The 121,899-nt window shown below is 45.3% G+C and overlaps 4 protein-coding genes across 5 annotated transcripts; 2 read left to right on the top strand and 2 right to left on the bottom strand.

Annotated features, from left to right (window-relative positions):
* Positions 1–5,040: 5,040 nt before the first annotated feature.
* Positions 5,041–26,832, bottom strand: CHCHD4 (coiled-coil-helix-coiled-coil-helix domain containing 4). The gene is made up of 3 exons (XM_008982182.5): positions 26,632–26,832; positions 17,738–17,836; positions 5,041–7,564 (listed from the first exon to the last, which is right to left on the bottom strand). Exons 1-3 carry the CDS (start codon positions 26,651–26,653, stop codon positions 7,257–7,259), a joined length of 429 nt encoding a protein of 142 aa, XP_008980430.1. The 5' UTR covers positions 26,654–26,832; the 3' UTR covers positions 5,041–7,256.
* Positions 26,833–26,988: 156 nt separating this feature from the next.
* TMEM43 (transmembrane protein 43) lies at positions 26,989–51,922 on the top strand. Its single transcript, XM_008982183.4, has 12 exons — positions 26,989–27,183; positions 31,396–31,545; positions 32,539–32,673; positions 33,297–33,391; positions 34,264–34,313; positions 34,581–34,650; positions 35,443–35,513; positions 36,478–36,599; positions 36,862–36,936; positions 37,504–37,605; positions 41,145–41,262; positions 49,885–51,922. Exons 2-12 carry the CDS (start codon positions 31,405–31,407, stop codon positions 50,085–50,087), a joined length of 1,182 nt encoding a protein of 393 aa, XP_008980431.2. The 5' UTR covers positions 26,989–27,183; positions 31,396–31,404; the 3' UTR covers positions 50,088–51,922.
* A 1,408-nt stretch (positions 51,923–53,330) lies between these two features.
* XPC (XPC complex subunit, DNA damage recognition and repair factor) lies at positions 53,331–87,990 on the bottom strand. 2 transcript variants are annotated; one of them, XM_035273733.3, is made up of 16 exons: positions 87,830–87,990; positions 79,658–79,853; positions 76,914–77,026; positions 74,754–74,877; positions 73,677–73,761; positions 71,992–72,149; positions 71,396–71,516; positions 65,620–65,709; positions 63,897–64,775; positions 62,273–62,433; positions 58,704–58,785; positions 56,986–57,120; positions 56,734–56,903; positions 56,086–56,179; positions 55,469–55,558; positions 53,331–54,361 (listed from the first exon to the last, which is right to left on the bottom strand). In XM_035273733.3, exons 1-16 carry the CDS (start codon positions 87,912–87,914, stop codon positions 54,143–54,145), a joined length of 2,802 nt encoding a protein of 933 aa, XP_035129624.1. In that variant the 5' UTR covers positions 87,915–87,990; the 3' UTR covers positions 53,331–54,142. The 2 variants fall into 2 exon arrangements, with proteins under 2 accessions (XP_035129624.1, XP_002758697.1); XM_002758651.6 differs by having other exon boundaries at positions 87,812–87,990.
* A 174-nt stretch (positions 87,991–88,164) lies between these two features.
* On the top strand, positions 88,165–101,811 carry LSM3 (LSM3 homolog, U6 small nuclear RNA and mRNA degradation associated). Its single transcript, XM_002758653.7, has 4 exons — positions 88,165–88,226; positions 91,108–91,218; positions 93,465–93,560; positions 101,408–101,811. Exons 1-4 carry the CDS (start codon positions 88,206–88,208, stop codon positions 101,486–101,488), a joined length of 309 nt encoding a protein of 102 aa, XP_002758699.1. The 5' UTR covers positions 88,165–88,205; the 3' UTR covers positions 101,489–101,811.
* The last annotated feature ends 20,088 nt before the right edge of the window (positions 101,812–121,899 follow it).

Raw genomic sequence — 121,899 nt, forward strand, 5'->3', positions numbered from 1 at the left:
GGTTTTTACCAGCAAGTTCCTGAGCCAGGCCAATGAGGCTCAGGTGATGGGTGTTAATATTCCCTACCAAGAATTCCATTAATATGGGCCTGATTATAAAGCTGCCCTAGGAGTATAAACTCCTAGGGAGGGATCTTTTGAGCACAGCAATCCAAAGAAGCCTAGATGGCCAAGTGGCTAAGGCCGAAACAATGCCCTCAGGACCCAGGCCTCCTCCCCTACCCCACTTTCCATTATAGGAATATGCCCTAGGGTTGTGGGGCCTGTAATTAACTATTTGAGCCTAGGACCTGGTTTGACTAGGATCTTCTAGATGGAGAAGTTCTGCCGTAGGGAGAGACAATTCTAAGCAAGACATAATTGTACCTTATTAGATTTTGGCACCATTCAGTTGCATTTGGAAATTTGTGGGTGACAAAAAATATATCCTATAGCCTCCAGCCTCTGGACTCTCCAAAAAGGTTCCCCATTTAAGCCCTGGTCAAGCCTGACCTTACCGAGGATTTGAACTGGCAACTTTGTAGCTGCCAGACCTATGCCTTAGCCACTGTGCTAACAGCTCCTGTGCCAGGGGCTGCTGAGAAGAAGTCTGTCTTATGAAAATTTGTACCCAGAAGGAGTGGCCCCAAAATTTAAAAAACAAAAACAAAAACCGAAACTTGCTGCTGTGAATTTGAAAGCCAGGTGTGTCCCACATAGGCGGAGCTGTTTGCAGCCTCTGCTATGTGCACGCCTGGGGAAAGTGTGCCCCTGCCCCCCTGAGGTACCCCAGTTTCCCATGGCAGCCACAGGGACCACATGAGTGCATTGGGCTTTTCCCTGCACCACTGCCTCCTCTCAAAAATGCGCCTTGGGCTACTCCCTTTTGGCCCCTCCCTGCAGGCCATGCCCTGTGGGCTGGCTCGGGCAGAGCACACTCCTGCTCCACTTGACTCTGGCAGCAGTGGGAGACACTGCCACAGGCAGAGCTCCTGGGCCTGGCCTGGCCGCACCCCCTCTCCCTCTCTGCTGATCTGTGCCAGTGCAGCAGCTTGGCCCAGGGAAACAAAGCACAGCCAGAAAAGGAAACTGGTTTGGAAAAGACTGGGCATGGTGCCTTTAATATCTGACTGGCCAGCGCTATTTAGAGGCTGGGCAGAGCCTGCAAAGGTGACAAGTGTCTGGCCCAGCCTCACCTGTGCCTACAGTTACTGCTCTTATGGTGCACGGCACAGCCGTTTTGGGGGGCACACAGCACTGGGCGTGCCCGGCTGCTGCTTCCGCAGTCAGAGCAGCCACTCCCACTGTACATGGTCCCACATAGACCCAGTGATTCTCCTTCCCATATTTAAGAGAAGTTCATAGGACAGATTTTAGCAGGCAAGAGGGCTCCGACTTACTCACCACGTTGAAGTAACAGTCTCTTAACACAGCTTCCTCCTGGCAGGTTCACCACAGATGTAACCAGGGGGACAGGAGCAGGTTGCAGGGGCATCCCAAAAGGCTCTCACTGTTCCCCAATCAGATGCTTTTTCCCTGATCGGATGTGTTTTTTCCAGATCCTTGGGCTTTCACTCACCCAAGAATGGGTAGGAGACCCTGGCGGCAGTGATATCCTTCAAGTAAATATCAGATCCAAAGAGCTTTGCAGAAAAGCAATTTTTCAGCAGAGAGAAAGAGAAATAGATAGAAAAAGAATGAGCTCCCATGCTGTCGTGGGAGGGGACCCAGAGATGGGAGTCTACACAGGTAAGGGGCAGGGGGACTTTTAATCTGGGAGTTACTCCTGCCCCATTCAGGTTTTTTTTTTTTTTTTGAGATGGAGTTTCGCTCTTGTTACCCAGGCTGGAGTGTAATGGCTCAATCTCGGCTCACCGCAACCTCCGCCTCCTGGGTTCAGGCAATTCTCCTGCCTCAGCCTCCTGAGTAGCTGGGATTACAGGCACGCGCCACCATGCCCAGCTAATTTTTTGTATTTTTAGTAGAGACGGGGTTTCACCATGTCCACCAGGATGGTCTCGATCTCTTGACCTCATGATCCACCTGCCTCGGCCTCCCAACGTGCTGGGATTACAGGCTTGAGCCACCGCGCCCGGCCCCCCATTCAGGTTCTTGTCCCAAGAGAGGAGTTTAAACTTCTCCTGGAGTGATTGATCTTTGACTTTGATGTCAGATTGGCTGCCGGACCCACATTCATCCCAGAGCTTTCCACTGGCTTTCTAAACAAAGGAGGCTCACCTGGGCAGTTTACCTTCCTGTGCAAGGGAAAGTCAGACAAAGAGCTTTAGGCTCCCAGATGGGGAGTGGATTGAGGTATGGTACCGGGAAGTTTTTGCCTTTGAAACCATGCCCCTTGTGGACCCAGGAAGAGAAGTTAACATAGTCCCTCAACACCACTGCACTCCAGCCTGGTCGACAGCATGAGATTCTGTCTCAAAAAACATAAAATATTTTTTAGGCTGGGCATGGTGCCTCCCACCTGTAACCCAGAACTTTATGAGGCCAAGGAGGGAGGATTGCTTGAGGCCAGGAGTTTGAGACCAGCCTGAGCAATATAGGAAAAGACTCTTATCTACAAAAAAAATTTTTTGATGTTTTCAAATTAGTTGGGTGTGGTGATGTGTCTGTAGTCCCATCTACTCAGGAGGCTGAGGCAGGAGGATAATTTGAGCCCAGAAGTTTGAGGCTGCAGTGAGCCATAATCATACTACTGTACTTCGGCCCAGGCCACAGAGCAAGATCCTGTCTTTAAAAAATATATATTCCAAATACTCAACGAAATTGCAAGTAGAAAATTAGGGACATGAAGGAAAATGGCTGATAGGCTGGTGAAGCATGGTAAGGAATATGGAAGTGCAGGACAGTGAAACTATAAGAGGGGCAGCTATGGGAGTTACTTGGTGTTGGGGAGGAGAGCCCTGGCTGGCTCCATGTCCTTGAGGACTTCATTGTAACATAGCAGGCAGCAGTAATTTCTAGATGGATCAGCTTCATTGTTACGGATGTCAAAGACTAAATTGGATTTAAGAAGACATGAGTCTGCAGTAACTCAGAATTTCTCTAAAGTTGTTTAAAAGAAAAATGTTTTGATGATTACATTTGGAAACTCTCACGCAAACTGCAATGTAAGGTTAATCTGGCAAGTTGACATTTAATAAGGACAATCATCAAGACATGCTCTAGGGCACTTCCAAAATCCAAACCGCACAAGGATAAAGGTCTAGTTGACTTTAGAAGTAATATGATTTGGCCGGGCACAGTGGCTCACACCTGTAATCCCAGCACTTTGGGAGGCCGAGGCAGGTGGCTCTCCTGAGGTTGGGAGTTTGAGACCAGCCTGACCAACATGGAGAAACCCTGGGTCTACTAAAAATACAAAATTAGCTGGGTGAGGTGGTGCATGCCTGTAATCCTAGCTACGTGGGAGGCTGAGACAGAAGAGTTGCTTGAACCCAGGAGGTGGAGGTTGCAGTGAGCCAAGATGACACCATTGCACTCCAGCCTGGGTAACAAAAGTGAGACTCCATCTCAAAGCAAAAAAAAAAAAAAAGAAGTAATATGATTTGTCAGTTGATGTGATCCTGGCCTAGGTAATAGAAGTAGAGACTTAATTGAGTTATTCTGCTCTAATGAGATCACCTTAACCACATATGATATCACTTGTGGATACTGTTATATGGGTTATTGGCAGCCTACAGGAAGTACACTGAGCAACCCACCAAGACCATAGGTAGAGCAGAAACCATGTCACAGAATAATGCACAAAGAGACAATAAATGTTTGACCCCAGAAACAAAGAAAGAGATAGGCACAATGAAATCATACTCAAGTACCTAAGGAGCTGTTATTTGGGAGGGGGGATCTTATTTGTGGCAGAACCAGGGCCGCCTGATGGAGTAGCAGGGTGTTTGTCTTTGGGTCCACTGTATTGTTATCATGGCTTCGGTTGCCTTGAAAAATGCAGTAAGTTTCTCAAGACTGGAGGTATCTGGGGAATAGACTGTTACTTGTAAGATTTCTTCTTCTTGTATATCTCATTTTGTAATTTTATAAAATTTCTAACCTATGGGGAAGTTTCAAGAATAATAAACACTTGCGTGTCCTTCACTTAGATTTGCCAAGTATTGACATTTTGCTACATCTGGTTTAGACTTCTACATATTATTTGATGTTACTTACTTTTAATTTTTTTGTTGAGCTATTTGACAATTATTTGCAGATGTAGTGATACTTTACCCCTAAATACTTCAGATCTGGTCACGTGCAGTGGCTCACGCCTGTAATCCCAGCACTTTGAGAGGCCAAAGCAGGTAGATCACTTGAGGTCAGGAGTTCAAGACCAGCCTGGCCAACATGGCAAAACCCCATATCTACTAAAAATATAAAAATTAGCCAGACCAGACATGGTGGCATGTGCCTGTAGTCCCAACTACTTGGGAGACTGACACATGGGAATCACTTGAGCCCAGGAGGCAGAGGTTGCAATGAGCTGAGATTGAGCCACTGCACTCCAGCCTGGATGACGGAGAGAGGCTGACTCAAGAAAAAAAAAAAACCTTTAGATCTTTAAGAACAAAACAAGGATTATTTTCTTACATAATCACAATATAATTATCAATTTCAGGAAATTACTATTAATATTACATTAATAAACCTTTTATATACAAATTTATCCAGTTGTCCAAATAATGTTCCTTGTAAAGTTTTTTCCTTCAATCTAGGATCTAATTCAGAATCCCACATTGTATTTAATCATCATCTCTCTTTTTATCTGAAACAATTCCTTAGCCTTTGTTTTTGTTTTTCTTGATACTGTCGGTTATTTTTATTTATTTATTTATTTATTTTGGAGACAAGTCTTGCCCTGCTGCCTAGGTTGAAATACAGAAGAGCAGTGGTGTGATCATGGCTCACTACAGCTTCGACCACCTGGGCTCAAGCAATCCTTCTGCCTCTGCCTCTTTCCACAATTTATAAGTCACCACGACAGTATATTCAATTTGGACCGTTTTATCTTTTCCATGACAAGTCATGGAATGAAGAACCTCCAACAACAAAATCTTAAGGTTCTTGTATTTATTAGAGTTCTGGGGTACATGTGCAGATCGTGTAGGATTGTTACATAGGTACACATGCCATGGTGGTTTGCTGCCTCCATCCCCCATCATCTACATTAGATATTTCTCCTGTTATCCCTTCCCTAGACCCCCCCACCTCCCCCAACAAGCCCCAGTGTGTGATGTTCCCCTCCCTGTGTCCATGTGTTCTCATTGTCCAACACCCACATATGAGTGAGAACATGTGGTGTCTGTGTCACTTTGCTGAGAACGATGGTTTCCAGCTTCAACCATGTCCCTGCAAAGGACGTGAACTCATCCCTTTTTATGGCTGCATAGTATTCCATGGTGTATATGTGCCATATTTTCTTTATTCAATCTATCATTGATGGGCATTTGGGTTGGTTCCAAGTCTTTGCTATTGTAAACAGTGCCACAATGAACATGTGTGCATGTGTCTTTATAAGAGAATGATTTATAATCCATTGGGTATATACCCAGTAATGGGATTGCTGAGTCAAATGGTATTTCTATTTGTAAGTCCGGCTTCTTCATGAATCCATGCTTAAAATTGGACTTATGTCCTCTTGAATGCCAGTTGTTTCTCCAATTTAGGTGGGTAGCATTGATAACTAATGGATTATCATAGGTAATTTGACTTAGACCATGGAGTTTATTCAATTTATATATTTAAACAACCTTACTATTGGCTGATTTACCTTGATAATCTAGAGCTTGATTTTATTAAATACCAAAGGTTTAAAACATTGCCTATTACAAAATAGAATCTTAGGTTACCATAAGTCATTCATTTATCCAAAATAACTCAAAAATTTTTTAAAGGAAAAAACATTAGTCTGATAGAGAGGAGCCTCAGCTTTCCAAACAAGATCCAATGGAGAGAGCATGAGGCTGACTCTTCTCTTTCCCTTCCCCCCTTTTTCTTTTGTAGTTTATTTAAAAGGTAAACAAAAACCTTTCACTGTCTTTCAATATTACATTAAAATCCTTGACTGCAAGGATCATATCCTCTTGAGACTGAGCCAGAGAACCCAAGTAAGCTATGCCCAGATTCCGTCTTTCAAGCTACTAAGTTTTAAGGTAACTCTTTCCATAAATAACACATTTGGGACAAATGAGGCATTACCATGCCACAGTCTGAAAACTGTCTAGCAGTTACCTTGGGCAAATTAACCGATTTTCAAACAGGAAGGGCTTTCCCCACCCATGGATTAACTGCAATGTCTGTGTGATGATATCTGGTCATGGCATCTGGTCACATACAAAAAATGTGAGCTTGCTTTGAACTCAACCCAAAACATTTTAACAGACTCAAATTGGTTTACCAGTATCTTTCAAGAGGAATTTCAATGGAATTTTTCATAATTTATATCTTTTTTATATCAAAAACATTTTTAGTGAAAACAAAGGACACATTTAAAATCAGGTAGAAATCATGTTTCCTTTTAATTGAATAATTCACAACTTTTCCTTTCTTGCTGCTACTCTGGTAATAATTAGGTCCCCACCTCTCAAGAACATTGCAGCTGACCAGACTGAAAACCAGTGTGAACATGGGCCCCAAACCAGGGCTTTCAGAATAATGAGAGCAAATCAGCCTCTCCCTTCACTTAGAAAGGGACTAAGTGAAAGGGCCCAAATCTTCTTTGTCCAAACAACACAAAACCAGGAGCTCAACACCAACATGGAAACCACAATGTATCGGGAATGAAATACAGTACCCCTTGACATACTCAAGGTCAAGATGGGTTTGCAGAAATTGTATCTGACCATCTGGCCTCTGCTAGTAGATATGGCCCCACCCCAGCATTTTTAAGAGAAGATGTTTTTGTTTCTATTACTTGTATTATTTCCCCAAGGGGTATAAAATCTAGTAAGAGGAATATAATGAATCAGAATGTATCAGCTCACTCACAAGCAAGGTTCCTGGGTAATGGTTTTTACTTGCTGAGCTTATTCAGCATTCTATCAAAGTGGCGGCTACAGGTTTAGGTAGGACACACATACAACCCCCATTTTTTTCAGTGTATATGTCAAGAGGCCAAGACCCCTGATCATCAAAATAAGTTATTTTGCATATTACAGTGCACAGGACAACAGAGGGAAAGACACTTTCTGGAAAGGTGACTAAAAGGCATCTTGCAAAAGGTCCATATCACTGAAGTGGAAGGACTGGAGCCCAGTGCCTTGTGGCCTTCATTAACTTGACTCCTCTTCCTCTTTGGTTGCAGTGGCTTCAGAGGGAGCTGTTTCTGGTACTTGTTCTGCTGGCTTCTTCTTTTCTTCCTCTTCCTCATCCTCATCCTCTTGGGGATAGAGGTCTGGGTATTTCTGCATGCATTCCTGCATGGCCCGGAACTGGTCTACACAGTCTGACCCCTTGATCTCCTCCTTGCTATAGTGGAAGCAGGAAAAGGCCGACTTGAACTGTTCCCCACAGGGGCCGCTGGCCATTCCCCCAAGGCATGGGCAGTTCCAGTTAATGTTTCCATTTGGCAGTATCAATCCTGGAACAGGAAGATAAGCAAGGACAATGTGAGAGATGTTCTGTAATGTTTCAGAAAATACAAAACTGGTCCAGTCCTCGCAGGCTACTCAGCTGGTGCAGAACAACAGGAGCCATCGTTCCTATGGACCCATACCTCAATCTGGATTCAGTTGAAATGCCTAGCACATATCCAGCACTCCTTGGCCCAGCTAGGAGAGAAGCCATCAAGGACATGTTTCTCCATGTGTGACACTAAACTATTCTAAGCCACCTCCCAGTACTCTGAGGCTGTGCTCCAAGAATTAAATACGGGGAACCATTTAACCCAAAGAGACGATCACTTGGATGGTTAGTGAAGAGCTTTTTGAAAGCCCACTTTAAGGAACTGAGGTACTAATCTTCTCTTTCTAATCCCCTCCCCATATGGATGATTGGGACCACCTTACCCCCAAGCTCCCTGCCCCTTGAGCCCCTCTTGCCTTGCAGCTGCTCTCAGAAGCTCAGCGTAGTGTGGGGACTGGTGAAAAGGCAGAGGTTGCTCCTTATGTACTGACGAGGAAAGATGTCTAACACATGCTGCACAATGAGAAGCTGGTGGCATACGATTAGTGCGAGTGCATTGTAAAAAATCAAACTGTTAAACTGCACATGTGTGTGGGAAGGGAGCAAGGTTATAGATGAGTTTTCATTCTCACTATTAATAGGCCTCTTTTGACTTTCATAGCTTTTCTCATCATTGAACTTTATTCACATCTAAATAGTATTTCTTTGTTTTCCAAAATGCTATCAAAATGATGGCTTCATTTTCAGCTTTGTGACAGACACAGATATATGATTCATATAGAAGCTTCTTACATGAGTCTTACCAAGAACCTGAAAGCACTTTCTAAGAGGCCTCTAAAACGTCCTGTAAATTACACATGATTCTTCACTCCAGGGCAGTACCCAGGCCTGGCACTCTGCACTAATGTCCAAAGTCCTAGGTGAAACCCCAGCTGCCTCTCAATTCCAGCTTGGGAAGCTCCACTGATCAATGGACCTGCTGTAACTATTCCTGTACCTTATTTGTGAAATGGGGATAGCAAGGGCGATGCCAACTAGTGCTGCCCCCTTAGCAGGCAGCAGACCCCCAGGACCAGTAGCGGTTGCAGATCAAGTTCTCCTGCATTGTGTACTACTAACCCCAGTTTACACACAGTTTCTGGGGCTCATGGTCCACGTTAGGACTGCAGACTAGGCCGGCAGAGCCCATATCCCTTCCTCTACATCTCACCACTTCTTCTTGACAGGGACCTCAGTGGTGGAAAAACATTTGTAAATGCTGCCCCCTGGAGGTTCAAATCTGCTCACAAACCTGCACAACCAGTTTCCAAAAGAGAGAATAGGGACATTTAAAAATTGTAACCCAAAAGGTGGATCCAAGACGGCCAAATAGGAACAGCTCTGGAGTGCAGTTCCCAGCGAAAACAACACAGAGTCTGGATCTACTCGGGTATGAAGGGCCATACCCGAGTAGATCCAGACTCTTCAGCTGGGGCTACCCTCCTAGCAGCCCATTTTATTTCCCAGTCAGCACCAGATATTAGAAAAAAACTAAAGAAGGCAGAGGAGGGCCTCCAAACTCCCATATGAGACCTGGTAAACATGGCATTTAAAGTTTTTAATGGCGGAGAGGAAAAAGCTGAGGCCACCCACCAGGCCCAGCTACAGCAACAGGTGAGCCTCCAAACCCAAGCTCTTGTAGCGGCTCTGAGGCTGGCAACTCACCAAGCATCTGGTGTAAGGGACCTGTCAAAGGCCCCCCAAAAGGGTCCCTCAGGACTCTCTGGACCCACCCAGACTGCTTCAAAGGTCCCACCCAGGCCCTGTTTCAAGTGCAGCCAGGAGGGCCACTGGCCCTGGGACCCTGTCCTACCTGCAAATGGATTGGACACTAGAAAGTAGACTGCCCATCCCAGACTATAGGCTCACCCCCTGCACCTCCATGTGAGAGGCAGGCCAGTCCAAAAGATGCAGTCCCTTCGTTTGAACTCCTCAGCCTCATAGACGACTGATGTGGCCCAGACTTGGAGACCCCTATCGCCCTTCTGAGCTCAAAGTAATGCTATAGGTAGCAGGTAAGTCCATTTCCTTCTTGGTGGACACGGGGGCTACCTATTCTGTGTTGCCTTCTTACTCAAGACCTAACACACCTTCCCAAGTGTCAGATATGTGAATTGATAGAAAGCCCTCCTGCCCCAACCAGACTCCTCCCTTAGCCTGTAACCTTGAGGGGCACCCAATCTCTCACTCCTTCCTGATCATGCCTTCATGCCCAGTTCCCCTACTAGGGCGGGACATCCTCCAAACTCTAGGGGGTCACCCTCCAACACACTGGCCCCTCACAGCCAACCTCATCCCCCACACATCTTCTAGCACTAACCCTAACTGGTAATGCACCTGGTCATAACCCTTCACCTCAACCCCCTATCCCTCCTGAGGTAGTTAGCCCCTCAGTATAAGATACCTCCAAGCCTGTAGTGGCCACACATCACACGCCAGTTAAAATATTTCTCAAAAACCCTACCCACTTTCCCTCCCATCCTCAGTTTCCCATCTCAAAAAACCATCGTCAAGGCCTAAAACCAATCATCACTCGACTTTTAGCTCAGGGACTCCTTATCCCCACCAGTTCTCCTTGTAATACTCCTATTTTACCAGTCCAAAAGCCATCCAGTGACTACCACCTAGGCGAAGATCTACGCCTTATCAATGAGGCGGTAGTACCCCTCCACCCAGTGGTCCCCAACCCCTATACCCTATTATCCAACACTCCCTCCGCAACCACTCATTTTACAGTCCTAGACCTGAAGGACACCTTTTTTTTTTTTTTTTTTTTTTTTTACCATTCCCCTTCACCCAGAGTCTTATTTCCTCTTTGCCTTCACCTAGACTGATCCGGACACTAACCTGTCACAACAGTTAACCTAGACAGTCCTGCCCCAGGGCTTTAGGGACAGCCCCCACATTTTCAGACAAGCATTAGTGACTAACCTCAGTTCTTGCCCCCTTCAAGTCTCCTTCTCCAGTACATAGATGACCTGTTACTTTGTAGCCCCTCCTTCTCCATGTCACAGCAACATACCGCTATCCTCCTTAATTTTCTTAAGTCTCGGAGGTACTGGGTATCCCCCTCTAAAGCACAGCTGTCAGTCACCTCAATAACCTATTTAGGCATTGACCTCACTTCCAAGACTAAGAGCTTAACAACAGACCACCAGCAGGCGCTTCTTACACTACAGCCCCCACAGTATCAACATGTTAAATTTAGCCAAATCCACAAATTTCACCAATTGCTTTTTATATGCCTCCCTCAACAACCCCCCCCTTTGCCACAGTTCCCCTCCAGACCAGGTTCAACCTGTCATGATCACCTACAGGGCAGCCTAATTCCCCGTTAACAGACATCCTCCTGTTTAAGGTACACTCTCAAAGTCTCTCTCTCTGCTGCAGGGCCGTCAATGACTCCAACTGCAATATTACAGTAAAGGTAACCTCCACCCTCTATGCACCTCCAGGGGGGTACTTTTAGTGCAATAGAACTCTAACCAAAGTTATGGATACCTCTCTTCCCTTCCCTTTTGTGCCAGCCACCTTAGTCCCACAATTAGAAGTATATAGACAAGCTGAATTCTTATCCCTGGTCACTCCGTCCCCAAACCACCAGAGTAAACGAGCAGTCTTCCTCTCACTAGTAGTTGGCCTCTCCTTAGCATCTTCTCCAGCAGCAGCTAAAATAGGGAGTGGCACCCTGGACTACAGTGTCACCTCAGCTGCACAACTAGAGGACAAACTCCAGGTAGCCATTGAGGCATCAGCCGCCTCTCTGGCATCCTTCCAGCGACAAATCACGTGACTAGCTAAGGTACCTCTCCAAAATCAGCAGGCCCTAGACCTGTTAATAGCAGAAAAAAGAGGTACCTGCTTGTTTCTCCAAGAACAATGTTTTTATTACATTAATGAAACCAGTCTAGTGGAAGAAAATGTCAACACTCTCTATCATCTTCAAGACGACCTCCAAAGAAAACAAAGTGCACCAGCCTCTTCTCTTAACTGGTGGCAATCCCCCATACTTACCTGGCTAACCCGTATCATCACTCCCATTATCGTAATTTGTCTTTTGCTAATGCTAGCCCCTTTCTTTCTCAGGTTTTTACAAGCTCGCATAAAGAAAATTTCCAGGGTAGCCGTAAATCAAATGCTGCTTCACCCCTCTGTCCAACTCACAACCGAGGCACTGGCCAACTGACACCCCCTACTCCGCCTCTATTCAGCAAGAAGTAGCCAGGGAAAAAAACAGCATCCTATATCATCAAAAAGGTTGGAATGTAAGGCCGGTTGCCTTGCCAGGAGTCAAACAGACACATTCATCACTCTCTGTGCCTAATAACTGTGGCATCACCCGAGCTCATTATCCAGCCTTGCCACATGGCTTCCCCCGCACCCGCCTCTGCATACCATACCCAAGCCCACACTCAGCACTAAATTATGCATCCAACCTCTAGCCCACTGTTAAAAAGCCCTGCAGAAAAAATTTTTAAAGAAGCCCTACCATACCCTGCCCGACATCAGCCTGCCCTGTACACCCCCAGCAGGCCCACTTACCCAAGGTCCTGCCTGCCTACCAATAGCAGCTAGTTTCATGTACTTCCTACTTTAACTCCATGTACTTCCTGCTCCTCAACAGCCAATAGAAATGCCTTCTCTGTTTCCCCAATAGCCAATCCATTGCCTGCCCTCCCCATAAAACCCCACGCCCTAAACAGCCGCTTGCGACTTTCTCTGGCCCCACCCTGAGAAATAAATAAATTAGCTAAATAAATTAGCTTCTCACTTTCTTATACTTGCTTCAGTTCCCTCATTTTACCTCAGCAATAAATCTTACAATAACAATATTAACCTTAAATGTAAGTGGGCTAAATGCCCTAATCAAAAGACACAGACTGGCAAATTGGATAAAGAGTCAATACCCCTTGGTGTGCTGTATCTAGAAAACCCATCTCACATGCAAGGACACACATAGGCTCAAAATAAAGGGATGGAGGAAGATTTACCAAGCAAATGGAGAGCAACAAATAGGAGGAGTTGCAATCCTAGTCTCTGATAAAACAGACTTTAAACCAACAAAGATCCAAAGAGACAAAGAAGGACATTACATAATGGTAAAAGGATCAATGCAACAAGAAGAGCTAACGATCCTAAATATATACACACCCAATATAGAAGGAGCACCCAGATACATAAAGCAAGTTCTTAACTACCTACAGAGAGACTTAGACTCCCACACAATAATAGTGGGCGACTTTAACACTCCACTGTCAATATTAGACAGATAAATGAGACAGAAAATTAACAAGGATATCCAGGACTTGAACTCAGATCTGGACCAAGCAAACCTAGTAGACATCTACAGAACTCTCCACCCCAAATCCATAGAATATACATTCTTCTCAGCACCACATCATGCCTATTCTAAACTTGACCACATAATTGGAAGTAAATCACTCCTCAACAAATGCAAAAAAAAAATGGAAATCATAACAGTCTCTCAGACCACAGTGCAATCAAATTAGAACTCAGGATTAAGAAACTAACTCAGAACCGCACAACTTCATGGAAACTGAACAACTGGCTCTTGAATGTTGACTGGATAAACAATGAAATGAAGGCAGAAATAAAGATGTTCTTTGAAACCAATGAGAACAAAGACACAATGTACTAGAATCTCTAGGACACATTTAAAGCAGTGTCTAGAGGAAAATTTATAGCAATAAATGCCTGCATGAGAAGCAAGGAAAGATCTAATATCAGCACCCTATCATGAAAATTGAAAGGGCTAGAGGAGCAAGATAAAAAAAAAAACTCAAAAGCTAGCAGAAGACAAGAAATAACTAATATAAGAGCAGAAATGAAGGAGATAGACATACAAAAAACCCTTCAAAAATATCAATAAATCCAGGAGCTAGTTTTTTGAAAAGATCAACAAAATAGACTGCTAGCCAGATTAATAAAAGAGAGAATAACCAAATAGATGCAATAAAAAACGATAAAGGGGATTATCACCACTGTGATTGATTCCACAGAAATACAAACTATCATCAGGAATTACAACAAACAACTCTATGCACATAAACCAGTACACCTGGAAGAAATGGATACATTCCTGGACACTTGCATCCTCCCAAGCCTAAACCAGGAAGAAGTTGAAACCATGAATAGACCAATAACAAGAGCTAAAGTTGAGGCAGCAATTAACAGCCTACCAACCAAAAAAGCCCAGGTCCAGATGGGTTCACAGCTGAATTCTACCAGACATACAAAGAGGAGCTGGTACCATTCCTTCTGAAACTATTCCAAATAATCCAAAAAGAGGGAATCCTTCCCAAATCATTTTATGAGACCAACATCATCCTGATACCAAAACCCAGCGGAGATTTAACAAGAAAAGAAAACTCCAGGCCAATATCCATGATGAACATAGATGCAAAAATCTTCAATAAAATACTGGCAAACTGATTGCAAGAACACATCAAAAAGCTTATCCATCATGATCAAGTGATGCAAGGCTGGTTCAACATATGCAAACCTATAAATGCAATCCACCACATAAACAAAACCAAAGACAAAAACCACATGATTATCTCAATAGATGCAGAGAAGGCCTTCAACAAAATTCAACAGCCCTTTATGCTAAAAACTCTCAACAAACTAGGTATCAACGGAATGTATCTCAAAATAATAAAAGCTATTTAAAACAAACCCACAGCCAATATCATACTGAATGGGCAAAAACTGCAAGCATTCCCTTTGAAATCTGGCACTAGACAAGGATGCCCTCTCTCACCACTCCTATTCAATACAGTATTGGAAGTTCTAGCCAGAGCAATCAGGCAAGAAAAAGAAATACAAGGTATTTAAATAGGAAAGGAGGAAGTCAAATTGTCTCTATTTGCAGATGTCATGATTATATATTTAGGAGACCCTATCATTTCAGCCCAAAATCTCCTTAAACTGATAAGCTACTTCAGCAAAGTCTCAGGATACAAAATCAATGTGCAAAAATCACACGTATTCCTAAACACCAAACACAGACTTAAAGGGAGCCAAATCAAGAACAAACTGCCATTCACAATTGCTACAAAGAGAATAAAATACCTAACAATACAACTAACAAAGAATGTAAAGGACCTCTTCAAGGAGAACTATAAACCACTGCTCAAGGAAGTAAGAGAGGACACAAACAGATGGAAAAACATTCCATGCTCATGGTTAGGAAGAATCAGTATTGTGAAAATGGCCATACTGCTCAAAGTAATTTATAGATTCAACACTATCCCCATCAAGCTACCTAAGACCCTCTTCACAGAACTGGAAAAAATCACCTTAAACTTCATATGGAACCAAAAGACAGCCCACATAGCCAAGACAATCCTAAGCAAAAAGAACAAAGCTGGAGGCATCACGCTACCTGACTTCAAACTCTACTACAAGGCTTCAGTAATCAAAACAGCAGGGTACTGGTGCCAAAACAGATATATAGACCAATGGAACAGAACAGAGGCCTCAGAGGCAACGCCACACATCTACAACCATCTGGTATTTGACAAACCTGACAAAAGCAATGGGGAAAGGACTCCCTGTTTAATAAATGGTGTTGGGAAAACTGGCTAGCCATGTGCAGAAAGCAGAAACTGGACCCCTTCCTGATACCTTACACTAAAATTAACTCCAGATGGATTAAAGACTTAAACATAAGACCTAACACCATAAAAATCCTAGAAGAAAACCTATGCAAAACCATTCAGGACATAAGCATAGGCAAGGACTTCATGACTAAAACCCCAAAAGCATTGGCAACAAAAGCCAAAATACACAAATGGGATTTAATTAAACTCCTGAGTTTCTGTACAACAAAAGAAACACTCATGAGAGTGAACTGGCAACCAACAGAATGGGAAAAAATTTTTGCAATCTACCCATCTGACAAAGGGCTAATATCCAGAATCTACAAAGAAATAAAACAAATTTACAAGAAAAAAACAAACCCATTCAAAAGTGGGCAAAGGACAAACGGACACTTTTCAAAAGAAGACATATATAAGGCCAAGAAACATGAAAAAATGCTCATCATTGGTGGTCATTAGAGAAATGCAAATCAAAACCACATTGAGATACCATCTCACACCAGTTAGAATGGTGATCATTAAAAAATCTGGAGACAACAGATGCTGGAGAGGATGTGGAGAAATGGGAACACTTTTACACAGTTGGTAGGAGTGTAAATTAATTCAACCACTGTGGAAGACAGCGTGGCAATCCCTCAAGGACCTAGAAATAGAAATTCCATTTGACCCAGCAATCCCATCACTGGGTATATATCCAAAGAATTATAAATTGTTTTATTATAAACACACATGCACACGTATGTTCACTGTGGCACTGTTTATAATAGCAAAGACCTGGAACCAACCCAAATGCCCATCGATGATAGAATGGACAAGGAAAATGTGGCACATATACACCATGGAATACCATGCAGCCATAAAAAATGATGAGGTCGTGTCCTTTGTAGGGATATGGATGAATCTGGAAACCATCATTCTCAGCAAACTGACACAAGAACAGAAAATCAAACACTACATGTTCTCACTCATAGGTGGGTATTGAACAATGAGAACACATGGACACAGGGAGGGGAGCATCACACACTGGGGTCTGTTGGAGGGGACTAGGGGAGGGACAGCGGTGGGTAGGGAGGTTGGGCTGGGATAACATGGGGAGAAATGCCAGATATAGGTGACAGGGGGCTGGAGGCAGCAAACCACATTGCCATGTATGTACCTATGCAACAGTCCTGCATGTTCTGCACGTGTACCCCAGAACCTAAAGTGCAATTATATATATATATATATATATATATGAAATCTAATAGGATTCTACCCAGAATAAGGGGATGGGAATGATAGTTTAATACACACTATAATTTTAATCTTTCCATAAAACTGATTTAGTATCAAACATGTTTAATTATTTAAAATCTTGTAAAGTTTTTTATTATAGAACAAACCAAGTTTCATAGAAGACTGGCCATGTCTAAAAATTTAAAGTAAAATTGTAAAGCATACTCTTTATTAAGCTTATTTTTGATCATACTTTTAGCCACTTTTGTGGCACTACCTCATCTTTTCACATTTACTGACTAGTGTTGGCACTTTCAGACTATTAGTCTTTGATGTGATACTAATTTTCACAAGGATATTAAAGTGTTTTTAGCAAAAAAAAAAAAAAAAGTGTGTGTGTGTGTGTGTAACCCCCCATATGGGTGCTGAGAAAGGAGAGCTAAGCAGAATCCTGGCACAATTAAGACCTGGAGAATATCTCAGTTTATAGTGTTACTACTCAGTTATTTCCCTTTATACAATCCTCTCTATATAATCATATATTAGTTCATAGAATGAGTGCCTAAAGAATAGCTTACTACTCAGTTATTTCCACATATATATCTATATATAGATATTAGTTTATAAGTGGAGGAATGCCTGGAGTGGACACAGTACAGAGCATGAATTAAGGAATAAGCAGCTTATAATCAGAGGAATGCCTAGAGCAGACACAGTGCACAGCATGATTTAAGGGAAAAACAGTTACAACAGGACAAGAATCCATGGCCCAGGTGGCAGCATTCAGTATCGTAAATATACCCGCTGTATGGCAGGGTTGGGGCAAGAGCCACTCCTCCTGATAAAGGAGTTGTAGGACCTTGCTCCAGTTCTTGTGGAAGGCTGCCCTCAGAACGGCAATCCACCTTGGTGACTGTGAACCTTATCAGCTCTTGTTACTTACTGTGCTGCTCGAAAAGCATTCCCCTATAGAACTCATTGGAAACTGCCAGCAGGTGGCATAGACCCTGACAGCTCTGTCACTGCTCTGTGACTTAAAGCATCCTCCTATAAATCTTCTTAGTAGCTTGCCCACAGATAGATAGAGGTATTGCACACTGCACCCTCTTCACTGCGCACAACCCACCTTCAAGCCTCGGTGACCTAATGGGAGTGGACCCCTTACTGCACATAGCCCTTGGCTAGGAAAACATGGGAAAGGAATTCCCCCCAATGCCCTGATGTAGGTCCCTGGGAGGCCTCATGTCACTCACCATGCTCCTCATATGGATCATTGGGGTCATCAGCCACCAATTCTGCATTGCTTGGAGTTTCATGGTCTTCTTTGGTTACAAATATGATTCGATCCTTCCCTAGTGTTTGGAAAATGCAGGAAGAAATGTTTCATTCAAGAGCAGTGAATCAGCTTTAAACTCAAAGCAGCTGCCACACAAACCAAGTTTGAAGACTGTCCCATATGCTACCCCCATGTGAGGTGACCATCAAACTGTTCTCATATGCTAGGGGAGGAAACAAAAGGGGATGGATAAGGGGCAGGGCAGGAAAAAAAAGCACTGAAGAAAAGAGTGTCCTAGGGTTTACCCACAGGGTTCAGAATTCATAAAAAGTCAAAGGAAGACTGAGCACATTGGCAAAGCGAGTGTGCAGTGATGTGGGTTCTCAGCCTACAGATCACTGCAGCCCACACAGCTGATGCAGCCACAGGCCCCTGGCTCTGAAAGACTGAGGACACAGGTGGCCTGAGAGTGCCCACGGCCAGCACCCTCACTAGTCCTCTGGGCTCCTAATTGTGGCCAGAAGGAAGAGTCATGGTGAGGAACACTGAAGCCATTCCATTTCCCACAGTCCGAGAGGCCTGGGGACCATTTCCCAAGTATGATAACTGTGGGCGGGGGTGGAGGGGGCAGCAGAAAGAGCACTTCTTAGATGTTTTTAACTGTGACCATCTGCAGTTTATTATTTTAGGACAAACTTAACAGTGGTTAGGGTCAGGACTGCAGTCCTGTGAGGACCAGCATGGGAGAGCCAGCATGCCTAAAGTGCAGAGCACCTTGTTCATAACCGGAGCCCTAGCCCTGGGACCTGGGTGCCAGGAGGTCTGATGGCTCCAGGAAAACAAACCAGTGAGAGTCAAATGCATTTTATATTAGGAGCTTCTCCTCATGGGAGGCCGAGTGAGCACAGAAAAGTGCATCAGTCCTGGCAAAACCAGGAGGGGTGCATTAACTGCCTTACAGTGACCCCCATGAAGTATTATCACCCTCAGCCCCCATCGAGTACAGCAGAATACCAAGGCTGAGCAGCTATGCAAGCAACAAAGCAGGTCCTCACAGCCCTCTCTGCTATACCTTGTAGCTGTCACCACCACCTCACCCTCCTAAAAACTTTGGCCATCAGCTAACCACAGCACAGGTATGCATCTGATATCCCCATTGAGGGCAAGGAGCACCTTTTGCTCAGTACCCCACGCTGCATGGTGGGTCATCAGCTCTGAGTAGTGACTTGCTGGGTCACACAGGACAGGAATCTCTGAAGTCGGCACTGTTGGAGATCCTTTCCACACACCCACACTGCCTCGCACCAACATTTGCACCAGAATAATGGCAGCTAACACTGAACAAAACATCCTCAGCACACACAGGGCCAGGACCCCAAACCCACTCTAGGTTTCTGCTCCCAGAGCTGGTCTCTGCCTCAACATCACACCATGTCATCTGACAGAAGACTGCTCTTCCCTGTGGCTGGCCTGGGAAAGCATTTGGACCAGGCAGCCAGGACTTGTTAAAGTACCTCGTAACCTTGGTAATTCTGGCCAGCTTCCAAAATACTCAAAAGCAATCTGTAAAAATGTTGAACGCTAAGCAGAATGAGCTGATGCAAATTTCTCAACTCAGCTCTGTTAGTTTTGTTTACCAAGACGGCAGCTCCCCGCAGCCCAATGGTGAGGCCCAGTTACAGGCAGAAAAAGGATCCAGTGAAGTATGGAGGGCCTCCTGGGGTATGCCATACATACAGAAACCAGGCCTCATCCAAGAAAAGCTGAATCGCGCTCTCTGCCACATTTATATAGCTCACAGGCTTCACAGATAACTGTGATCCACAGCCAGATTAGGAAACACCAGCCTAGCACAATCCCACTGAGAATTCCAGGTCCCTCTCACAGGGCCAAGCCCTCACATGTGCCTTCCTGGACATTTTCCCTTGGAGCACAGTTCACACTGGATCGAAGGGAGAACTGTAACAGCTGCATCTTTTCACATGGTTGTCCCATGCAATGTGTTTTACATCTGTGAGTTCACTGGTGGTTATTACTTTATCTCTGTTTTTTTTTTTGAGACGGAGTTTCGCTCTTGTTACCCAGGCTGGAGTGCAATGGCGCGATCTCGGCTCACCGCAACCTCCACCTCCTGGGTTCAGGCAATTCTCCTGCCTCAGCCTCCCGAGTAGCTGGGATTACAGGCACGCGCCACCATGTCCAGCTAATTTTTTGTAATTTTAGTAGAGACGGGGTTTCACCATGTTGACCAAGATGGTCTCGATCTGTTGACCTCGTGATCCACCCGCCTCGGCCTCCCAAAGTGCTGGGATTACAGGCTTGAGCCACCGCGCCCGGCCTTTATCTCTGTTTTATAGAGACCACAGGAGCTGAGAAACAGACCCAAAAGGCATGCAGTGAATGAAGGCAGAGCAGGAACAGAAATTCTGGTCTGAAAAATCTGGAGCATGTCCCCTGTAAACTGTCCATCACATGCTTGTCCTGGTGGGTCTTTGCTTTCTGGAATGTTTAAAAGCAGATTCATGGACTGATGTAAGGACAAAGCTTACTTATTCCTGCCAGACCTAACTGTGAAAGAAAGAACTGGTCAGACTAGTCATAAGATGCCAACTAGTGGGACAATCAGCTAGACTAGTTCTCATGACATTTCTCAGCAATTTCTCCAGAGAAATAAAATTTTAAATTGCTGGTGTTTTTATTTCCAAGATAAGCTTTAAAAGCAGTTGAATAAGCATGTTCTGAAGGAGGTGGATAACTACCTTAAACCCTCTGGCTCACAGTGGCTTCAATATCACAGAGAGTCTGAGAAATGGAGTTCAAATCTGAGCTTAAGCACTTCCCACTGTGTAAGCTCAGGTACACTCTTGGCCTCAGAAACCAGTTCTTAATACTGGCTCCACCTACCTGTCTCACATGGTTGGGGAGGTGAAATGAGTTTCTGCTGTCAGCTGAAATCCCACTCAAAAGACAGTAACTTTTTAAAGGGTATCAACTGATAAGGATAGTGTGGCCAGTAAAAGAGACAATCACAGGCTCAGAGATGTCAACAATGCTTTGGAAATGGGAAGGCTGATGGTCCAGTGCTCTCTGACTTAATCAGTGAAGAAAGCTGAACCCAAAGTGCACAAGGAGGAAGTTACCCAGAATCAACTTAGTCCCCACCCCAGAACCTTGATAAGAGTGGGGAACTGGAGGCCCAAGGAGTCACTCTGCACGCAGGACTTCAGGGTGGGGCTGAGAACAGAACTGATTGAGCAGTATACCAAGACACCTTCCACCCCCAACTATTTAGTTTTACTCTTGGTAGTGCCATCCCCAACTCATCTTTCTCCATCAGCAAATTGGAATGGCTCCATATTCAAATACACCCAGAAGGAGCTTCATCCCTCACCTCTACGACCCCATCTCCCACTGTCACTCCCTCCACTCCAGCCACGACAGCCTCTGCTTTTACTTGCACATGCTGGGCACACGCCTACCTCTGGCCTTTGCACAGGGTGTTCACTCCTCCAGGAGCACTTTCTCTTCCCTCAGGAACTCTCACAGCGATCTCTCCCTGCTTTCATCTTCTGCTCAGAGGCCACCATTCCTGACCACTGCCCATCTCCCTTATCCTGCTTTATTTTTATCCAAAGTACTTTTCCTCACCTTACATACTATGTATGTTTACCACCTGTCACTGCCACTGGAATGCCAGCTCCTAAGAGGCAGCGATTTTTGTCTATTCTGTTCATTGCAGTACCCCCAGAGCCCAGAATACTGCCAAGGACAGAGTGCGTGTTCAATATTTGTTGAAACAAATGAATGGAGAAACAATTCTGGATTAGGGCATAAGATCCAAGTGTAAGGATTAAAGAGGAAAGAAATACGAAGGGAGGCTTTACAGTCAACAGGGAATAACAGGGAATAGGTTTATTTTAAACAAACCTGAGAGGGGCGGCTGGCTGAGTTAGGTCAGAGGCACACTCTCTCATGGACTAAAGTTTTTTTTTTTTTTTAAGACGGAGTCTTGCCCTGTTGCCAGGCTGGAGAGCAGTCACTCAATCTCGGTTCACTGCAACCTCCACCTCCTGGGTTCAAGCAATTCTCCTGCCTCAACCTTCTGAGTAGCTGGGATTACAGGTGCCCACCACCACACCCAGCTAATTTTTGTATTTTTAGTAGAGATGGGGTTTTACCATGTTAGCCAGGATGATCTCGATCTCTTGACCTCATGATCCACCCACCTCAACCTCCCAAAGTGCTGGGATTACAGGCATGAGCCACCTACCCCACCTGGCTGTGACTAAAAGTTTTTAAGGATTCAGGGTAGGAGAGTTTATCAGAGGCTTTGTTGTGTCTCTTTGTTGTGCTTATCTGGGAGGGAGAGTTGTATGTCCGTTCCCATACCTCTTTCTGTAGCTGCAGGCATACTCCCCAGAGTCTGCCTTTAGCTTCCCTGTCTTAGTGCACCTAAAGGGAAGGAATGTGCTTATTAAGGCCCACTGTTTTACTGGGGCCCATTGTATGAGCCTGAAGTTTGGCAGTTACCCAAGAGACTTTTCCCCCCACCTCCCTCTGTACCCAAGCTGTCTTATCTGTGTTTTACTGTCTGCTTGTAGTTAGAAGAGAAGTGATTTCCTTGAAATACATGAGGCCAGAAAGGGAGCTGGAACTTAAAGTGGCAGTGTTTGTCTAAGATGACAGTCCTGCTGCTCTGTCACCCAGTCTCAGCTGAAGTCAGGAAGACAGAATGGTTATCACCATTAAGTGAGTGAAACCAAACAATTCCTTGGATGAGTAGTTTGATTTCCCCCATGAAAGGGAAGGATCTTTACATGCCAGAATCTCTCAGCACATCCTCCCCAGAAGGAATGCCTCTGTGTCCCACAGAGGAAGCAGTTTCTTGTCTCCCTTGGATGCTCACTCCCCAGGGTCATGTTTGAGAATGGCAGCCTCCACTATGAACTTAGCTTCTCTCCTTTTGGCTAAGTTGATTCAATGTACCTGCAATACAATTCCAATTACTACTTTCTGAAGCTCAACCCAAGAAAGAGATCTAAAGCCAGAGGGAGTGGTGCCTGTGGTGTATTTTGAGTGAGGTAAGGGGTTTCTAAGAGTTTGATAAATCTAACTGCTAAGGACTTTCACGTTTAGAATCTAACCTCTTTGAAAGATACAACTCCCCTGTAGTTAGGAGGATCAAGTACAGGAATTGTGTCTGTGAAGAATACACAAATAGCTTTCAGACAGAGTGTAAGAAGGATGCAACTGTTAGAAGTTTTAGCTCAACAAATCTTCCTTAGCTCCAGCTCTGTGCTACTACCTAGCGGTCACAGCTGAATATGACACAGTGGAGAAGCTGGAAGTAGAGGGATCCTACCTTTGTCCCTAACAAAGAGCTTCAGGAAGGGAAGGAGGGGAATAGACATTCCAGAAGGAACCACTCTGGGCAAAGCCTGGAGGGCAAAAAGAGCTTTTTAAGTAGTTGTTTTCACTCACCCACGTTCAGTATTGGAAAAGGTTTTCTTAAGAAAGTGACATTTAAAAGGATCTCTGAAGCTTCAGGAATCCTTCTCAGATTCCATAGAGCCTTTCACTAAACGGTCATAGCATGCTGGGCTTTCCCTTCACATCACTTATGACAGTGTAATCATGCACTTGTCTGGTGGTGTTTTAATGGCAATCTCTTCCACCATGCCAGGAGGGCAGAGAATGTGTCACCTTGCTCACTACTGTATGCCCAATGGCTGGCACATCACATGTGCTCTATAAATGTTGACTAAACAGGAGTGGGCAGGCTCTGCATTAGAAAGAGGAAACTAAGAAAGAAACACTATGGTGCTGACATGGAGAAGTGTGGGTAACCCAAGGCCAGGGAGCGAGGCTGAGAGCTCCCTGAATGCCAAACCCAGGAGCTGAACCTGAAGGCTGGGTGGCAGGTGGACCCCTGAAATAAACTTGCACAGGCAAGTGATTCACTCAGAACAGAGGGAAGGTATAGCATGATTCAATAAAGATTTGGGCACCCATTGTATACCAGGCCCTGTGCTAGATGCTGGGGATGCCACAGCCCATCTGATGCTCTGAGCTTAGTGGGAGAAGATAGGCAGGAAATAAGACGGCAAAAAATAAAAAAGGTGATTTCAGAGAGTTCAGGATGTGGAAGACACAAGGGTCAGGAGGTGATATTGGAGCTAAATTTTAAAGGATGAGAAGTCAGCCATAAAAGAGCTGGAGCCAGGATATACCAAGCCAAGGGAATAGCCAAGAGGCCAAAGGCTGAGCAGCGAAAGAATAGGAAGAGACCAGGCTGGAAAGGCAGATAGGGCCAGATCACATAAGCTCTGATATGGTAAGGAGTTTGAGATCATTTTCCTAAATCCTATGGGAAGCATAAAGGATCAGTGGGCAAAAAACAAAAAAAAGGGATGTTGTAGGAGGGCAGTGGTATGGATAAGAGAAATACTAAGGAAGACCTATAAGTGAGTGCTTTCAATTCTCATTCCTCTCCAAACTAACAGAGATCTTTGAACCAGGAAAAGATAAGGCTCCATGTTTTGGAGGTAGATGGACCTAGCCTCCCCTTCCCAGAGAAAACTGCCTCCTGTAAATCCTCAAAAAAAAGAAGAGTCTTGTTTATCAGCACAGCCTCATTATACCCAAAGGCTCAAAAGTTATTTGCTAAATGAAGTAAATTAGAGACTCAGAGACCAGAAATTAAAAACAAGACAAGAGTGGTGAGAGCAGAGGACTTTTGCTTATGGCACACATTCAGTAGTAATATGGGAAAATACAACAGTACTCATTAAAGAGTGAGTCTTATGGCTTTATGACCCCAAGGAGGAGAGGTTCTACATGCAGATGGGAAGAGGCTCAGCATTTTAGGCTGAGCTATTCTCCTAACTGGATGTTCAACTACAGGTAGGCCACCTCCTTCTCTGGGCTTCCAATTGCTTCAATTAACTGAGGGAGCTGGAGCATTCACCAAAGAATTTCTGGGTGACTTCTAACTCTCTGTAGCTTTATAACCATCCACCCCCCCTTCTATGGTGAGAGAAGGTGCTTCATGAATATCTGCTGTATGAATGAAGCCCAAAATCTCATTTTACAGCACTGGAAACCAGGGCCTGGAGGGGTTAGGTAGGAGCTCAGGGTCAAGGAGCCAGTTAGTGGCAGTGTGTGGGGAAGCCCTCCGACCTACAGCTTGGGTACTTCAGAGCCCTTGGATAAAGTAACATCAAGGAAGCAGTACGTGATCGGAGCTCAACTTTGGAGTGGGAGTAGGCAGGGTACTCCTTGCAATCCACTGGGCACTAGATTGGATAAGGCTTGTCTGGGGTCAGAATGCCCAGGCTCAAATGTGATAACCTGCTTTCTGTCAGCTAAAACCGACTCTCTCAGACTGAGAGTTGTTCAGGCTTCATGTTAGCTTCTTGAGCCGGACAGACTCCATCTTAGCTTCTTCATTTTACTTATTTTCCCACCATTAATTATATAACTGTAGTATGTATCTGGGGCAGGCTGACACTGGGCACATCCAGGAATGCATTTGTTGATAAGAGACCAAGTTAAGTGATACTAGCAGAGCCTGGGAATGCAGGTGCTGTGGAGTGCCCAGAGCCCCCAATATCTATAAATCGTATGTCTTTTATGACAGCTTTACCCCTTGCACCTAGCACTGGTTTATTTCTCACGTACTAGTTTATCTTTTTTTTGCTTACTGTGCTTCTGTGAAAAAACTGCTTTCAGCTGGTTTCCCCCCTCCCATTTCAAACTAGGGTATAAAAAACCCCCTTAACTCTTTCTTCAGGTAGAGAATTTTGGGTGTTAGCCACCTCTTGGTTGCCGGCGAAAATAAAGGACTCATGGCTGGGCGCGGTGGCTCACGCCTGTAATCCCAGCACTTTGGGAGGCCGAGGCGGGTGAATCACGAGGTCAAGAGATCGAGACCATCCTGGTCAACATGGTGAAACCCCGTCTCTACTAAAAATACAAAAAATTAGCTGGGCATGGTGGCGCGTGCCTGTAATCCCAGCTACTCAGGAGGCTGAGGCAGGAGAACTGCCTGAGCCCAGGAGGCGGAGGTTGAGGTAAGCCGAGATCGCGCCATTGCACTTCAGCCTGGGTAACAGGAGCGAAACTCCGTCTCAAAATAAATAAATAAATAAGGACTCATAATTCAAACTCAGAGTGTGGAGCACATCTTGACTCGCTCGGATATAACACAAACCCCAGCTCCACGATATGCTGGCTGAGTGGCTTTAGCCAAGACTCCTGTGTCTAACTTTACTCTTCAGTAAAATGTGACCAGTACCAGAGCCTGACTTACAAAGGTCGCAACGAGATCAATGAGACAAACCACGTAAGGTTTCTTGAACAGTGCCTGACAGGCAGCAGGGGGCTCAAAAACATTCCCGTTAGTGGAACTCCAGCACCCCAGCACAGCACACGCTACCCGGAGTGGCCACTTGTCCGGACGCGCCTTTTAAAGGCTCGAGCAAAATGGAAACACGTGGTGTATGGCAGGAGCGGTAGTAATAATTAACAACCATCAATTTCCAGTTACGAGCCACACGCAACGTGCTCCGCACTTCCCGTGCCTCCTCACGGCCTAGTTTACGACTTCCCACGTACAGGCCATTCTAAGGTCCGGGTTCGGGCTTCACTGTGACCTTGGATCAGCCCTGTTAGCCCCAGAGCCTGGGTATTCTCGTCTGCAAAACTGAAGCGGCGACCCCCCGGCCGGCCGGCCCTGGATGGTCCCAGGGTGGCCACCTGGGCCGCGCCTCAAGGTGGCCCGCGCCGGCGGCGTGGTCGCGAGGTGCCAGGGCCTTCGTGTCTCCCGCAGGCCCTTGCAGGCCCGTATCCATGGCAGCCAGCCCTCCCTACCTTCCTGCCGGCAGTAGGACATGGCTGCAGCCCGGCTTTGAGACCTTGCAGAAGCGGCGGCAGCAGCTACAGTTTCACGCCGTGACCTCCCTCTCCTCAGGCAGGGCGGGCGCCTCCGAAGCTCGGGCGGACCCGCCCCCTCCAGGCCTGCCCGCCGCGCGCCTGCCTTGGCAGCCTCTCAACCCTGGCCCGGCCCACCTCAGCCGGAAAATACATTACCCAGGAGGCTACGCGCCCTTCGGCAGCTCTCCAGGCAGTAGAAACTACATTTCCCAGAAAGCTTTGCAGTGCGCAGGCGCATGAATGAGGTACTGTAACGTACCTGACCCTAAACTACAATTTCCAGGAGGCGTCGGCGAGCGCATGCGTAGAAACGCTGGGCACGCGGGGCGGTAACTGCGCTCAGTCTCGCCTATTTCTGGAGTCCACGCGGATTTTAGAAGCTGGAGCTGGCAAGAGGCCGCTGGACTCCACGCTCCGGTCATCAGCCAGCTTCCTAGCTGAAGAGCGAGAGGCGGCGGCAGCGAGCTGGGTCCCACCGTGGCCGCGAATGTGAGTGTCCCCTGGCCAGCCAGGCCACACCCAGGCTTCCCCGTCGCCCTGGGGCTCTTCGCCTGGGGCGTCTGGGTCCATTTCGCCGTCTGGAGCTCCTCCGTGCAGCCGGGCCCGCATCGCCCTCTGCGCGCTTTGTCTGTGCCTTCGACAGCTCATTCCTTTCTGTTACCTGTCGGCCCGTCCCTGTTCCTTGGCCCAGCTAGTCCTCAGCCTTCATGCGAAGGCGGACTCGGAGGGGCGCCTCTCCGCGGCCTCTCCTACCATTCCCAGTTCCTTCCTGGACCTTGCCGGTCTGAAACTTGCTCATTATGAGAGCTGGACGGGACCTCAGAGAGGGGGCCAGTCCTTGGGAGGGAGGAAGGCGATCCAGCCCAAGTGGAGCTGTCCAGCCATGGACAGACAGGGCTCTCCAGTAGGGCAGAGAGCTCCCCGCCCTAGGGAGGTATGTAAACCGAGGCTGTGATGCTGCAGAAAGCTTAGGCTGAGCTGGGAGCGAAGGAGTTAGGGGGGCAGGGAGCATTTCTCTACTATAGGGCCCCTCCTCTTCCTAGCAAGGATTTGGTTGGAGAAGGCCTGGCTGAGGGTTGTTCCTTCAAGGCCTCTTCTCCCTGCAACCAGCCTTTCTCGGGAAACTATTTATAAGCCCAATATTCATTCAACAGACCAAGCAACGCCTCCTACCATGGCGCTGGGTGTGGTAGAAGCTGGTGACTCACCTCTCCCCTCCTCTGTGAAAGTGCTTCTAGAGCCAGCTTAGGAGCCCTGCCAGCCCCAGACACACCCTCCCTCCTGCTTTGGTAGAATGTCCTAGCAGCTCTCCCCTTGCCTGTCACACCCTGTTTCCAGGCACCGCTTCTGTCCCCAAGGGTCATCTATGCCTCTCACACCCCTTGAGAGCCCAGGGTGTGCATCACCCACAGCCCTAGCACACTGTGCCTCAGGTTACTATCATCCACACTCCCAGGACACTTTGGGCCTTCAGGAGGGTTAGAAGCCTCGAATGTTGTACCTAGAAAGGTGCTCAGAAGAGAACACTGAGAGGTGTTCTGAGAGACTCAGGGTCCGTCCACCAGGCTAGAGGGCAGTCAGGAGACCAGCCTGTCTGCAGCCTGTGGATTCTTTGCTCCATCACCACCACCACCACCGTATTTTACAGATGGGGAACTTCCCCAGCAGGCTAAGGCACCTGCCCAAGTTCTTGTGGCCAGCTTGGCATGCTGTGACACAGGGACATGCTGAAAAGGTCAGACTTTGGAGTTAGGGAGACCTGGGGCAAATCCAGATTCTTCCACCCAGTAGCTGTGTGGTCTTCATCTCTCCAGGTTTATGTAGCCTCATGGATCAGTTACTGTGACATTTAAGGGAGACTGCTTAGCACAGTGCCTGGGGTGTGGTAGGTACTTAATACTTGAAAACAAGCCTGTCCTCACAGAGTAGCACAGATGGTCCCAGTGGATAGAGACCACCTTGGGTACATTGAGACCTGACCCCTCACCAAGGAACATGCTTGCATTTGGGTATCCTCTGCTGCCAAGCCTTTGTTAATTCTTCCATTAGCTGGGCACACATTTACAACAGCCAGTAGGCTGGGTGAGGAAGGAGGATCTGAAGATATTTATGGTGGGGGAGCAGGGAGGCTACAGAATTCTCAATCAGTATAGCAGCAGCAGTACCTGTGGTGAAGGTACTGTTCCCCTCTCCACTTTATAAGTGAGTAAACAGAATCAGAGAGGTAGAGCAATTTACCCAGGCTTACACAGCAAGCGATTGGGGAACCTGGGCATCAAACCCAGTTCTGTCCATTTCCAGGGCCTATGTGTTAGCCTCTGTTCCCACCACTCATTGCTTATTTCCTCTGAGTTCTGAGTGCTGGGACTGGGAAGGGATGTGTCACTGGGGATGTCTATGTCTCTGTGTGTGTGTGTGTGTGTGTGTGTGTGTGTGGTGTATTAATATGATGTATGTGTAGATGTAACATATGTATATGTAAATATGTATGTATATATAGATCCTTTATGATCTTCCATGTTTACTGGGAATTTTGGTTCTGAATGTGGGCTGGGTATGTCATGTCACTGTCTACCTCACCCCTCCTCTAGCCTGAGGGGCACCCTCCCGTACCACTCTTCCTTCCCTACAAGATCATCTTTGAGCCCTTTATCCTGATGCTGGCTGAGGGGAGGCCCAAGAGGAAGCCACACCTTGTTTTCCTGTTGCTGCCTGCAGCTGGTTCCCAACATTCAGCTCACGTTGTACCCCAAGAGATGGGGAGCACAGACCGAAATGAATAATGGGAGAGTAGTCTCCAGTCTGCCTGGATTTGAATCCTAACTCTTCCTCTTAGAAGCTGTGCGACCTGGGAAGGTGACTTAACCCCTGAGCCTGATTTTCTTATCAGTGAAATGGGGTCATTCTAGCATCTACTTCTTTGGGCTTGCTGTGGGCTGGCCTGTGATAGACTAGTGTGTTTGCCATTGTCATCATTATGATGGTCACCTGCCTGCCTGTGGTGATTCACTTCCCTAATGTTCCCAAATGGCATGTAAAGTCAAGATGACTTCTGGATTCATGGACATCTGGTCACTGCAGGGCTTGGCTGGTGGTATTCAGAGACAGTTGTCCAAACAGAGACTCTAACTCAAATCAGTCCTCAGGTACCCAGTGCCAGGATAGGGCCTGTCTTAGCTAGTCCCCTCTTTACATCTTTGTGGCTTTTGTCAGCTGACCCCCAGCCAGGTGCCAGCCCAGTGTCAGTTGTAGGGAAATCTGTTAACATTCCCACTAGCTAACACGTGTATAGTGCTTTCCATGCCGTAGGCCCTGAGCCACCCAATAACTATGTTCTTTGGTTCTCACCACAACCCTATGCACCAAGGAAATGGAAGCCACAAAGGGGTGAAATTACTTGCCCAAGACCCCATAGTTGGTATGTGGCAGAGCCTAGATTCAAACCCAGTCCTTCTGGCTCCAGAATCCTTCCCTATGCGATGACACTTTTGATCAGCAGTGGATACACCCCAGATCATGTCTCTGTAATTGGCCAGACAAAGCCTGATCCACTCACCCTTGAGCTTGAGGCCCGCTGTGAACCTGTGCAGAAATGCCAGGCTCTGCCTTTCTTCCCCCATCCCTCCCACAATCCAAGTAAAGCAGATAGGCAGCTGCTCCCTGAGAACCACTTCCGAGTTCCTCATCACTGCTGACACGGTACTCCCCTTTAGGGATGCACTTCCCCTAGAGTCTGCCTCTAAGATGCCACCACTCAAATGCTCCCTCCTCTAGGGAGCCTGTCTTGATACCCCAGCTGGAAGAGGTCTCTCCTTGAGCACCAAGTCCACCCCTCTCACCACACACGCTGCATGACCTCCTAATATTGTTTATGGTTGTGACCTTACTGCCCTAAGACTGTCTACTTCTCTTCTGACCCCACAAGGGCTAGCATTGCCCTCAGAAATCTCAGCCACTGCTTGCTGAATTTCATTAAAAATACATCTCTAATAACCTCTTTGTAAAACAGCTTGGCAGTTTCTTAAAAAGTTAAACATACATATTCTCTGTGAATCAGCAATTCCACTCCTAGGTATATACCTTTGGGAAATGAAAGCACAGGTCTACACAAAGGTTCATATATGAATGTTCACAGCAGCATTATTCATAATAGCCAAAACCTGGAAGCTGCCAAGATACCCATCCCCTGATGAATGATTCAGCACATTGTGGTATAGTCATAAGTGGAATACTACTGAGCCATGAAAAGGAACAAAATCCTGATAAACATCACAACGTGGATGAATTACAAAAGCAGTGCTCTGAGTCCAAGAAGCTGGGCAGAAAGGAGTTTGTGTTCTGATTCCATTTTTCTCAAGTTCTAGAAGAAACAAAGCTAATCTACAGTGGGAAAAATTCAAATTCAAATTCTCCCCCTCCCCACCAGTTACCACCTGTGGTTGGTGGAGAGGGGGAGAATTGGCAGGAAAGGGGCACAAAGAAACTTTCTGGGGTGATGGAAATGTTTTGTACCTTGCTTTAGATGTTGGTCAGATGGAATATATGTTTGTGGAAACCCACCAAAGTGGACATTAAATATCTGTGTATTTTACCAATTACAGTTAAAATTGGAAAAAAAAACCCGAGTATAAATAAATAGCAAATTTCATTTATTTTTAAAAAAACTAATTTCATTCTGTGAATATGTTACTTTTTCTTCAGTATTCCAGTATGAGCACCCGGAGAGAACATGTCAAAGTTACAACCGGCTCCCAGCCAGGCTTCCTGGAACGGCTGAGCGAGACCTCGGGTGGGATGTTCGTGGGGCTCATGACCTTCCTGCTCTCCTTCTACCTAATTTTCACCAATGAGGTTAGCACCTCCCTCAGTCACAGTTGGATCCAAGTGTTCATGCTGGGTCACCAGGAAATCTCCATTTCTTCATGTCTTGCCTGTTTTTCTCTATTGTGGTGTTTTTATTGGGCAGGTACTTCCTCTGTGATGGCAAATGTGGCCCCAGAAACTGGCTTACATCCAACCACTTAGCCCAGGGAAGAGAGAAACCTTTCTTTTTTCCTTCCTTTATTCCTTTCTTTTTTCCCTCCCTCCCTGCCTGTTTCTTCCCTCCTTCCCTCCCTCCCTCCCTTCTTTTTTTCTTTCTTTTCTCTTTCTCTCTTCCTTCCTCCTTCCCTCTCTCCCTTTCTTTTTCTGTTTCTTTCAAAAATAGGACCTCATGATGCAATAGTATATTTCTAAATCATTTTAGCAACAGTTACAGGGCCTCAGTGTCCTGGCTTGGCTCTCAGTCCTCTGAACCAATCTCCCTGGCCAGGCATGACTCACATGTTCTGATTGGCAAGGCCTGGGTCACATGATTTGAACAGGGGTTCAGATAGACCTAGGTAAACCACATGGGCTGAAAGTAGGGAAGGAGTGCCAAGTGTGTTGGCTCAGGCCTATAACCCCAGGACTTTGGGAGGCCAAGGAGGGTGGACTGCATGAGGCTAGAAGTTTGAAAGCAGCCTGGGCAACATAGCAAGACTCTTCTCTACAAAAGGCAGATAAAAATGGGGAGAAAGGTACAAGGCAGGCAGAAACACCAGCTATTCCCACCATTGAGGTGGTGCTAAGATTGGCAGGGGCTGGTGGGAACCAGTGGGGGAGTAGGAAGAAGTCTGCCTGGGAAAGCAGGAATCTGGGTTCTAGTCCTTACTCTCCACTTGCTAGACCTCAGTTTTCCAGCTGTACAGTGGGGAGATGGGTCTCAGTGCTCCCCGAGTCCCCATCCTACCCTGATACTTTGCAACAAGCACAGTCAGGCTGAGCCACCTGAGTTGTTGCAACCCCCACCCCCTTTGCTTCCAGGGCCGCGCACTGAAGACGGCATCCTCGCTGGCTGAGGGGCTCTCGCTTGTGGTGTCCCCTGACAGCATCCACACTGTGGTTCCAGAGAATGAAGGAAGGCTGGTGCACATCATCGGTGCCCTGCGGACATCCAAGGTAGGCTTGGCAGGGATGCTGACCCGCCAGTGGCTCGGGGCTCATCCTGGGTGTTGTCTGGCTGAGGATTTGAAAACATGGGCCTTGGAGATGGTCACACATGGGTGTGATTCCTGCCTCCACCGCTCAGCAGCTGTGTGGACCTGTCAATCCTGAGTCTCAGTGTCTCTATATATAAAATGGGAACGGTAATGATAACAAGCTTGTGGCCAGCCTTGAGGATTTGGTGAGATTAGGTAACTAACATCTTGGTACAGTGGCTGGCACTCAGGGAGGTGCTCTCATGATTGTGATGACCATGTATGTCCATTGCAAGGTCACAGAACTATCTTGGGCACCAGCGCTTTCCTGTTATTTGAACACCCAGAATGCTGTTGGCACCATACCACTGGACCGTGCAGCCCAGGTCCATGCTGTGAGGGTCACAGTCACAGGCAGTACATGTGAAGAACATGGGACGGGGAGCATCCTTGATCCTTCCCTGTGAAGCAGAATAGGGCTCTCCACCCTCATCCCCCTTCTCTAGTTCTTCCACTTCCAGTCCAGTTTCCCCTGAGCCAGGCTTTCTGGGCTGACATGAATCTTATCCTTTATTTTTTTGGTTTCTCTGATTCTGTGTGAAGCTTTTGTCTGATCCAAACTATGGGGTCCATCTTCCGGCTGTGAAACTGCGGAGGCACGTGGAGATGTACCAGTGGGTAGAAACTGAGGAGTCCAGGTGAGGTGCCAGGGGGTGGAAACTGTTGGGGTAAAGGAGGAGTAAGGTGTAGGTGTCAGGATAAAATGCAGATGACTTTCATTGTGATGCCTTTGAAATTCAAGTATAACGTCTTCCTATCAGAAAAGTGTGAAATTATCCTAAAATGAATGGCTAGTGATTTGGAAGTGGCAAAAATCCAGTGAATTGTGGATCCATGAGGAAAGGGAGATTGAGTGGCCCCCTCATCCCGCAAGTTCCAGGGATGCACAAGCTTGAAACATGACTTTTCGCAGGCCTCAAACACTGTCATCAGGATCAGTGTGTCACCCCCCAGACCCCACTGCATCGCTCCATGTTCAGCCTTCCCATCGGCTGTGTTGGTCCCATCTTCTTGCCACTTACAGTTGTATCAGTTCTGACAGGAGTCCCGGGGCAGGCTCACTGACCAGGGCCAGGGTCACCTGGAGCTGAGGGTGGGTTCAGCCCCACCTGAATCACATGGACTCTGACCGATGGGTGGGGAGGTGGTGGGAAGAGCAGGAGAAGAGCAGCTTCAGGAGGCCCACCTGCAGGGTTGTCCTAGAGCAGAGGGTGCAGCCAGATCTCTGAGCCCAGAGGGCAGGGCTGGGCTCCTTGGTGTAAGGCCAGTGGGGGCCGACTTCAGCTCAGGATGGGAGAGTGCTTTCCTCCAGGCAGGGCCTTCAAGGGTGGGAGCTGGCTGGCTGCCAGGAGTGAGTGCCCTGTCTTGGGGCTGGTATAGAGAAGGCATCTGCCCCAGCTGGGGAGTCTGACCTGGTAGCCCTGAGATTGCTTCCAGCTGGAGATGCTTAGAGGTTAGACTGTCCAGGGCGATGGGGCTAACCCCTGTGGCTGCCTTGCTTTCTCTGCAGGGAGTACACCGAGGACGGGCAGGTGAAGAAGGAGACGAGGTACTCCTACAGTGAGTGCTGGGCCCCTTACGTGGTCTCTGCCTCTGGTGGGGGCTCACAGCAGTGGCTGGACAGCAGGGCTGTGGGTGGGGCCATGGGAAGGACACACTAGGTGGCAGGATCCCTGGGTGCCAGCCTTCAGAGCCCTGCTCTCCCACCCATCCAGTGAGGCTCTCCGACCCACCCCTTTGGCTCCGAGATGCGAGGAGCTGGGCTGGTGGGTCTCAGCCACATGCCACTCCTGCCCAGGCTCTGAGTTGATTCCTCTCCCTGAGCAGACACCGAATGGAGGTCAGAAATCGTCAACAGCAAAAACTTTGACCGAGAGATTGGCCACAAAAACCCCAGGTGAGAGCCAGGCCCCAGGCCTGAGTGCAGCCTCGTCTGCACTGGCAGGTCTCCAAACTCAGTTCTTCATCTGAATAACAGGATTGAGTTAATCCTGCCTCATGGGTTGAAAATGTGGGATGTGGTTTTGAGACCAAGCCCTGTGCTGGGCACCAGGAATACAGAGATCTGTCTCCCCTGACCCCAGGCAAGCTTCCCGCAAACAAGTCACAAATGTAAGGCCTGTACTAAGCGTCTAAGGGGATTTGCACGCATGGGGCCAGGAAAGATTTTGTTAACTGTTTGCCATGGGTGGGAGGACAATCAGGACAGGCTTTCTAGAGGCAGCGGCATTGTTCAGGGCTTCCCAGGATTTCAGTGGAGGGAGCATAGTGGTGGTGAGGTGGGCATAACACTTGGGTGTGGCTGGAGGGTAGGCTTGTGCAGCAGTGGTCTGAGCTATGCCAGTATGATGGTCAGGGGCTGGAATGCTCTCTGGCCCGGGAGGGGCTAGTGAGGGATGTGAAGTCCACACAAAATCCATCTGACAGTGGTGGGGGGGCAGGACAGGCTGGCAGGGGTCTAGGCAAGAGGGTAGGAAGCTCCAGTGAACAGGAGACAGAGTCAGGGTGCTCAGCTCAGGAAGGGGCACAGGACCCCTGGGGTGGGCAAGTCAAGATGTCTGCTGTGCCTGGCCTAGTCTGGACTTGCAGGAACCTTCTGGTGGGGACCCTGCTCAGCACAAACAACCTAAAGGAACCCAGACAGCTCCCACACTAGTGCGCATCACTGACGGCTCCCTCTCTCCCACAGTGCCATGGCGGTGGAGTCGTTCACGGCAACAGCCCCCTTTGTCCAAATTGGCAGGTTTTTCCTCTCGTCAGGTAAGTCTCAGGCCTCTCCGGAGCAGCTCATGCCAGATGCACAAGGCCCCTCCCAGGGCCGAAGCCCCCAACACTCAGCCTTCAGACGGCTAAAGGCACAGGATCAGCCCACACCTTTGCAGCACCATGCTTTGGGCTGGGGGCCAGGGGAAGGCGAATCTCCAGGAAGCAAGGGCTAACTAGAAATCCCCACCCCACTCCATCCCACCAGGTTCCTCTGAAACCTTAGTTGTTCCAGAGAATGACTCAGGCATGCATCCTCACCCAGCTGCATGCTGGTGTTTGTGCTGAGTAGACTCTGCTGAGACAGTCCTGCCTCAAGCAGCCTCTAGCTAGTAGTAGACATGGGGCGGTTCAGTGCTGTCAGCCTAGGGCTCTCCCTCTGAGTCCTACCTGTGCCAGGAAGGCAGTGGCTCATCGTAGCCACCCCCCATTGATTCCAAAGAGAAGCTTGCAAGGGATAAGGTGGCACCATCAGCTGGAGTAACCCTGGCGTTCTGTTCCTGGGCCTGACCCATGAAGGTGGGAGAAGACACCAAAGGCCCTGATAGCCCTGAGGAGGCTGGATGTTCCTGGGCTTGGCCTGGCTGCCTTCTGTCTGCTCTGTTGCTGGATGATGCCTGCTGTGCCAGCTGGGCCTGCCCTCAAGTAGCTCTCAGCCCAGGAGGCGAGTCAGGCTTGGATGTGGCTGGTCATAACCCTGATGTCAGGGAAAAGGGCTAAGGCCACTCCCAGCACCGAGGTCACTCTGACTTGGTGGGGAGGGTACAGGGAAAGCTTCCTGGAGAAGATGGTCTAACCCAGGGGAAGCCATGGACAAGACAGAGTCAGAAAGAGGCACCACAGGCTGGAGCGCCACGTGTGCAGGCTCCAAGAATGCAGTGGAAGAGGGTCGGGCTGGAGGCTTTGCAGATTGAGGTTTTCACCTGGTCCACTAGGTTTCTAACCATTCTGCTCCCCTCAGGCCTCATCGACAAAGTCGACAACTTCAAGCCCCTGAGCCTATCCAAGCTGGAGGACCCTCACGTGGACATCCTTCGCCGCGGGGACTTTTTCTACCACAGCGAAAACCCCAAGTACCCAGAGGTGCGCGGAGAGACTTGAGCTTTCCAGATAGAAGGGTCAGGGCCCTACAATCAGGTTCCTGCGACAGGCAGATTCAGCTCAGTTGCATCCACAGCTGCACTTGGCCAAGTGCAGTTGGAGTGGGAGGGGCCTTCTGGGTGACGGCACAGCCTGGGGACGGGTGTGGAGGTGGAGAAGCCTGAGGGGTATGGCTAAGGCATCCTGGACCTGGTCCGAGGCCAGCAACTCCCTGCCTCACTCTCCCCACTTCTCTCTGCCCCAGGTTGGAGACTTGCGCATCTCCTTTGCCTATGCTGGACTGAGCAGCGATGACCCTGACCTGGGCCCGGCTCACGTGGTAACCTGGCTTCCCAGGGGCAGACCCTAAATCAGGGCCTCACGACTTCCCTCAGCATACACACCTTGGTCAATGTCAGGAGCGCTTGGACCCTCTTTTCCCTGGGGAAAGGGGCACACTCACACACACTGTCAGGCGGGCACGCTGCTGGCCAGTTTCAGAGCTCCATGTCCCCACAACTGTCCATGGACCCCACACTAAGAAGGGCGGCTCAAGAGGGGTCTCGTAGTTGTGGCTTATGACTAGTGTTCCAGTCACACGCAGCCCCTCTCCTCCACCCCATTTTGATCTCCAATACTTGGTCTTGTATTCCTGGCCTATGTGCAGTCCCGCCCCAGTCCCCACTCTGCCCGCTGCCCAAGGTACTGCCAGGAGCTTTGAATGGAGCAGCTCAGCCAGAACTGCAGGGGCTGATGCACCCCAGGTGGACAAATGGAGAGAGAATTCCCAGGGTCTCTGCACTCACTTCCCCGGCTGGCACCCAGTCCCAGAGGGGTGGGCTGTGACTCTCGTGGGAGCATCTCCCTCTGGTCGCCCCTCAGCTCTAATGCTAACTCCTCTGACCAGGTCACTGTGATTGCTCGGCAGCGAGGTGACCAACTAGTCCCATACTCCACCAAGTCTGGGGATACTTTGCTGCTCCTGCACCACGGGGACTTCTCAGCAGAGGTGAGTGCTATGCCCCACCTGTATGGTGGGGAAACAAGCGGGTTCTTCCAGTGGTTATTTAATAGGATCCCACTACCAGGGGTCATAGTGAGGGAAGAAGAAGAAATAGCGGAATTTTGAGTATCCCTCATCAAAGTACTTGACCAGGAGCGTTTCAGATTCCAGACTTTTTTTGGATTTGCAGATATCTGTATATACATAATGAGATCTCTTGGGGATGGGAACCAAGTTTAAACACAAAATCTGCTTATGTTTCATGGATGCTTTGTACACATCACCTGAAGGTCATTTTATACAGTGCAACCCCTCACATGTGGTCAGGTGTGGGATTTCACTTGTGGCATCATGTTGGCACTCAAAAAGTTTTGGATTTTGGAGCATTTCAGCATTTGGGTTTTGGGATTGGGGAGGCTGTTTGTTATGAACCCTCAGTGTGCAGGTGTGTGCTAGGCACTAAACTCACTCTGCCTCACAGACTGTCCAGTAGAGGAGTGAGAGTGACAGAAACTCGTAAGTACTGATACATTGTGCCTAGTGTTGGGAAGAGGAGAACAGGTGCTCTGAGACTAGTAGACATCAGAATAGGACATCCATTTCTACAGTGGTCAAGCAGGGCCTCTGACAAGTGAATTTTGCTGACGAGCAGGGGTCAACCCTGGAAGAATCAGGTGTCAGTATTTCTGGCAAGAACAGCCCAGTCTGGGCATGAAAGGGTTCACCTTGTCAGGGGCACCTGGAGTGCTATAGCTACAGCCCAGAGCAGGGAGTGGGAGTGGGAGTGGGAGTGGGAGTGGGAGTGGGTGGGGGGGCTATACCGAGGTCTGTGTCCTTTCAGAACATCAGGAGGGCAGGGAAGGGTTTTGGGTCTCAGCTACCTGGGCATCCCTCTCCCATTGTAAATAGGGAGGGCTATGCCTCCCCTGTGTCCCAAGGAGAAGGGGTGCCTAGATGTGTTGATTAGTTCAGTTCTGTGCCATAAAAGTTAGCTTGTCTTCTCTAGGCAGGCAGTCCCTCTCTGTAGCAGAAAAACTGCATCTTTAGTTTTTCTGTTGTTGATGAACACGGGTGTCCTTGGTGTGGTACTCTATACCTGCCTTAACCAGACTGCTGGAGTTTTCATCCAGAAGGGCCAGAAAGGGGCAAGGCAGCAGGCAGGCATCAGGGGCTAGCTGGGACCTTTTGTTCCTATTATTAGACCCCCAGCAGCCATCTGTCCCATTAGTCTCCAGCCCATGGTAGTGAATGGGCCTCACCCACTCCCGGTAGCTGGCCAGGGCTAGGGTGTGGTCAGGCTGTTACCCAGGAACCCAGTTACCAACCCCGGGGTGGGGCTGCCACCTCCTAGCCTAAAAGGCCATGAGTCACCCTTCCACCAGCAGCTGAGGGTTCCCAGCAGGTTTCTAAAATTAGAAGGCCTAGTCCAGACCTTGCTGTCTCTCCCAGGGCTGAGGCCCCGCTCGCAGAACTGCCCCTCCAGAGAGGAGTGGATGGGGCCCATGGCTTAGGTAATGCCCCAGAAAGGGAAGGCTCTGCAGTGCAGATGGGCAGGTGACCTCCTCACCACCCTGGGCCTCCTGCTGTTTAGCAGACCCAAAGCCCTGCCTTCCCCCAGCCCAGCCCCCCACCCCCACACAAGGTCTGGGGTCTCTGCCAAGTGGAAGAAAAGGCCCAGAGCCAGGCAGGCAGCCCAGGGCAAAAGTCAGGATGCCCCAATTCCAGTCCCACGGGCAGAAGAGTGCAGCCGGCCCTGGTGCTGCCTCCCACCTGCTACAGCACCTTAAGCTGGTGCTGATGATCTCTCAGCCTGTTTCCTCATTCATGAAGAGGAAAATGTTTTAAGTACTATTGGTAGTAGTCTCATCATCCCTAACTGGTTTGGTTGTTGAGGAATATTCATTCATTCAGCAATTTTCATTAAGTACCAAGTACTTCACAGACATGCCCCCTGCTCTTGGAAATGTAGCATTTATTTAACTGCTTGAGGTGAGACCCTGGGCACATGACTTATCCTCTCAGAGCCTCAGTTTCCTCATCTGTAAAATGGAGATAAGTATTCCTACCTCACTGAGTGATTCTGAGGATTTAATAAGATGATACTTGTAAAACACTTAGGAGAGTATCAGATAAATGGCGAACGTCAGTGTGACCTGTTTTTATTGTTACGGACTCTAAGAGAGGGCCCAATTCAGATCAGGGGGTCAGGGAAAGCCCTCTGAAGAAATGGTGTTGAAGCCAAGCTGGAAGAGTGTGCAGGAAGCCGGCCAGGCATGACTGCGGGCAATTACTGTATGTAGGCAGAGAAAACCCACAGGCAGACACCCAAGGGCAAAGGACACTCGACCTGGGCTGGGGACAGCAGCCAGCGGGGTCAGGCTACTGGCGGCAGGGTTAGTGGTAGCAGGGCTCTGGCAGGTGGCTTCATGGAGAGCACGGAGTGGGTGTTTGAAGCAGGACCAGTGAGGCTCCTGTGGGCGGACAGTGGCAAGAGACTCGGGAATATGCGACCTGGACTGGATGGGGGTGGTGGGGGAGGAGCAGGCCACATCTTTTCCCCAGATGTGAGTGGGTGGGTGTGCCATATGCTGAGATAGAGAAGGTTCCAGTGTCAGTGCTAGACAGGCCGAGACATCAAGTGGAAATGTCGAGGAGGTGGTGGGAGCTGCAGGGCTGTGAGGCCCAGAAGGCCAGAGCTGCAGCTTTAAATTGGAGGGTCACGGCATATGGGGGCCAAGCAGGCAGATGGGATGTCTGGGGAAAGAGTATGGACTGAAACAGCTAAAGAAATGCAGCATTTAGGCTGAGTGTGGTGGCTCATACCTGTAATCCTAGCACTTATGGAGACTGAGGTGGGTGGATCACCTGAGGTCAGGAGTTTGAGACCAGCTTGACCATTATGGAGAAACTCCATCTCTACTAAAAAATACAAAAAAAGGTAAAATTAGCTGGGCATGGTGGTGCATGCCTTATAATCCCAGCTACTCGGGAGGCTGAGTCAGAATTGCTTGAACCCAGGAGACAGGTTGCGATGAGCTGAGATTGCACCATTGCACTCCAGGCTGGCTGGGCAACAAGAGCAAAACTCCATCTCAAAAATAAAAAAAAGAATTGCAGTATCTAACGGACAGGAAGAGGGGCATGGACAGTGATGGAACTTGAGAAGGGGGGTGCAGTGTCCCCAAGCTATGTGGAAAGGGTCTGAGATTAAACACATACACAGTGCAGGCATGCTTAAACCTACTCAGGGGTGGTGGGGAGGGTCCCGCTCATTCCAGGTGAGACTGGGCTGAGGGCTCCAGGCATTGGCAGGCTCTGAGCTGAGGAGGGCCCGTACCATCCACAGAGATCTCATGCCTTGCCCTGTGCTTTGCTAGCTGGGCAGAAAGACTTAGCCCTGTAGGAGGCTTGCCCCACCTCCCTCTGACCTGTTCAGAAATGGTCAACAGCTCCAGGTTGCCATAGCCCCCTCAGCACCTGCCCTGCTGACTGTGTAGGCTGCTGCCCCCCTCAGTGTCCTGACCTATCCCCACCTTGTCCTACAGGAGGTATTTCATAGAGAACTAAAGAGCAACTCCATGAAGACCTGGGGCCTGCGGGCGGCCGGCTGGATGGCCATGTTCATGGGCCTCAACCTCATGACTCGGATCCTCTACACCCTGGGTAAATGTCGGGGCGGGTCTCTGCCCTTCCTCTTACAGTCTCCTCTGCCTGTTGCATCATCTCAGCCCTTCCAGCCTGATGGGATGGCCCCTGTGCAGAGACAAGGCAGTTGGCCAATCTCTGTGTCCCTGCTCCATAGCCTTGGGATGAGGGAGCAGAGGAAGGCAAGTGTGAGGCCAGGAGCTGCCAAGGGCAAGGCTGGGTGGGGCCGACTCTGGGGCACTGGTCTTGCTCCATTGCCTGAAGATCTGTCCATCCACTCGGCTTGCTCATTTGCTCATCATTCCTTTGCTCCACAATTGAATATCACATGGGACCCAGCCAGACCTGCTTGAAATCTGTCACATCCAAGCTCTGGATGCTTGGCCATTCCCTTTCCACCTCAGCTTCAGTCCCCTCACCCCTCACATGCAGAGTTTTATGAAATGTTTGGCAAATAGGAAACACCCAAAACTATCATGTTTCCTTCCTTACTCCAAAACCTGGGCTAGATTTGGACAGCCAGCAAGTCTGGAGGATGAAGGAGAGTTCTGGGCCGTTCTCCTAGCCTGAGGTTGGTGCCAGCAAGCCCAATAGGAGCCCTGTGTCCTAGAGTGGTTGGAGATCTGAGTGCCCAGGGTGGCTGAGTATGTTCTGGGCCTGGGAGGTTGTGGTTCCACATAGAACTCTCCCTCCAAGCCTTTCCCTGGTGTGTGTCTCTTCCAATTACATGACTGGGTCCAGCCTTCTCTGGGTGCCAACAGAAACCTCTCCCCCATTCAGCAGGTACAAGTTGGAAGAGGTCTGGCAGCACATCTTGGGCTGTCAGAGCTTGTGGGGACCACCACCTTTGTTTACAGTTCAGAAAACAGGGCTTGGAAGGAAAGGACTCTCCCTGAGGCTTTCTTTGGACAGCCGAATTGTGCTCAGAAAGACAAGTGACATGGTGGGCACATTAGGGAGAGATCAGCATTTATTTATTTATTATTATTATTTTTTAAATTTTTTATTGGATTTTAGGTTTTGGGGTACATGAGCAGAGCATGTAAGACAGTTGCGTAGGAACACACATGGCAGTGTGCTTTTCTTTCCTTCTCCCCTTCACCCACATTTGGCATTTCTCCCCAGGCTTTCCCTCCCCACCTCCCCCTCCCACTGGCCCTCCCCTTTTCCCCCCAATAGACCCCAGTGTTTAGTACTCCCCTTTCTGTGTCCATGTGTTCTCATTTTTCATCACCCACCTATGAGTGAGAATATGCGGTGTTTCATTTTCTGTTCTTGTGTCAGTTTGCTGAGGATGACTTTCTCCAGATTCATCCATGTCCCTACAAACGACACAAACTCATCATTTCTGATTGCTGCATAATATTCCATGGTGTATATGTGCCACATTTTTCCAATCCAGTCTATTATCAATGGGCATTTTGGTTGATTCCAGGTCTTTGCTATTGTAAACAGTGCTGCAATGAACATTCGTGTACATGTGTCCTTATAGTAGAACGATTTATAGTCTTTTGGATATATACCCAGTAATGGGATGGCTGGGTCAAATGGAGTTTCTATTTCTAAGGCCTTGAGGAATCGCCACATTGTCTTCCACAATGGTTGAACTAATTTACACTCCCACCAACAGTGTAAAAGTGTTCCTTTTTCTCCACATCCTCTCTAGCATCTGTTGTCTCCAGATTTTTTAATGATCGCCATTCTAACTGGCGTGAGATGGTATCTCAATGTGGTTTTGATTTGCATCTCTCTGATGACCAGTGACGATGAGCATTTTTTCATATGATGGTTGGCCTCATATATGTCTTCTTTCGTAAAGTGTCTGTTCATATCCTTTGCCCACTTTTGAATGGGCTTGTTTGTTTTTTTCCTGTAAATCCGTTTGACTTCTTTGTAAATTCTGGATATCAGCCCTTTGTCAGATGGGTAAACTGCAAAAATTTTTTCCCATTCTGTTGGTTGCCGATCCACTCTAGTGACTGTTTCTTTTGCCGCGCAGAAGCTGTGGAGTTTCATCAGGTCCCATTTGTCTATTTTGGCTTTTGTTGCCAATGCTTTTGGTGTTTTGTTCGTGAAGTCCTTGCCTACTCCTGTGTCCTGGATAGTTTTGCCTAGATTTCCTTCTAGGGTTTTTATTGTGCCAGGTCTTATGTTTAAGTCTTTAATCCATCTGGAGTTAATTTTAGTGTAAGGTGTCAGGAAGGGGTCCAGTTTCTGCTTTCTGCACATGGCTAGCCAGTTTTCCCAACACCATTTGTTAAACAGGGAATCCTTTCCCCCTTGCTTGTTTTTGTCAGGTTTATCAAAGATTGTATAGTTGTAGATATGTTGTGTTGCCTCCGGTGCCTCTGTTTTGTTCCATTGGTCTATATCTCTGTTTTGGTACCAGTACCATGCTGTTTTGATTACTGTAGCCTTGTAGTATAGTTTGAAATCCGGTAGTGTGATGCCCCCCGCTGTGTTCTTTTTGCTTAGAATTGACTTGGCTATGCGGGCTCTCTTTTGGTTCCATATGAAGTTCATGGTGGTTTTTTCCAGTTCTGTGAAGAAAGTCAATGGTAGCTTGATGGGGATAGCGTTGATTCTGTAAATTACTTTGGGCAGTATAGCCATTTTCACGATATTAATTCTTCCTAACCATGAACATGGAATGTTTCTCCATCTGCTTGTGTCCTCTCTGATTTCGTTGAGCAGTGGTTTGTAGTTCTCCTTGAAGAGGTCCCTTACGTTCCTTGTGAGTTGTATTCCAAGGTATTTTATTCTTTTTGTAGCAATTGTGAATGGCAGTTCATTCGTGATTTGGCTTTCTTTAAGTCTGTTATTGGTGTAGACGAATGCTTGTGATTTTTGCACATTGATTTTATATCCTGAGACTTTGCTGAAGTTGCTTATCAGTTTCAGGAGATTTTGGGCTGAGGTGATGGGGTCTTCTAGGTATACTATCATGTCGTCTGCAAATAGAGACAATTTGGCTTCCACCTTTCCTATTTGAATACCCTTTATTTCTTTTTCTTGCCTGATTGCTCTGGCTAGAACTTCCAGAACTATATTGAATAGGAGTGGTGAAAGAGGGCATCCTTGTCTAGTGCCAGATTTCAAAGGGAATGCTTCCAGTTTTTGCCCATTCAGTATGATATTGGCTGTTGGTTTGTCATAAATAGCTTTTATTACTTTGAGATACGTTCCATCGATACCGAGTTTATTGAGGGTTTTTAGCATAAAGGGCTGTTGAATTTTGTCAAATGCCTTCTCTGCATCAATTGAGATAATCATGTGGTTTTTGTTTTTGGTTCTGTTTATGTGGTGAATTACGTATATAGACTTGCGTATGTTGAACCAGCCTTGCATCCCTGGGATGAATCCTACTTGATCATGGTGAATAAGTTTTTTGATTTGCTGTTGCATTCGGCTTGCCAATATTTTATTGAAGATTTTTGCATCTATGTTCATCATGGATATTGGCCTGAAGTTTTCTTTTCTTGTTGGGTCTCTGCCGGGTTTTGGTATCAGGATGATGTTGGTCTCGTAAAATGATTTGGGAAGTATTCCCTCTTTTTGGATTGTTTGAAATAGTTTTAGAAGGAATGGTACCAGCTCCTCTTTGTGTGTCTGGTAGAATTCGGCTGTGAACCCGTCTGGACCTGGGCTTTTTTTGTGTGGTAGGCTCTTAATTGCTGCCTCGACTTCTGCCCTTGTTATTGGTCTATTCATAGTTTCAGCTTCCTCCTGGTTTAGGCTTGGGAGGACACAGGAGTCCAGGAATTTATCCATTTCTTCCAGGTTTACTAGTTTATGTGCATAGAGTTGTTTGTAATATTCTCTGATGATGGTTTGAATTTCTGTGGAATCTGTGGTGATTTCCCCTTTATCATTTTTTATTGCATCTATTTGGTTGTTCTCTCTTTTATTTTTAATCAATCTGGCTAGTGGTCTGTCTATTTTGTTGATCTTTCCAAAAAACCAGCTCTTGGATTTATTGATTTTTTGAAGGGTTTTTCGTATCTCAATCTCCTTCAGTTCAGCTCTGATCTTAGTTATTTCTTGTCTTCTGCTGGGTTTTGAGTTTTTTTGATCTTGCTCCTCTAGCTCTTTCAATTTTGACGATAGGGTGTCAATTTTGGATCTCTCCATTCTCCTCATATGGGCACTTATTGCTATATACTTTCCTCTAGAGACTGCTTTAAATGTGTCCCAGAGGTTCTGGCATGTTGTGTCTTCGTTCTCATTGGTTTCGAAGAACTTCTTTATTTCTGACTTCATTTCACTGTTTACCCAGTCAACATTCAAGAGCCAGTTGTTCAGTTTCCATGAAGCTGTGTGGTTCTGGGTTGGTTTCTGTATTCTGAGTTCTAACTTGATTGCACTATGGTCTGAGAGGCTGTTTGTTATGATTTCAGTTGTTTTGCATTTGTTGAGCAGTGCTTTACTTCCAATTATGTGGTCAATTTTTGAGTAGGTGTGATGTGGTGCTGAGAAGAATGTATATTCTGTGGATTTGGGGTAGAGAGTTCTGTAAATGTCTATCAGGTTTGCTTGCTCCAGGTCTGAGTTCAAGCCCTGGATATCCTTGTTGATTTTCTGTCTGGTTGATCTGTCTAATATTGACAGTGGAGTGTTAAAGTCTCCCACTATTATTGTGTGGGAGTCTAAGTCTCTTTGTAAGTCATTAAGAACTTGCCTTATGTATCTGGGTGCTCCTGCATTGGGTCCATATATGTTTAGGATCGTTAGCTCTTCTTGTTGTATCGATCCTTTTACCAGTATGTAATGGCCTTCTTTGTCTCTTGATCTTTGTTGCTTTAAAGTCTATTTTATCAGAGATGAGAATTGCAACTCCTGCTTTTTTTTGCTCTCCATTTGCTTGGTAAATCTTCCTCCATCCCTTTATTTTGAGCCTTTGTGTATCCTTGCATGTGAGATGGGTTTCCTGGATACAGCACACTGATGGGTTTTGGATTTTTATCCAATTTGCCAGTCTCTGTCTTTTGATTGGTGCATTTAGTCCATTTACATTTAGGGTTAATATTGTTATGTGTGAATTTGATACTGCCATTTTGATACTAAGTGGCTGTTTTGCCTGTTAGTTGTTGTAGAATCTTCATTATGTCGATGCTCTTTAACTTTTAGTGTGATTTTGGAATGGCTGGTACTGGTTGTTCCTTTCTATGTGTAGTGCCTCTTTTAGGAGCTCTTGTAAAGCAGGCCTGGTGGTGACAAAATCTCTGAGTACTTGCTTGTTCGCAAAGGATTTTATTTTTCCTTCACTTCTGAAGCTCAATTTGGCTGGATATGAAATTCTGGGTTGAAAGTTCTTTTCTTTAAGAATGTTGAATATTGGCCCCCACTCTCTTCTGGCTTGTAGTGTTTCTGCCGAGAGATCTGCTGTGAGTCTGATGGGCTTCCTTTTGTGGGTAACTCGACCTTTCTCTCTGGCTGCCCTTAGTATTTTCTCCTTTATTTCAACCTTGTTGAATCTGACGATTATGTGCCTTGGGGTTGCTCTTCTTGCAGAATATCTTTGTGGTGTTCTCTGTATTTCCTGCATTTGAGTGTTGGCCTGTCTTGCTAGGTGGGGGAAGTTTTCCTGGATGATGTCCTGAAGAGTATTTTCCAGCTTGGATTCATTCTGTTCGTCCCCTTCTGGTACACCTATCAAACGTAGATTAGGTCTTTTCACACAGTCCCACATTTCTTGGAGACTTTGTTCATTCCTTTTTGCGCTTTTTTCTCTAATCTTGGTTTCTCGTTTTATTTCATTGAGTTGGTCTTCGACTTCAGATATTCTTTCTTCTGCTTGGTCAATTCGGCTATTGAAACTTGTGCATGCTTCACGAAGTTCTCGTATTGTGTTTTTCAGCTCCTTTAATTCATTCATATTCCTCTCTAAGTTATCCATTCTTGTTATCATTTCCTCATATCTTTTAAGTTCCTTAGTTTCTTTGCATTGATTTAATACATGTTCTTTTAGTTCACGAAAGTTTCTCATTATCCACCTTCTGAAGTCTAATTCCATCATTTCGTCACAGTCATTCTCCATCCAGCTTTGCTCCCTAGCTGGTGAGGAGTTTTGGTCCTTTCTAGGAGGCGAGGTGCTCTGGTTTCGGGTGTTTTCCTCCTTTTTTCGCTGGTTTCTTCCCATCTTTGTGGGTTTATCCGCTTGTCATCTACGTAGTTGCTGACTTTTTGATTGGGTCTCTGAGTGGACACCCAGATTGTTGATGATGAAGTATTTCTGTTACTTGGTTTTCCTTCTACCAGCCTAGCCCCTTCGCTGTACGACTGCTGAGGTCCACTCCAGGCCCTGCTTGTCTGGGGTGCACCTCTAGCAGCTGTGGCACAGTGAGGGATGCTACCCGTTTCTTTTTCTGCTATCTTTGTCCCAGGATGATGCCTGCCAAATGTCAGTCTTTTGGATATAGAGGGGTCAGGGAGCTGCTTGAGGAGACAGTCTGTGTACTTTTTTGGAGCTCAATTGCTGAGCTGTGAGCTCTGTTGTTCATTCAGGGCTGTTAGGCTGCTATGTTTGATTCTGCTGCAACAGAGCTCATTAAAAAAAACCCTTTTTTTTCTCAAATGCTCTGTGTTGGGGGGTTCGGGCTTTATTTTTCGATGTCCGATGAGGTGTCCTGCCCAGCTAGAAGGCAGACTAGCCACTGTTTGGCTGCCGAGGCTCCGCCCTGCTGTTGTGTGATTCGCCCTGTTCCTGCAGGCTCTGCTGTGGTCTCTGCCATGCCCTGCAGCGGAGTCTCTTCGTTGTAGCGTGTTGCCTCAGCAATGGCAGGCTGCGTCAGCAGTGGGCGTGTATCTCAGTAGGGACGGGTTGCCTCGGCAACGGCTGGCTGCGTCAGCAGTGGCGTGTATCTCAGTTGGGGCGCGTTGCCTCGGTAGTGGTGGACGCCCCTCCCCCACAGAGCGTCTCGGACCATCTGCTCGGGATAGTTTGAAATCGCAGTTTTGTTTGTCCCACTGGGTGTCCCAAACGATCTGTCCCTGCAATCCCCTGGGCTTGCCTACTGTCCAAGTCTCGTTCAGTCTCAAGTCCAGCCCTCTCAAGTCTCAGGTTGCCGGTTCAACAGAGCACCCGGACAAGCGCGCCCTGTGGGGATTGCTGGGTAGGGCCGGCTGCCGCCGCCCCAGCTGCCGGCTTTGCCAGGCAGACCTACTGCCTGGCATCCCGTGTCTTTTTTATACTTGGGAGTTTCCCCGTTCTGTGGGCAACAAAGATCAGTCTGGAAATGTAGCTCCGACTCACTGTTTGCGGATTCAACGAGAGCTCCAATCCTGGGTTGTTCTCACAGCGCCATCTTGAGTCCTCCCCCGAGGTCAGCATTTAAACGGAATCCTCCATCTTACCTTTATGACCTTGGGCAGACCAGTTCCTTTCTGGAGCCTCAGTTTCCTCCTGTCTGTCTGAGGGCCCTTCTTTGGATCTCTGACGTCTTCAGATTCCAGTTCACTCTATGTCTGGAATGCTCCAGACTCAGACAGACTCAGTGTGGAGAAACCTGCAGGGCGGGTGGGGTGAGTTGGGAGCGCAGCAGGGAAGCACACACTCCCCTATACGTTTGATAAATACTGACTACCATGTGTAAGACTCCATAGCAACAGAGATAGGCTTAGAGCAATAGCTCAGAGCCCAGGCTCTGGGCCTAGATGGTTATGAGTTCAAATCCTGGTTCTGGCACTTTTTACTTGGGGTGAGTTTCTTAACTCCCTGAGCCTCAGTGACCCTATAGGTAAAATGAAGTTAAGAAGAATACCTACCGTACGGGGTGGGCATGAGCACTTCATGAGATAACACATAGGCAATGCTCAGAAACATGAACTTTGCTGATCATAAGGGGTAAGTAGCAGTGCCGTATGGAACAGACCAGGATGAGTCCCAATGGTGGCTTGCAGGATGTGCTGCAGGCATGGTGGGGCACCAGGACTGGCTCTGCAAACCCAGTGATTCCAGACCACTGGTGACCTCCTGGGAACTGAGCGAAGATTCCCTGAGTGGACATGAGCTATGGAACGCCAACCTGGAGAGGTCACACAAGGCAAGAATAGGGTAATTCCTCATGAATTTAGCTGGAACCTAGGCTTTATCCTGTTGAACCAATAGTTTGTCAGATTCTTGAGGAGAGGCCAATGCTTAGGCTAATTTATTCCCTATAGTACCTGCTGCTTCAGTGCTGGGCAGATAAATAATTAGTAACATCTTACTGCATGAACGAATAAACACCTCTAGGAATGGCTGAGAGGTCCAAACAGGCACCCACAGGAGGCTCCACCTACAGACTCTTGTGTGAGTATGTAGGACCCAGGGTATTTCTAGCATTCCAGGCAAATGTCTTTATACTGGCCTCAGACTACTATCCACATATAGTATTAAAGTTTACAGAGCACTGCCATGCCCTCTCCCCTGCAGCGGGGTAGAGTGGGTGGCTCAGTGTGTCCAGCCATGCAGCTCATAGCAGAGGCTCCCGTGCTCCCTTAGCTCTCAGAACAAGGCTCTTTGCCTTCTGCTGCACTGACTCTCTCCCCTCCTCACGCACGAAGCAACAGAGGCCCATCCTTACCTAGGGACAGGAGTGATCTGCTGAGCTGGTGAGATGTAGAGCGGGTCACACCGCATTGCCTTTCTCCTTTCCACAGTGGACTGGTTTCCTGTCTTCCGAGACCTGGTCAACATTGGCCTGAAAGCCTTTGCCTTCTGCATGGCCACCTCACTGACCCTGCTGACTGTGGCGGCTGGCTGGCTCTTCTACCGGCCCCTGTGGGCCCTCCTCATCGCCAGTCTAGCCCTGGTGCCCATCATTGTTGCTCGGACACGAGTGCCGGCCAAAAAGCTGGAGTGAAAAGACCTGGCACCCACTCGACACCTGCGTGAGCTCTAGGATCCAGGTCTCCCTCACCCCTGACCCAGCTCCATGCCAGAGCAGGAGCTTGGAGCAGTTTTGGACTCTGCACCCCCTCTCCTCTCCAGGGGCCAGACTTGACAGCACATGCAACGGGTTGGTCTTCCCCATGCCCCTTCTTGCCAGTAAGCAGCTTGTAAATGGCAACCTGACAGCTTCTCCTACTGTTTCCTTCCTCTCTCCTGGACTGAGTGGGTACGGCTGGCCACCCAGCCCATCGGCAGCTGACGACGCAGACGCTCCACAGAGGCCTGCTGATAAAGGGCTCAGCCTTGCTATATGCTGCTTCTCATCACTGCACACGGTGCCAGGCTTTGCCACCACCACCAAGCACATCTGTGATCCTGAGGGGTGGCCATTTGTCATTACTGCTGAGTCCTGGGTCACCAGCAGACACACTGGGCATGGACCCCACAAAGCAGGCACACCGAAAATCTAGTCTGTGGCCAGAACCTGATTTTTTACTTAAACACTGAAGATGTTCCAAGGAGAAAAGCTGGACATATGTTGGGCTTTACATGTACCTTATGGCTTGGTAGAATCTGTAGTGTGTGGGGTCTCTGAAGGCCCTACTTAAGTTTTTCTTCATTTTGCTGCTTCCTGTGTACTTTCCTACCGCAAGAGGGAGTTTTCTGAAAGATTTAAAAAAAAAAAAACCACACACACAGACCTGAATGATTAATATTTCAGACTGTTACGGGAAACACCTTTTAGTCTGTCAGTTGAATTCAGAGCACTGAAAGGTGTTAAATTGGGGTGTGTAGTTTGATAAAAAGTTACCTCTGTCAGTATTTTGTGTCACTGAGAAGCTTTACAAGGGATGCTTTTGAAACAACCATTAGCAAAAGGATTTGTTCCCTCTGGGAAGAGAAGGTGGAGAAAGCACTTGCTTTCGTCCTCTGGCATCGGAAACTCCCCTGTGCACTTCAAGATGATTTAAAAGATTAAAGAAAATATTAAGAGAAAAGTTGGAATCTTTATACTAAATGAATGGGCTCCTTCATAGCCCAGTCAACCACAATAAAGAACTGGGGCCTGAGGCTTGCTATAGAATGCCCACACCTGCCTGGCTGATTTCACTGGGAGTGCTTTGGGCACGGGCACCTGGGCCTCCTATCTTTGCTTCTGAGTGGTTCTTTTGCGGGTTGTGTCCATAGCTTTAGTCATCCTAAATAAAATCCACCCACACCTAAGTCACAGAATTTCTGTTTCCCAACTACTCTCACACCCTTTTAAAGTATGCTGTAACCAGGATGATGTCTTAAATGATTTGTATACCTTCTCTCACATTCAGAAACTTTTGCACCTGCTGGGAATAACTGCTTTAGCAAGTTAAGTATTTGGTAGATAAATAAGGAAGGGGTCAGAACTTCTGAAACCAGAGATCTGTAGTCATCTCTCTTGGCCTGGGGTGCCTGTACTATAAATGAGTTTCTTTACATGAAAAACACAGCCAGCCCAAGATGACTTATCTGGGTTTGGGATTGAATAGTATTCACTAACTGCTTATAACATGAGCAATTTCATCAAATCCCCAAAATCTTAAAGGATGGTTCTGGAAAACACACAGTATAACTAGATGGTGGCTAAATGCAAAATCCTTGGGATTTGGTTTTTTTCTAATAAGGATTTTAAGTTACTGCCAACTTCAAAAGTGTTCTTAGAGAGAAAAATGTTAAGAAAAATGTGAAAGCTTTGAAAACCAAATTTGTATTATCTTTGTATTTTTGATGAAAAATTTTGAAATAAATTTCTAAGTATCTTCTGGTATGGGACCCTGACATCCTGTTTTATTTTTATTTTTTGGCATTCTTTCTGAAATTCCTATAAATAATTCAGCCATAGGATTTATTGAGAACTGAATTTTGTGGAACTTTGTTCTGAGTTTTCAGTGGTTAAAATAGGTTTTTTTTTTTTTTTTTTTTTTTTAAGGGCAACTCTATTCCTACCACTCAGGCCTTCCATACAGAAGCCCACTTTGTTTTGGCTTGATTTAAAGTGAATGACTCAGGCTTCATGCATCTTCAGAATGTGCCAGAAGAGGTGGAAGGGGCAACAGTGTGCTGCACAGCCAAAGGCATCCTGAGTTGGCACACAGACCTGAGTTCTGAGCCAAAGTTTGCTACAAACTGGTTGTGATGCTGGGCAAATCAAAGATCTGAGTCTGTTCCCTCACTGGTACAATGGGAACAGCACTTGTCCACCTCACAAGATTATTGTGAGGGCCAAATGAGATAAAGCCCATAGAATGCCTGACTCATGGCATTAATTTTTCATTCCTCTATTTCCTGTTCTGAAGCAATGGCTGCTAACTGCCCACTCTGATGCTAGCAGTTTGAGTGCTTTATTTTTCATAAGCAGGTGAGTGGTAACTTTCTCAAACCTCTTCTGTTTCTCATAACCTACTGTTTCAATAATGCCTCCTAGTAGCTGACATATGCCTGAAGAAGTTATTTCTGCAGAGACATGGCAATGCCATCGTCTCAAAACCCCAGAAAGACAAGCATGGTGGTGCATGCCCATGGTCCCAGCTACTCAGGAGGCTGAGGTGAGAGGATTGATTGCTTGAGGCCCAGAGGTGGAGGCTGCAGTCAGCTGAGATCACGCCACTGCACTACAGCCTGGGCAGCAGAGTAAAACCCTGTCTCAAAAAATTAAAAAAAAAAAAAAAAAAAAAGTGTGAGCCAGTTTCCATAGCAACCCCGGTCTGTTTCTCAACAAGAAGCTCCAGCCAGCCTCTTGCCACATATGAGTCATAACCCAAGTGTTTTGTTTGTTTCCCTTGGATAAAACTGACTCATTTTTAACGGCTCCTCTCAAAGATTAAGTAATATCTCTTCACTAAACACAGAAAAATTCCATGTGTAATGAGTTCCCAGCCTACATGAAAACAAGATTCTTTCATGCTGTCTCAACATACAAACAAACTGCTCTGTCACCTGGATGTTCTTTCTGATGTAAATCTGAAAGAAGCTGGGCACAGGCGGTGGTGTGTGGGTGCCTGCAGTCCTGAGAAGCTGGGACTGTTTGTCGAACAATGCCTTTCTACTGCACACGGCGGCTGTGAGGGCAACTGAGGTAAAGCCCTCAGTAGAACCACTAATGCCCAGGAGTCCAGCCTGGGCAACATGGTAAGACGCCATCTTTTAAAAGAAAATCTGAAAGCAAATATAGAGCCAAGTCTTTAGATAAATGCTTTATTTTTTTCTTAAAGTGTTACAAAAGTTATTTCTCCTGAGTATCTATAGTACTGAGAGCTTTATTACATTTATCTAGTAATGAACAGAATCTAGTTTAACACTGATCTATTTTACTAACATTTCCATAATTTTCAATTGGTGTTTTTCCTTCCTTTCCTGATTTTACCTTTTTTTTAGGCTTCTGCCACCACAAAATGTTACTTGGAAAACTAGATCCCAGCAATTCCATAATCTGAGATGACCTGTACTTCTCCTCTGCTCTCCCCACTACTGCAAGGAGGCAGAAAAGGCAGCATTAGTAAGCCTGACTCAGGGGAAGGTAAGCAGCCTGCAGAGAAAGGGTCCTACGTCTGCAAATGAGGCAAGTGAATTTGTCAGACAGATGAAGACAACTGGGAGAAAGAATCAGCACATTCATGGATGCACCACCATCCAGAAATCTCTCGGTCACTTCCCTACAAAAACTGATGTTTCCAATGAGAAGAACAGGTCTAGGAGGCAGGAGGGTGTCTCCCGGCAAAGTGTTCTGTAGCTCAGAGTGAGTGGACTTTGGTAACAAAAAGCTTTGAAGGCTTCACCCTGGGTGAATCTGACAAGGGCTGGGGCCAGGCTGGACCTGTAGCATCTCCTCAGCTTGGCCTCCTCTCCCTTGGCCCCGCCTCAGTGCATGCTGCCTCAGTTTCCCTTCTCAGCAGAAATGCCCCCATCACCAGGGACTGGGCATGCCCAGGGCAGGTATGGGGCCAGTAGTGGGGCAGCAACAAGTAGTGGATGCCCCTATAGGGGGTGCTCAGCTCACAGCTTCTCAAATGGGAACAGGTGGGAAGCTGCTGCCTTCCTTTCCCTTTTGGTCTTCTTGGGCCCACCCTTCAGCTTCTGCTTTTCTTCATCTTCTCGGTTTTGAGGCCAGGAAGCAGCGAGTATCCTGGCTGCTTCTGCTTGAGAACTGGTACCCTCCTCTTCATCAGAAGAGAGTCCACCTCCTGCATCTGAATGGGAAGCTGCTGCCTCACTCTAGACAGGGGGCAGTGGTGGAAGGACACAGGCCAGGGTCAGTAATCAGATATAAGGAAGCACCATGAAGAGGCAGCAAGTTCTCAGCCTGCCCTAAGCTGTGTGACTCTGGGAGGACGGTGAGGGAAGAGAGCCCAGACCCTTCTTACTGAGCCTTCCTCAGCCTGGGGTGAATCCAAGCAGACACCAGAGCACCTGCTATGAGCTGAGTGCTAGGGAACACAAGAATGGCCGGGCGAAGCTGCCCACAAGGAGCACACCACCGTATCTGGAGATGCCTGTGATCCGTGCCTTGCATTTGCTACCTCATTTCTGGACAAAAGTACATGATGACTTGAATAGGCCAGATGCACAGTTCAGCCCTCGGAGTCCTAAGATCTGAGGTGACACTCCCTGCCAGCTGGGATGATTGGGGAGGGTTTGGATGGAGAGGGCGGCAAGGAGCTAGTCAGAACATAAAGCCAAGGGCCTTTTCTCCACCAAAGGGATTGGAATGAGAAGCGTGATGAAAAAACGTTTAAAGGCAAACAGGCAGCACAGAGGGTTGGACACAGGGAACTAAACATGCCAGCGCAGTTTCTGCTGTGTCTGACACAGCACTGACTGCACCACTAACTGCGTCTAGGCTTCATCTGCCCCAGGAAGGGCCCCCCTTGAGGGCTGCATGTCAAATTCACACCTGCGTCCAAGCCTGGCCTGGCACATGGCAGGTGCTGAGAGAGGTACTAAGCAGGCCACTGCAGGCCTGCAGGATGGTCACAGGCACCAGGAATACTGGGAGGCAGAAGGGTGCACCAAACACAAGATGCTTGGCTCTCCCTATGTGTTTAGTGTCAAATCAGACCCCTGGCAGGGCTCATGTGGACAGTAGAAACGGGGACACTGCGGCAGGGCTTGGGGCACAGTGAGCCAGCTGAGACCTCACCCCAGGGACATCTCTCCCAAAAAGGTAAAAACATGGGGCCTTAGAGACAAAGGACTGAGGCATCCTAACACAAAGCTATCCCTGACTTGGTGTTGGGGCAGAACCTGGGCCAGGGCTTTCTGAGCTGCACCTCCAGAATATTGACCCTGGGCTTGTCTTCTCTGCAAAGAATCCGCACTGACCTTAGGCCCATAGCGACGCTTCAGCCTCTCCCTGATGAGAAGACCTTTGGTCAGCAGCTTCCAGTTCCCTAGAGCCCGTTTCTCCCTTTTCTGCAGGCAAAAATGAAGTAAGAGAAAAGTGTTAAGCACTGACATTTCCAGGAAAAGCAGTAAGATGGAAACTGGAACATAAAGACAGATATATACAGGATTTTAAGTGAGGATATAGCCTCTCCTTCATACCAAGTCTCACTTCCCAAAAAACCTGATCGGATTTACAAAGTGATATACTATACTTGAAAGCCACAAGAACAGACACCTTTTTAATCGTTACTGACTCCAAAATCTTTAGCGGATGAAGTCCTCCAGAACCTGGACACAGGCAGTTCAAAACAGAGGCAGGTGTGGGCAGCAGACCCCAGAGCCTGGACCTGGGCCCCTGAGGGACAGTGACAGTGACTCTGCAGGGTAGGCAGGAGCCTGCTGTATCCAGGGCTTGCTCCCTCAAAGTGCCTGCCATGTCAGAGAGGGTTGGGAAGAGCCTGGGAGCACATGGACGCGGCCTGGGGAGGAAAGAGGCCACCTGCGGAATGCTGCTTCCCACTTCTGCTGTTCCTCAGTCCTGTATATGGGCTCACCTCCTTCTCCTTCTTTTCAATGATCGCCTGTTCATTTTCCCAGGCAGTCAGGAGCACATCTTTGAATTCCTCGCAGACGATGTATCCGTCAGTACTGTGGGGATATAATGCAATGTCAACTCTCCAGCCTGCGGCCTGCTCTGCCTCTCCTCCCGGTTTGCAGAAGACAGTGGGCCACATCTGAGCACCAGGGGTCCTGAAGGATGTCCTGGGTCAGCCAGTGTCCTACACCCCCCATGCAGAAGGCAAGTCTGTGGAAACTAGCACTGCCTCTTCCTCCCCAGATCCTGCCTTAAAAAGCTGGGGTGAAAGCCCCTGTCCAGCCTCGCCACCATAGAATAGAGCTCACTAACCAGGTAGCTGCCCAGAAAAGATGATGACTGTTTTTTGCTCACTAGCCTGTGAGCCCCTGAACCTGGGAAGAACATTTTAATCCAGCATTAGGATGCCGGTTTCACTGGCTCTATTGCCTCTGGAGGGAAGCCGGAATTGGTAAAGCAATAACTTTGGAAAGCCAGCGTAACATTCTGAAAATCAGAGCCACCAGGCCTCAACTCTCAGCAGCCCCATGCCAGCTTTCCATCCCCATCTCCAGAGCCACCCCTCCCTGTCCCTCTGTTTAGCCTCCATTAAAGGCCCCTCACGCACACAGGATGGGAGTAGCCGCCATGGAAATCAAAGCCAGTGATGGCCTGGACACAGTCGATGTCCAGCTTGCGGGCCACGCGGTGTAGATTAGGCAGGTTCAGCTGGACACAGCCAATAGGCATCATGCTGGGCAGGAAGAGGTACACATTCCCAAACTCGTTCCGGGGCACCTGCGGCAGGTGAGCACGTCAGGATGTGGCCAGCAGGGGAACAAAGCGGCCTGGTCCTGATCCCTTCTGATGATGCCCTCACCTTCCCATCGATGGCCACAGGGGGCTGATACTCTTCCGTCTGCCAGTAGCCAAACAAGCCCAGATCATTTTCATCCCGCAGCTGGGGCTCAGCAAGTCGGGCTTTCCGGGCACGGTTGGAATAGCCTTTCACCATCTGCACCAGAGGACACAGCCACAGTTTACAACAAAGGTGTCCAGTTCTTCAGCACTGAGCCAGGCACCATGCTCAGTGCTGCATGCCTCGTACCTGGTGAAGCCTACTACTAGCTAAGGTGCTTTTTCTCCCCTTTTCTTACTATAAGCACTAGCTATGGAGCATTCTCTGTCCCAGGCACTATTCTCAGTGCCCTCCCCCTGACTTTTTATTTTTTTTGAGACGGAGTCTCGCTCTACTGCCCAGGCTGGAGTGCACTGGTGTGATCTCGGTTCACTGCAACCTCCACCTCCCGGGTTTTCAAGCAGTTCTCATGCCTGCTTTCTGAGCACCTGGGACTATAGGCACCCGCCACCATGCCTGGCTAATTTTTTTATTTTGGATAGAGACAGGGTTTCACCCTGTTGGACAGGCTGGTCTCAAACTCCTGACTTCAAATGATCCACCTGCCTTGGCAGGTACAGAAAGCCAAATACACAGGATTAGAGAGACTTAGGAACAAAATGGATTTAAAATATCTCATTAAAACAAATATTTCCTACTGCTGAAATAATATTTTAGATATATTTTGATGTATTTAAATGTTAAAATTCCATCTGTTTTTGTTTTTTAATTTACTACTAAAAAATTTAAATGTGTGGCTCACATTACATTTCTACTGCACAGTGCTATGCTGGTTCTCTGGCAGCAGCAGAAAAACAAGTGAGCCAGGGCAGAGAAAATCCTCAGCAGCCCTGCAGGCCTGGCCAGGGAGCATCACACACTCCAGCCTACTGCTGGCAGTGACTGCGACCAGCAACTGCAGCACTTCCTACTAAGCAGGGGCCTCTCCACTCCGCATCCAGAGTCTTGCAACCCCCAAGGACTCTGGGATCTGACAAGAAATAAATGGTCTCTGTGATCAGCCACTGTACCCTGCTGGTCGTACTGAGCTGTGTGTCCTGTGAATAGTCTCTGTGGGACCTTGCTCAGTTCATGTTCCTCAAGAGCAACTGACCTAATACTGCCATAGCACAGTGTGAAAGAAGCACTGGCTTTAAGGCAGGGCCTGGGATTCTCAACTGGGCTCTGCGCTGCCATTTTACTGTGTGGACTTGGACAAGTCACTTGTCCTGAGCTCCAGATACCCATTTCTCATCTGTAAAATGGGCATCATAATGCCAATTCCTATGGCTTTTGAGAGACAACAGAGATCACACACATGCAAAATGCTTGGTGAACTGAAAAATGGAAAGGCAATTTAACTGGAGAACATGCTGCTATAAAGCAGGGCTCTGACCTCCCAGAACCACCCAGTAACTCGGTTCCAATCTGTAGAGCCTTTGAACTCACAATAGGAGTCTGAGGCCTACTTTTTGGCATAGATTTCTTTTATGTTTTGGCAGGTCCATTTCTTACACATGACTTATTAATAAGACAATTTAAACGCTTGTCTCTTCGAATTCGGCTCAAGCTGGGAAAGTGAGACACTTCTGATCCGGATCCTGGGTAGGATCCTCATCACCATTCTTCTGACCCCGGCTCTCCCACTCAGCTACAGTCCTGCATCCCCACTCTCAGCAGGGACCCTCAGCTCCAGTTACCTTGTAGGGCACTTCTCCAAGCCTCACCACTCTTGCTTTCTTCAGCCACGTGTCCCTAGAGTGTAGAGTGTGCACACAATCCCTACAGAACCAACACGGAAAGACAAAGGCAAACTCAGTCCATAGCCACACCGAGGGAAGGCAGGACAGTGGAGAGCACGGCCCTGCAGGCTCCCTCCTCAGGCTCTGCCTCCCTGGAGCAAGCCGGGCTCCTAGGGGACCCAAAGGAGCTGTGCTAGCAAACAGACTTGAATGTGGACTGCCTGTCTTTTGGGGACTGTGTCCACTTAACAAATTCTAATCTGCATGGAGTTACTCTGTAGCCTTCATGCCTTGCCTCCACCACTCCTCCCCTTCGTAGGTTTTCCTCTCCTCTGCTCTCCGGATCCTGGGGAGAGCTCCCTCTGCAGCCTATTAGAATAGGGTAAAGACTACTGTGTGCAGGGCAATTACATTTACTCTGCTGTTAACACCATGCGGGGAAGGGAAGTGTCTAGAGGAGCGGGCAGTGAACCCAAAGGAAGGCTGTGTAGAAACCAACTATAATAAGCTACTAAGCTATCACACAATCAAGACACACGCACATGGAACAGTCAAATGATTCCTGGCAGGCAAAGATCCTCTGGCTTCACTTTTCCTCCAGAGCTAAGAGTGCACAAAAGCCATGCAAGTCTACCTTCCAATGACGCTCAACCCTTCCCTTGTCAAGCCACCTGTAATAAGGCACACCCATCTCATTAGTTTGCACTCCACTCTGTCCAGAAAGAGCGGCTTCATTTCTTCCTAGTGCAGGTTCAGGCCCTTACCCATAGGGCAGCCTGAGGCTGAATTTCAGCACAGCACAGTGGATGGAGGTTGAATCTTGCCTGTGCCACTTTCTGGCTGGGAAATGTGGACAAGTCACTTTACCTTCCTGAGTTTCAGTATAGACGGTCCCCAACACCAATGGTTTGATTAAAGATTTTTCAACTTTATGATGATGCAAAAGCAATACGCACTCGGGACGACCTGTACTTCAAGTACCCATACAACCATTCTTTCATTTTCAGTACAGTATTCAATAAATTACATGAGATATTGAAGACTTCATTATAGGCTTTGTGTTAGATGACTGTGCCCAACTGTAGGCTAATGTGTTCTCAGCACATTTAAGGGAGGCTCAGCTAAGCTATGACTCAGCTTCATACAACATGAGTGAACCTTGAGAACTTTATACTAAGTGAAATAAGCCAGTCACAAAATGACCACAAATACCGTATGATTCCACCTACAGCAGGTCCAATTAGGTTCGGCAGGTTAGGTATATTAAATGCATCCTCAACTTAGGATATTTTTGTTTCCGATGGGTTTATGGGGCTCCAACCTCATCCTAAGTCAAGGAGCATCTGTGTCCTCGCCTCCACTAGGGACAATGAATTCTGTCTTTTCTACTGCACATGGTTGCTAGGAGGACCAGATGTTTCCTGAGTGCCAGAGCAGCACTTTTGCCAGCAGCATCAACCTGCCAGAGTGCGAAGCTCCACTCTTGCTCCCACTGGGGACAGAACATCTTTGCCCAGAGGAGTAATTATGTCATGGTCTCGGTCTTCAGACAGGAGCGGGTAGAAAAGGTGTCTTGGGGTTGACAGGTAGGCAGTATCTGAACATCTTTCTAAGGAAAACAGCAGGGAAAATGGACACAGTCCTCTCAGCATAAATGTGAACTTCATACCCATTACAATGGCTATTACCAAAACACAGAAAGTAACAAGTGTCAGTGAGGATGCAGGGAAAGTGGAGACCTTGTGGACTGTTGGTGAAAATGTAAAATGGTGTAGCTGCTGTGGAAATGGTAAGATGGTTCCTAAAAAAAATTATAGGAATTACCATCTGGCCTAGTAATTCTACTGGGTATAGGCAAAAAAAAAAAAAAAAGCAATTGAAAACAGATTCTTGATGAGCTATCTGCACACCCATGTTCACAGCAGCACAATTCACAATAGCCAAAAGGTGGAGACAAGCCAAGTGCCCCTCAATAGATGAAGGCATAAGCAAAATATGGTAGGCCCACACACTGGAATATTAGCCTAAAAGGAAGGAAATTCTGATCCATGCTACATACAATATGGATGAACCCTGAGGACATTACGCTAAGTGAAATAAGCCAGTCACAATATGACTATAAATACCACGATTCCACCTACATGGTTCCCTATAGGAGGCACACTCAGAGACAGAAAGGAGAATGGTAGGTGCAGGGCTGGGGAAGGGGAATGGGGAGTTTTTGATGGGAATGGAGTTTTGGTTTGGGAAGAGAAAAAGAAATCTGGAGATGGATGGTGGTGATGGTTGGATGACAGTGTGAATGTGCTTAATGCTATAGGGTATACACTTAAAAAATGGTATAAAATGTTACAACAACTTCAAAAAAAATGGTTAAGATGGTAAACTTTACGTTATATATATTTTACCACGATAAAAATATATCAATAAACATGCACCTCTAATGCTTCCTTCTATAATTGACATGGTGCCTCCGGAAGACACCAGCATGCTCTTCCCAACAGGCTTTCTTTCTCCCAACTACCATACACACCCACAAGCGGAAGCCTGTATCAGGGCAGCCCAGGCCCCCTGCTGCCTTTGACTGCTAAGTGCTAACAACCCACAACAGCAAAGCCCTGTCCCGCCCAGGGCATCATGTCCCCTGACATCAAACAGAAAGCTCCAAGACAGAAAGCCCTGAACAGAGGGCATGTCTCCCATGGGGGGCTGACAAGCAGCAAGTCATTCCCAGAGGGAGGACTCAAATCACCCACTCTCATGTGGGTTTCCCTTACGTTTCCTTTTTCTCTGTCTTTTCTGTACCTTCCTGTTTTCTCATTTATTAAGAACACCTCCTATTTCTTGGTCTTGCACATCCATGTCTTTTAAAATCATTTCTTTTATTTGCTTTTTATTCTTATTTCTCAAAATTCCTGTTTCGATTTTTTTCTTACCTCAAAATTGTATTAACATTTTTCAGTTTTAATTATATATTTTTTTATTCATTTTTTACTCATTCCACTTTTTTTTTTAGCTATTTCTTTTTACTGTGGTATAAAATACAGTAACATAAAATACACCATTTTAACCATTTTTAAGCATGCAGTTCAGTGGCATTAGGTCCCTTTACAATGTTGTCCCACCATTATCACCATCCATTTCCAAAACTTTTTCATCCCAAACAGGGCTCTGTACCCACAAAAAATCCACTCACTTTTAACTTTCATAATCAAATCCTTTATTCCTTCCTTTTGTATGCTTTTATTTGTGGGGTGTGTTTTTTATTGCCCTATTTTAAATTTTGTTTTCCTACTTTATATTTTCTTTCCCTTTTAACTGTTTTTCCCCTGCCATTCTTTTAATCCCTGTTTTAATTTTCAAATTTTCATCTCTCCTACTCATCACACACACACAGCACACGCACCTGGCTCAGCCTGAGAACAGTGCCCAGTCACATGAGCTCCCATGAGCACTCTTGCCCAGGAAGAAGGCTGCTAATCCCACACCATCAGGAAGCCCGAGGCCAACCAGGCTGCCTCACGCACCTGGAGTAGACTGCTTCTCCACGACAATACCCAAGGATGGCAGCTGTCTCGGGATAGATGGCCTCATATTTCAGGAGATGCCGCTTCAAGGCATACAGCGGGTGGTTCTTATATAAGCCAATGGCAGTGGGCAAAGGCTGATCCATGTGTTTTGCCTGAAACTGCAAAGGCCAGACAGACAATATTGAGCATGTTATTTAGAAGAGGAAATGAAGTTTGAGGGAGATAATCCTTAGACTAACTTGTTTGGACAACAGACGGTGGAGCTGAGGTTTCATGAACACTAATGATTCTGTAACATCACATCTATAGCTCTAGCCATTAAGTTAAGGTTATAGATCAAAAGCTATAAAAGAATTAAATAAATCTGTGGCTTGTGGCAACTTGAAAAAGTTGTCTAACCTATTTGAATGCTTAGATGCCTTACCCAGCCCTAGCAGATCAGTGCCTGCTCTGTTAAAGGTCTGCAAGGAAGAAAAACACAGTGCTCTTCAGTAAGAAGGTCTTATCTCAAAGCGACAATCCTCTTCCAGAGCACAAGCTTACCTGCCTGCTCTCACAGGAAATTGAGAGGAGTGGTTCTCCTGCAACTTTTCTCTTGGTCCACCCTGACAGTGTTCTCTCTGCCCTACTCTAAGACTGCTGATTTCTCAGTAGGCAGTTCCACTGCTGTAAGTCACCCTATTCACCAGGCTCTCTTAGGCTTGCCCTTGGCATCTCTTCAAAAACCCCAACTGACTAGTAAGGACTGGCAACGTGGAGTTGCTGAGAGTAGGAGAGGATGCTGCACATTCAGCTTCCATTGAACTTTAGGTAGGTTAGTTGCAATACCATCTGCATAATTCCCACTTAACCCATCATTACTAAGTAAAATGAACCAAGAACTCTCCTGGAGCAAACTCTCAATATGGGATGCACTGCACTCCTATAGGAAGTAACGAATACATCTGCACTTTACCTATCCTGAGTGACTGGAAATAACCCTGCAACAAACCTGGGCATGTTCCTGTGTAGAAGGCAAGCTCCACCCAACACCATCATAACTGTACAGACAGGTGGCTCAGGCCCTCTTCCTGGTATCAGTGCTGGTTCTAAGACCGAGTGACATAGCTGTGTTATGTTCTAGAAGTCTGCCTCCCAGTCTGCCTTCTCAACAGACTGAAGATAATGTCTTATCCTAAGATGCCTCTTTCCCAGGAGGTGAGTGTTCTACGTATAAGGATGTTTGCAGGTGCATCTCTATACGCACGCATCATGGGGAGCGGGGGAGAACATATCCATGTGTTATTCCTTCTTTCACTCAGTCTGAGTTATATTGCTTGCATAAATTATTTTAAAGCTCCAAATGTATAACTGGGCAATAACTGAAAGTGTACAGGCTCCAAAACCACACAGACCTGGGCACAAACACCAGGGCAGTTATCTCTCAACTCCACAACCTTTTACATTAAAATCAAGGCAACAACTTCTCCAGGCAACAACTTCTCTATAGTGCTGTGACAATTAAATGAGACAACACACTAAAAATACTCAACACAGTCTGGGCATATATAAGGTGCTCAAAAATGGGAATAATTTCAATAACCTGACTTGGTCTTGCGGCCCCTATCAGCCAAGGCCTTACCTCCATGTCTTCTTTCTTCTCCCTGTCCAAAAACGGGCTCTGGTATGGTCTCAAGGTCTCAGCCCACCACTCAGCATCAACCCGGCACTTGCGGGTCACTGTCATCCAGGCTGGGTCGTACCTCTGTGTGACATCTCGGACCCAGCCATCACTGTCAATGCCCACCACATAGGTCATGGGCTTGGTGGCATACCTGTAACAGGTCAGAGGCTGGCCCACCATGCCGTGCACACAGTCCACACATATCCACTTTTCCTCCTGCTCACAGAACACCTCTAGCCACTGGTCTACACCAGGTAGGTTCCTTTGTTCTGCCTTCTCACCATCGCTGGACATTTTCTTGCCTCTTTTACTACTTGAAGAGCTTGAGGATGCTGCTGGCAAGCTTGGGTCCTTATGATGGCTCCCACATTGGGTCTTGGAGGCACTCTTGGACCCAGCCTTTGTCCTCTGAGGAGCAGGGGCCTTCCTCTGCTTTGGAGGGCCAGGCTCAGAATCCTCATTAGAGGGATCAGAGGCTTCTCCACTGGAGAGCTCAAAATCAGAGCCACTGCCAGCCTCATCACTCCCACTCTCCTCTTTATAAGACACCCTAGAGGCCACCCGCCGCTCCCGGCCATGCGGACGTCGCTGGGTTGCCTCCTTCTGCTTGTCTCCCAGGCCCTCGTCTTCCTCGCTGGAGGAGGGCTTGCACCATTTCTTTCTGTCTGCCTTGTTCTTCCCTTTGGCACTTGGCTTGCAGGTGCCCTTAGCAAAGGTTTCCTCTTGTTTGGTTCCTTTGCTGGTCTTTGCCTTGGTGTGGTTTTCTAGAACTTGGCTGGAAGATTCCGAAGAGCCTCCAGGATCCACAGTCAATCTCTTCTTGGAAGGTTTCTTTCCCTTAAAGAAAGGAAGAAATTTTGCTTTTTTTTCTCTCTCTTTTCTAACGATACAAAAGAAATCCTATAGTCTAATAGGGTTAAGTTGCTAGCTAGAGAACCAATACATCAAGATGTGGCCAGCTCAGACAGTGATCAACTGGCTATCCTTCAGGGTTGTATGCACACATGGACTAAAATCTGTAGCATCTTAGATAAAGTCACAGTATAATTCTTTTCACCCTAACTGTAAAGAGAAAAGAACACAGATTTGGAAACAGCCAAACTGAGTTTGAATTGTAGTTCTAGCTCTTGCTGGTTATGTAAATTAGGTAAATTACTTAACCTCCGAGTTTCAGCTTCCCCAGTAGTATTACCACCCACCTTGCACATATGCATTTTGCAAACAAGTACTTATGGACTTAATATAGCTGTAGTTTTAAGAATACAGATGTTATGAAAATCAGCTTCTAGACTATCAGGCTTCAGGCAATGCCAATATCCCAATGAGTACAGCATTTAGCTTCTCAAAGCTAACCCAGAACACCTCAAAACTCACAGTGCTTCACTTATCAGCACTCCACGGTGTGAGTAAGGACAGGTACCGTTCCACCCAATTTACAGAAAAGAAGTGGGCCAAGACCTCTCACAGACCACTCCGCACACATGAAGCTATGAAGCTCAGGTCACTAGATACCCACTCACGTGCCCAAGTCTTCCCTAACACAGGGTATATGTGCAAAGTTAAAAAAAAATGCACACTCCATGAATACCAGCTCTTAAACAGAATAATGATCAATTTTTTTTAAGTGTGACAATTTCTCCTTTCAACTGCCCCTCTTCTCTAGCAGCCCTGAGCACTTCACCTTTGCTGCTGCTGACTTCAGAGGAATTGGCTGTAGAGACAATACCAGCCGGGTCAGGAGCTGCAGAGCCCGGAGAATCAGTAAGAATATCTATGATGAAAAGGAAGAACATAGTTATCCTGAGAAGGTAATTGAAGAGGTAATGAGTTCAATGTTGTTTGTTACGGTGCTTATTCAAGACAGGGAAAAGCTGGAAACAGCCAGGCTGTCTAACAGTACACAACAGAAACTCCCAACATGGTTAACGATGACGCATAGGTTTATCTTCATAGAAGAACAGGAACATGCTCATCATATATTAAAGTAAAGTAGGAGTTTTCCTTTAAAAAGTATGATGTGATTACATTTTTATATGAAAAAACAGGTAAGTAGAAATTTAGACATACACGTGTATTTGAAAAAGGATCCATATACTGAGTTATGGGTGTTAACAGGATTTTTTTCTCTGCTTACCTATCTTCTGATTGTTCTGTAATGATATGTGTTGTGTTTGTGACTAAAATAATAAAATGCAATACCACTTTGGGAAGAAAAAGTAGAAAATATCATTATTACCAGATCACCTAAGTCTGTTCCCTGTTTTCCATTTTTCCCCACATTGAATCTTTAACTGAGGTTGTAGCTCTGAACACTGTTAACCTGGAAGTCTGGGAGCCCCTCAGGGGACTTGACCTACAACAGCAACAGCGATAATGTATTGGGGCAAGGCCTTGCCACATGAGTCTCCAGGTCCCAGCGTCTCTCCTCGATTACTGTCACAGCCTCGGGAAAAAGTCAGGTGTGGGGAGCCATGTTATGGTGAGATATATGATTGCTTTTGTCTTGTTTCTTTTCTTTCTTTTGTTTTTTTGAAACAGAGTATTGCCCTGCTGCCCAGGCTGGAGTGCAACGGCATGATCTTGGGTCACTGCAACCTCCACCTCCCAGGTCCAAGCGATTCTCCTGCCTCAGCCTCCTAAGTAGTTGAGACTACAGGCACACGCCACCACGCCCAGCTAATTTTTTGTAACTTTAGTAGAGACAGGGTTTCACCATGTTGGCCAGAACTCGTGACCTCATTATTCACCCACCTCAGCCTCCCAAAGTGCTGGGATTACAGGCGTAAGCCACCACACCCAGCCACTTTTGCCCTGTTTCTTCTGCAGCTAGAAACTTCCAAAGTGTCAAGGTCATGAAAGACAGGGAATGACCAAAACACTGTCACACACTGGAGGAGACTAAGGAGACATGATGACTAAATGCAAACTAGTATCATGGAATAGAGAAAGGGTATCAGTGGAGAAACTTGGAAAATCCATATAATGTCTGTAGTTTAGCTGACAGCATTGTACCGGTATTCATTTCTCAGTTTGTTACTGTACAGCATGGCAGAGAAGCACAAGTCCAGAAGTCTGGATAACTAAGTGTTTACCAATAGCTGAGTAACTTCCCTAAACCTGGATTCCTGCATCTAGAACCTTATTCCTCACAGGATTCTAAAGAGGATAAGACAATGTAGGGAAGAAGACTCTGGAAATAGTCTAGTGCTACCCAAGCATACACAGTCACTACCTTTAACAAGACATCTATCAATGTACATTAATGAGGAAAAAAATCAGAATTGTATGACCCCTGCTAATTAGATAATGTAGAGAAAATGGACAAAACTCTGGAAAAATACACATGACCAAACCTGACTAAAGAAGAAATGGAAAATCTGAACAGATCTGTAACAACAGATGGATTCAGAAATCAAAAACCTCCCAACAAAGAAACGTCTAGGACCAGATGACCTCACTGGTGAATTCTAGCAAAGAGTTCAAGGGGAATTTACCCCAATCTTTCTCAAACTCTTCCAAACATTAGAATAGGAAACATTTTTTCACTCGTTCTATGAAGCAAGCATTACCCTGACACCAAGGCCAGATAAAGATATCACAAGAAAATAAACCAATTTATGAATACAGATGCAAAAATCCTCAATAAAATACTAACAAACAAATTGAACAACGTATTAAAAGGTTTATATAACATTGACCAAGTGGGACATATCCTAGGAATGCAAGGGTGGTTCAGCATAAGAAAATCAATCAATTAAATATACTTTAATAGAATGAAGGAAAGAAAAACCAGAGGATCATTTCAATTGACACAGAAAAACACATCTGAGACAATCCAACAGGCTTTCATGATAAAAAACACATTCAGAACACTAGGAATAGAAGGGAACTGAGTCAACATGATGAAGAGCATTCATGAAAACCCAGAGCTAGTGTGATACATAATGGTGAAAGATTAAAAGCTTTCTCCACTAATTATCAGGAACAAAACAAGGATGCCTGCTGTCACCACCATTATTCAACATTGCACTTGAAGTCCTAGCCAGAGCAATTAGGCAAGAAAAAGACACAACAGGCATGCAAATTGAACAGGAAGAAATAAAATGATCTACTCACAGATGGCATCATTGTATACATAGAAAATTTCAGAGAATGCACAAGAAAGCTAGTAGAGCTAATAAATGAAATCAGCAAAGCTACAGGGTACAAGATCAACACAAAAAAATCAGTTGTGTTTCTATACATTTGCAATGAACAATCTAAAAGAGAAATTCAGAAAACAAACTACAAAATATACCTGATGAAATTAAAGACAAAAATAAAAGGAGAGGTATCCATGCTTATGGACTGGATGAGCTAATAGTATCCAGATGGCAATGCTACCCAAATTAATCTACAGAATTCAGGGCAGTCCTATCAAAATTCCAACATTTTTTTTCACAGAAATGGAAAAACAGATCACCAAATTCATATGGAATTCCAAGAGGCCCTAGATAGCCAAGCATACTGTAAATCAACAAAGTTACACTGAGGCTTCCTGATTTCAAAACTTACTACAAAGCTATAGAAATCAAAACAGCATGACTATAACAAAATGCCAGAAACTAACCAAGTGTTGGCAAAGATTTGGAATCCTTGTTCATTGTTGGTGGGAATGTAAAATGGTAGAGTAATTATATGTGGGGTTACCCCCAATCTGGGCACCGAGGAAGGAGAGCTAAGCAGATCCCCAGCACAATTAGTGCCTGAAGAATATCTTAGTTTATAGTGTTACTATTCAGTTATTTCCTTTATATAATTGTTTATACATAAACATGTATTAGTTTATAGTCAGAATAATTAGTGCCTGAAGAATATTTTACTACTCAGTTATTTCCATATATATATATATATATATATATATATAATTATATCTTAGCTCATAGTCAAGAGGAATGCCTAGAGCAGACATGGTACAGAGCATGAATTAAGGAATAAGCAGCTATATAGAAATAAAATCTTATCTTGCTTATAGTTGGAGCAATGTCTAGAGCAGACTCAGTGCAGATCATGATTTAAGGGAAAAACAACTATACCAGGACAAGAATCTGTGGTCCAGGCAGCAGTGTTCAGTATCATAAAGATACCCGCTGTATGACAGGCTCCTCCAGACAAGGAGATGCAGTATCTTGCATCCAGCCCTTGTGGAAAGCTGGCCTCAGGTGGGCAAGCCCTCGAGCATCCAAGGGCTTAAAACCCCTCTGGTATAATCACGTCTTGGTGGCTGTATAACGTGTCAAATCTCTAGCTACTGTGCTGACTCAAACAAAGCATCCTCCCACAGAAATCATTGGAAGCTGCCAGCAGGTGGCAGTAAATCCTGTCAGCTCTGCCGCTGCTGTACTAACTCAAAGCATCCTCGTACAGAAATTCTTAGAAGTTGCCTGTCTCTAGATAAGAAATGTTGCACACTGCAACCTCTTCACTGTGCACAGCCCACCTCCTTGCCTCAGTAACCTAATGGGCATGGACCCCTTGCTGCACATGGCCCATATCCTTGCCTCTGTGACCTAATGGGGGTAGACCCTTTGCTTATCGCACACATGATTATCTTGACCCTATCACTGTTCTTAAGATGACCTCACTCACTACATTGTCCCCTAACCTATACCCAATAAATACAGATGCTCCTGGCTGTTCGGGGCCTCGCCTGTCTCCGCTTGCAAGTGGCGTGGCCCGCCGAGCCCAGCTGTCTTTTTCAGTACTTCTGTGTCTTTTCTCTTTATTTCTCAGATCCTGCACCTCAGCACAGGAATAGGGGACATCCCACGACCCTGTAGGGCTTGACCCTACACTGTAGAAAACAGTTTGGTGGTTCCTTAAAAAGTTAAACATAGAATATATTACATGACCTAACAATTTCAATCCTCAGTATATACCCAAAAGAACTGAAAACAGGGTACGTAAATATATATACATACATTAACAACACTCCTACAACAGCCACAAGGTGGAAACTAATGTCCACCAATGGACAAATGCATAGAGAAAATCTATATACATGTAATGGAATATTATTCAGCCATAAATAATGAAATACTGATAGATGGCTAAAATGCAGATGAATCTTGAAAACATTATGCTAAGCAAAAGACAGAAAAGGCCACACAGTGTATGATTTCTTTTTTACTAAATATCCTGAATAGGTAAATGCACAGACACACACGGCAGATTGGTGATTGCCATGAGCAGGGATGGGGAGTAACAATGGGGTGATTAATGGGTACATATAGGGTTTTCCTTGGGAGTGACAAAAATGTTTTGGAAATAGAGGTGGTAGTTGCACAACACTGTAAGTACTAACTGTCATTGAATTTTACCCCCTCTTAAAAAGCTGTATGATCCCATTTTGCTTAAAAAAACAAAACAAATACATATGTATGCAAATACACAGGAACAAAGTCTGGGAGGACAATATTAAAATATTAATGAGTTCACAGACTGGCCAACAGGGTGAAACCCCATCTCCACTAAAAATACAAAAATCAGCCAGGCGTGGTGGGGCACACCTGTAATCCCAGCTACTTGGGAGACGGAGGCAGAAGAATCACTTGAACCTGGGATGCGGAGGTTTCAGTGAGCAGAGATTGCACCACTAAATTCCAGGCTAGGCGGCAGAGACTGACGAAAAAAAAAAAATTAATTATTTTCTCTGGGCAGCAACATTATAACATAATTATTAGCCCTGCCAAATATCTTACACTTTTTAAAGCCAACACGGAAGAAGAGAACTAAAGATGTCAACCATTTGGCCTCTACAGTTATGAAAAATCTGGTCTTATTCACCCAAGATAATCTGGGACTCCCAGACAGAACTGTATGGATTAACAGGAATCTTCTAGGGATAAAACCATATTTCCATCTCTGTTTTTGTCTTATTCAGACAGAGCCTTACCTACAGATACCTGTAAGCATTTGATAAAGCCTGCCTATCCCTGGAGCACTCTGCCACCATGATTCCTTTTCATGTACAGAAGCCTCCCCACTGCACAGCTGCCTGCCAGTGTCATCACCCAAATGTAAGGCACAAAAACACATTCTCAAGGACTTCGGCATCCAATTTGAAAAAAAATTTTCTTGGGACTTTTGAAGACAAGATTGGAATAATTAATGGAAATATTTCTAGCACATATGACCAAAAATTATGGGCTCTTTTGTAGTCCAGGACTCTAGGTGATAGGAAAGAATGTAGACCTTCCACTCAGACTTCAATCTCAAACTCGATTCTCAGGCTCACTATGAAAAAGACCTTAGGGGCATCCTGTAGCTATTCTGAGCTTCAGCAGCTATCAAGGTCATTATGAGGACTGAATAAGGTATTGTCGATAACACACCTGGAATGGCATCTGGCACATGACTGCCATCATCATTAGTTAACAGTACTGATAAAAAACAGTGCTCCAAGAAGAATCACTTACATGGACCAATTCCTCATCATCTCGAGCAGAGTAAATAGCAAATCTCCTTTCCAATGTGGTCTGCAGGTTATCTTGCTCACAGGCTGAAAGATCTGCATTAACTGTAAATGTTCCAGTGAACCTGGAGAGAAAGCAGGCATTCCCTGTGTCAGAGGTCAGGGCAAAGGGGAATTTTCATTCTTTTACAGCCAAGAAAATCGAAAGAGGGAGTGAATCATGAGACCCGCCTGCCTCTGTCCTACTTTCTCCAGCCTGTCTGGCTAACTCCTATTATCACTGCAGACCCAGCTCAGACTTTACCTCCTTGGGGAGCCTTCCCACATCTCCCAGCTGAGACAAGCGCCCCTGCTCTGTGAGCCTGCAGTCCCCAGAACACTCCTTCCAGGGCACTCCTCATGTCACCCTGCTATCTCCTCACCAGTCTAGGAGCTCTACCAGGGCAGGATCATGCCTAGCATTTCTCTATCTTCAATGCCATGCCCACCCCCTGATACACAGTTACCACTTCAGGCTTGTGGAAGTGACCTGAACCCAGCCTCTGAGAGAAACACAAATCCTACACTCGCCAGCTCTGCAGGACAGGCAGAGGGCCTTACCACTTCACCAGGTTTGAGAGGTAGTAGGTGTCCACATCTCGAGGCAACACTCTGGTAAAGCGGGATGGGACGATGGAGAGGCCAATAGCATGCAAATCTGGCTGGCTGCAGATGTTATTTCGATAGAAGCCATTTGCTAGCAGGCAGAGAAGATGAACCTGTGAAGAGGAGAGGAGGAAGGGGTAGCATGGAAGGAAGGCCAGAGACCAGGAGAATTTTTGCTGCCAAAGTCAAGACATCCTCTGAGCAAGAAATATGTATTGCCATTTCTAAGTATAAGAAAGTGAAAATACTAATATTGGCCACTTCCCAAGCCTGTCTTTCACCCTCTCTTCTTCTCTACGTATACTCACTCCTTCAAAGGAATCATCAAAACTCAATGTTTCAAAATACAAACTGCTTTGTTTTCCAAGAGGTCTTGTCTTTTAGAGATACATACTGAAATATTTCTGGATGGAAAGCTGCCATGTCTGGGGTTTGCTCCCCGAGATCAGAAGGCAAGGCAAATAGGGCGGAGCTGGGAGACTGCTGGGACCTGTGGAAGCCAGGGGCAGGATACTGCTCACTGGGCTGCTCTCGCCACCTCTGTGTGTTTGAGCCCCATCTTCTCTGTCACAGGCTCCACATCTCCGCCCCTCCTCTGATCCCAAACTCCACGCTTCATCCACCTACTGAAATGATTATGTGGCCTGTTACCCTCCTTCCTCACACAGCTTTGCATCATTTTCCCTTCAATATTGGCTTCCTCCTCCCCCAGTGACAGTCTCCCGATTTTCATCAATAGTGCTGCCTCTCTCCCCTCACCGGGCTTCAAACCTGGGAGTCATCTTCCCTTTCTTTCATCTCCAGCACCCACCAAGAGGTGAAAGGCACACATAGCTATCCCATTTCGTGCCCTAGGCCTGACGGGGTTGGGGGGGCAGCCCCTCTCTAACCTTATTACCGTCCTCGTACCTCTAGATTTCTGCAGCAGCTGCACACAAAGCATTGCCCCCATCCCATTACTAATCGTCTCTGGCAGCCCACCATCCATCAGAGGGAAATTGAACTCCCCATCACCTACACACTCCACACACATGCAGGTAAGCTAGGCGTCTCACCGTCCCTCCACAACTTCGATAGTCTTCAACTCTTTCTTCTTGACTCGGCTCTAATCCTTTCTCCTACATAAAGCCTTCCATAGCTCCACAGAGCCATACCGATCTCTCCCACTGTTCCAGGCAGTCTTGAGTTTCTCTGTTTGGAAATCCATCTAGAGATCATACTCCTTAACTGCAGGAAATAAGCTTTATCCGAGTCTCTATCCCCACCATGCCAAGCTCCTTGCTAGGTGTGTAGGTATTCAATAACTATCAGCTAAAGTCAAAAGCCAGTGCCTGCAGCTGGGATTAGAACTAATGATATTAAATGGATGAAAGGAGAGATGGAAGGCAAGTACCTGTTATTTAGCCTCCGCTGCATGCCAGGCATTGTGCTGCAAGTTACTTTACCTATAATACACAACCACCGACCAAGGCAGACTCTATTACTATCCCCACTTCCCAGATGAGGACACAAAGGCTCAGAGAGAGTAAGAAACTTGCCAAGGCCACAGCAAAGCCAGAAATAAAGCCTCAGTGAACACAAGCTCTTTCTACCCATGAGAAACACTGTCCCTTCCCCACCACTCCTAGCCCTTACCTTACCTTATGTGTGTCCTCGTGGACCTCTTTATTGAAACGTTTCATCGCCCTCCGAAGATAAGTCTCAAACTCCATTTTTATCTTTTCGCTGCAACACATAGTGAAACATCTGGGAATGAAGTGGGAAATTCAAACCAGACCCCACTCCCCCAGGCAATTCCTTCTCCTCAGATGACACTGAATCACTCCCTGTTTCTCTACACAAGGCTGTGCTACTGAAGACCATCTGCAAGCCAGCTATTTCCTGCAGGCTCTTCTGCTCCCTGTCACCCACAAACCTTAGCCTGGGACATTCTCTACCCAGACGACCCTCCTCTCAACCAGCAGCAGATCACACCTCACCCACATGCCTCAAAGCTCACTTCTTCAAGAATTCTTCTCTGGCTGTCCAACTCTTCCAACTACTGACTCCCTCCTTAGCAACCACTACCTTTATCAAGGTTAAATTAACATACAGTCATTTACATGACACTGCTCTAGTGTAAAACCTCTTTCATGAATCTTCACGACAACTTGACACTTCTTGATTTATATTACCTCCCTCTTCTGTGCATCATAATGTGCTCATCACCAAGTGGAATTCATTAATCCATTAACTACCAGGTGTTGTGCTCCATATTCTCAAGCCGTCAGAAGCTGCAGAGCTTGGGATGCTGGGAGGGATAGGGGCTCCCTACCATGGCGGGCACTGCCTCAAGTCCTGCAGCATGGCAAGGTGGGGAAAGCGTGAATGCCGAGTCAATGAGAAGGATTAGGTCTCAGCTCTTCCATTACTGGCTGAGTGACTCTTGAAACATTACTTTATGTGACTGAGCCTCTGGCCCCTCATTCATAACACTGGTCTAAGGATTAGATAATGAATGACCTGCTCAATCCTTGGCACACAGGAGTTTCCTCTCCTCATCCCCTGCCCATTACCTAAAGGTCTCATTACCTAAAGGTAAATCAGGTTCCCGCCCAAGGTTCTTGACCACTTTGATAGTAAGTCCTGGTCCCCTCCAAGTTTCTCAAAGTCCCCCTAAGCAGCAGCTGTTGCCTGCTACACATGACAGGAGCCAAGAAGCAAGGGCCTAAGCTTACCTTCTTTCTCTTGTCTTCGCCTGCTCTGGTGTTTCGATCTCTATCTCCACTGGCTTCACAGGCAGAAGAGATGGAGAGAAGGCTGTGCTTTCCTTCCCGTCACCCAGCATAGGCTCACTAAGTTCTATGAACAAGCATTTAAAAAAATCAGTAATAGTAATAACAACAATAATAGCTACTGTACTGAAGAAAGTAAAGGTTCTGCTAGGAAAGAGGAAATGAGGCATGGATGTGAGAGAGACAGCCCATGGAGACCCCTAGGCATGCCCTGCTCTGAGTCCTCCCACGTGCCAGGCACTGTGCTGAGTGTTCTATATCCATGTGTCTCATTTAACCCACACAACACAGGAAGTCTTTAGGTGAGGCCCTAAAGCACAGAGATACTAGGTTGAACCAGACACAGATCGCTCTATCAAAAAACTGACACTCATGCATGTATGTTTATACTTAAAACTCTTTAAAAAAAAAAAAACAAATGAGAATCATCTCTTTTTCTCTGTATTACTATAGTAACACTTAGCACAATTTGCTTTGCATAGTGTCATGACTTAGGTGTTCATCTTTCATTCTCAATCATAAACTTGCAAGTGACAAGAAGTGTATCTTTTTCCTCTCTTCACCCCCTACATTGCTTGTATACAGTAGCTGAAAAGGACTGAACTTGTTGAACTAGATCTAATTGAAAACTTCATTAGTGAAAGTTTCCTAAAAGAGGCTCTGGGCCTAGAAGCCATGACACCTTACCTTTAAAGAACACAACTAATGCCAGATCTTGGTCTCTATATATAAATCCTTATTAAAATAAACCACAGCTTCTTGGAAGAAAAAAAGGCTAGTTTTAAGTCTAGAGCCAAGAAAAATGTAAGCTGAACAAAAATGTTCTCAAAGACTAATGAGGCCATGTCAAAAGGACATGATGGTATAGCTTAAAGGTAGCATGACTAGTAGAGGAACAACATGACTTTAGAGGTGACTTAATCAATGTGGCATAAAGTTTAAAGCATCACCTATGAAGGAGTCTTAGAAAAAAAAAACTTTAATCAAAACGAAATCATGCCTTTGGACTTAGTTTACAAGAAATACAGAGGATATTGAGACAATTTTAACAACACCATGAGATGTGTGACTGTTTATCAGACAAAACCAGAACATGAGACAGTCTAAAAAACAAGAAGACTAGGACTGTTCAAAAAAGGCAATGCTATGAAAAGCAAAACAAGGTGGTAGGTGGGAGCTACAGCTCTACATGAAGAGACAAAAGAGACATAAGCACCAAATACAAGGCTTGGTTGGATCTTGCTGTGGCAAAAGAAACAGTTATAAAGAATGTTTTTATAACAACTGGGGACTTGTTTTTCAATTTCTTAGGTGTGATGAGGTCATTCTGTCATGCAAGAGAATATGTGATTATTAGGAAATGCATGCTGAAGTATTCAGCAGTGGAATATCAGGATATCTACAACTTATTTTCAAATGGTTCCACAGTGAATATTTATAGAGAGAAACATACAATCAATGTGACAAAATGTTAATGAACCTAGGTGAAGAGTACATGTATTACATTTTTCACTTGTTTGATAAATTTGAACATTTCAACATAAAAAGGTGAGGAAAAGTCAGACCAGACAGAAGGCATCAGGAGTGGTAACACTAGCTGATATTTACTGTGAGTATATGATACGACAGGCTCCATTCCATTCGCAAATGTTCTTTTCCCCACAATAATCCTACAGACTAGATTGTGAATGGCTCACACTCGACATTCAGTGTTTACAGAAAGGTACCAATGAGAAAACTCAGTTTAGAGAGGTGAAGTTACTTGCTCGGGATTAAATTACTCACTCACACTGCTTCCTAAGGGGCAAAGTTGAGTGCTGAATCCAGGTCTAACTACTTTCAAAGCCTGTGCTCCTTCTCTTAAATAGTGCTGCCTCTCCATTTATACCTACTGCATTGACAGTCACCAGAGGAAGAGCCTTTTTTGGTAACTTCGTCATGAGTTTTTCCATACATCAAATCAAGTCCCTAGTCCAACCTTACCTGTGGTCTAGGTTCCTCAAAAGACAACGGGATTGCAATTTGTGATTTGACTCCAACCAGAATCAAACAAACAACACAAACAGAACCAAACAGTTCTGAAAACAAAGAAAGATGTCTTACCTTCCACCTCTTCCCAGTCATCTTCACTTTCTTCCTCTTCCTCATTGCTGTCTTCATTCACGGTAGCCCCTCTCTTTGGATGATGTGCCTTTTTGAGGTCACTTGGAAAGTCCCTGTGTAAAGACCACAGGAAGGAAGATGAAGAAGGCTCAGACATCCTAGTGTTCCATTCAAGCTAAATGGAATTTTTTTAAGGTCCTCCTATTTATTGAGAATCTGTTGCAATTATTTAAAGATGATTAGTAAGCTCTGACCATCACGTTCTCTAACAACTTATGTCTCAAAATCTCATCAAGATGTGCTCTGGGGCCGGGCACGGTGGCTCACACCTGTAATCCCAGCACTTTGGGAGGCCGAGGCGGGTGGATCACGAGGTCAAGAGATCGAGACCATCCTGGTCAACATGGTGAAACCCCACCTCTACTAAAAATACAAAAATTTAGCTGGGCATGGTGGCGCGTACCAGTAATCCCAGCTACTCAGGAGGCTGAGGCAGGAGAATTGCCTGAACCCAGGAGGCGGAGGTTGCAGTGAGCTGAGATCGCGCCATTGCACTCCAGACTGGGTAACAAGAACGAAACTCCGTCTCAAAAAAAAAAAAAAAAAAAAAAAAAAAAAGAGATGTGCTCTGATCATCTGTCTAATTAATACCAGATGTGCTGTCAAAAACCCTACAATGGAGATCTGTGTGAAAGAAAACATAGCTAAGCCTGGACATAACAAGGAAAAGCTAGAAGACACCAAAATAATAACATGAGTTCCAGAACTGTGATATCTATGTGATATATGTGCAGCTGGAGGCTAGAAAGAAGAGAATAAAATTTACGTTTACTTATAAATTATAAGCCAGCTCAGATTTCTTTTCCATCTTTAAGAAATATAATGTAAGGAAACTACGGTTTGTAGCGGGGATGTGACTACATATAGGTAAGTCATAAATAACAAGAGACACAGACAGCAAGCTAGCTAAGTAGATAACAACATAGATAAGTAGCTGCTAAACAATGGCTCAAGACTAAGTACTTGCTAACATGTAATAGACTTCTGCATATTCATACATAAAATGTGTCCAGAGTCAGCTACTTTTAACTTGTGTAAACTTTGGCAACTGGTACCAAGTGAGAATATTATCTAGGATTTTGGCATAATAAAATAATCAGTCTTGAGCTATAATAATCCACTCTTTTTTAGGGTACGACTTTCTCTCAACACCACAGTAATAAAAATTTCCCTCAGAATGAACACAGCAGAAATGACCACAGTCAATGCTCAGGGGAGAGGGAAATTGGGAGACCCAGAGCTTTCCTTGGCAGTATTGTGGCCTATCTCCATGTATATGTCTCTGGAGATAGAACTCAAGTAGTGAGGGGAGGCAACTGGAAAGCAGTAAGCACAGAGGCATTCTTCAGAAAAGTCTAGGGAAGGCCGGTACAGTGGCTCATGCCTGTAATCTCAGCACTTTGGGAGGCTGAAATGGGTAGATCACCCGAGGTCAGGAGTTTGACACCAACCTATGGTGGAACTCTATCTCTATTAAAAATATAAAAATTAGCTGGAATGGTGTCGGGCGCCTGTAGTCCCGGCTACTCAGGAGACTAAGGCAGGAGAATCACTTGAACCTGGGAGAGGCGGAGGTTGCAATTAACCAAGACTGTGTCACTACACTCCAGCCACAGTGACAGAGCGAGACTCTGTCTCAAAAAAGTAAAGAAAAGAAATGTCCAGGGGAAAAGAGAAGTGATGAACCATGTTGGAAAATCAGCATGCTGTCGCCTGTCCCTTCCTGTGCCCTCTACTGGACTACTCTCCCGTGCCAGGACTAGAGACTGCTGGAAAAGCCGATACTAAGTAGATAACAACATAGGTAAACAGCTGGCTAAACAGTGAGTGAGGATTTGTTTATGAAGCAAAGAAACAACTACCCCTCTGTTCTTCCTCTTCTCCCCACCCCTCAACTTTCTTAGGAGGCAGATACTCAAGTGTTCCCTGGGCTCATATTCATTGTTCACAATCCATTAACATAAATGTTCATTCATTGCAAAAATATTTGTTCAGCTTCTGCCAAATAAAAGGCCCTATAATCGATGCTACAGGGCCTTTTGAACCCCACATGGTTCCAGCCCTCTGAGAGGTGACAGGGTAGTAAGCCTGGGTATGTGGTATAACAATAATTGGCAGACATATTACACTCCCCAGAAGTGCCACAGGAAATCAGAGGAGAGAAGAGGGAAGAATCAGTGAAGCCTCTAGAGTAGGTGGTTTCAGATCTGCATCTTCAATATGGAAGGCAGCAAGTACTCCAGGTAGAGGGAATACCATGAGCACAATGCAGGTGTAGAAAGTACGAGAATGTGTTCAGTTAACGACGAGAAGCCCAGGTGGGCTGGAGAAGAGTGTGCTTGAGGACAGTTGTATGGGATAAAGCTGGAATGGCAGGTAAATATTTCGTATGTATCTAATATTTTTGTGTAGTAGAAAGAGCACTGGACCAGAGTCGGAAGACCTGGGTTCTGCTGCTTTTGCCACTGTCTGGCTGTGGAAGCATGAATAAATCACTTCTGCATGCTGTCACTGTTCTTATCTGAAAAGTTTCCAGCTCTTACTGGTCTGAGTTGTACCTAAAAGAGTTTAAAGATCCAATCTTCCATGTACCCCAGTGAAAAGTAAGAATACAGGTTTTCATTATTCACAACTCTCCGATGGGAACAATCAGGACCCAAGACAAAGCTTTGTAGGCATCTCACCTAACATCATCCCCATCGCCGAGGGCTTCATCCTTTATAACCTTGAGGTTTTCAGATTTAACAGTCACCTTGGCCACTTTCTTTTTTGCTGGACCATCTGCTGAAACCCCAGGATCACTGCAGCCTCTCTTCCTCTTTCCCTTCTCCCTTTCGGAGAGAAGGCTCTTCTTTGGGGGTTTCTCATCTTCAAAGGCATCTAGGTGATCAAACAGAACAAGAGGTGAGGGGTGGAAGGAAAGGTGGAGGCAGTGCAGCTTATGGGCAGCGGCATCAAAAGGCTCTATGACCTGTTTCCAAACTCCATCTCCATCACCTGTTTGTCATCATGTCTGGTCAGCAACTAGCTCTCAGCCTCTTCCCACCTGCGGCTAGTCTATTCTCCTTTATTAGCACTTTTCTCCTACAACTACAGAAAACACCATAGGACTCAAATAAAACCTAACTTCCAGCTCTGAAATGTCAGCTAACCTCCAGCCAGGAAAATACAAAATCCATTCATTAGCACCCTATTTATTTATTATCTGCCAAGACTAATTATTTGTCTTAGGGATAATGTACTCCTCTTAAAAAAAATGTTAAGTTCATAAACATCCGAGTTCCACCACAAAACCATTACTTTTAATCACATCTCTGCCATCCTTCAAACTGCTCGTAACATACTGCTCTGAAACCTTTCCAATCCAACCCAAATGGCACTCATATACCAACCACCTTAGCAAGTTACAGTTGGAAAAAAACAGCAATAATTCAAAAGTATTTTCTTAAAATAATTTTTTGTTAAAAGGAAATTAAAAATGCATAAGTTGCTGGTTTTAGTCAAATTGGGTATCGAAAAGTATGGTTTGTTTACATATATCAATAGATTAGTTTTAATATGTAGCAATATGGCAGGGAAGGACAGTTTTCTATTTTGCAAATATATTCACACAAATCATCTTGAATCTGAAATAAATCTTTTGTCTTTGCATGACTCTGCTTCAATTAATTTTACAAAACAAAAATACCTTTTATTGAGTCCCCCAAAAGGGACTGCAGTATTAACCTAAAATATCAAATTATTTAATAATACAGTCTTTTGTTTGTCTTGCTAATTCTCTGGACAGGTATTTATATTCCACAAGATTATACTTTTGCATGAGGGAAAAAAAAAGACTCCCTTCTGATCTAAATGAAGCCATGATTAAATCTTAATAAAGTTCATATAATAGCATTTGTTTTAATGCTAGACAAATCAATAAGTCCATTGTTTCTTTAAATGTTTTATAAAAAAGGAATTTATGCATTCCCATTTTTAAACATGTTAATGGAAACCAAAAAATAAGGAAAATTTTTGAAGTACAAAATATTTCAAAATTAGTTTTTTCAAATCTGAGCACAGACTGCCTATTCCAAGGCCAGAGGCTGCAAAAAGCTTAAGATTTGACAGTTTGAGAAGGGTGCCCCTAAAATCAAGATTTCTGGATCTTACAATGGTCTTTGGCCCTCTAGTAATAGGCAAAGATGCTAAATACTTCAATTTCTACTAATCTAAAAAAATGCAGGTAGGAGAATACTTCAGAGGCATCACCAAACCCTTCTGGGTGGTTCAAAGGCACAGGTTTTATTTTGGTGTTTGAAGAGAAAGGTAGATAAGTTAAAAGGGAAAGGGGGAAAAAGCAAACAAAAAACTCTGAATCAAAAGGATGTTCATAGTATTCAAAAGCATCTAGCAATAATCTCAATGTCCAACCATGAGACAACTGTTAAGTAACTTATGGCGGAGCCACACAACAAAATATAATTAAGTCATCCTTTAAGGTAAAGGAAAATGATGTATGATCTCATGTTAATCATGCAAAGTTGACTTTACAATATGCTTTCTGCCATGTAAAAAATACAGACTAGAAGGAAACAGACCATTATTTAATGGTGGCTATTTCTGGACAGCAGAAATATGGGTGACTTTCTATTCTTTGCTATTTTTTAGTCCCTAAGCATCTAGAGACTCTTTTCTAGGACTCTCCAAAATCTTGAGTTATCTAATATGCCTAAGCAGTCTCCGTGAGCTCAGCGTTCTCTCAGTAGGGCAGGTATTACCACTGTGGTCTGCTTGCCCATCTACTGGGATTTAATAAGAACACCTGAGTAAACCTTCCAGCAGCAACTCATAGCTCTCAGAATAAAATTCCAGCTCCTTAGCTTGCTATCCAAGCTCAGGCCTTTGCCCACCTCTCCTACCCAACCCCTCACTCACTGTGTCCAGCCAACTAGTCAAGTTCATTCCCTCCTAAGAGTCTAAACACACAGTCTTCTCTGCCTAGAACTCTTCCCCAGAAATTCCTATAAATGACTCAAAATTACACTCAGTAACTGCCATAAAATGCCACCTCCTTACAGAGGCCTTCCCTGACAGACTCCCATTTAACTGCCTCTTTCCCAGCCCCATATGAGTTTGAGAGTTTTTCTTTCCATCTATAGATGCATTTTCTGCTATGTATCCAAATAAGTTTTATCACAGCAGCCTTAGCACAGGGTGATAGCTCTTATCATCATGTGAATCTGGTTTTTTTTAACTTGTTATTATCTTCTCTACCTACCCCTCCCCACAGGTTATAATCATGAGAGCAGGTGACTCACATGTCTTGTTCACTACTATTCCAGTACCTGGAACAGTGCGTGAAAATAGTAGGCACTCAGTAAACAGCTGTTAAAGGAATTAATGGTTATCACTGAATGCATTAACACAGAGAAGAAATGCAAAGAAACCAGAGGTGCTTTAGTCACACAAAGGAAATCACGTGGAAGCCTGTTTTCTTTTTTCCTATTTGTCAAAAGCAGCCAAGTATCATCTTCATTTGCATGCACAGGGGTGCTTTTAAAACCTACAGTGTTAGAAACTACACTGATAGTCACAAAATTAGTGTCACCTGCAGCCCAAACCACACTTGCTAAGTCTATGCTTCCCCACTGAACCACAGCAAAGGTTGTAACTCTGGAGATCCCAGAAGTTGCCTTGGGAACTGACTGCTAGCTCCTCTGGCTAGCAGAGTAAGCTTGGGTGCACCCTTACCTCTGTTTAGGGCGAATGACACACGAGCTAGCCCAACTAATTACCTAACATGGGACAGCACATACAGCTCTGCAAGACAATTATTACAGTTCACAGACGAAGTTCAGAAGGGCTAAAATATTTATCCAAAATAATTCACCCAAATGCATATAACTAAGTATTGAAGTTCTACCAAGCTGGAACCCAGGTGAAGTGCTGAGCTGGGAAGAATGCAGATAGCATTTCCATCAGATTAAAACCTTTATATTTTAGTTTTAGGTTTTAATTTTAATTTAAAGGTTTTAATATATATCCAAAATACATTCTGACTAGAATACCAACCTCTTTTTGTGACCCCTTGCTAAAATAGCAACCATCCCTTACATCACAGATCAAACAACTTGAGGGAGCGTTCCCTAGTCACTGCAGTCAAACTTGATTATTCCTTTGGAAGCTACAAAGCCTTGTACCTTCTTCCACAATATTCAACACATTCTGCCTTGAATATTTTACACGCAAATGTCATGTCAACACTACTCTAGGATCCTCCAAGATGTTTATCGCCCATGTCACCTCATTCATGTACAGCACATAGTACTCAAGATGTTATTTTTTTTTTGGGGGGGGGCGGGGAGGAAGGCAGGAAGGGAGGAAGCGGGGAGGGAGGGAGGGAAGGGAAGGAAGGAAATCAAGCAATGAGAGAGACATTGCCAACCTGGATCTAGAGGTTTACAAGTTGATTTCTTTTTTTTTTTTTGAGAGAAGGAAAGAAAAAAAAAAATAAGGAGAGGAAGAAAGAGGAAGAGAAAGAGGGAGAGTAAATGGAAATATTGCTTTATTTTGAAAAAAATTGGGCATTATTAATGGCCAATCAATGTTTCATTTAAACTTATGGGTAGGTGTGATGTGGTATTGACAAGAATGTATATTTTGTGTATTTGAAGTGGAGAGCTCTATAAATATTTATTAAGTTTACTTGTTCCGGATCTGAGTTCGAGTCCTTGATATCCTTATTAATTTTCTGTCTCATTGAGTCTAAGTCTCTATGTATCTGGGTGTTAGGATCGTTAGCTCTTGTTGTTGCATTGATCCTTTTACCACTGTATCTTTGTTGCTTTAAAATCTATTTTATCCGATACGAGATTTGCAACTCCTGCTTTTTATTTATTTATTATTTATTTTTGCTCTCTATTTGGTTGGTAAATCTTTTTCCATCCCTTTGTTTTGAGTCTTTGTGTATCCTTGCATGTGAAACAGGTCTGGATGTAACATGCCATTGGGTTTTGGCTGTGTCTTTTGATTGGGGGATTTAGTCAATTTAAATTTAGGGTTACTGCCATTTGATGTTGACTGGCTGTTTTATCCATTCGTTGGTGTAAATTCTTCTTTATATGGGTGCTCTTTACTTTTTGGTGTATTTTTAGAAAGGCTAATACTGGTTGTTTCTTTCTGTGTGTAATGCTTCTTTCAGAAGCTCTTGTAAAGCAGGCCTGGTGGTAATAAAATCTCTGAGTTCTTGCTTGTTCATAAAAGATTTTATTTTTCCTTCAGTTGTGAAGCTTAGTTTGGCTGGATATGAAATTCTGGGCTGAAAGTTCTGTTCTTTGAGGATGTTGAATATTGGCCCCCACTCTCTTCTGGCTTGTAGAGTTTCTGCTGAGAGATCTGCTGTAAGTCTGATGGGCTTGCCTTTGTGGGTAACATGACCTTTCTCTCTGGCTGCCCTTAGTATTTTCTCCTTCGTTTCAACCCTGGTGAATCTAACGATTATGTGCCTTGGGGTTGCTCTTCTTGAGGAATATCTTTGTGGTGTTCTCTGTATTACCTGGGGTTGAATGTTGACCTGCTTTGCTAGTTTAGGAAAATTTTCCTGAATAATATCCTGAAGGGTATTTTCCAGCTTGGATTCATTCTCTCCGTCGCATTCAGGTACACCTATCAAACGTAGATTTGGTCTTTTCACATAGTCCCACATTTCTTGAAGACTTTGCTCATTCCTTTTTATCCTTTTTTCTCTAATCTTTTCTTCACGTTTTATTTCATTGAGTTGGACTTTGACCTCTGATATCCTTTCTTCTGTTTGAACAATTCGAGTGTTTAAACCTGTGCATACTTCTCGGAGTTCCTGTATTGTATTCTTCAGTTCCATTAATTCACTCATACTCCTCTCTAAGTTGTCTATTCTCAATAGGATTTCATGAAACCTTTTTTCAAAGTTCCTAGTTTCTTTACATTGGGCTACAACGTGTTCTTTTAACTCACCGAAGTTTGTTATTATCCATTCCTTGAAGAGTGATTGTCATCAGGATGCGCTCGTTCTCCATCAAGCCTTGTTCCATTGTTGATGTGGAACTGTGATCATCTTTAGAGGAAGAGGCATTCTGATTTTGAGTGTTCTCAGCCTTTTTACGCTGGTTTCTTCCCGTCATTGTAAATTTATCCTCCTGCTGTCTTTGAATTTACCAACTTTCAGATTAGGTCTCTTGAGTGGGCGTACAGGTTGTTAGTTCCCAGGGCCAGAGCCGCAGCATTAAAACTGATGGTGCTTTTCTGCCCAGGATTCTCCTGTCTGGCTTCCTTCTTGTGTCCGTAGTAGGCGACTCTGCCTTCCCGGGGCTCCAAACCTCGGTCAGAAGGGAAACCGGTCCCGTTTACTCTGAGCCAAGCGCTGCCGCACCAAGGTGCCGTCACAGCCGCTGAGCCAGGCTCTGGTGTTGTGCTGGGGGCCCTTGTGGGTCCTCCGAACCTGTTTACTCTGCTCCGAGAGCTGCCGCGCCGAGGTGCCCGTGGAACCGCTGCACTGGCCACAAGAGTCGTGCTGGCCACCCGTGTGTTTCCTCCACTGGGGGATCTTCTGCTCCGTGAGCAACCAGAATTTGTCTGAAAGTGTGGCGTCCTCTAGTTCTCCGCTCCTTCCCTGAGAGCTGCAATCCCGGGATGTTAGCGATCAGCCATCTTGGATCATTCTCCTCAAGATGTTAATGAATAAATAAAATGGAACTAATATTACATATGAGGTACATCACCTCCTAAGTTTAGGAATTATTACCATCTGACTATTTCCTAATGGACAATGAACTTATAATTGGTACAGAAATGCAGAATCTAGTGTTATAGGAGCCTTTGCTGGTTACCTAGTCATATCTTCTACCCAGTTATTTCAGGAGACCCAGAAATTCCTTCAACAGCACACATTCTGCAATTATTTAAAATACTTATTGGCTGGGCACAGCGGCTCATGCCTGTAATTCCAGCATTTTGGGAGGCCGAGGCAGATGGACCACCTGAGGTCAGGAGCTCGAGACCGGCCTGGCCAACATGGCGAAACCCCATCTCTGCTAAAATAGAAAAATTAGCCGGTCATGATGGCAGGCGCCTGTAATACCAGCTACTCAGGAGGCTGAGGCAGGAGAATCACTTGAACTTGAGAGGCAGAGGTCACGCCATTGCACTCCAGCATGAGCGACGGAGTGAGAATCCGTCTTGAAAAAAATAAAAAACAAATAAAATGAAATATTTATTTAGCACTTAGCCCTACCAATCCATGGGCCCCACAACCACAGATTCAACCAAAGATGAATATATTTCAGGGGGGAAAAATACAATAAAAAATAATACAAATTTTTAAAATACAGCATGACAACTATTTCCATAGCATTTATATTGTATTAGGTATCATAAATAATCTAGAGATGATTTAAGGTATATCGGAGGACGTGCTTAGGTTACATGCAAACACTAGGCCATTTTATACAAGGCACTTGAACATCAGGGGTTTTAGTATCCGTGGGATCCTAGAACTAATCTCCCAAGGATACTAAGGGGTGACTGTATATGCCGTAACAGGAGTGGGAGAAGGACAAGACAGGATACAGCAAAAAATAAGACATGCTTTCATGAAGACTAAATACTAGATAGGCAAGCAACAAGGAAGCAAATAAATTAAGCTCATTACAGATCGTGAAAGAGGCTGGGAGGGCAATAATTGGAGTCCTATGATAGAAAGTATCTGGGAAGAACCACCTTAGGATGTTCGAGGAGTGTCTGACATGAGATTTGAAGAAATCTAAGAAATTAGCCCTGACAAAAGCCATGGGTGGGAGGAGGGGTCACTCTAGGCAGAAGGAACATCAAAGGAAAAGACTCAAGAAATAACTTGGCATATTTGAGGAAGAGAAAGGAGGCCAATAAGGTGGGTATCTGGCAAGGAAACAAGTGGTAGGAGAAACAGGAGAGGTAGCAAGAGCCAAAACATGTAGCATCTTGCAGGCCAGGTTAAGCCAACTGGATTTTAAGCTAAGAGCAATGGGAAGCCAAGGAGAGTTTAAAATAGGAACACGGCATGATTAAAAAAAGAAAAAAAAGATTATTTGGGTTGCTGGATGGAGAACTGGGAGGCCAATAAAGAGGAAACTGCAGTCACTCAACTGAAAGGTGATGGTGGCTTGGACAGGGGCCATGGCCATGGAAATGAAGTGGACAAATTTAAGATACAGTCCGAGGCTGAACTGACTGGATTTGCTGATGGACTGATGTGTGCACATAAGAAAAAGGCAGGCTTTGCTTTATAACAAGTACTGAGACTGGAAAAACGGAGGAAAGGATAGATTTAAAGGGGAAAACCATGAGCTCCGCTTTGCCTGTGACAAACATAAGAAGCCTATCCGATATTCACGTGGGGAAGTCAGGTGGGATCCCACTGTGGAACTCCGGGTGAGACTCCGCTTAAGTGACCATTCGGGAGTCACCACACTGCATCACTCTACGTCCTGGTCCGTCTGTCTGCCTTCCTGGGACCCAAATAACTGCCTTCTCCACTTTCAGCCCTGAGCATCTGCGCTGTATCCTCTGGGCAACCCGGAGCGGAAAAACGCTACGCATGAGCTTGGGTCGGGCGAGGCTCCCGAGGAATCGCTCTGCGTGCGGAGGACAAAGGGACAGGGACAGAGCGGAGGGCCGGACGCGGCCTGCCGAGCTGCTCCCGCGGCCGCCGTCACGTCCCCGCGGCGTGGAAGACGCGCAGTAAACTGCATCCTGTCTCCACGTCTGGCCTCCCACCCCAGCCTCCCGGCCTCCTCCGCCCTGCTGCGGCGTCTCCCGCTAAGCCCGCTGGGCCTCGCTCTCACCCTCCTCCTCCTCCTCACGCCGGGCCTTGCTCTTGCCCTTGGACTTCTGGCTGCGCGGTTGGCGTCCCCGCGGCTCCCCGCCGGCCGCGCGCTTCCGAGCCATGTTGTTCTTCGGGGCAAAATCCACTTCGTGAGTGACGCACCTGGCCGCTGTGCACCAGAGCGCGGGCTCCGCCCACAGGCGGGCGCGTCTAGCCCTGTCCCTTAGTTGGAGGCCTAGCCACGCCCCCGAAGGAAGCTCCGGCGATACCCGTGGCCACCAAAAACCACAGGAAGCAGGAAGGAGAAAAACAGATTTCTCTCTACTTCCGGTGTATTATATCCTCCTGTTTCCGGAGATCCGCGTTGCTCTTGTGTTCTCGCGAGAAGCGGGAAAGAGCGCAGGGTTTGAAACATGGCGGACGACGTAGACCAGGTGAGTGTACTTTAAGGGGGTCGCTTCGAGCAGCTTCGCGTACTAGGGCTGGTTTTCCCAAACTTAGGAAAAATGGCCAGTCGTGTCTCCTCCTTCCAGGTCACCATGGTCCAATCCGCCCCGTCCTTTCCGTAACCGCCCCCTGCTCCGAATTTTGCTGCAGGCCCTGAGATCTTTTCCGGTTAGAAGCCCACCTGACTACTATTCATCACACTCTTCAATTCATTTTTTTAAATCTGTAAATTATTATCCTTGCCTGCCTCACGGAGCTGTTAGGATTCCAATAGAAAGCCTGATGATGAAGTTAGAAGTTCATATCATTACTGAGCGCAACCATTATTTATTCATTTAGCATATTTAGTGAAATTCAGCTTTGTATGGTTAGACACTATTCTAAGGGCCAGGGACACTGACATCGACATAGAAGTGATCCCTGCCATTACTTGGAGCTTATATTCGTGAGGAGAACAGATAAAAGTAAATATAAATATGTAGGAGACATAGGAACTGTGATGTGATGTGAAGGAAACAAGGAACTAGTTTGCAGAATAACAGATGGCCCTAGAAGCTTTTTCACCTTGTCTTTCTCTTCCTCAAATATCTTTGGAGATCAAGCCACAAATTCTTAAGCTTTCTACTGAAATCTCACCTCCTCAGAGAGGACTTCTCCTGCGCCAGTAGCACACGCTTTACTCTTCTTACCCTGCTTCATTTTTCTTCAGAGCGCATTATTATTTCGTATTAAATATATGCATCTGTTTTTAATGTATAACCCTTCCCACTAGAATTTAAGTGCCATAAGAGCAGGTTTTTTGTTTTGTTCTTTCTTCTGTCCTTAGGGTTTAGAACAGTGCTGGAAACACTCAACAAATATTTACTTAATGAGGCCTCTTTGAAAAGTCAATATTTAAAGCTACAGTGGGCATCGTAGACAGAGGCTTAGGTAGCAGTAGGGTTCTGTCGTGTGCATATTTTGACAGTATTTAATTATTTATTTGTATGCCTCTCCACATTACAATGAGCTCCTTGAGAGTGGAGATTGTGACTTCTATATCGTTATAATCTAACAGTTGGTTATCTGATCCTTTAACAAACACCTGTTGAACTAGGGAAGTAGGGATCAGTCGAGTCAGGGTTTTGTTTTTTCTCTCATCTGACCTTTTGAAGCTTTAGAGCCTGTTGCATTCAGTCACCTTCCTCCACTGGCCTCATGTACTTAATGAAGATCTACTTGAATAGTCTTTCTCTTAATGGCTGCAACCATTCGACCCCAAGTCATCCTAGCCCTGACCTCTAAAACCGACGTTTCCAGCAGTTCTTTAATAATACTAATAGGAACCATTTCTTTTCTTTTTCCTTTTTTTTTTTTTTGGACAGAATCTCACTCTGTCATCCAGGCTGGAGTGCAGTGGCACAATAGATCTCAGCTCACAGCAACTTCCACCTCCTCAAGCGATTCTCCTATCTCAGCCTCCCGAGTAGTTGGGACTACAGGCGCGTGCCACCATGCCTGGCTAATTTTTCTGGTTTTTTTTTTTTTTTTTTTTTTTTTTTGAGACGGAGTTTCGCTCTTGTTACCCAGGCTGGAGTGCAATGGCGCGATCTCAGCTCACCGCAACCTCCGCCTCCTGGGATCAGGCAATTCTCCTGCCTCAGCCTCCCGAGTAGCTGGGAATACAGGCACGCGCCACCATGCCTGTAAGTTTTTGTATTTTTAGTAGAGACGGGGTTTCACCATGTTGACCAGAATGGTCTCAATCTCTTGACCTCGTGATCCACCCGCCTCGGCCTCCCAAAGTGCTGGGATTACAGGCGTGAGCCACCGCTCCCGGCCAATTTTTCTGTTTTTAGTAGAGATGGGGTTTCGCCATGTTGGCCAGGCTGGTCTCAACTCCTGACCTCAGGTGATCCGCCTGTCTCAGCCTCCCAAAGTACTGGGATTCAGGCGTGAGCCACCATGCCCAGCCAGTAGGAACCGTTTATTACTATTTTCTGTTTACCTGGCACTGTTGTAAATACATTAACTACTTTAAACTTCTCAAGAACCCAGAAGGAAGGTTGTGGCCTCCTCAATTACAAATGAAGAATCAGAATTACAGATGGCATGATTTTTAATCTTAGTTCATTAGAGTCAGGTCACAGCCAGGAGTTGAACCCAGACTGCCTGACTCCAAAACCAGTGCTTTCTTTTTTCAAGACAGAGTCTCACTCTGTTGCCAAAGCTGGAGTGCAGTAGCACGATCTTGGCTCACTGCAACCTCCGACTCCTAGGCTCAAGCCATCCTCCCCCCTCAGCCTCTGAATAGCTGGGACCACAGGCATGTGCCACTGTGCCTGGCTAAGCCAGTGCTTTCAACCAGCGTTTTATACTGTCTACTAAATATATTCATCTTACTGGCCAGTTGGCAGCCTAAACTCAACCTGTGCTAAATTCATAATCTTCCCATTAACCTACACCTCTACTTAGCATTCTGACTAGTGTATGGTAGACATTGAGTGAGTGTTTTTCCAACGATTACATAATATTTGAGATAAAGCTAAAGTCCCTGAGAGCCCATACCCTGAAATTGGGTCAGGCAGTTTGATTTTGAGGGAACAAAGAATAGTCATGATTATTTTGCTGTGTAACTCCTTTTTGTGTATGTGTGTTTTAACCTACATTTATGTAGCACATATTATATGAAAGGCACTGTTCTAAGCCGTCATAGATATCACTTAAGCCTCACAACAACAGTATTAGGTAGACACTGTTATCTCCATTTTATAGCTTAGGAGACTGAAGCAGAGAAAGGTTAACTTGCTCGTGGTCACACAGCTTAACAGTGATTTAAGCAGGTCTCTATCTCTAGTACTGCCTTCCTTAACTTGTTTGTTTTATCAGCAACAAACTACCAACACTGTAGAGGAGCCCCTGGATCTTATCCGGCTCAGCCTAGATGAGCGAATTTATGTGAAAATGAGAAATGACCGAGAGCTTCGAGGCAGATTACACGTAAGTACATTTATCAAGTTACCTTGAAATCAGATTCCTTCCAACCCCTACTCCCTTGAAATGTAAAACCTGTACAGAGTGAAAAAGTATTTTGAGGGAAGAGAGGGAAGTGGAAAGTCACCCATATTTCTATAAGCCAAATAAAGCTGCATGTATTCACATTTTTAACAATTTTTATTTTAATAGAAATGTGTTTATTATAGAACATTTTTATTCCCTTCCTTTTTCCCTTCTGTTTATTTGTAAATAACATTTGTCCTCTATTCTTAAATGTTTTTTATATTTCTGACATGTGCACAAATAGGTGTATTATTATGAAAAGTTAAACAGCACAAGAATATATAGAGTAAAAAGTGAAATCCCATTTCCCCCATTGGTAACCATTATTAGAAATTGGATTATCTTGGCTGGGTGCAGTGGCTCATGTGTGTAATCTAACTTTGGAAGGCTGGGGCAAGAGGATCACTTGAGGCCAGGAGTTCAAGACCAGCCTGGGCAATACAGAGAGACCCTGTCTCTACAAAAAATAAAATTTTAAAATTGGGTTATCTTTTCTGTATTATTATACATATATACTCATATATGTACATATGCACATTTTTGCAGTGTATACACCCACCTCTACAAAATATGGATCTTGCTATACATGTTTTCAGTACCTTTTTTTTTCCACTTAATCTTTCTTGGAAATTATTGACCACGAGTGTATATAATTCTCCTTTATTCTTTTTAATGACTACCTAGGATTTTGTATATGATAGTGATAGATTTTTTTTGTTTCTTGCTACAAATATTTACATAAATGCTGCAGTAAGCATTTTTTAAACATATTTCTTTGTGTGTATCTGCAAAATATCTGTAGAATTGGTCCCTTGAAGTGGTCTCATTTATTCAGAGTACCCTGAAGGTTTTGCCTCTCCTTGATGACTTGTTAGTTTCCTAAGTATGTTGTTTTTAGTGCTGCCACTCTACCCTAAAGTGATTAAAAATAGCTAACATTTATTGAGCATTAATTATAGACCAGGTACTATAATGTTTTGTGTATGGTATCTCATTTAATCTTTATAGCAACTCTGTGATGATAGATACTAATTATTCCTGCTTTGCAGTATAGGAAGCTCAGGCTCAGAAAGGTACAGTCACTTGCCAGTAAAGGGAGAGCCAGAATTTGAATCTATGTAATCTGATGGAGCCCCACTTTTAAGTACTGTGGTTCCACCTTCCTCAAAACCTAAAGATAAAGAACCTGTGGGCTTGGGAAGGAAATAGGTACCTAGGGAGACAATAGTCTTAATCTACAGCTGGCCTTAAGGGAAAAGAGACTCCAGGAAAGGAATAGTGGTAACTTGGGGAATACAGTTGGAATTCAGCTTAATTACTTAAGCCTGTGGCTCTTGGAGTCTTCTTCAGTTCCCTGTGTAAACTTGATGGTCTCTATCCTAAATGACCTTGACTTTCTGTTTGTTTTGTGCCCCTCATTTATACCTTTTTGCTCTTGTTAGTGTGGCCCACCTAGCAATAACCCCACATGGCTGACAAGTGACTTTTATTTTGATGTGAACAGGTGAGCTATGTAACACATTGTTAAAGGTAAACTTGAGTTCTGAACAAGGCCTCAGAAAGTTGAATGAACTTTGCAGCTTGGATTGAATATCTTAGCTGCAACATTTATTGATTGAGCCCACAGGTGCTAAACACGTTTAAGTTCTGGATAGATTAGAAATGGGCAGGGTGTTGCTCTACTTATTTTCTCTCTGCAGCATGTAGGCTGCTACGTGCCTTTAGAAGACTGTGATACCGTCATCTTAGCAGTAAACAAAGGATTTTATTTTCTTTACTGTATTTTTCCTGTCACATTGCTATAGGTGGAATTGAAGGATGTCTACTGATAAACGATGAAGATGAATCTGCTGTTTTTCGTAATTAAGTATTATAAATGATGTGACTGCCTTAGATAACAAGTGGGGTGGCGACTTTAAAAATAATGTCGAGTGACTTTGAGTACATTTATTTTTGGCCATATAAACAGTTTTATATTTTGATCAGGTCAATTAAATAATCATTGGAAATGACTTGTGAAGAAACAGTATATTAGTACAGTAGGATTACTTTTTGTTTGGATATAAAAGTTTGTGATACAAGTATCACATGCCTTAGTTGTAATTGAGCCATTTGTATGTTGTTAAACCTTGGTCATTTTGTAATTTGATTATTAAATTTCTTGGTTCTTTACCCTCCCTCTTTAGGCTTATGATCAACATTTAAATATGATCTTAGGAGATGTAGAAGAAACTGTGACTACTATAGAAATTGATGAAGAAACATATGAAGAGATATATAAAGTAAGTCTTGCAGTTCTAATCATTGCTTTACAAATATCTATTGTTCTCTATAACCCATATTTATGGGAAGCCTGTCATGTCTTGACACCTATTTATGGACTCAGTAGAGCATAGCAATTGAAAGCAAGGGTTTTGGGGTCTAATTGACCTGGTTGCCGGTACTGGCTTGACCACTTCCTACTTGGTCTACCTTGGGCAAGGGAATTAACTTAGCAGACTTCTCATTGGTAAGTAGGAATACTACCACTTACCTCATAGGGTTCCCAGATTCAGTGAGATGCAACAATGCAAGGTAACTATGTATAGTAGTGTGTAACAGTAATAGTAGACAGTATTAGAAACTGAACATTTTAAAAAATATTTATCATTAAAAAAACCTGGCCAGGCATGGTGGCTCACACCTGTAATCCCAGCACTTTGGGAGGCAGAGGCAGGTGGATCACCTGAGGTCAGGAGTTGACCAGCCTGACCAACATGGTGAAGCCCCATCTCTACTAAAAATACAAAAAATTAGCCAGGCATGGTGGCATATGCCTGTAATTCCAGCTACTTGGGAAGCTGAGGCAGAATTTCTTGAGCCCAGGAGGTGGAGGTTGCAGGGAGCTGAGATTGCGCCATTGCACTCCAGCCTGGTCAACAACAGCGAAACTCCATCTCAAAAAAAAGGTCGGGCACAGTGGCTCACACCTGTAATCCCAGCACTTTGGAAGGCCAAAGAGGGTGGATCACCTGAGGTCAGGAGTTCGAGACCAGCCTGGCTAACATGGTGAAACCCTGTCTCTACTAAAAATATGAAAAATTAGCCAGTAGTGGCAGCAGGCACCTGTAATCCCAGCTACTGGGGAGGCTGAGGCAGGAGAATCACTTGAACCCGGGAGGCAGAGGTTGTGGTGAGCCAAGATGGCACACTGCACTCCAGCCTGGGGGACAGAGTGAGACTCCGTGTCAAAAAAATAAATAAAACACCTATCACATGTTGCTGTAAGTAACATTTTTATGAACAATAACTATTTTCTACAACAAAACGTTTAATGAGGAATGTCTTTGTTCTACATTTTTGTAAATCTCTTTAATGCCTGTATTAATTGATGACAGCTAGAAGATTCTTAGAATTTTTTTCTGCGTTAAATCTATCATGCAATGTTGTTGTAATTGAAGCAAATCTGACCACACAGATAGGTAGTTGGAAAGGAAGGAGTATGTTTTGTGGATGCTTCACCTTTGATACTATACTCGAACTCAACCAGTGGTAGTTGGTCAAAGGTTGTTTGCAGGCTGGAATCTGAAACAATGACAGTAAACTTTTCATACTCTTGTTAGGTGAAAAGTCGATCTGCCTTGTGCTTCACATGGGTCTTCTAGTCATGCATGATTTGGTTACATCACGTACTGTTTCTTTAGAAAATAGTAGTTCACTGAGCTATGCAGATTCATTTTATTGTTCAGTGTTTAAAAAAAATCATATTTATTAGTATCACCAATGATCTCATTAGAAAGGTCTTCTTTTTCTTTCTTTCTTTCCTTTGTTTTCTTTCTTGTTCTTTCTTGTTTTGACAAAGTCTCACTGTGTCACCCAGGCTGGAGTGCAATGGCGATCTCAGCTCAACTGCAACCTCTGCCTCCCAAGTTCAGGCAGTTCTCCTACCTCAGCCCCCCGAGTAGCTAGGATGTGCCACCACACCCAGCCAATTTTTGTGTTTTTAGTAGAGACAGGGTTTTTCCATGTTGGTCAGGCTGGTCTCAAACTCCTGGCCTCCCAAAGTGCTGGGATTACAGGTGTGAGCCACTGTGCCAGGCCATAGCAGAAAGATCTGTAGGTTTTAGGAAGCCAGTTTGTGACCCTGCTAGGGCATGGCAGTTTAAACGTGGCCTCAGAGTACAAGACTACATGGATTCAAATCTCAACTTCCTTGCTTACCACCTTTTTAATTGGGCCAGATCACCTAACCTGCCTGTGGATATGTTTCCTTGTCTGTAAAATCGGAATAATAATAGGAGCCACTTCCTACACCTGTGGAGGATGCAATGAGGGCTGCATGAAAAGCCTCCAGATTAGTGACAGGCACATAGTGACTTAAACTGGAGCCTTCTTTGGCTTTATCCTGGCTATCCTCCTCTCTCTGACCACACCTGACTCCTTTGCTAGTGTTCTTTCTCCTTCTAGATGTAAACATTTAGCATTTTCTTTCTTTTTCTAAATTTTTATTTATGTATTATTTTTGCTGGCTTGTTTCTCCAAGAAAGAATAACATTTTTTAAAATCTACATTTTTTTTTCCCCTTCAGGAATATCATTTAGTAACTACTGTTCAGTGATTGTTACTGTTTTCTTAACATAGACACAATCATAAGTACCAATTCTAAGATGCACTTTTCCTTAAATTTTAGCATGTCAAAAATCTGATTGCATCTTATAGGTGATGTGATTAAAAAAAGAATTGTGTCATAGTTTAATTGGCAAAATTTTTCCTTTTTCAGTTCAACTAAGCTTACACATGATATTTTAAATGTGATAAAATGTGGAATATCCAGCTTTAACATTCTGCTTTATTCATCTAACATTATTAACATAAGAATTTTGTGGCCAGGCATGGTGGCTCACACCTGTAATCCTAGCACTTTGGGAGGCCAAGGTGGGTGGATCACCTGAGGTCAGGAGTTCAAGACCTGCCTGGCCATCATGGTGAAACCCCATCTTAAAAAAAAATAATTAAAAAATTAAAAAATAAATAAATAAAGAATTTTACAATGAAAGTAGACTCTGTTATAAACATTTTAATGCTCTTGTCTTGAGTTCTGCTTGTGACAAAAATGACTCTTCAACAGTGGTGTCTACTCTTACAGAGAAGAGAACACTGCCACTCACTGCATGTTTGCCGTGAGCTAACAGCAGGGTCCACCTCTGTCATCCTTAGTAGTCTGTTCCAAGTGTGGTTTCTCCGGAATCTGTTTGAAAGTGTTGTGTGTTGGTGCAAATGTGCATTTCTCTGGGTGAAGTGTCTGTAAGAGTCTCAGTAGTCACTGACCTCCATAAAGATTAATTGCTGTCTCGAAAGGCTGCCGGGGCTGGTTAGCTCCTGAACACTGTGTGCTGTGTGTGTGCATGTGGCCTCTCTTGCGCTTAGAGTTGCAGCTGCAGAACATTAAGCAAAGTGAGTTTAGGTAATGAGTTGTTTTTCACATTGCCATGATATATTGGGTAAAATGTTTAAAATGGAATCTTTGGATGACTGAGAATACTTAAGTGTGTAAATGTGTCTTAACTATAGACACAGAAAGGAAAGACAGTCATATTATGGAGAGTGCCTGCATCTGCTTCAGCGCCATTGAGAACAACTAATTCACTCTCGTTTGCACTCCTATTACTCCTCTTCAAGATTGGAAGCCAGATTAAGTGGTTTCTTACCTTGGCCCATTTTATATTTTCCTCTCTCTTCTCTATTGAAGTAACTAATGAGCATCATCATTACCAAAACAGTATGGGGGACCCATAAACCATAGGGTTGTTGGTGTTTTTTTTTTCCCCGTGTAACTTATATAATTGACTTCTAAATAATGAATTTGACTGCTGACTTATTAATGGGAAAATGGAAAGCAGTCAGTCTTACTCTTCCGGTTCTTGGTCCTCCATAATTAGAGGTCCTCCGTAATTGGTCCTCCATAATTGGAATAATTACATTTTATAGATTGTGAACAGTCTGTTATTTGGCCCAGCCTACTTTTTCGGCTGTCCATCATGTGTACTACCTTCCTTCACCAAACACCTGGTAGTCTGGCACACCAGTTTCTCTTGGGGATGTTGTACACTTTTGTAACTGAGCCTTCTGCTCCCTCTGCTTGCCCGAAGACCTTCTGCAGCATCTGATGGCTCTTCTAGACCTTTCTGTAGATTAGCACTGTAATAATAGAACTGTCTCAAGTAGTGAAAATTTCTATCTGTGCTGTTATTACAGGAGCTAGGAACCACATGTGGCTATTTAGCACTTGAAGTGGGTGCTGGTGTGACTAAGGAACTGAACATTTAATTTTATTTCATTTTAATTCAATGAGCCACCTGTGGCTAGTGACACTCGTATTAGAGGAGCTCTAGACCTGCTGATTCATACGAACTAACTCTCTCTTTATGGTCCATACTGAGACCATATGGTCTGTGTCACCATATAGTACTTAACACATATTTCTTTTTTTTTTACTCATTTTAAATTGCTCCCATTTTAATTTAACTTTTTGGATAGATGCTAGACTCACACAGTCTTAAAATCACAGAATGCAGAAAGGAACACAGTATAGTAAAACGTCTTCCACCCCAGCCTCTGCTCATCATCTTTACACCCCACCCCCAGACATAAGCACTGTTACTGGTTTCTTGAGAATCTTCCCATGTCTTTATGCATATGCTAATACTGTTAATCTCTCTTCGCCTGTTTTTTATCTTAGTGCTCTTTCCCTTTCATACATAGCTTCCTTGTGCTTTCATTTTTAGCTTTATGGTACTTCATTGTATAGATGTACCGTAATTTAACTATTTTCCTATTGAGGGACAGATAGCCATTTCTAATATTTTGCTAATAAAAACTATTCTGCTGTAAATAATTTTATCTTTTTCTTATGTGGAAGTATACCTGCAGAATAAATTCATTCTTTCTCTCTTTTCATTTCTAGAATGGGGATTCTAGGAGAACAGTCCATGTTCTATTCATCCCTTTGTGTCTAACGCCTATTGTAGTACCTGACACAAAATGGGCACTCTAGGTGTTTATATGAGTCGACTTCAGATTTCACTGCAGGTTGACTCAATAAGTTTTAAACAGAAGATTCTATTTTATTGCAAGGACTCCAGATATAAGCCTTGTCACCTGTCAGACACACCAAAAAAAATTCTGGGTGAAATTCATCACCAGTGCTAGAAAATTCAATACTTTTCTCTGATATTGAGTTGATAGCATCCTTTTTTTTACCTAGAGCACTTAAGTTTACATGCTGAACTCCTTGTACTAGAGTCCCCTTCTTTCTCTGGAATTGTTTATCTGTAGCCACATCTCCTGTCTGGGCTTTATGACCAACAGCCCAGGGGAGATTCCTCACACATGGGTTGTTGAAAGTATACTCTTGTGGGCATGTTAGTTCATGTTGGCTAGATTGTGATAACAGGCACCTGCCCCCCGCAGACAGGTACTGGCTCAGCAGAGTCACAGATATGCAGTGGCTCAGCACTGATGGAGTTTGTTTCTCAATGACATAATTATTCTAGGTAGTTTCCTCCACACAGTCATTCAGGAACCCAGGCTCCTTGCATCTTGTGGCTCCACCAACCCCTAAGTCTTCTGTCATCATTTCACATCTAGCCACTGGGAGCAAAAAGGAGTGGAGGCATACAGGAGAAGTTGATGAATCAGCCTAAAGGTACTACATACCTCTTCCTAAATTCTTTAGGCTAGAACTCAGTGATATGACCTACCCAACTATAAGGGAGCCTGGGAAATATTGTAGAATTGTGTGCCCAGGAAGGAAGAATTTTTATGAACAGTTAGCAGTTTCTGCTGTAGTCTGTCCCCCAGCAACCAATGTTCCTATATACCTGTGAGCAAAGGGCTTTAAAAAAAATTATTTACAGCAAAATGACCATGGATTAACTTACCAGTTCGTTTTCCCTAGAAACAGACAAAATTGGAATGTCAGCTGTGTTAATAAAAAAATATTGCTATATTAAAAAAAAAAAGGCCCCTGGTTTATAAACTGCATCTGAACTGAAAGAACTGTGAATGAGCTCTGAATACCCTTAGGAGCCCATAGTAGTGGTCTTCCCTGAGAGCACTTCAACCCTTGTAGTGGAGTGCGCCCCCTCCTTGGTGACTATGAAGCCACATTAATGAAACATTATAAAAGATACTGGTTCTGGTGTGAAGCTTGGGGCAGTTAAGCCAGGGTGGCTTCTGCACCCACCTGCTAACTAAGCAGTCATTTGGGTAGCTAGAGAAGAATCCTTGGAATGCTGTCAAGATGTCTGCTGAGACACTTGCCACTGCCCAGCTGGCATGTGCTGTGTTTCCTTTGCACAAAGCTGTGTGCCCTTGGCTATCTTGAGCTTTGTGAGTTTAATGGCCAAGTTGCTGCAGAGATCAATGATAGTGAGTGTTGCAGAATCCTGCTTCCCACACAGACCACATTTCTACCCCAAAGGATGCAAGCAGGATATCCAGCTCAGGGTGCAGCACTGCCACATGACTGTTGGTTCTGTCAGACCACATGTGGTCACTTATACAGAGACCTATACCCCAAAGAAGATGGATTATTTACCCCTCCCACATTCATGAAAAACACAGCAGGGGCAGGATATCCACCACAAAAACTCTCTTCCAGAGGAGGAAGGAATGAGAAATGTAAGACAGTTACTGGTCCCTAACAGTGATGAATCCCACTGGGAACGTAGGAATGCTCTCTGTCCTGGTAGTAGCAGAAATCCCTCGATTAGATAAAATATGTTGCATTCAATGTTTGGGGCTTAATTGTGCATTCTACATCTCTGTTTGCAAAATCTGGCAACCCTAAGTGGGTCTGCAGAGCTTTCAAGGCCAACTTCTATGATGCTGGAAGACTAGAATAGTCCAAGGGTTTTTTTGGCCAGGCTTATGGTTTCTTTGGCAATGCAATTTCTTTAAAAACTTAGAACATAGGTTTCTGAACTGTTTACATCCAAACAATTCAAAGGGCCAGTAACTTATCTAAGCTCTTTCCTAGGCATAGCTTAAAGGACTGCTTTATCTCTTCAGTTCCTCACCTCTGTTCTGCTCCCTGAAATTAAGGTTAACTACTTTGAGGCCACTTGCTATAAAAGTTTGGGTGGAAAGACAACACCCTTAATCTGATTTTTGCCTCAGGGCTGAATTTGTTTACCTGGGAAATTTTACTGGGCCTTGTTTCTCAAAGCCTTTTTTCATACTTATTTCTGTAGTTTGGGTTCTAAAAGCCAATGGCTTTTTTAACCCTGTGAGTCTTGTTTCTTTTCATCTCTGCTTGAAAACCAACTAGTTCTTCCTGAGCTTTTCTCTCTTCTACTGCCCTGCTAAATGCATTAAGTTAACAGCAACACCTACTAACATTTGGCTTTTCCATCCTCATCTCCCAGAGCTAGTAAGTTTAGAAGCCCCTTGGGCTACATTCCAAGATTTATCTAATATTTTGCCAAGGGATAATATTAGGATTTCAAACATTCATGTGTTTCTCTACTGCCTAACGCCTGACCACTAAGCTAATGCTTCAAGGTGTCCATTCCATATGTGTGACCTCTGTAGCACACAGAAGTAACATGTAATGGCTCAGCAAAATAGAAGTTGATTCTTGCCCACATGACGCCCTAGTGGGGTCTAGGTCTGCACAATAGCTTTCTTCCAGGTGATAAGTCAGGGACCAGGCTTTGCCTGTCAGTGGCTCTACCATCTCCTGAGCTCTCATCATTATCTTAGTTCATTTAGTGTTAAAGAATGATTGCAGAGCAGCATTCTGGGTCATTCTGGATATAGTCTTGTCATTTCTGTTTATTTGCTATTGGTTAAAACAATCCGATGGCTACATCTAGTTGCAAGGAAGACTAAGAAACGTAATCCAGCTGTGTGCCCAGGTGGAGGAGAGTGAGTTTTAATGGGTAGCTCCAGTGTCTGCCACGACTGTTGATATCCAGGAAAGGAAGCTTTTAATAGATTGGTTTCTGGTGCTACCAAGGTAAGTGATCAGGTTTTTTAATTCAATTTTTTTGTGTCATGATGAATCCATTTTTTGACATTTCTGTCATAAACAATAAACAATGATTCACAATTGCATAAATAAGTTCTGTTTTTTTTTCTCTTCCAGTCAACGAAACGAAATATTCCAATGCTCTTCGTCCGGGGAGATGGCGTTGTACTGGTTGCCCCTCCGCTGAGAGTTGGCTGAAACAAAGAATTTGTCCTGTATGGAAAACAGGAGACTTTGTACAAGGGCCCCTTTAAATGCACAAGACATTCAAAAGAGAAATCTGCATACATTTTGATATTAAGAAATAATTCCAGGGATTCTTCTACTCCTGAAATGAGTTGATTTGCAGATAACTCACAACTTCTTAAGCTAAATTGTATTTTCATTTTTCTCAAGCTCTTCCAATAAATATGACCACCAAGATGCAGAACTCTTTTTCAGGACTTCTTTTGCTCCATAATTCTCACAGATATTTTTCTGATTTTTTTTTCTTTAAATTAAAATTGGTGTTTTCTTGTGGATTCTTTTTAGTGCAGTCTTCTGTCTTGTGAATTACTTAAAGTGAGCACATCTTAACTTCATTTAGCACACATTTGCAGTGCATCTACTGTATTGGAGGCACCAGGTTTGAGTGCTGGGAACCAGAGTATTATCAAAATGCTTTCTGGGCCAGGCACAGTGGCTCACGCCTGTAATCCCATCACTTTGGGAGGCCGAGGCGGGTGGGTCACCTGAGGGCAGGAGTTGGAGACCAGCCTGGCCAACATGGGGAAATGCTGTCTCTACTAAAAATACAAAAATTAGCCAAGTGTGGTGGCATATGCCTGTAGTCCCAGCTACTCAGGAGGCCAAAGCAGTAGAATTCGCTTGAACCCAGAAGGCAGAGGTTATAGTGAGCCGAGATCATGCCACTGCACTTCAGCCTGGGTGACAGAGAGACTCCCTGTGGGAAAAAAAATGTTTTCTGCCGTCAAGTGTTCTAGGGAGGCAGATGTTTAAACCAACAATTGCAGGCAGTAAGGTAAGTGCTAGAAGAATAATGCGTATGCAGGATGCCATGGGAGCGTGGGGAAGAGCACACAAATACATGAGAAGGAAGCGGAGGGACTTCGTAAACAGCGCTAATGGAAGACACAGCAATGCACCATTTCTCTTTTCTCTGGCCTTATTTAATGCTAAGGTCAGATGTGTTCAGCTTGGTCATACCTACTTATAATTGTCACCCAAACCATTTTTCCTTTTTGGATCATAGGCCATTAATGATGAGGATTCTCAAACAGCATGTCTCTGACACAGTAAAGCAGAAACTGGCTAAAAGCAAAGCTATTTTTATTTCTAGCTTCAGTCAGTCAGCACTTAATGCTTAAAACCTAAAGAGGAAAGTAAAAATGTGTTACAATCTCTCAACCTTTATCAAAACAGGGCTTAGAACCTGACATTCTCCACACTGGTCATTCCACTTTGAAATATAGAAAATCCAGTTTGTGCATGGTTTATCTGTAAATGTGCTGAATGTGTGTGTGTTCGTCCATTATCAAGCACAGTATGCTCACAAATGCACAGTACTTTAAGCCTGGTGCAAGAAAGATGCTTTCAGTAGACATATTAAAAAGGTTTTATTTTCCTTTCTAATGTTGCATGCCCCTGCGAGTTCATGGAGAAGAGAAAAACAAGTGTGGGTGAGCTGATGGAGGTTTCATCTTAGGTGAGGGCAGGAGAGGTACCCTCTCATCACTTCTGCCATCTCCATGCTTTGTCTTTAAGCTGTAGTGGTCCCAGGAGGGCAACCTGTTTACATCAGCCTGTTCACTATTAAAAAAGTGAACTCCCTCCTGCAGAATGTTAAAAGAAACTGAACCTCAAAGAGCTGAAGTCACCTGTGGTCATTAGTATGTGGGAGCGATTGAACCTGCCTGCCTCCTACCTGTGTGAGCCTGTGGTATGGGCGTGCTGCCAAAGCTCTGGCTCTGGGCAGTCTGTTGACTCCTGGTGTCCACAGTGTGGTGTGGCAGGCCATCTGGCCCCACTCTGCCACTCTGCAATTCTCCCCAGCACTGCATTCATTTCTAGTGGTTTTGATAGTCACACTAAATTCCCGAACACTTTCTTCTCTTCATTCTTCATTTTGTCTCTCCTTTTTCTCCTGGAACTGTTAGTTTACACTAAAACTTTCAGCTGTGAGGACTTGATATACACAGTTCTAAAACCCATGAACCTTAATATCTGATGTCATTACCCTCACATGCACACACAACTACAACTTCATGTAGCTGCTAAGATACAGGGAGAGGGACAATAAAAGGGTAACTGCAGACGAGCCATCTCTGTTAGGAAATGGAGGGAGAGGAGGAGGTGTGTGAGTCCTTGTGGAGCTGGGACTCAATCCACAACAAAGCTCAAGCAGGGCCCGGCCGTGGTCCACGTCGAGGTTTCCTCTACATGGGTGCTGTCCACTGAGTGGTTATGCTGTGAGGGCCACTGGGAGCCATGCCTTAGACTTCAGAGTCCAGAGCACTCGGCTCCAGTCAGCTGGATGGCCAGTGGTCACTGGAGCTGGTGAATAGTGATTTCTGCAACGAGGTGTCAGATTAGCCTAAGCGGAGCCTTGCCAGCAAGTGTCATACCTGGATCCCTGTCTTGGTTGTTTTATGAAAGAGGCCGATAGGAATTGCCATTGCCTCCCACAAAGAAAAATGGACAAAACACTGGACCACATCTCTGAAATAAAATATGCCCAAAATGAAAAGTAACGAGTATCCCAAGTTAAACTTAATCATTAGCTACAAATGGACACTTCTCAAATTTCAGATAGTGATTTTTGAAGATTTGCCCAAATTAGAGTAGTATCCCTCTACACACTAAGAGGCAGAAAGTGGTTTCACACACCCTTTTATTTAATCTTTAATACTTAATCTTTAATACTAAACTGGGTGTGGTGATGCACATCTGTAAACTCAACTACTAAGGAGACTGAGACAGGAGGATTACTTGAGTCCTGGAGTTTAAGGTCAGCCTGGGCAACATAAGACCCTGTCTCAAATAATACTTAGCTATTGCCAACATTGCTTTTAGCCTGCTACCAGGAGGGGAGGAATGTCCCATTGTGTGAACAGATGTCAGGTGTGAGTTATGCTCACTGGCATTCAATATGGAAAATTAATAAAAGTTCCAAAAGTCATCCTGGCTAGATTAAGAAGCACAATTGATGTTTCTCTGCCACTCAGCTCTGCTGAACTACGTGGATTTCATTTGTGGACAAGCTCTTCCCTATAGTAGATGCAGACTTCCAGCCTACCTACCTGCCCACCAGCTGCAGTGCTCTCATCCTTGCTTGGTCCCTGTGCCCATCTGTGGGCTGGTCTTTACAGCCATGAGAATGTAAAGAATGGGGCTCTGATTGGCCAGGCCTCAGTCATGTGCCCATTCCTGGAAGTAAGAGCAAGGTTATCCCCACCTGAGCTGTGTGGTCTGAGTGTAGAGGGAGGGGTAGTTCTCTAAAGGTAAGTAGAGGGAAGCAGGGATGGAGCTGGACGCAATGCCTATTACACAGAAAACTTTTAATCTCTCCAAATTAGAGAAAAATAAATCCCTTTGATACTTTGCTATTAGTAACAGATTTCTGGGAACACACCTCAGACTGACACTTTGACTTTAAGCTATTGCTCTGGAATTCAGGAGGTTCTGGAACAACCCATGGGGGAATCAGTATGGGTGGAGCTCAGATTTGTTGGGTGACTGGGCCTGAGGGTAGCCTGAGTCTTCTGGAGGTGTCTAGGTAGGAGACCTGCAGCACAAGAGGGCTGTTAAGCTGGAGGTAGGTATTAGAGGGTCCTCCGAGCTTCCGGGGAGGGCAGGTACTTGAACAGAGTGGACTGAAGAATACCAAGCTCCATGAGACAAATTCCTGCTTAGAGAGGTAGAGGCCATACTCACAACCCCTGACACAGGGCCTGGCCAAGAATTTGTCCTCAATAAATGTTGAATGAATGAATATTTAAATGATAAGAAGCCTAGTGCAACAGGACTTTATGATCAGCACTGTGGATGGAAGGTTCAAACGGGAGTTTGAAAGAAGGTGAACCTTGCACATTGTTTTCCAGACACTTGTGGTTTCCTTCCACAATTGGACAATGCTCCCCACTTATTTACCCTTCTAGCCATCCTCCCCATTACCATTTACCTGAAAATGTCAGTATTTGCCAACTCTAGATACCTAACTAGTTATTAATTTACATGGAAAACTAATACCAAGAAATGAGGAAGATAAGGCCAAATGCTTTAAATTCCTTCTAGATTCATTGCCCAATTTTAATAAACCAGAGCATGTAGATTCTTATTTTCTTGGCTGCTTCTAGAAATGTCCTGGGTGTGGAGGCAGCATGCCCCATTGCCGTTTCTGATATTGATTACTCCAGAGGAATGTTTTCTTGGTGCTCACCCCACCCACCTGCAGTACTGTGGGGATCTAGGCTCTGAACATTGACAGGAGCCCCGGAGTGGCCCTTAGTGAGGTGGAAAACTGACCATGCAGGGTCTAGCAGTGCAGCGGGGTCAGAGAAACCTGGCTGCACCTCCCTGCTGTGCCACATACCAGCTAGGCAAATAGCTTATGTCCTAAGTTCAGCTGTAAGGACTGGAAAATAGCCCCGGGAACAGACTAGGGTGGTGCTGGGATGTTACTGCCACATCATGGACACCAGGGTCAGAGGCACAGAGGTGAAAGGGGCACTGGGAGGCCCCTCCTTCAGCTTATTCCAACTGTCCCTGCTCTTTTCCTCCCCAGATAATTTCCAGAATCATGAATTGGAAATAATTTGATTCATTCAATTGAAAGTTATTTTCAGATGTCTGTTATGTGCCAGGATCTGTCCACAGAGGCCTGAGCAAGACCAACTACATGCACAATGCTAAGAGCTGGGAAGGACCTGAAGGGGGTGAGGAAATGGGAAGTGACATGGTGTAAAAGGTGAAGGGGGATGGGGCTCAGACTAGGTCTATCTCAGCAGGGAACATTTGAGCTGACATCTGAACAGCAGTCAGGAATAGGCCGGGAGGGGATTTGGCAAAAGAGCATTCATCCAGGAACTGGAAGCGATGCAGAGGCTCTGAGATGACATTTTTCCTGGTGGAGGGTCAGCAAGGAAGCCAGTTGGCATGGAAATTTGAGACGTTGGAGGTCCAGGGGTCATTCAGCACCTTCGTTTTACAGAAGGGGTTGAAGAGCCCAACACAGTGAAATAGACTTGCCTGAGCCACCGTCAGTCCAGGCTTTCTAGTTCTGAAGCCTAAAGAAGGGCCACTGTGTGCCCCAGCTCCAACGGTGCCGCTCACACTATAGCCTCTGGAGCAGTGCAGTGTGCTGCTCCTGCAGCTACACGATCCCTTTCTTCCCATCACAGGCCAGCATTTTACCATCCTTTCCCTTTTCGGAGGAAAGGGCCTTCCTTCTGAGTTCTCAACTGCTGTGAGGACCCTGCGCAAGCTGGTATTCAGAAGGGGGAAGGCTGTGCTTTCCTCCCCTTGGCCAGGCCTCGTGGGAGGAGCATAGAGTTGGAAATCACATCCACCAGACTCAGCTCGATCACCATGTGCTCTGTGACTTTGGGGAAGCTCCTCGCCCTTCCTGGGCTTCCATTCCTCACACGAAGGGGAAACGCAGGGAGTGGTTTTTCCTCCTAAATCTGCATGTCTTACTTGTCAGCACCAGGTGGTGCTGTACTCTTTTGCTTTTCCACGTCAGTCTTTGCTTTACGATCAAAACGAGCTAATACTGGCCCACAAGCTCTAAATCTACGATCTGTGGAACTCCAACCCTACAATAGCCATGTATAGCCCCCAGGGAGAAAGTTGTAAGGGAAAATACTCTTCTCATGGTGCCCACATCCTGCTGAACTGAGATCACCAATAAAGCTGCACTCCAGGAGAGGTGGGTTTTGCTGCTCTGGCTCTGTGCACGTGGCTGAATGATGCGTGGGCAGAGCTTTCTTTGGGGTCCGAGGCCAGATTCTGCCATCCTGTCGAGCAGATCCCTTTTCCTGCTCATAGCCTTGGCATCCGCATCTATACAGCGTCCTTTGAGTATGAACAATGTGTGTTTCAGGAAAAGGGCTAGATCACTCTGCTGTTGATTAAAAGAGCTTAGGTTTAGAGTTGAAAAACTCTTGGTAGCAGTGTCTGAAAGCCAACATTGACGTGTGCTAGGAAAAGGGTACAGATTTGGAGTATAAAAGCCTTGTATGTGAACCCCAGCACTGCTGCTTCCCAGCTGAATAACAGACTCCGCCTCTCTGACCCTTAGTTTCCTCCTCTGTAAATAGGGATAGTGACAGTGCCCACCTCAGGAAGAAGGGCTGAGGATGAAAAGATGTCCATCAGGGATGGAGCTCAGATCCTGCCATGGAGTCGGAGCTCAGGACATCTTTAATTCCCTTAATTTTGCCAGCAGCTCTAAATAAGATGCTTCTTGTCTCCTCCCGAATGCCTTTCTGAAAAGACCACCCGTAAATATTTAATTGTCTTTAGAACAAGGATCCAAGCTGTTCTTCATGAATTCATAGTTTCTGCCTTGCTGAGTCTACTACAATATATATTTTTTTAATTCTCATCGATCTCTCCTTGCATTGTTTTTCCTGTATGACTTTTCCAGGCTGAGTTCTGCTAGAAATTGGGTTGGCTAACAGCTGGTCACGATAAGGGTTTGGGAATCAGATGAGGGAACAGGGGAGCTTCCCCTTTGTAGAGTCCTCTGCCCTCCCCCTCTGTGGTTCTCAGTAATATTTTTCTCAGTTCAACTTCAAGGTAGAAGAGAAATAGATGAAACCAGCTCCATGAACAAGGTCACCCCGACAACATCACGAGATAATGACATCACTGTCAGTTTCTGCCCAGGAAAAACCTAGGGCTTGAATTACCAAGGAAAAGGGCAGGTCATCCTCATGGCAGGTTGACAGAGCTGGTTGCAGACCCCCTGCCAGATATCAGGGCCTGGGAGTGTGGCTAAAAATGACCCAGGGACCACACCTTCCACTGGTTAGTCAGCCCCTGGCAGCCTCACCACCCTCATGTGCTCAGAACAACAGAATATCACCAATGGGGGGTTTTATTTCCCCTTTCCTAGAAGAAAGGTTACCAACTGCCAGAATCAAAATAGAACATGAACCATGTCGCTGGAATCCTGTCCAATCCAAGCACACTGATATTGTGCAATGCCCTTTGGGAGATAGAGCAGATAAGCAAAATCTCCAAGCTATTATCACACTATTGGACCTGACATTGCAGAAGGCCTCTAGCCGACCTCTCTCTAGGCTTGTCATGTTTCTGCAGCACTGCGTGTCGAGTGCTTTTTGTGTTCAAGAACGACATTATTTCATAGGTGGCCCAGATGCAGGGCCTTACAGAAAGAATTATTTTGTTAAAGGGAATGGTTGTCCCCAACTTTTTCCATTTCCCAAGCTCATAATTTTATACATTGTTTCTTTTTTTAAGGCTTGGCTTAAATTATTTATTATTCTTAATGGCACAACATAGTTTTCCATATGGTAATGAAATACTCATGCTGACTTTCCTGAAGAACAAGGAAAAATTGACAAATTGGAGAATTCAGTACTTGGCGGGCTTGTCTTCATATATATGATGAATATCAGCCTTCCCTGAAGCTTTAAAATTCTCTTGGTCTAAGTTACTTATCCTTGAAGGATCATTCCTGATTCTTGACATCTTTAAGAATTGTTCAACATATAAATGGTGTGCATCATTTGATCAACTTACATGTTAGCTTCTCTATACCATCAGCATATTTTTTTCTGTCACTTTTGCTTTAGTAAAGTACAGTAGGTATTTGTAAAAGTATTTGTGACTATATATTTTTTAATTTTTAATTTTAATATTTTTTTCTTAAGCCTCAGATGTCTAATTCCATCTTTATAATTTTAATTTTTTTTTGAGATGGAGTTTCACTCTTATTGCCCAGGCAGGAGTGCAATGGCACAATCTTAGCTCACTGCAACCTCCACCTTCTGGGTTCAAGCAATTCTCCTGCTAATCCCAGCCTCCCAAGTAGCTGGGATTACAGGTGCCCACCACCATGCCCAGCTAATTTTTGTATTTTCAGTAGAGATCAAATGATGCACATCATTTATATGTCGAACAATTCTCAAAGATGTCAAGAATCAGGAATGATCCTTCAAGGATAAGTAACTTAGACCAAGAGAATTTTAAAGCTTCAGGGAAGGCTGATATTCATCATACATATGAAGACAAGCCTGCCAAGTACTGAATTCTCCAATTTGTTCATTTTCGTGTTTTCATTAGAGATGGGGTTTCACCATGTTGGTCAGGCTGGTCTCAAACTCCTGACCTCCTGATCCACCCACCTCTGCCTCCCAAAGTGCTGAGATTACAGGCGTTAGCCACTGTGCCCAGCCTAATTTTTATTTTTGATTATAGTAAAAATGCATCACATAAAATATACCATCTGAACCATTTTATAAGTGTGCAGTTCAGTACTGTTAAGTACATTCACATTGTTGTGCAATATACGCTATGTTTTCTTAAAGCAAAGCGTTCCTCAATGTTCCTCATCCACAGGTCCTTCTCCCATGATATAATGCTTTATTCCTGTGCCTAAACTTACTCTTCAAGGGTTTCAAAGCCTTGGACTGTAACTCTGAACAAAATCCATGGGCAAGATTTAAAGTATGGGGAGCACTTAGAGAAGGCTGGGAAGCTAATTCATTCTTTACTCATCACAAGCCAAACTGCTTTGGGTAGAAAGCGCTTGACTGGCAGGAGAAGAGCTGGCCTTGAAACTGCTGGATGAACGCCTTCAGATAGCATCACTCTGTGTAAAGCCCTCTGGTGGCTGCCTGTCTCACCAGAGTAACACCCACAATCCTGACCCATCTCACCGCCTCCTGATCCAATCTGCCCTGACCTCTCTGGCCTCATCTCCTTCTGCCCAGCCGCACTGGTGTCCTTGCAATTCCTTGAAAATATCAAGTTCCTTTCTTTTTTAAAGACCTTCGCACTTGCTCCTACCTCTTCCTGGAACAATCTTTTCAAATCATGTTGAGCATGAGCAGTGGTTGAGCAACAGAACCACTTATGGTAGTCATAAAACTCTCAATGCCGATTACAGGTGGCTCACACCTGTAATCCCAGCACTTTGGGAGGCTGAGGCGAGCAGATCACGAGGTCAGCAGTTGGAGACCAGCCTGACCAACATGGAGAAACCCCATCTCTACTAAAAATACAAAGTTAGCCGGGCATGGTGGTGCATGCCAGTAATCCCAGCTACGCAAGAGGCTGAGGCAGGAGAATCACTTGAACCTGGGAGGTGGAGGTTGTAGTGGGCCGAGATAGTGCCATTGAACTCCAGCCTGGGTAACAAGAGCAAAACTCTGTCTCAAAAAAAAAAAAAAAAACAACTCTCAATGCCCAGGCCACATCTTACACCAGTTAAATTATTTCTGGGGCCTTAAAGATCCGATTTTAAAACAAAAACGGGGCCGGGCATGGTAGCTCACACCTGTAATCCCAGCACTTTGCAAGGTGGGTGGATCATGAGGTCTGGAGATCAAGACCATCCTGGCTAACACAGTGAAACCCTATCTCTACTAAAAATTAGCCAGGTGTGGTGACAGGCGCCTGTGGTCCTAGCTACTCTGGAGGCTGAGGCAGGAGAAACAGCATCACGTGCCTCCCGCTGTGATGTACTGAGGGGACAACCTTTGTGGTGTCCCTGCCTAAAAGGTGTCACCTGAGCCTAATCCTCAGGAAATATCAGCAAACCCAAGTGAAGGGACATCCCACAGAATAACTGGCCTGCACTCTTTAAAGAATGTCAGGGTCAAGAAAGACAAAGAATGGCTAAGGAACTGTTCCAGACTAAAGAAAACTAAAGAAGCATGAGGCTCAGCAGAATATGTGACCCTCGGCCTGGAAAAATATGTGTAATTTTAAAAGGTTATTGTTGGAGCAATTGACACCATTTAACCATGCACTGTAGATTAGATATGGACTGTGGTTATGTAAGAGAATGTTCTTTCCTTTTTTTTTCTCCCTCAACAGTAAGATAGTGAGAGAATGTTCTTATTCTTAGGAAGTACACACTGAAGTGTAGGGTGAAAGGGCAGTATGTTCTAATTGTGCATTCTCAGATAGTTCTGCAAAAAGTGTGTGTGTGTTTGTATGTGTGCGTGTATATTTAGAGAGAGGACAGAGAATGAGGCAAAATGTAAACAATTAGTGAATTGAGAAGTTAAGAGTTCCTTGTACTATGCTTGGAATTTTTCTGTAAGTCTGAAATTATGTCAAAATAAAAGTCATGTACCCCCTTCCTGCAAAAAAGACCAATGATAGCAAACAATGAAAGGCAGCTTTCTAGAACACTCTTGCCCCCGAGTTTGGTATGGCTCTCTCCCTCTGGTCATTCAGGTCCACTTTTACATCCTATGCCTCCTCCACAGGGTGACCACACCTAGTCCCCCCATCCAGTCTACCCCCAATTCCCAGCCCCCTCCATTACACTCCCTATGTCCTTGCTCTCCATAGCCCTTTGTTAGTATGGGACACTATTCTTGTTTACATATTTGTCTACTCGTTTTGTGTCTCCTCCCACTAGATTGTAAGCTTCAGAAGCATGGAGACTCTTTCTGTCTTGATAGTCCCCTCTATGTGAAATGAACGAATGCACAAATGAGCAGATCTACAGATCCGAGGCTCTGTTTGCTCATCTGCAGGGCAAGGGGCTCTGCATTGCAACATCCAGATTCCTTTCCCGCGCTGACACTGAAGGAAGCATCTGAAAATGGAAGAGCGAGCTACTGTGTCATGCACATCTAAAGCAGTCTAGGCTTTTATTTACCATTTCTTATTTAATCCTCACCACAATCCAGCAACAGTGGTAAGAGTGTCCTTATTCCGTTATTCCGTTCGCTCATGTAGCAGAAACATGCCTGTTATCTGCTAGGCGCTTAAGAAAACAGAGCTGAGCACCACAGGCACAACCCTACCCCCATGGAGCCTGCCAGGTGAGCAGGAGCTGGCTGGGAAAACCAAGACTCAGAAAGCTTGCCCCACTTGCTAAAGCTACGCAGCACGACATGGCAGAGCTGGGAAGCCCATGCTGTTTCCACTGCTGATGACAAGAGAAGCAGCTGAGTTGGCCGCTCCTCAGGTGACTCCCTCAGAGCTGTCACACCCACCTGTACCCAAGGCCCCAACATGGCAGCAAAACAGAACACACTGTATCTCAGCCATTTCTGATTGCGTTTTTATTATTTCATGACCTCTCGGTCGTTTATTGCTTATCTCTGTTTTTTTATTATTTATCATTTTTATTATTTTTATTTTGTCATTTATTTATCTCGGTTATCATTTATCTGTTTTTATTATTTCATGGCCTCTTGGAGGGGACAAAGTGCTCTGTAGGGTGAGAAAATGTGAAATTGGAATGATGCACAGAAAGGATTTATATCTGCTACAATACACGAGCCAGGAGAAGAGGGAAGGAGGGCATTACATGTCTGAGGACACATCGTACGTACTTGAGACTATAATCAACAGGAAGGGTTTAATGGCCTCTAAGCTTATACTTCCCATAAGAAAGAGGCAACTTCTTTTTTTTTTTTTTTTTTTTTTTTTGCGACGGAGTTTCGCTCCTGTTACCCAGGCTGGAGTGCAATGGCGCGATCTCGGCTCACCGCAACGTCCGCCTCCTGGGTTCAGGCAATTCTCCTGCCTCAGCCTCCTGAGTAGCTGGAATTACAGGCATGCGCCACCATGTCCAGCTAATTTTTTGTATTTTTAGTAGAGACGGGGTTTCACCAGTTGACCAGGATGGTCTCGATTTCTTGACCTCGTGATCCAACCGCCTCAGCCTCCCAAAATGCTGGGATTACAGGCATGAGCCACCGTGCCCGGCCCTGAGGCTATTTCACTGGGCAAAGTTTGTGTTCAATTCAACCTAAGAAGTAATATAAGTTGGAGATGAGAACAAATAACCTTGACAGAAAAAGCAAAACAAAGTAACAAAATAAAAACCCCCTTCAAAAATGTTTAATGAAGACACTGAGCATGAAGAATTAAAACAATGTAAAGGCGTGGGGGTGGGGGGTGGGGGTTGGAGGGGCGGGTGATGACTTCTTAAAAGGTATTTCTTTTTTTTCATCTCATTGATTCTTTCTCTACTTGAGAGAAAGCAGAGAGGCTTTGTCTGCCAGTTAATCACTCAACTAATCACCAGGTCCTGTTTCCCTTTATAATCCCGAGCCTGAAGAAGTCTTCTGTAAAGGCCACAGTAAACTTCCCTGGCTAACAAGACAAACATTTTTCCTAGGGGCTGAATTACTACGCTGGGAGGTCTTAGATTCCTGGGATTTAGTGCATGCTTGTGCCTCACATTTTCTGCGTGACCTTCGCTCCTCTGTGCCTCAGTTTCTGAAGCTGCACAATGAAAACAATGTTACCCACTGAGTCATGTCCTAGGATGGTTCTGAGCTCCCTGTTGGAAAGTGGAAGAGGGAATTTGGCCAAGTGTATGGTTATCTGTGTCTCTAAATGCTTCTCCTCTTCCTTCTGGAAGCTGCCTCATTATGTTGAGAATTGAAATGCATTCTCTGTGGGCATCTGAAGTAGATTCCTTACGAGAATATGTAGTGGGAGGGTGAATAAAAGAGACACATTAACAAAGTTGTGTTATTCTAGAGAAAAAAATGTCATATCTTCATTTTTTTGTTACCACAGAGTGCAAAGTTGGGGAGGGGGTGGATAAGAAAACAGTATTGTTCTTTGGAGCCATTCTTCCCAGATGGCTTGCCCATGATAGAAGCTTTTCTGTTGCTGTTGAATGCCATTTTTCCAAGAAAGCCAGGCAGCTAACTGGCAACCATGCCCTGCCTTTCTCTTTAGTGAGCTCCCCATCCTTGGAAGTAAGAAAAGACTGAATAAACCTTCATCAGAAGTGGGGTAGAGAAAGTTCAATCACAGAATAGGGGTTCAAATATACCACTCATTTCCCTCCAATCCTGAGATGCAGGGATTCTAGTCCCTTTTGGTGTTACATCCTCTTCTGAATGGACAATCCAAACTGCAGCGGTGCGCAGGGACAAAGGGCTCTGTGGAGTGAGAAACTGAATGTGAGATTGGAATGATGCATGGACGGGATTTATGTCTGCTACAACACAGGAGCCAGGAGAACAGGGAGGGAGGGAGGGTATTATATGTTTGAGGACACATCACATGTATTTGAGAATTTAACTGTCAACAGGAAGGATTGCATGGACTGTGGACTCTGTAGCCTGAAAGGAATCCTGGCAGCTTCTGGAATCCCTCTGGATGTAGCTTTCAGTCATAGGAAGCTCTGTTACTGAGGAGAGACTGGAAGAACCCAGCACCAGAAACCCAGAGAGGGTGAGCACAGTGGTGGAAACCGCAGATGGCATCACCTTAGCCAGGCCCTCATTTTCAGTAAATTACAACACAATAATAACAGCTCCCCAGCCTGGATCCTCAGCTGTATGCAGGTGCGATGCATGGCTTGCTTCATTTACCTCAACAATTCTTCAAGGGAGGTGCTACAGGGCTATTTTGCAGATGAAGAAACTGAGGCTTCAGTTTCACTAGAGAGAGAAAGTGAGTTGCCTTGCAAATGGCAGAGCCAGTATTCACCTCAGGCCTATCCAACTCCAAACCCACATTCCTTCTAGTGTGTCATGTCTTGATTTAAAGGCAGGGATTATAAACCCCACTTTTTTGCAGACAGAAAAACTGAGCTCGTAAAGTGGAGATAACACTGAGCAAACTGAGGTTTGACTGGTTCCAAATGTCTGCCAGGCGTCTCTTGTGAGGAGCAGTTGTACCTTGCAGAATGATGAAGCTGGGGGACTGACCATAGGGTGGTCTGATCAAATCCCTTCCATCTACAGAGGTAGAACTGGACTCAGAGGACAGAGGTAAGCAGCTCATGGCAGGAAGCAAGAGAGTGGCAGGCCAAGCACAGAGCCCCCATCTTCAGCCTCCCAGGGGTGTGACTGAGCTGTTCTTGGGTATAGTGGGAACGGATCTGTCCTGCCTGCCTCCTGATGGCTCTGTGTGGCCTGGCAGGGATGCCTGCCCCAGGCTGGGATGGAGGCATGTCTGTAACCTTGGATGGGATCCAGGAGGTCAGGGCGGGGGGGGTTGACCTTGTGACAGGGCAGCTGGCTCTGTATGAAAACATAGCCAATGGAACAGGGGCCTGGGGCCTAGGGGTCAGCAGCCCAGCACCCGTCTGTGCTGGTGAACCTGGGAGAGTGGGCGGAGTCAGTTGAGGTGTAGAGAACAAAAGCAGGGCTTTATTCATGAAGGTAAACTGTTTGTTCTCAGATGCCCCTGCTCATCCTATACCTTCCTTAAAGGCTCAGCTTTTGGAGTGAAGCCCCCTGAATCCGTCTAAACTCCCTTTTCCTGCTCTGGCTGCAAGTCAGAATTCTGACTACCGTTACTAGAAGGCTGGTTATGTGCCAGGCACTGGGCCAGATACACTGCAAGTAAGATCTGATACTTCACTTTCCCAACAATCCTGTGACCATGCTATAATGAGCTGAGGCTCAGAGAGATCGAGCGACTTGTCTAAGTCCACACAGCTGATGAGCAACACAGCCAGGGTGGCACCTCTATTTTAAAGAGACTTTTTTTTTTAATTTTAGAGGTCTAGCTCTGTGGCCCAGGGTAAAGCGTAGTGGCACCATCACAGTTCCCTGTAGCCTCAACCTCCTGGCCTCAAGTGAGCTTCACACCTCAGCATCCCAAGTAGCTAGGACTACAGGTATGAACCAAAATACCTGGCTAATTTTTTAAATTTTTTGTAGAGATGGGAGCTCACTACGTTGCCCAGGCTGGTCTTGAACTCCTGGACTCAAGTAATCCTCCTGCCTCAGCCTCCCAAAGTGCTGGGATTACAGGCATGAGCCACCGCACCCAGCTGGGATTTCTGACTCTTATTCACTGCTGTATTCCCAGTGGTTGGCACATAGAGGCCATTGCAATACATTTGTTGAATACATAATCTGACTCCAAAGCTACGCCCTTTGCCCTATACCCTCTGCTTCCTGAAAATTCTCACGGTGGGGAAATTCAATTTTGAGTGAAAATAGACTTGGAGGACTTCAATAAAGAGTGAATCCATTAATTTATATTTTATGGATACTTTCTGTACTCTCCAAAATAAAACAATGAAGAAAACTCCCCAAATAGAGTGTCAATTACATTATGCACATTTTAGTAATTAGTAATCAGGACTCCTGTGGAATTAATTTCTTCCTTGGGAGGATTCACAGAGATGCTTGTTAGCTCATTTTGCTTTTTGGCTTTCCTGCAGACAGCATGGACAGCAATAGGCCTTTGTTTTTCTGGGTCTGGTCCTTCTCTAAAAGTTCAAAGCCTTTTTGATTTTGCAACACAGTCTCTAAGGCACTTTCCTTAAGCCATGAGTTTCTGACTTTATATTCAACCCAGGCTTTGGGGATGTGGGAAGGATCATCTGTATATCCTCAGATTTCCAAATAAGGAATTGTGAGGTTGGCTTACTGTATAGCTCCCTGTTGCCCAGCAAGGTCCAAGTCCACTGAATGTTCTGTTTGTTGGATGATTACCACCCATGCCACACAGCAACTACAATTCTGCAATTACAACTGAACTTCATCTGACTTTACTGACCATGATTTTTGGGGTCGTTCATAATTCAGGATGTAATTCAGCATCTCACCGAGCCCTAAGTCAAAATAATGCACTTTGAATTATACATTTTCAGAGCTGAAAGGGATCCTACAGATGACTACATGTAACTTTTCCCAAAGTGTTTCACACCACACCTCCCCGGGATACTATACCCAGGAAGCTTTCCTTTCTTGTGGAAGTGTGGGAACTGCTACACGCTCTACATGTTAGGACCCACAACGTGTAGAACCAGACTGAGGTTTCCAAGAAGTCCTATAGGAAATACACTTTTGTTTAACTTTGTTCTACATTGTGTTCCCAAAATTGCTGGCCCAGGATGAGGAAGGTCTTCTTTTTTTTCTCTTTCTTTTTTGATTTATGGAAACTTCTTATCAGACCCCACCCCTCCACCTCCCAATTTTACAGATATAGAAAATGATGCTCAGAGGAAGGAAGGGAAGAAAGTGGCCTGGGGGTCGCCCATAGGTAATGGCAGAGCCAGGCCTGGGACGCGTGTCCTGACTGCAGGTTCACGATCTCACTTAGCCACATCTCCCAGGTAGAACTGTCAAATGGCTGTTAACATAGATAGCAGGATAGTAAAGTGCAGATGGACCCAGGTTTATCACTGATTCTGAAGCTGGTTGTACAGAAAAAGATAACTGTGGGGCAAGTTCACATCAAGTCATCCCAGGTGACTGTTTTCATGCCTGCATTTGAGAGCAGAGGGGCTGAACACAGCCACCCTCCCTCTTCTCCAGCTGTAGATGTCACCTTAAAAAGAAGATTTGAGGTAGCTGGAAGATGGGAAGGAGGGAAGGGCGGGTGGTCAGGGACGAGAAGGCCATCACACATCAGCCTGCGGGAGTGGCAGCTTGATTACAGCGATGATGGCCCCTCACTGACTGGGAGAAGACACTGCAATGTGACACCCTGGGTTTCAATCCTGGCCCCACAGAACAACTGCATGACCTTAGACAAGAAACTTGATCTCTCAGGGCCCCCGCTTCCCACTGTGAAAATGGGGTAATAATGGCACCTATACTTTTTGGCACTGCTGTCTCGGAGTTTATGCTCAGATTTCTTCATAGGGAGCACTGGGTAAGAAACAGAAGCTCCTGTCGTAAACGGAGGTTTTCTAAAAGACGCTCAGAAGCTGCCTGCTGGCTCCGTCTCATAACCCGAAGTGGCGGTGGGGGTGGGTGGAGCAGGTAGGCTGGCATGCAGCAGGAACAGCAGAGGAGGGGGGAATAATTTGGGCACAGATGAGGGAGAGATGCTCAGTCCATAATGGTGAAGGGCATTTTTTAATAGAAAACTCTCAAATATGTTGTTGAATCTCTCTGAAAAAAAAATTGTTTTGATAATTGTAGTTTTCGACTTTAGATTTCTCTTTGGTTCCCCTTACAATTTCTATCTTCTCACTGGTGGTCTCTATTTTTTTGGAAATACCATTCTCATGATTTCCTTTGGTTTTTTTTTGTACATAGTTTCCTTTAGCTCTTTGGGTATATTTTAAATAGCTGGTTTGTAGTCTGTTTAGTAAGTTCAATGACTTGTCTTCCTCAAGAACTATCTCTATTATTTCTTTATTTCCTGTGTATGGGCCACACTTTCTTGTTTCATTGCATGACTCATAATTCTTTGTTGAAAGCTGAACAGTTTGAATATTATTACATGGCGCATCTGGAAATCATCTTCCTCCCACCAGGGAGTATTGCGGCTGCTTATTGTGATTGTTGTTGTTTGATTGCTTAGTTCTCTTTCCTTCATTAATTTTGTAAAGACTTTATTTGTCGTCAGATCTAGCCACTGAAGTCTTCATTTTGTTAGCCTGGTAGTCAGCTGGTGATTTAAATACGAACATGTATTCTTTGCCTGGAACAAAAAAAGAAAACAAAATCTCTCAGTGTTTGCAAATGGACTCTATGCACATGCTGGGGTATACCTTCAACTCTTGGTGAGGCCCTTTACAACTCTGCCTTAGTCTTCACTTCCTCCTGTGGAGACCCTTGAGGTCAGCCAGAAGTGAAAACTTCTCAGTTCTTTCCTGAGCATGCACCCAGCTCTGGGCATGCAAGTGGGCTTCTAGATTCCCCCAAATATGTGAGAGCTCTTCAAAGCCTTTATTTCCCAATGTGTTTAATCCCCATTCTTTTTTCCCAACGCTTTTGGTTTTTCTATAGTTTGTCCCAACTGTTATCTATTGCCCCAAGTGGCAGCAGCTGTTACATCTGCCTTTTAATGTTTTCAACAAATTCCCCTTGAGTAGCTGCCTTAGCCCTTGGAGATCTCAGCAATGAGTCAGTTCTTTAGGGAGCCACAAGACAGGCCAAACCAACCAACCACAGTTATTTGGAAGTTAGGTCTAGTCTGCTCCCTTATGACCTAGGAGCCTATGTAATGAATATGGGTTGCTGTCTTCAAGGCCACTGCTGAGCCAGGGTAATTCAAATACCATGAAGCTCTATTATCAAGATTCTGGTGAGTTTTTGTTTTGTGTTTTTTCCTTGATTAAATATTCTCCTGGTTGCTGTAAACTTCTAGTTAGTTTCCCAATTTCCAGTAAAGTTGATTCTGACCACCTTTGCCAGTTTATTTTCTCCTTTTGTGGAGGGATGGCTTTTGTAATTCCCTATTCTGCCAATTTCATTTTTAGGGTGCTGACTGTTGAGATGCAATACATACTTCAAAACAGCAGGCATTCTACGGAGCTGGGGCCCATCAGATAGACTACATGGGAAACAAGCAGTGGAAACAGAAGTGGCCCCGTCACCATCATGCCCAGTGGCTCACCTCAAGAATGCTTTAACTTTAGCCTCCACTGGACCAGTAATGCTGGTCCCTTAGCATGCCTGTGGGTCGAGGGGGAGGAGACACTTATCCTAGGGATGCCTAAAGCTGTAGCAGCTCCTTGTTGTTTTAGGTTCTTCGTGCCAACAGAGCAGCAGGCAAAGAAAGGAATGCTTACACTTGTAGGAATATCAGGTTCTGCCTATCATGAGGAAGTAGCACTGCTGCTAGATAACACAGTCAGAGAAGAGGATGCCCAGAGCCCAGGGGATTCAGTGGGGCTCATCTTGGTGTTTCCCAGCCCAGTGACAACAATTACAGGCAACCGCAGCAATGACAGTCTGCCCAGTGCACAGCGACCAGGGATTCAAACCTCTAGGGGTGAAGACCCAGTTACCCCAGCAGACCAGCAAGTTCAGTATGCAGGAGTGGCCAAGTATGAGGGCTATCCAGAATGAGTGGTGACACATAGAGACAATGAACACCAATTATGACCTTAGAGTCCATGGCAATGATGGGGTCTATAGCTTGCTTCACGAACTCTCTTTCTTAAATTCTTTGTAGAAATCGTGACAGGCAACATCCTAAAAGAAGCAGTAGCAGGAGGGAGTGGACTTAATATGGGAAAGCAGTATCCCCAGGTCTCAGCATTCCCACGTGGGCTAGCCTGACTTCCATCTGCCAACACATGCATCTCTTTGCCAAGGGCTTCCTCTGGCTGCTGGAGCCTGCTCTAACCACAGGCATGGCAGCCTAGAGGTGCCAGAGTACCATTGCCACATCCCCAACTGCAGTCCTCAACCAGCCCAACCTCAGATAAAATGTCACGGAGGATATCAGGGTATCACTGTGTCCGCCACTGGCTTCATGTGCTCACAGGGGCAGCTCGTATGTTAACAATTGCTTCCTTGGTTTCCCTACAGTACTGTTTGGCATGAAATAAACTACTTTCATTCAAATCCATGACCGAAGGTCTGCTTCTTGGGGAGCCCAGGATAAGCTTCTGACTGTTTTCCTTCCCTTTCAAGCATAGAAACGGGGCATTTTGACAGACAGAACAGTTCACTCACTGAATTGCTGCCCATTGTACTTGGAATAAATAATAACAACAACAAAAGCCTCCCTAACACAGTCTGCCGAACCCTGTAGTATCTGAGCGCAGCCTCCAGTCCTATCCTCGCTGTTTCTAGTTTTATAACATGCTGTGCTCCGGCCCACCTCAGAGCCTTGGCTCACACACATGCTCTTCCACCAAAAACACCCTTCCCATCATTTGTCATTTGGTGAATTATTAGTCATCCTTCAGGTTTTAGCTTTCAAGCCATTTCCTTGGAACGATCTTCTCCAAACCCCCTCACATCAACCATTTCCCTCTATGATTCTCCTTCAAAGGATACTCTGGTTTTCCATGTTAGGCTTATAATAAGTACCCTTCATATATTTACTGATTTATCTGATTAATATTATTCTCCCAACTAAACTTAGAAATGTTGAGATGAGCCCTGGAGTTCTCCAAGGTAGATGGATGGCACCGTGAAGATAAGGAGGGAGGGCAAGAGGGGACCTGGCCAGGAGCCCACAGAGCCCTGGCTAATGGAAACATGAAGTGTGAAGAGGGTGAGCATTTTCAGAAACTTTGAGGGCTGTTTTCCCTCTTGACCCCACAACCCCCTCCACCTAGGTCCTCATTTCCTCGCTCCACTTGATAATAAAAGTTTTCAAAAGAATCGTTCATGCCCCGTCTCCCATTGCTCTTATCTCAGTCACAAAATCAGGTTTTGTACCCACTGCACCACCAAATGTTTTGTCAAGGCCAGCTATGCACCTCCAAGTGGTACATCCCAGGGGCCATGGCCACTCCTCATTCTCTCTTGGCCCATCAGCAGCAGTAGACACGGCTATGGACCCCACTTTCCTGAAGCCCTCTCTTCCCCTTGCAGACCGTTCCTCTGCTTCTCCCTCCTTGCCAGCCACTCCTTCCCAGTCTCCTTTGCTGATGTGTCCTGACTGCCTCGACCTCTGAATGGTGGAAGGTCCCAGGTTCAGACCTTGGACTCTGCCTCTCTGACCACAGTCACTCCCTTGCTGATGTCATCCTGGCTCATACAGGTTTTAAATGC

Source organism: Callithrix jacchus, chromosome 15, assembly GCF_049354715.1.
Source record: "Callithrix jacchus isolate 240 chromosome 15, calJac240_pri, whole genome shotgun sequence".
NCBI lineage: Eukaryota > Metazoa > Chordata > Mammalia > Primates > Cebidae > Callithrix > Callithrix jacchus.

What these genes read in the sequence shown, in the direction of transcription:
- TMEM43 (XM_008982183.4), top strand. Translation starts at nt 31,405, where the DNA reads ATGAGCACCCGGAGAGAACATGTCAAAGTTACAACCGGCTCCCAGCCA. An exon ending in ACCTAATTTTCACCAATGAG is followed by an intron (nt 31,546 to 32,538) that starts GTTAGCACCTCC and finishes CTTTGCTTCCAG; the next exon opens with GGCCGCGCACTGAAGACGGC. An exon ending in GTAGAAACTGAGGAGTCCAG is followed by an intron (nt 33,392 to 34,263) that starts GTGAGGTGCCAG and finishes CTTTCTCTGCAG; the next exon opens with GGAGTACACCGAGGACGGGC.
- XPC (XM_002758651.6), bottom strand. Translation starts at nt 87,914, where the DNA reads ATGGCTCGGAAGCGCGCGGCCGGCGGGGAGCCGCGGGGACGCCAACCG. An exon ending in TGACTGGGAAGAGGTGGAAG is followed by an intron (nt 74,878 to 76,913) that starts GTAAGACATCTT and finishes GCTTGTTCATAG; the next exon opens with AACTTAGTGAGCCTATGCTG. An exon ending in GCGAAGACAAGAGAAAGAAG is followed by an intron (nt 73,762 to 74,753) that starts GTAAGCTTAGGC and finishes TATGTGTTGCAG; the next exon opens with CGAAAAGATAAAAATGGAGT.
- LSM3 (XM_002758653.7), top strand. Translation starts at nt 88,206, where the DNA reads ATGGCGGACGACGTAGACCAG. An exon ending in TGGCGGACGACGTAGACCAG is followed by an intron (nt 88,227 to 91,107) that starts GTGAGTGTACTT and finishes TTGTTTTATCAG; the next exon opens with CAACAAACTACCAACACTGT. An exon ending in CATATGAAGAGATATATAAA is followed by an intron (nt 93,561 to 101,407) that starts GTAAGTCTTGCA and finishes TTTCTCTTCCAG; the next exon opens with TCAACGAAACGAAATATTCC.
- CHCHD4 (XM_008982182.5), bottom strand. Translation starts at nt 26,653, where the DNA reads ATGTCCTACTGCCGGCAGGAAG. An exon ending in GTCCTACTGCCGGCAGGAAG is followed by an intron (nt 17,837 to 26,631) that starts GTAGGGAGGGCT and finishes TCCAAACACTAG; the next exon opens with GGAAGGATCGAATCATATTT. An exon ending in TGATCCATATGAGGAGCATG is followed by an intron (nt 7,565 to 17,737) that starts GTGAGTGACATG and finishes TTCCTGTTCCAG; the next exon opens with GATTGATACTGCCAAATGGA.